This window comes from Populus nigra, chromosome 1 (assembly GCF_951802175.1).
Source record: "Populus nigra chromosome 1, ddPopNigr1.1, whole genome shotgun sequence".
NCBI classification, from domain to species: Eukaryota; Viridiplantae; Streptophyta; class Magnoliopsida; order Malpighiales; family Salicaceae; genus Populus; species Populus nigra.
Genome location: NC_084852.1, coordinates 16,931,296 through 17,069,488, shown reverse-complemented (window position 1 = coordinate 17,069,488; position 138,193 = coordinate 16,931,296). Strand labels below are relative to the sequence as shown.

Here is a 138,193-nt window from a genome sequence, read left to right as displayed (position 1 = left end):
TATATATATTTTGTTTTGAATATTTATTTTTTAATTTCATCTCTTAAAATTTAATTTTTATATTAACTTTGATCCTTATTTTTATAATTGCCATTTGCTTTTTCCTTATATTTTTTTATTGAATTTTTTATCTATCAAATTTGGTTCTCATTCTTTTGATTGTTACTTATTTTATTTGAAATAATTTATGAAATGTTAATTATTATTATTTTAATTTCTTCATCTTTCAATTTTTTTATTTTTTATTTGATCTCTATTATTTTTATTATTATTTATTTTATCTGAGATCATTTATGAAATTATATTTTTTTTTTCAATTTCATTCTCATTCAACTTTTTATTTTGTAAGATTTGTTCCTCATTTTTTTAATAAACTTGAAAAAATAAAACATTAAAAGTTATTTTCTAGCTCATTTTCCATAACATAACCAAAAACTGAAAAGTGTTTTCCAACTTATTTTTCATTACACTACCAAATATCGGAAAATACTTTTCTTTCTCGAAATTCACTTTCAAAAAAATACTCCTTCTTAGCAAACAAACAGGACCCTAGTGTTACTCTAAATTCTATTGTATTTTATTGCAATTATGAAATTGTACCGATGAATTTAATAATATACAATCTTAATTTCAACTAGAGATATCTTAATGGGTTGTTTATTGAGCTAATTTTACTCTCTCTCTTTCTTAAAATTTTAGGCCAAAACTTTTAAATTCTGAGAAAAAATCCAAAATTTTTCTATGATGATATATTTTTTTAGCTCATGAATTATATTTTAATCAAATTTGTTATATTATAATTGATCTAAAATTGAAATGGTATTAAAGAATAACAAATTTATTTGAATTTTATTTTATCAAATATATTATGAAAGCCACATCCATATTGATCAATTCAAAAATCAAAATTACTCCATTAATTTTCTTTTCTAAGATGAAGTTGCATATAATTTTGAAGATCTTTCATTGAAGTAATCCTGTCAAATTTATATCATATGCCCCTATAAGAAAAAAAAAACAAGAAGAGAATCCTGAGGGGTATAGTTTAACTGGTCAAATTCTAGGTTTGCTTCCTACAGGTCACCAGTTTGAATTTCACAAACCATAGGGCTATTGAAAGCTTACATGGTTCTTAACTTTCAGAGCTTGTAGAATTAATCGAGGTACGTACAAGTTAACCCGAACACCTACGTTAATAATAATAAAAAAAAAATCATGTGCCAAGGAAACATTTATTTAAAAAAAACTCATTTTTGCCCTAGCACCAGAATAGTGTTACAGAGACAAAATAAAAAAAAAAAAAAAAGGTGCCAAGGAAGGTTATGACCTCATCCAAACACATTCTAAAGAAAGGAAAAAAAAAAAAGACCTAAAAGGCAAGATTTAGACCTTAATTAAACAAATATTAGATTGAAATCTTTTATTAAGTTCACTTCTTCAAGCATGACAAGTTTGGCCGACTACTTACAAGATTTTTATTTTCTTTAATTATTCAGGTGATGCAATACTACGACGCGAGTAAGGTTTCCTTCCGTTTCTTTCACATGATAAATTTGACTCGAAGACTCCAAAATCGTTTTTATCTCTTTTAAGAACGTTATTCAAATCATATTTTTTAAAATTTTTAAATTTTTTATTAATTTTTTTATATTTTTAGATCATTTTAATATATTAATTTTAAAAATAATTTTTAAAAATAAAAAATATTATTTTAATATATTTTTAAATAAAAAATACTTTAAATCATAACTACTATTGCAATCCCAAGGATTATTAGTGCGGGCAGTGTCATCACAATAATATTAGCATTGATGCATCTGTGTGTGTATATATATAGAAAATATTCAAGATGCGGCATTGTGGATGAGAAATTATTTAATATGTTAAATGTTGTAATTATCTTTAAAAAAGTTGAAATTTGTGATAAAAGTTATACATGGATCTTATCATGACGTGAGAGAGAGAAATATAATTTCTGATATACTGAACAATTTTTCTATTTACATAGTCATTCTAATACAATTATTCGTAGGTATTTTTCAAGATTTGAACATGATGTTTTGTAATAAAATTTTCCAAAATTAAACCATGGGAATTTTAAACTAATCCTCCCATGGATTGGGATTGTTAAAAATATTTGGGACAATTATCCTTTTTTAATTTCTATATAATGATTATGATTATTGTCTGGAGAAAGTAGAGGTGAAGATTACGATAACATAAATATATTTAATTAAAAAAATAAAAATAAATTTATTTTTATGATAGATTTTCAAACGTTAAAGATATATTCATTTTAAAGGGAGTAACCAAATCCATCCTACCTAATTAAGGCCTGTTTAAAGGTTAGAGAATCTTTAACTAAAAAAAGGCTCATACCGGTCCAACTAAATCTTTGATTACAAACTTCATAAAGAAGCATGAGATGTTGCGTACCTTGACCAAAAATATCCAAAGAAAAAAGAAGAGGAGGAGGAATGGAGCTCTCCCAGTGCTGAGGAAGTTGCCTTCTTTGCAAAAGTATGAACATATGATCCTCTTTCAATACCTAAAAGTAATAAAGGCTTCCATTTAATTTAAGACACAGACATATACAATCTGCTCATCATTTCACTGTTTTTCTTTTCTACTTTGTGGCTTAAAGAGGGATTACTATTTTGTAAATGCAAGGTCCAGCCATGTCCAGGAGAGTCAGAGGGTGTGACAGGGACAGAAAAAGATGGAAGATACGCGGTCATTTGAATGTTGATTTTATGCGGTCAAAGAGGTTTGTTGCTTAAAGCCCAAGGGAGAGACCGAAGGATGGCGTTTTCGCAATCCATGTTGCCTGTTGATTTGATGTGTAGGCTGCGGTTCTATTCTGCTAAGACCATTCCAGCAAGAATATATTTGGCCTGCGTATTTCTGATAAGATAACGAGGAAATTTGCTCCTCTTTACTCCATCATTACTGCGACTAAACATGATGACCTTCTATCTATTATTGTTTGTCTCTGACTTTTAAGAATATTTGATCACGTCAAAGATTATTTTCTTGGTCCAGGAGCAAGCCAAGATAGCTAGTTTCTTTGTTTATGGGCTGATTTGGGAGGAAAAGTCACGCATGATGTTGACATGCATGCTGCGAAAGCTAATTATGCACAATTATACTTCATGTGCCCAGCAGCCCAATTCGGGGCAATTAGTCTCAATCTGAACAGGTTTTTTTTTCTTTTTTTACAGGTGGGGAATTATGTGTGCTTTAATTAACATGGATGTTCGACTAGTACGTGTGTATCTCAATTAATTTTACAGATTATATAAGTTTTTAATAGCTTTAGATTAATAGAACTCGAACTAGTAATTTCTATGAAAAAACCTAAAACCTATCCAGATTAAATGTTTTTCAGAAACGTTACTTGCATTTATTTGCACAACTGACTATATACAGCGGAGAGAAAACCTTTGAACATTACAAATGGAGCGCTCAGGTCAAAAGAGTCAATTAACAGTAATTCTGACTTGACCAAACCCCTTTTCTAAACAGAAGCAGAACTGCAGCTACAGAGAGGGATGGGGGAGGGGGGCTCAAAGATGATGATGTTTACCCAATATTACTTCCCAAAGCCGGGAAGATGGAGCTCTCTCCAATAAGAACGTTGCCTTTGAAACTTAAGAATTCGAAGGGAAAAAAATCGAAGGCAGTGAATGAAAGATCGCCTTTGTATCTCATGTAGATAGACAACTTATCCAACCGATTTATGGACACTTATCCTGAGGAGTTGAAGGATTGGGACAGCTGCACGAGAGAAGCAGGAAGCTTTTCATTCTTGCTGCAGGTCTACCATTTCGTAAAGCAGTCCTAGATTTTACTTTTCTTCTTCTTTCCACTGCCTGGCTCTCTGATCCCTGGCCAAAGAAGAGAAATGGTAAATATCAATTCTGCAAAGAACCCGTTTCAACAACATGCACGTACTGCTTAGGCTTGAAGGATGTGATTAAGTACTGTAAGCGAATACATGCAAAATGCCAGAAATGTTGGGTTAAGCTCTTTGTCTTGCATTAGGAAAGACAATCATTTCAAGTATTGGATTGCAGCTATGTATACAGATCAGAATGGTTTCAGCTGACTTTATTAGCGGCAGTGCTAAAGGGCAATGTTGTTAACTATCAGGTGCATAATTCTATTGAAATAGATAACTGGGGAGCCTATTAATCTCAATAAATTGTATGAAAAGGAAAACAAATCACATAATTAGGAAACCCAGAAGGTAATTAGTCCTACCTGTGTTTGGTTTGGAAAGGAAAAACTCAAGAATTAAAATGCATTAACATTTATTCTTGCATGCTTAATTTTGAGAACACATATTTGTGCATCATTTATATATAGCCATAAAGATTCAGAATTGGAGCTCCGTGTTTTCATATCAACAAGAACCCTCCACAAAGAAACTCATAAACCCAAAGTCTCTGAAAGAAAATGGTTCGCAGATAAATATATTTCTCAGAAAATTATGAATAAAAAAGTTCAAGATCATCTTGCCTTGATTTTCTAATATTTGAGCATCTAAAAATTACAGGAGATCCTTTCACCCTGAAAAATAAACGAAAGGCATGTTGATTCTGTGGAATAATCCTCATTAATTAATTATCTTTTGATTAAAATCTCACCTCCATTACTATCACCATCGACGGAGACGTTATGAACGCAGTATATCCTGAAACTAGGAGGTTCTTGAAAATATAATATGCTGTCCTCCTTTACATTTTCCTTACCATTGCTAGCAGCCCCCTCCATCACCTCATTGTCTCCAGCCCCCTTACTAGGGTTCCTTCCCCTTATGATTTTCTCCTCCGCCATGACCTTAGAATTTACCGTCTTCACATGTTTTGCTTCTTGAACAACATTAGCTGCTTCTGGTTCCCTTTCCATTTTTGGTGAATCAGAGACATCTTTTCGTCCCTTATGGACAGTCTCTCTTTCCCTGTATAAACCTCTATCTTTATCATTAGAACGAAGAACCCACTTCAAGAAACCTCTTTCAATTGCAAAGCTGGAAAAGCTTTTCCGACTACGGCTAGCTGAAGAATTGGTTTCTTCATCTTTGCAGCCACCTTTACCATCATAAATGGATCCAACATTTTCACATGTTGGCCCTGCAGCCTCCTCCTGTTGTATTTCACGGCCCGTGGGGGGAGAGGAACTAGAACATGGACGGCAACAAAACAAAGGCCACTTGAACAACATTAGGAAGTTAAGGAATTACCAATGGTCTCCTTCGCTAAGCTAGAGGCTCCATTAAGATAATGTTCTTAGTTTCTTCTTCTTCTTTCCCCTGACGGTTCCAAAAGTAATGTGGATATATAACTCTAGAAAAACGAGAGATTAATAGAGAATTCAACAAGGGTTACGGGGGGGAAAGAGTGTAATGAACTCGTTTTTTAGTTAAAAAGATCTCTCTAAATAAAGGGTTATTCTTTACCAACAAAAAGATTAATAATCCTATCATTTGAGGAAGTGTGACTTCCAAAATCTGGTAATAATGTGTGCCCTGTAAGCAATGAGTTTCAGTTTTACATCGTAATCGCATATGAAGTTGTTGGTTGAAGCTGTTATGGAATTCTCTGTTTTGTCGGTGTTCCTTGCTGTGATGTTGCCCGTTTCGCAATCCTCCATGTCGGGATCTTGTTTGAATAGATTAGGTCATGTTAACTGAATCTTGTTATTGACAAGATGTAATGATCGGTGATTAAGGAGATATGTTCTTTTCTTTTAACTTTATGAAATCAAATTTTAGAATCAAGATCTTGTATGATGTTTCCCCGTTATTTCTTTAGACTTGGATAAAATTAATGTGCCATGTCTCATGTATGTGATAAGCTTATATCTGTACACATATACAATATTGTTATTAACCCTAACATAAGGCATAATTAAATATTAGAGGTAAATTGAATGAATATAAAATAACAATATTTCAAGATTTAAAAAAAATTAAAATAACACTGTTTTATATAATTTATTTTTTTAAAAAAATCATATTAAATTTTAATCAAGTCACGGCTTGATTTATTGGTTTGTTGGACAATTAAATCAACTCCAATTTAATTTTTAAAACAATTAACTTACATAAAAAAACAAGTCAATAAAATATAAAGCACATGGCTTCACCAACTAAATCATAATTTCACAAGCTAATTATGTACTAAGAATTCTCCTAATAAAAGAAGTGTAATTTGAGAAGCAAATAAGAGAAGAAGTAGAGATAATTGCAGTCTAATGCAAAAACTGGATTTTTTTTTATATATATAATTGCTCTACTTATACAATCCATTCTCCTCTTTCCCACTCACAAGTAACTAAGCATTAACTAACTTCTAATTGTATTCTAACTGCTAACTAACTCCTTTCCACGTTTGATTCCCTTCTAACTGCTAAGTGCTGCTTAAATCCTGTTACTGGTGTTGCTGATTGTTGCCTTCTCTTGTTTGTAAACAAGGTTGCGAACTTCTTTCAATCTTTGCTCCACACAATTAATCGAAGTCTCATGAATCTAGGCAAAGATCACGAAATTGATTAATGTGCTCTTCCATACTTGTAACCTTACCTTCTTCAGCTGTAATTTTATCATGTGCAAACTCCTTCCCACGTCTAAAACATTGTTCCAATCTTCTTTTTGCTCGTGTAAATTTTCAAGGGTTTGCCTTGAACTACGAAGCATTTTCATTTTAGAATGGCTAGTAGTCTTTGAAGGAGGTTCACCTGGTTGTTAATCTATGAAAGAACAGTTCTTGGATTGAATATGTTTTCTTTATTGCCATGACGTTATTGAATTTCTCTTACCATTTAGTTTGATCAAAAGTTTTTATAAAAAATACTTTAAAAAATAATCACTATCTTACTTTTAAATATCCCTTATTGAATTCTCTCCGTGAAAAGTTGGCAACTTCACCTTAGGCAATGCTACATTGTACCGTACTCTTGCTATTTCTTGATTTCCCATGCCTTCACCTGGTTGATTCATCCTATTGTTGGAGATTAACCTCCTGGGAACTGTGTTAGTCCTTCCTTCTCTATCAACTTGTTGGCCTCCTATGATTGCCTAAGAGTAACCATTATAGTCTCCAGAATTGACTTGATCCAACTTCTTATTATGATCCTCTGTCATTTCTTGAAGTTTCTCAGGTTGCATTTGTTCATCAACCTTCCTTCCATGTTCTAAAGCTTTAATTCGATTATTCTTCACCATTGTTAATTGTTTAATAGTATCAGCTTTCTTTTGGCCAGAAAAAGTTGACTCTGGTATCAATTGTTAAGAATTCTCTTAACAAAAGAAGTGTAATTTGAGAAGAAAGCAAGAAAAGAGGATAGGAGAAGAAGCAGAGAGAATTGCAGTGTAATGCAAAAACTGGGTTTTCTTATTGCTTGACTATCACCTTTATTTTCAATTGCTATATTTATACAATCTATTTCTAACTGCCTTTTTTTTCTTCCTGTTTTTACATGTTTTTTTTTTAACTTTATCTTGGATAAAATTTTTTAAAAATAGAAATTTAATCTTTCTAAAACATAATTTTTGAAAATATTAATTATTAAAACCAATTTAAAAATATTAAGCGAAGTCAATTTCTTGACTTTTCAAAACTGACGAAGGCCAATAAAACTGGAACGAAAGGAGTAACAAAATTATTTTACCAATATGTTAGTCATCTATTTTTTTCCATTTGCTGAAAAAATATGTTCACTTTTACAAACCAAATTATTTTTATTATATATATATATATGTGTGTGTGTGTGTGTGTGTAACATTACTCAAGCCAATATTAAAAAAAAAATAGGATAATTTATTTTTTTTACCTTCCAACCAAAAAATTAGCTTACTCTTGGGGTAATTTAGTAGTGTTTCTTAAGGATTCATTAGTTATTATTCAATTTTTTTTTTGGATAATTTAATCTTTTAACCTTTTATTAAGAAAATATACATCGTTCTTGGAAGTAAAATTTATTTAAAGGTTTCACAAGGTTAATTTGTTCTTTTTATATTTTCTTTGGAATGGTGTAAAGACTTTCATATACTTCAAATCAAAAATAAATGAATAAACTAACAGGCAAGGGTATTCACATATTTTCATGTTATTTTTTTTTTATAATTAATAGGTTCTTCGAGATCCATATCCATACGATCTTTTAACAAATTTATAAACGATATAAATATAAATACATTTATACCCTTTAAATTAAAAAATTTAAACCTTGTAACCAAGGGTATTGACATCTTTTCATGTTGTTTTTTTTGTAATTAACATATTGAGTCGGGGTGATTTGGTTTTTTTAATAATTTAAATATTAATTAAAAAAATTATTGGCACGTATGTGGATGATGCCCATACCCTTTGAGCGACGCACGCGACATCATTTATTGTCCACACAACATCTTCCTGGGCAAAGTTAGAAGCTTCTCGTTATGGTTTTTCTAATAGTGTTGTGCCTGTGGTGGTTGGACCAATGGTTGGGTCCTGGTTGACTTTTTTCTTCTTTTACCTCTCTTCTCTCTTTTTTTCTTGCCAAAGAATACAAGTGTACTTTTATTTTTTTTATGCAATTTAATTCTTATATTTGTTTTATTATTTCGATTGTTTTTATTCTAAAATGATTAACTTTTCCTTTCTATTTCATTCCTTATCATTTGGTTTGATTTTATTTAAATTTAAAATTTAATCCCTATTCTTTTTTTATTTTTATCACTTTCATGATTGAATTTTGTTTTTAATTCCACCCATCAATATTTTTATATCATATTATTTTTGTATTAAATTTAGTTTACATTATTTTAATTGTCATTTCTTTTGTTCTTGACGGTTTTTTTATTACATTATTTTTTTTTAATTTCATATACTAGAATTTCATGCTCATAACTAGTGTCACGTGTTTTTAAGCTAACATAAGTTGATTTTGGTATTTTTTTTGGAGGTTTTATTTTTAATTAGATTTTTTAAAATTTCATCATTGAATATTTAACTCATTAGGAATTGATTTTTATGTTTTTTTTTCTTGCTTTCCTTTCTATGTGGTTGTATTTTTTTTATGCAATTTAATTCTTATATTTTTTTTATTATTTGGATTGTTTTTATTCTAAAATGATTAACTTTTCCTTTCTATTTCATTCCTTATCATTTGGTTTGATTTTATTTAAATTTAAAATTTAATCCCTATTCTTTTTTTTATTTTTATCACTTTCATGATTGAATTTTGTTTTTAATTCCAACCATCAATATTTTTATATCATATTATTTTTGTATTAAATTTAGTTTACATTATTTTAATTGTCATTTCTTTTGTTCTTGATGGTTTTTTTATTACATTATTTTTTTTAATTTCATATACTAGAATTTCAGGCTCATAACTAGTGTCACAGGTTTTTAAGCTAACATAAGTTGATTTTGGTATTTTTTTTGGAGGTTTTATTTTTAATTAGATTTTTTAAAATTTCATCATTGAATATTTAATTCATTAGGAATTGATTTTTATGTTTTTTTTTCTTGCTTTCCTTCCTATCTGGTTGTATTTTTTTTATGCAATTTAATTCTTATATTTGTTTTATTATTTTGATTGTTTTTATTCTAAAATGATTAACTTTTCCTTTCTATTTCATTCCTTATCATTTGGTTTGATTTTATTTAAATTTAAAATTTAATCCCTATTCTTTTTTTATTTTTATCACTTTCATGATTGAATTTTGTTTTTAATTCCACCCATCAATATTTTTATATCATATTATTTTTGTATTAAATTTAGTTTACATTATTTTAATTGTCATTTCTTTTGTTCTTGACGGTTTTTTTATTACATTATTTTTTTTTAATTTCATATACTAGAATTTCATGCTCATAACTAGTGTCACATGTTTTTAAGCTAACATAAGTTGATTTTGGTATTTTTTTTGGAGGTTTTATTTTTAATTAGATTTTTTAAAATTTCATCATTGAATATTTAACTCATTAGGAATTGATTTTTATGTTTTTTTTTCCTGCTTTCCTTTCTATGTGGTTGTATTTTTTTTATGCAATTTAATTCTTATAATTTTTTTTATTATTTGGATTGTTTTTATTCTAAAATGATTAACTTTTCCTTTCTATTTCATTCCTTATCACTTGGTTTGATTTTATTTAAATTTAAAATTTAATCCCTATTCTTTTTTTATTTTTATCACTTTCATGATTGAATTTTGTTTTTAATTCCACCCATCAATATTTTTATATCATATTATTTTTGTATTAAATTTAGTTTACATTATTTTAATTGTCATTTCTTTTGTTCTTGACGGTTTTTTTATTACATTATTTTTTTAAATTTCATATACTAGAATTTCAGGCTCATAACTAGTGTCACAGGTTTTTAAGTTAACATAAGTTGATTTTGGTATTTTTTTTGGAGGTTTTATTTTTAATTAGATTTTTTAAAATTTCATCATTGAATATTTAACTCATTAGGAATTGATTTTTATGTTTTTTTTTCCTGCTTTCCTTTCTATGTGGTTGTATTTTTTTTTATGCAATTTAATTCTTACATTTTTTTATTATTTCGATTGTTTTTATTCTAAAATGATTAACTTTTCCTTTCTATTTCATTCCTTATCATTTGGTTTGATTTTATTTAAATTTAAAATTTAATCCCTATTCTTTTTTTATTTTTATCACTTTCATGATTGAATTTTGTTTTTAATTCCACCCATCAATATTTTTATATCATATTATTTTTGTATTAAATTTAGTTTACATTATTTTAATTGTCATTTCTTTTGTTCTTGACGGTTTTTTTATTACATTTTTTTTTTAATTTCATATACTAGAATTTTAAGCTCATAACTAGTGTCACAGGTTTTTAAGCTAACATAAGTTGATTTTGGTATTTTTTTTTGGAGGTTTTATTTTTAATTAGATTTTTTAAAATTTCATCATTGAATATTTAATTCATTAGGAATTGATTTTTATGTTTTTTTTTCTTGCTTTCCTTTCTATGTGGTTGGCGGGTTAACTTAGGTTGACATAATTTTATTTTTTTCATTGCTTTTTTATTTTAATTTTTTCCGATTTCACCTTTGAATATTAAATTATTTTATAATTTATATTCATGATTTTATTTAATTTGTTTTCAATTAGATTACCCTGAAATCATGATCAGGTCATGAATTCGACATGTTAATTTGGATGAGCTTGATTTTTTTAATCTATTTTTTTGTTGTGAAATTTTTTATTAGTTTTTCATTTATTGTCGTTATATTTTTTATTCATGTTATTTAAATTAATAGAATAAATCCTATGAAGTTAATAACCCCAGTCTAAATTTTTTTTAGCTTTTTTATAACACTTGCATTGCTTTGATTTTTTTTTTATTAAAAAAAAAAATTAAATCGACCCCAGCATAGCATGGGCTATATATATAATTTACAAACAAAATACAAAGAAAAGAAAAGACAGTAGTAAAAAAGAAAACCTGTTAAAAATATAAAATTAGCCACATTTAACTGAAACGACGGCGTTTCCATCTCGCCTCCTCTAGGTGTAGCGCAGCAGGGCGGACGAGCACACAAAGCAAGCAGAGAAAGAAACTGCGTAGCTTAGCAAAACGAGAAAGAGGAAGCAGAGAGAGAGAGAGGAATGGTAGGGGCGGGGGCATTTTGGGGGACAAGAGTGATGGAGATAGTGAAGAAGCATGACTCTGGTGGTCTCGTTTGGAAACGAATTAAACTCACCACCACTCGTAAGGCCAACGCCAAGAAACGCCTCCTTAGGGTTTGGCAGGTCTTTCTTTTTCTCTCTCTAAGAAAAATCAAATCGCATGTTCACTCCTAGGGTTTTAATATGTTCTTAGAGTTTTCAATTTTTGCTTCAGTTTCCTAATTTTTATTTGTCATAAAACTCTCATTAACATATATTATTTCACTGAATTTTAACCGAACCCAGGTAGGTAGGTACTTAAAGTGACAAGTCTTGATTAATTGAATCCATTCACACTTAATACTCTTATTCATAGCTTCAGTAGAGTTAAAAATGCGTAAAAACCGCGACTCGCTTGATGTTGTTGTTGTCGTCGTCGTCGTCGATCCCCAAATCTAACTTTTGGTTTTCCCCATTTCTGGTTAATGTTTTTTCTATATTTAATGGACATCGGCGCGGAGAATGATTGCAAGGAATACCGTTTTGTGGTCCTTTTACTTGATTTATAGGATAGGATAGTTTTCCTTCATGTTTTTGGTTTAATGTGGCTAGTGCTTTTAGAGGCATTTCTAATATTCAGAGGGATTTTGCGTGTTCTTTTATTTATTTTTATTCGGGATATTGTCATTATTTTTATTTTTTTCATTTGAAGGATGACTTGTTCTCCACTTTAGCTTTGTGTGTTTGTTTCTTTCTATCCACAAATTCTTGTTTTGTCAAATAAAAGTATTCAGTTATAAATTTTATGTATTGTATGGAGACTGTTTCTTCTCCATGATTTACTGTAAAGTTCTTCCGAGTACTTTATTACATGCCTTTTCTATCTACAAAGACCATGTTGAGCTTTCTTCTCTCCTTTATACATTTTCCTATCAATTCTCTGCCAGAGCCTCGTGATGTAACTCATGAATTTAGTTTCTTCAGCCATGTCACTTAAATCAATAAAACAAATATATATATATATACATATATATATATATATGTATACATATATATATGGCTTCTGTATTCTTAAAACTAGGCCGTGTTCATACAGATACTTGTTTTCTATTTTTACACAATTACACATCATTTCATCTGTGTTATTCTTACTTGAAGTTTGTCTTTCAAATTCAACATGCTGGTGCATTTATTTTGTTTGAGATGCTTTTGGATTAGTTTAGAGCTTAACATTAGCGCTTGCTTCCACAAATGACAGAGACATATTTTTATAAGCACAAACTTGCTACTGCTATGCTCTTTCAAACTCAAATCTGAAGCATCGCATGCTTTTGTACTATTTCTTTGTTGTTTAATTTTTAATGAATTCCATTGAATCCTTTAAATCCTTTTGTTAAATATTCATATCTTATCTCTTGAATCATGCTTTTACACAGAATGAAGCTGTCCTGAAGGCATGTTCTCAATCGCAACCTTCCAAAATGTCTGCAGCTGGTGCTTCTGGAGTTGACAAAAAAGAGGGCCTCAACACTGCAAGCTGACTTTGAAATGAGTGAGATAGAACATAAGATACTCTCAAGGCTGCTTGTGATTGCAAGTTTTTTTAAGCGTTTTTTGGTCTGTGCTGTCTTGCTAGGTCTATTTATGCTTAGGTAATATTTTGAGCTCGTCCAATCACTTCCATGTAACAACTGAAATGGTTTGTTCACCTTGTAAAGATTTTCAACATAAAATGTGATTGCATCATTTACTATTGACTCTTTTTGTATTTTCTATGCATGCTGATGGCATGTTTGATCCAGTGCATGCTATTAATTACACGTGGCTCCTTTGCTTTTAGATCACGTGGCTCCTTTGCTTTTAGATCGCTCCTCAATATTGTTTGCCTTTTTAGCAAGAAGGTTGCTCAGGAGACCATGTAACTGTGTGAGTTTATAACGACTTAAATGAGCATGTCTTTTATGTTCCTTGTTTAGGTGTTGATTTAGTGATGCAATATAGCACTGTGAATGTGAAAGGAGATTATTTTCAAGGATTTGTCAGGAGATTTGTGTTGGAAAACCAGAGTCTGTTATCTGCCAATGGTGGACCATTTTATCATAGGAAACAGGAACTGGAGTTATCCACCTATAAAAGAATCTGGGAACTGCTTTAGCCTTTAGAGGAGATCTAATTGCAGTTCCTGATCCCTTCTTTTGGCATCATATTTGCTTTCCATACTGTACTTTCAGTGTGGTTGGTCCACGATCATTCAGTTTTCCTATGATATGGTTCAAGTTCCTTATCTGCTAGTCATTATGTGTTATAGAACCCTATTGTATACTTCTAAGAATTTTGTGATGGCTTAACTCTAGGCATTTCCTGAGAGAGATAAGGGACGTACGGTGCTGCACTAGCCAGGTACGATGCCCTGCACTTTCTTTCAGGTGATTCTTTTAACACCGTTCTTAGTTTGCTCTAGTTTTAACGAAGTTGTGAAAGCTGAAAACTACTGGGTGGCTATTGCTGTTGGTTATCTCTTAGGACTCTTCTTTGCCTGGTAAAAATATGTGCCATCTCTACCCTCCCAGCCAATTTCGTGAATAATAGAGATCCAAAAACTGAGGACTATTATATCGTGAATCCCGTGTCTTTTGTACCACTGTCTGAATGTGGAAGGATATTATTTTCAAGGCTTGGCATTGCAAATGTAGTAGTAAAACCAGATTGTCAAGATGAAATTAAAAAGGATACGAGGTGATCCTTGTATGTCTAGGAAATGGAAACTTCAATTACCAGTTACCACTTATCCTGGAACGCTAAGGCTGCTTTAGAGAGGGTGACCTCATTTCCTTTCTCAGATCCCTCGTAGTATCACGTACTTCCAGTATGGTTTCAGTGTTCTAGCAATACACCATGAATTACACCATGAATTAAGTACTGCTGGCCAGCTGGGTATGAAGCGTAGTCATAGGCCTGACATGTTGAGCAAGGTTTTTACTTTGAACTAGGTTGTATTTATTTATCAAAATGATTTTGTTTCAATTTTTTTAAAATCATAGTTTATGATGACTTGTTGATTCATAGATTAACCCACGACACAGCCTTGGGCCGAGGTGACCTTTGAGTGACGTCTTATAACTAGGATATGAAGTGCACCAAGTTCTTTCATGTTATCTTTTCAAAGACCTTTTCTTTTAGTTTGCTCTAGGGTTAATGAGATGGTGAAAATTGCTGGGTTGGTATTTCGTTTTAGGCCCGACAAGCAATCGTCCTCTCTTCTCTTCCAGTTTTGTTTAGGTTCGATCAGGATTGGGATCCAAAAACTGCAAGCCAAAAATCTCTTCAATCGTTTTTATTCCTTTGTCCGCTTTTAACCATAAAGGCCCCAGAGCAGGCTGCGTGGGCTCTCATATTATTACTTCTGGAATAAGGTATTGATATTATCATCAACAAACGCACGTACTTTGTCTTCATAGAAACCTACTATCATCCTGAAACTTACATTAAGATTTCTTTCTTTCTTTCTTTGAAAAAACAAATACTAGGATCTCTTGGTATGATTGACTTCCACGGGAAAAAAAGGTACAAATGATTAGTGTTACGAATTGGTTGTAGCCTACCTACACGACCAGGCCTACTTTATTGACAAAACATAGAGACATCAAAGTCAGCAATGTACATCTGCAAACCATTTTCACTTGCTCAACCTCTGTTTCTTAGTAGGTGACGTGCAGAATGTTCATTGCTTTGATGAATGAATGATTCTTAAACCTCTTCTACAAGCAACCTTGGTCGGTCGGCAATTTTCTTCCTCCGCCAACTCCCTCCACCACACGCACACACAAAAAAACAAGCACCTCCTTTCCTTTTCCCCTTGCGGGCAAATTTAATTTTGGTTACAAGGATGGATATTCTTTGACAAATGCAGGACATTTTGTTGTTGTTGTTTTCAAATGAGATCTACTTTATCAAACTTTGTAGCATAACATCGCACACTTTTCAGCTGAACCCATAATGATGTGATGAGGCCATACTATTTAGTCTAAATGTAGGTAGTCGACATCTAAGGTGAAAATTACATGACTGGACAAGGAAAGATATTTGTCTCAATCAGTTCATCAATACAAAAATGTAAGACTTGAACCCAAAATCTATTCGCTTGAATTCCCCTTGAGAAGAAAAGCTCTAAATTTGAAGAACTAATTGCCCAGTGATTGAGGCAAGGAGATATAGCGGGGTGTATTTTGCTGACTCTTTGGTTTTGGGAAAGAATTGGGTAGATAAGTGTGATGCTGATGTCCTACATCCATAGGTTGTAGATCCTTTCCAACATTAATCTCTTACTTGATACTACAATTTATGACAATGATATGATATTTACTTGTGCATCACTTCAATGAAGCTTCATGCATCACCGAAACAGTTGTCTTTAAGATAGTCAATCCTCCATCAATACAGCATAAGATTAACAATTTCGGTTAATCTCATACCTCAGTAATATGCAAGGTTTGATGCAAACTTTGCTTTGATAACCAGAGCTAAAGAGTTAATGTCTCGATGATAAGTGGTTAAGATTTAACACGTGTTTTACGAAGGTAACACGGCTACAAATTGATTAGCAAATTTTGAATTATCCAAAAATTTTACGGCTAGAGATGAATGGATTGTCACTAAACCTCAGTAAGATTATATTTGATCTTGTATTATGACTTAACTGAGTCCCACTGTTTCATGTGTAATTAATTTAAGTTTTTAAACGATTAGTCTTAATTTCAATTAAAAAATAAAACAATTTGGGCTACCCCAATAATTAATAAAACTATTATAATTGATCACAAAAATATTGTTCAAAATATTTTATTGCATTCCTGTGAATACACATTACATGTGGTGACATGTGAAGTGTCTTTGACCCAACTTAGAGGGAGTCCCTACTCCCTACACTCCTACAAACATAGTGATCCCTCTTTAAAGATCACACGCCTGTTATAATCTAATCAAAGTTGTGGCATCATATCTAACCAGTTGATCCATAATCTCTACCCTCTAGTGATCACTTTATTTTTCCCTCATACCATAAAGTGGGAGAAATGTATATTTTATATGTGCATCACCTAATGTGGAGAGGTATTGTATTCTAGAATATGGAATTGGAAATGGTAAAATAATCACAATTGTCTCTCTTCTTTTGGTTTTCACTGGGTGACACAAGGAATCTTGTTCACATCACCCCATGAGAGGTTGCGTCGTCCAAGGCTGGAAGCATTTATAAAAGAAAATTTGTTCCTTGTGCCTTGTTCCCTTTCCCAACACAACAAACAACACTCTTGACGAGAGGGAGAACAACATATTGATTTGAATGTAGTTACTATTCAAAAGCATGAAATAATGAGAGAATCTCTTCGTTAATTTAAATCTTCGGCCTGGTAATTCAAAACATTGTAAGTGAACACAAAAGTCTTGAGAACACCATTAAGAGAATCATATTTTAGGAGGGAGCTATGTCACTCTCTTATTGCATACGCACGAGAATCCAGCCCCATGTGTAGATATGCCCTTTCTTCACCATAAATCTTTTGGCATCGATGGTTCTATGTGCTTGTCCACAAGGGATCGACTTTTCTAACAGTTATTATTTAGATAGCGTAGAACCTTTCTTTTTACTTTGGATTCCTCTCTTCTATGCCTACTTTGCATCATTCTTCTCAGAAAATGGTTCACCTTTTGATAGTAAATTGCTTAAATTAGACAACCTTTTCAGAGCTTTATTGACAGAAATGATAATGATAAATGGTCCTGCATTGTTACAACTATTCCATCTCAATCATCAATGTGATATTAAATTTCATGTACTGCATGCACAGTTACAGGGAAGAAATAACACCACAAGCAATTTCATGAATTAGATAGACAGGCCTGAATATGTGTAAAGTCCATGGACAAATTGAATGCCTTTTCTTTTCATTTTTAGTCATTCTGATCACTGTTGCACGTACAATATCTGATTCATCTGATACAGAGTTCCCTGCGGAGGAAATTTCAAGTCCTCTTCCTCTTACAAGGATAAGTAAACAGGCTAATGAAGGAACTGATTTCTTCCTGATCAAACTCATTAGAAGATACCTCGGTGATTCCACTTGAACATTGTGAAGGAGCACCAGCTTCATCAGAGCTTTGTTCCATCATAAAATCCATGAAACTAGGACTAATAATCTCGACATTTTGCCTCTTGTTAATGTTTGAAGGGTTGGAAATCATGACCACATGGTTTTTAGGTTTCCTCTTCCTGTGAAATATACTGTTAGCAACCCAATCTCCCACTTTCATCTGCACATGAGAGTATCATAAACAAAATCCATTAATTGCATAGAAAAAAACAATGTTGCGACTGCGTGCCATATGCACGCAGTATCACTGGAACTGCTTCATATTTTTACCTGGGTGGTTTTGGGGTCTGTTGGCAAGCCTACAAGGCAATATTCATGCATCACCCATTGAGTTCTAGTCTTACTAGAATGATTTCTTTCTCTGAAAACCAGCGTTTTCCTTATTCCAACTGCTTGGTTGCTACCAGAAGCTACAATTTGCTTGCCTTTCCCAACGGGTTTCCAGTAACCAGAAGGTATATAACCAGCGGATCTCTTGCATTTTGTTCCAAAGTCATTCAACTTCTTTTGGCTAAAGAAGTACCTCTTTTCCTTCAAATTACCTAGAACCAGAACAAATTATGAGGTTTAAACCATCTCAGGATCTCTCAAACATGGTCAAAACTCAAAGGGCTTTCTTTTATGAGCTTAAATAGAGCATGAATCTAAAGTCTTCAAAAATCTTGAAAGCAGGATATAGTCCAACTTAGTTAAGAAAATCCAGTTCTCTCAAAACAAAACTAATACAAGACTAGTAAGCACTAAATAATACCCCGACTTACAAGTTCAAGAGAATGGGTTTTTGACTAACCTGGCAAGCTCCAAGGATCGGTTTGGAATACATCAAACTCAGGAATGACAGCAGCTGGCAATGGAAGACCAAGGACCTTTCGCTTCAGGTAATGAACAACAAGCTCTTCATCCGTTGGATGAAACCTATATCCAATAGGCAATCTGAGCCCTCCATTCTCAACAAAGTTTGGCCTTTCCATTTCCTATCTCAATCTCTCTCACACGCTCTCCAAATCAAGTTCCCTAACCAAGTTGAGCCAAGACTTGGATGATCATTCACTCAACAAGGTTAAAGCTAACTTGTTGTAATATACTGAATCATGCAAACAAGAGCTGGAGGGGGAGAGAGGGGGGGGGGGGGGAGAGAAAACCAAGATGAAAGAAAGGGCAAAGAAGACTTGTGGTGGCCTTGGTTTGTCTTAGTGGGCTAGGGCAAGGAGAGACAAAGGTCATTTATTTATATAAATGGTTTTACGGAGGTGATAAAGGAAAGAAAATTCCTTAGTTGTTTCCAATTCCCAATCTAACTAGCTAATTACGTTACTGGAACCTCCATCCTTGACTTGAGAAAAACACCCTTGCTTTTTTTTGACGTGTCATCTCTCTCACAACTCACAAACAAGCGTACGTGTACAAGAAAGAGAAGGACATGAAGAAAACCCCAAAAGGGCAATGGCCAACAAAAACACCAGTGCTTTCGGTCAAGAAGCACACGCTCGTATACTGTGCTTGAGACCCACGTTTGGCACGTTGAGAAGAGCTGGCCTGCACAACACGGGGAAATCCAAGAGATTAAAACACTGACCTTCATGTTACTCCGTCTAAATTAATGAAGACACTTGCAATCAAACGCATAAATCACTAAAAAACAAATATTCTAGTGGACACGATACGGACGTACGTGGTTCAACATCAACTACTTTGTTCTGTTTTTTTCCCCCTAGTAAACCCACGACCCGACCCAAAATCCCTAGGCTCGCCTCTGGTCGTCAGACTGTAGCTAGGAAATCAGACCAAACAAAAAGGAGATAGGGCGCAGTTCATGATATGAAGGTATACTATTACTAATACCCAATGAAAAACACGCCGTCCCTTTTATTTGATTTGATTATTTATTTATTTTTATTTTTATTTTTATTTTTGTTAAAGACCCTCCTTGTACGATAGAACTTGGATTTTGTTAATTGATAACGCATGGTACTTTTAATCTGATTTATGAGTTAAACGAAGATGAACAATGGGATTTATAATACATAAACTGAATGGTAATTTCTAAATATATATTACTGCAAGAAAATTTGTTTCCCCCGAACCTATTTTTGAGGTAATTATTTTTGGGTTTTCTTTTTTGGAATGAAAGGATTATTATTTTACAATTTAAAACTGAAATTCCATTTGTGGACACCTTTTTTTTTATTTTTTCGTAAAAAAAAAAACTCATCTACCTTCTATACTTTCTTAATAACCTCCGAAAACCAAAATATAATCTCAATTCATAAGTTTAACCAAAAAATAAATAAAATGAAAGAGGCGTGTTGATTGAATTGAGGGTGGTCAAATATTATGAATCAGTGTAATTCTAAATATTAAGAAAAAAAGCATAAAAAAAACAAAAAAAAAACACGTGAGCTATTAGATTAGCAAGACTTGTAATTGAATCTCACTTTAAAATTAATATATGGTTTAATGAGTATTTTTAAAACCTTTTCTTAGGGCGCGCGCGTGTGGATTTCTTAATGGTTGCGTTACCCTGAAAATTAATTAACCTTCCCCAGTAGTAGTACTGCCTCTCCATGTGACCAAGTAACCTAAGAGCGCCGGCAAGATCAAGAAATTCAAAATCAAATTAAAGGAAGAGTCCAACAATTTTTCAAGTGGGTCCTTCGAAGATCCTAGGCTTGCTCTTCAAGTTAAATCAATTTGAACTTGTGTGCAGACGGGATTTTAGCTGTTTTTTTTCTTTTAATATTGAAGATCAAAGGCCGTATCCTGACATCAAGTTTCCTCCCAAAAGACTTGTTTTGTTGGTTTGCTTTCACTATTTTTCTGAGTCTAAGATCCATGCCGTTTCCTATGGGTTATATCTGCCGACGTGATCATTTGAGTGTTTGAAGGGTTTGCTCGTGATGTTTAGGTGAAGAAAGAAATAGTTATTTGGGACTAGACTTTTGGTTCAAGAAGATTTTGCTTCTTTAATAATTAGTGCCCAAAGAGGCATGTGGTGTTCTAAAATTATCACCAAAACACGAGCTATTTGCATTTGATTTAGACCAAAATTTTGATTTGATTTTTAAAAATCGACTTTGCAAAAGACTGATTAATCACGCAAATGAAATCAAAGTTTAGCCCTTTTAAATTTGATATTAAAAAAAATTAATTTAGTGCATGATTTTGGCTGGAGATTTCTCGGGCATAGCCCAAATTAGCACATTGTTTATCTGCTTTATATCTCTCTCACACTTGCACCCTCTCTCGTGGGCTCAAATTCAAAAGCAAATTTCATCGCAAAACGACCGGCTAAAAGCCAAGAAAGCGGTCATCGTTCATGCATGGAGTCATGCACACACACAGCTATCATGATTTCTTAATCAAGGCACAAGTCGTGATTGTAAAATGGTATCCATGATAATGAATAACCATCATCAAGAAAGAAAAACAAAAAAAGCATTGATTTTTATTATTATTAATTCATTTTGAAGAACACAACACCTTTAGATTCGTGTTTGAACAAATCGAGTGTTCATTAATTTCTCGAGGAAAAACACGCCTTTCAAACGAAGGCATTCACAGGATAGGCCGAGGTCGTGGGTGCTTCTTGTCCTTGGAGTTGACATTGCATAGTGAGATTCGATATAATGGAAGGCCATGATCTTCCTATCTCTTTAATCTACATTATCTTCATCTTATCGTTTTGTCATGAAAACATGTAATTTGTTCTTCCATCGGTACTCTGGCTAGCTAGCTGCCTGTCTCGATGCATGCTTTAATATTAATTAGATATTTTGCCAAGCAGAATGTGTATAATCCAAAGTGTGGATTGATTCACGTATACAAATAAAATGATTTCAAAAAATCCCCTAAACCGAACCCAAAAAAATTCTTCAAAAAAAAAAAAAGCTCAAAACATACATAAGAAACATGGGCTAGTGTAAGGAGCCTAAGCCCATGCTCCCTCCGTAGGCACTATGCAGTGCAGTGGGCATCCATTTATTTATTGTGTAAATTTCTAGTTATAATTTTTCTAGGTTATTAAAATATAAAAAATTTAATCAATAGTAAAATAAATTAAATAAAATTAAAAAAACCTAAATCAAGATAAAAATTATAAAATCAATGAAATAAAAAGTGAATATAGTACTAAATTGTTAAAAAGAAAAATTTGTGTGGACAAAACAAATACGTAAAATCAAGATAACTCAATATTCAAATAATAGAAGATTAGATATTCATGTACAAATGATAAAAAGAAGTGGGGGTAAAGGTGCAATTAACAAAAAGATAACACTATAAATATCATTCAATTTTCTCTATTGCAGTGACTTGCAAGAGCAAAAGAGGAGTTATGGCTCTTTGATCTTTTCTTCTTATTCCTTGATGAAATCCACACCAAAATGTTAATCTAGAGTGGTTAAAAGAGTCAATAAATGATAAAAAAGAGATGTTTAGATAGTTTAGAAAGTTCAGAAAGAGGTTAGAAAGAAGATATATTGATGACAGAAAATCCGACAGCTATGACTTCACTTTCTACCATTGGATCAGAACGATATTTGGATATGTTGTTCTCCTCCATGTATTGTGCATTTTCACCAGAGGGATCTTTTATATCAGTCCCCATTTGAGAGATATCACGGGAGAAAAATATCTGTGAAAATACACTTCTGAATAGTTTAGTAGCCGACCGTTTTCTCCTCCGTCGACTGTTGGATCGGGCTATAGTTTGGATATGTTGTTCGTCCTGATGTTTTCTAGATTGAAAGGTGAAAATTAAAAACAAACGCCCTAGAAGTTATGCTTCTTACATAGTAGATCTACAAGTTTTAGGAGAGGCATCGACTGCGGAACCTCAAGCTAGCAGAATAGGACCACTAAGAGAAACAGATAGGTGTTTACCACCTCATCTCTTTATATTTTTAAGAGTTTTGTCATAACCCAATTTCTGAATAAATAATAAAAAATGAATGGATAAAAATATATTTGAGAATGAGGTTAAAACAATACAAATTCAAAGTTCAGGGATGAAATTATCAGATTTGAGAGTAAATTGGTCAAAAATTGAAGAATTAATAAGTTTGGAAATTTAATTAAAATTTGGATTAGTTTAATTAATGAAATCAGAAGAATTAATAAGTTTGCGGACTTAATTAAACTTTTATTGATTAATTAAATAAATTCAGGGATTTAATTGAAATTAACCCAAGGGCACAATTAGAAATCAATTATTACTGATTAGGATCCCAATTGTTAAGTTTAAACTGTTTAGGGACCATAGTGATAACCAGACGCCCAAAGCATTGTTCATTGTCTCCTTCGTTTCGCGCGGAGGAAGCCGGTTTAACAGGGAAATTCAACAGATCATGGCCAGGGGAAGATTCAGCAGATCAACGCCACTATGCCCACGATGCCATTCCTGAAGCCACGATCTCTCGCCTCCACGATGCCCGCCATTTCTGGAGGCCGGGACACAAGACCTTCTCTGGCTTTTATAAAGCCAGAGAAAGGCCTCAGCAACGGGGGGAGGAGAAGCAAACGAAACAGAAACAGGGGAAGAAAAACCAGAGAAAAAGCCAACGTACCCCAGCTTCGCCTTCATCTTCAGAGCACAAATTCACAGACGAAAAAAAAGGCAGAACCGAGGGGGAAAGAAAAGAAACATAGGCGAACAAACACAGAAGAAGAAGGCAAAAAAAGAAAAACAGAGAGCACGAACGAAAAAAAAAGAGAGAACAAGGGGTAATTGAAACAAAAAAACATAGGGACGAAACAGGAGACAAACAGACGAAGACGGGAAAAAAAACTGAGGGGAAGAACACGAAAGAAGAAAACAGAGAGCACGAACTAAAACAGAGATAGGGAAGGCGACCGAGAACAAAAAACTGGGGGAGTGAGAACACGAAAAAGCCAGGGGAACGAACGAAACGGGGACGAAGACGCAAACAGGGGGAAAAACTGGGGGTAAGCATAAAAAAAGAAAATAGAGGACGCAGGAGACAGAGAGAACCAAGAAACCAAGGGAAGAAAAGGAACAAACACAGGTGACACAAAAAAAAAACAAACAAAAACAGAGCAAACACAGTAGAGAGAGAGAGAGATCAGAGAAGAGGAAGGAAGCCATAAAAGTAAAGAAAAAGAGGGCAGAGAGAAGGAAGACTAGAGGAACACCAAGAGGAAAACAGAGGAGGAGAAAATAGCATCAGCCGGCCGGCCCTCCATCACCGTCATCCTCATCTTCAAGTGCAACGCCCGGTAAGTTGCGCTTTCCCTCCTTGCATTTTAATTACATGCTCCTGTAGCAGGCGTGCGTGAGCAGTTCACACACGCCTGCTGGTAAAAACTAAAAAGCTGGCTAGCCGGGTCAAGCCTGTGACCCGGATAGGCCTGCTGGGTCCAGCCCAGCCACATGGGCTGAGCCGGACCCAGCCCAAACAAAATTCATTATATATATATATAAATCTATATATATATATATATAGTGTGTGTGAATAAAAATAATATAAATTTATTTTATTGATTTATTCACTGATGTTAGAGTTAGGAATAAAAATAATAATTTAATTTTTATTTAATTACATAAAAAAATTAAAAATGTGTGTATGCGTAAAAATAAATTTATTTTATTTGTTTATTCACTGACGCTAGAGTCAGAAATAAAAATATTGATCTAAATTTATTTTATAGCTACGTAATATTTACCAACGCCAGAGTTGGAAGTATCCGTAGTTGAATATTTACTGTCGCTAGAGTCAAGAATATTATAAGCAAATTATCATAACATCAACTAATAAATATTTAGCAATTTAAGACAAAACCAGCAATGTAGTCTGCCTTAGGCAGGATATCTAAGGGGTGATAATATCTTCCCTTTTACGTAACTAATCTCGAACCATAGAATCTCTGTTAACCAGTTAGGGTTCCTAGTGACCATAATATTAGGTGGCGACTCCTTAAACAAAATCATTCCCCATTAAAGAATAGGATGCCAGAAATTCATTCTTTCCATGAAACTTTATTTTTAAGGTCGCCACTATGTCAGGTGTGACAAGTTTAATACATTCTAAAATTTTATTTGTTTATACGGTATGTTGATTTATGATAGGAAAAGATGAGAAACTTAAGAGTGAAAACATAATTAAACATGACGGTTGGTGTCATGAGTGTTGCTGGGAAAAAATTATATAAGGTTAATATGCCTGTTATCCTAATTTCTAAGCACAGATCAGATTGATATAAAAGTTGGTCATATGAGTGGGGGCAAGAAACGTTACCCAACCATATGAAGAGCAAACAAGAAAAAGGGAAATTGTGGTTTTTCTTATTGAATTTATTGTAATATATTGTTTTTATTATGCATTAAATAGAGGATGTTTAATTTGACATATTTAGCTTCATGACATGTGTTTAATTGTGTTGAAATGAGGAAAAATGCACATTGAAATGGCAAGGATTATGTTTAAAAGAATATTGTTCGGAAAATGTTAAGAGAGAAGATTGAAATAAATAGAATAAATTGGTTCTTAAAAGATATTTTTGACACTCTTATATGGTATGAGATATGGCTAGGGGTTGAGATAAAAGAGGGGAAGTCGAAGTCGAATTGCAGATGTTATGTGTAAATGGAAAGGTTGATGAATCTAGATAGATTCATCTCCTAACTTTTGGAGAGAATTTGAGGAGGAGAATGAGGGAATTAGAACTAGGTTCCATCATAGTAATTGTAGTTTTAGATGTTGAATAACTAAAAAAATTGATCTTACTCAATTTGAAGTTATAGAATTCCAGTTATGGGTCACCAATCGAGATTGGGTCATGACAGACCTTATAGGGCAGTAAGTCTAATTTGTTGACGAATAATTTTGAGTGTCTTAGGGGTAAAACTGAGTTCTCCTTCCTTTAGTGGACTTGTAGCCCTGTGTCCTAACTTTCCAACGAGACTAGCCTCGCTTGAAACATAGTCCTAGAACTCTAAATATAGTCAAAAATCCGAGAAGAGTTCGAAATGTGATCTTTGCTGGCAAATTCAGAAAGTCATTAAAGCAATTATTTAGACGCGTTAAGGGTAAAAATTGGGTTCTTTCCCTTCAGGGAATATGTGATATTACATTTTAGCTTCCAAAAAAAAACAAGCCATGTTCAAAATGGAAATTTGTAATAATAACAATGGTCGAATAAGGAATTATGATATTAATGTGTGAAATTGGCATGGACTAGCATACATTTATTGTATGTTAGGATCCTGAGTAATGGGATAACCATGTATCGATGCCTATGGGGCATGGACTAACATACATTTAGTGTATGTTAGGATCCCAGATAAGGGGATCACCATGCATCAACTAACATACATTTAGTGTATATTAGGATCCTAAGTAAGGGGATCGCTATGCATCGACGCCTACGAGGTGATGATGATATCGGTGAAATTGGTATCGGCAATGTGTTTGGCGGAAATAGTTGTGGTTGATCTTATAGAATCTTGAATGGAAGTCGAAAATGGAAGATGAAATGGTTTTAGTACTTGAATGAGAAAGAGTTTCAATGGAAACAAAAAAAAGAGAAGTGAATAGAATATGAATACATGTTTGCCTTTTAAAATTATTGGATATTTATGTTATTACACTAATGTGATATTCATGTTTCAATAATATGTATTTTGTTTCAGGATCATCGCATGTATGATAAGAGTAGATCCTAGCTTTTGTTTGCTTTTCGTTATCTAGTTCTAGGGAGTATATTTTTGTATTTTGAAATATTAAAACATTTATATAACTTAATTTGTATAATTTATGTTTAAACTTTAATAGATAAAGTTAACTCTAAAATTCATATAATCATGTTCCATGTATGCGTATTTATCTCATTTATTCATCTATAATGATATTTGTGTTCAATGTATGTTATAAATGTTATGGTTATGATGATGATGATGATGATGTTTATGGAATTGAGACCCAAGATGATTAGATCGTGACTTAATTATGAGATGTGAGATATTAGAAGTGTAAACAAGGTATATGTCGATAACTTGGAACCTCCTAATATATGGGAGATTTTTCCAAAATTTCGGTAGAATTTTATATGAGAATTGAATAAAAAAAATTACATGTATTTTTATGCACCAAATCAAAAGAAAGTAACTATAAACACGTATGAAAGTGTGGGGCGTTAAATAGTGCACCTTAGCGGGCGTAAGCATAGTTGGTGTTGGGTATGCACCCTAATATGTTTGGCTCAATAAAGCATGCTCAGACTCACTTTCACCTCCAATGGGCTCGAGCACCTTGCCCAAACCCAACACTCGTTAGGGAACACGCGAGTCCTTCAGTATTTATACTAATCCAATATATATTATTTTAAGTACAATACAACTCAAAATATCACAATGGTGAAATTACACTTCAACCCCTCCTCTCCACAAAAAAATAAGATTCATGAGTTATAAATATACCATGAATACCATGAATCATTCAAGATAAAGGTTCATAATCTCTTCATTCTCTATTGCATATATATTTTCAAAGCATCTCACTGTAGAATATTATTGTATTTTCTCTCTCTGTAAAGTTATTGACTTTACCATTGGAGAGTTTTCACATCCATCAAAGAAAACTTCTTGCATGTACCAACTACCGGTCATTTAACTTACTAGGCACCATTTGCTACTACTACAGTTACCGATTACCTACTGTACCAGACATCATCTACTACCAGTTATCAATCTTCTAGGCTTTTTATATCAAGTTGTCAAGTATCTTAACTATGAAAAATTGATCGGATTGCTTAAACTAAAAAATCAACCAATCATCCAACACATTAGCCTTATTCTTAAACATCTTGGATTTTAAAACTCACCATTAAGTTCATTGAAATGAGGAGGAACTCTGTTCCTCCTCCTAATAGTTTAATTTGAAAGGTATGGGTGGCGGAAGAAATGAGGGTGGTGTTAAGGTTTTTTTTTTTAATTTGATAGCAAAATTATGATATTTAATATAGGGGTTGGTTATGGTTTTTTTTTAAAAAAAATTGATGAAAAAGTTGTGATATTTAATATAAGAGCTTTTTAGTCATTAAATGAAAAATAATGACAATTATATAAATAATTAGATATTTTTTATTGATTTTTTAGAGAATACTAAGTGTTAGAGTATATATAAAATTTATTATATAAAATATAATTTTTCAAACAATAGTTGGACCAAACTATAAGATATTAAAGGTAATTTTTCCTATTAATTAATTACTCTTAGGATAATGTTTTGCTTGATTCCATCCTTGTTTGAAGAACTCCATGGAGAAATTGTAATTACAAAGCTCTTGTGAATTGATATATTTGCATTTGAGGGTGAGAGACTTTTGGTAATTTATATGACACATGTATGTTAGAAAATTCACATTATTTATAGGCCAAGAAAGTAAATTCTTTTTTTTTTTGGTTTAATATACTTTTTAGTCTTAAACTATTGGGACTGTGGTATATTGAGACATGTATTATTAATCTAGTTGATTTTCTTTTGTAATTATTATATTTTGAACTAATCCTTCCATTTGATTTAATCTTTGTATTGCGATCATTCCATATTGTCTTATATATATATATATATATATATATATATATATATATATATATATATATATATATATATATAGTTTAAGCTCGATTTTTTTTTTGAAAATAGAATGAATTTTTATTAGCATATGTAACAATTTTCGACTTCAAATACTAAAAGTTCGAATGCTTTTAATGAGTTTGGTCAATAATAACATAAAAATCAAATAAAAAACCTTTTACACAAAACATGATAATTCAAGAATAATTTTAATCATCTCCTTTCATATATTAGCACTTAAAAATTATAATTTTTAAAATTATATATTGAATGAGTTTTGCGATCAGTTGATAATTCTAGAGATAATAATTCACCATCGTAAAAAATAAATAATCATGTTTGTATGGAAAACTAAGTACTTATAACACCATTGCTAATTGATGAATCAACGTATTTTATATATTTTATTTTTGTCTAAACCCAAGTTTAAAAGGCCAAAGACAGAGTAATAATCCAATATATTTAGGCTTGGTAAAATGCCAAGCCCATGTGACATAAGTTTGGCTTGCTTTTAAGCCCAACATCCTTTAATTCAGATATGCATTGAGCTCAAGTACATGTAGATCTGGCAAGATGTCATATCTAACATCTTTGGGCTTGAGATCTTTCCAGGTCTAAATACGTATGGAAATGACGATCATTATAGGCTCTATGTTAGGTCATGAGGCTTTGTTTGTTTATTCTTTTGGCTTTTAACATAAAATGTTAAAAGTTAAGAATAATCATCTCCTTACACCTCTAAGTGTATAAAAATCATCTAAGGGATATTAATATTGTGTAAGAGATATTTATTTTTCGTTAATGTTGTGTAATAAATATTTATCTTTTATTAATGCTATCTGGAGGAAATGACACTACAATCCCTCCATTCTAGCAACATGACAAGGTTCAAAGGCTATATATAACCCCCTCCACCACCCAAGTAAAAGGTTCATATTTGTTTTTATTCTTTAAGTATCCATACTCTTATTCTCAGAGCATTTATCATACACAAACAAAAATAAACATTGTTGTTCTTAAAACTTAAAGCTCATTCTCTCATTTATCGCAACCCTTTATTAAAAATTACTATATCATCGGAGGATCCCTAAACCCCACTAAAAAAGGATTGTTTTGCATGTGTAAGTCTTCTACCACTAACCATAAACTTCATGAACTCTAGAATTTATCATGCTCTTATTCTTAGAGTATTCATACTCTTATTCTCAAAGCATTTATTATATACAAACAAGAACAAACACTTTTGTTCTTAGAATTTAAAGTTCATTCTCTCATTTAGTGCAACCCCTTATTAAAAATCACTGACTTTATCATCAAAGGATCCTTAAATCCTACAAAAAGAATATTAACATGGACGTGTGATTACCCATTGTCCAAACATTCAAAACCTCATTTCTAAGCATATTGAATTTTAAAACATCATTAGTTGGCACTATCTGTGAGAAACTATTTAAAAAGCCATCAATTGTTCTCCCTAAACTTGTTTTTAACATTTCTAATCACCATCAATGGCATAATAAAGAGACTTCTAGAATGCAACGTGTGATAACCCACCCTTAAATATTGGGGGGCAGTTTGGTCTACCCTATATTTGGCAATGACTTCCCTCACCTAGTTCCTCTTAGTCATCCAGTACCTCTTGGAATGAGCGTACATCATGAAAGTCTACAAATGACAAACAGTGGTTAGAAATAATAATGATAAACTAAAGTAAATGATGAAGTCAGACAAGAAAGTTTCTTACGTTAAAGACTATTTGTTTAGTAAAGGTTTGATGATGGTTGTAAGTTTTTTACTCATCAGATATCTTCTAGATATTTGAAGAAATGGTAAGAACCCTCTCTAGATGCTTCCACACCTCTAGGTCAGTCTGATCAAAGCCATACCTCTCGCAAATGACAACTTTTATGGCCTACCTTTACTCCTTAATCAAGGTTAAGAAAGTAAAATGAGCTTGACTGAGGACGACGCTAGCAAAACCATCCTTAAACCTCTTTTCAACTTCCTTATAAGCACCCTAGATAAATGCCCCAACAATTAAAGTCTTTGCAACTAAGATCGAGGGTTAAGGCTTTAGGATTACCAATATAAAGGAAGTCCCTACAGCTGAGGCTACATTGCTAGTATCCACAAGGGTGAAGACCTTTTTTTTCTTTTAAAGCGAGCAACAACACCTACAAGTACTTTAGGAGCGGTCAACTCTGCTTGACCCCTAACTAGGGGAGAACGACTTCCCTTAACTTTCATTTACGGGAGTGGTAGATCTTGCCATTATTTCCTCGGGAATAATGTCATTAGGAACAATGAGTTCATCTACATTGATGGGGTTGGGCTCAATTTCTTCTCCAATCTTGTCGCCACTCAAATCAAGAAATGAAGATGCCCTACTTGATGTAGATAAACTCTCTTCTACAAACCTTATCAAAGTTTCTCCTTCTCCTTTGGTTATTAACCTTGCATAAAAACAAATTCATAAATGAACTTAAATGCACAAAAAACAAAATGATAAAAAGGTGGTATACTTTGCAACATGGCTTGGTAATGCATTTTGGCCATTTTATTGATGTTGTATTTGGTTAAGACTGACATCAACGTAGCACATGGTTTCTCCTCATTTGAGTTTAGACGAGTCATATTGTTCAACTTAATGAGAGGTGCTCTCCAATAATAGATACAACTTAAGATCTGTTGTCACACATAAAATAGACATGGACGGATGGAAAGCCTAGAGACCGGAAGAAAATATCCATTTTTTAGAAAAGACATGGATGGAGATTGAGTTAATGTTTTAAAAAATACCCATACCATATACAAATTCCACTTCTATTTATAATAGATCCTATATTTTGCACCTTCAAAAGAGATCTCGAAGTGAACGGGGTGTATTGAATTACCAGAAATCGATTCATGAGTACCTCTTGTTGCTTTTGGAAAAGAAAGATAAAGGAACTAATTCAAGACTTTACATTAATAGGAAAGTATTCATTCCCTACTTTCATTTCTAGGCTTTCAGGAAAGCAGAAAGACTGTTATTGTTCTAGCTGTTATCGAAACTGTTCAAGAATCTAATATGGCATTTTTGAAAGGGGGAATCAGACTAGGTTGATCCCATCTTTAGGATTATACCTAATTATCAGTCACTTCCCTCTCCATTTCTTGACATGCACAAGCTTGCCTTGGAAAGTCCCCTTCATAAATCATGTAGGTTTGTTGGCGAATGTGAAGAACAATGCATATCATTGTCACCATTGGTGCCAGGAACTAGATGTTAATGTTCACCATAGGCTCGATTCTAACAAGCATAAGGAACTTATCAAAGACAACCAAAATTATCCATGCAATTTGATGCAGCTGGTCTGGACCTAACATGTAATGCCTAAACACTTCCCTCACAAACCATTGGAGAGGGAAGGAATACCCAAGCTCATAAATGCATATAGGGGTTGTAATTTCAAAATGTCCTTAGATAAAGCCAAAGGTTGCTTTGCTAATCTGTTCAACCCTTGTAGGCAGTTGAGGTATATACTCTTTTGGATGCCGATCATTGATAAATGCCATATGCTCTACATTTAAAATGATAGGGGCATTGTCCTTAGAGGCTTTAAGTAGCTTCTCTCCCCTGAGGTTCCCTTAAAATAGTAATGGGTTCATCGATGATGATAACTACCTTTCCTATACCAAAGGTGGATGCTAGAGTTCCACCCCCTATAGTTTTAGGGCCCAATCTAATGAGCCGTTATCCTCTACTACTTCCTCTGGTTTTTGGTTGAAACTTGAACTCAACACAAATGAAGCAATATCCTTACTTTTGGGGTCAGATCTGAATTTTTTAGGGTTTATATTTCTAGTAAGGAATAAAAAGAAATTTCCAAGTAGGAAATATCTAATATGATAGTTTCTCTTAAAAATAAAGCGAAACTTGCTCAATAAATCTTCAACAAATCTATTTTTATAAAGAAATTGCAAAAAGAAAAAAAAACATGAAAGCAAGAACGGTTAAGATTATAAAGGAAATAACTTTTCATCCTCATCATTGGATGAATAACCTTTCATGTCACCTCGAATCTATGTAAATCTACTCAAACTGTCATTTTATTTCCTAAGACACACAACTTTTAATAAAGATAAACCACCTAGTCATCTCTTTCAATAAGGACAAGCTACTTGATCATAAGAATCCAAACAGTTTTGTTTGAGATAATCAAATCTTACGAGGAAGGTAAAAAGTTTCTCATTAAAGCTGATAACCTTTCAAATCTTTATATATTCAATGCACAAAAACTTGGGGGTTACAAATGCATCAGCGTATTTTATATGGAGAAAAGAGATATTAATAGCAGTTAAATTATAGTTTTTATTAAAAATTAAAGGAATGTGACAATTCACAAATGATTAATTAATTTGTGCAAAAAACTTAGATGATCTAATCTATCTATTTATCCATCCATCCAAAATGTTATGGAAAGTGATTGTTAAAGTTTAATAATTAATATCCATAAAAGGAAAAGGTTGAATTATCAATATCGTTTTAAAGTAATAGCCAAAAGCAATTGTGCCACTTCTTTTATGTATTTAACAATCAAACTTAATAATCAATGATGATTAGTTCAAGTGGTTCGATGTTGTTCTCCTTAACTTTGTTCGTGCCAATAGAACCACTAACACTGCCATCAACAACCTCGTTATCACTAAACAATACTCTGTCGAATAGCCGCAGCTCACCTCCCTTGTTTGTCAAGCGGCCTTCCGTGCCACACTTTAATTGGAATCCAATAGTCTCAAGTGCAAGCCCCTCAAATTATGTACAAGCATAAAAAAGGAGGGACCAAAACTGCTAAACTTCTAGTGAAATTATACAAAAAGGGCATGGGATTAGTGCTGTATCAATTCTGGAATGAGCTTCAAAAGAAATGAAAGCTCCCTCTGTGAGAATTTGGGCTTTGATTTCTCCTCCATCTCATCATGCCCCTCTGCTAAACTCTCTGCTTCTTCCACCTTTGATGGCCTTATCAGATCACATACCGCCTCAGTGATCTCTTGAACCAGATCAACTATCACTCCATCGATACCCATTAAATGTTGTATGTAAACAGCTTCTGATACATTACTACAAAACAAAACACAATTAGTACCTTGACAAGGTTTGACCTTTGATTTTTCATGGATGAAATTCTTTTACCAAAATCGCATGAAAGAGTGAATTTCAAAGTCAGAAAATCCAAATACTTACTTCAATTTTCCATAAGTTATAAGTGAAAGCTTGGCATCCTTGATCTTGGATACTGCCCCAGGGTTCCTAAAAACCGCTTTGACCTCAGATACAATCCCTTGCAAACCACCCTCCAAGCACACCTTTATAGCCTCCTCTAAGGAATTTCTCCTTACATCATAGAAAATCTCAACACCCCCATCTGTCAAGAAGTAAACCTGTAATGCAATAAAAAAAACAACAATCATCAATACAAGATAAAGAGTACCATGCTTACATAAATAACAAATAATCAAATTTAACAACTTACAGGGTAGGTGCCCTGCAGTTTTCTGACAAGCAATGCTGCATCAGGTTGGAATGATGAGAAAATAATAGGCCTATCCTTACCATGCTCAAATACCACCTGCACCACAAAATGCATGCCCCAATTAAGAAAAATCTCTTGTTTAAGCTAAAAAAGGGGTCTTGATTAGCAAAAGGTCGTCCATATATACCTGCAAGATGGCTTGAAGAACACGAATGAGATAATCTTGTTGGTAGACAATGTGATTATCGAATTTTAATTCAATGTTAAAGCCAAGTGAAGGCTCTACTTGTTGAAACGCATCTTGCAGAGTGCACAATGAGTCATCTTTCTCTACATTCCACTCTACTATTTTCCCGTCTTTTGTTTTCCTAACCAAAGATTTGCCTGATTTTCCTGCTTCTTTTTGGGGTCCATAGCATAGGAATTCAGACAGGGAAAGTTCTGTCACTCTCTTCTCGAAAATGATGCCCTGAAATTGCAAATAAATTCATAACTTCAAAATTATTTATGTTTCTAAATAATAAATTGAACCCATAAGATTCTTAGGTAGCCAAAAATAGAGATTCCGAATGCATTGGAGACACTTACATTATCTACAGAGAGGATGAAGTCGTCATGGAAAATGACTGGACAATCATCTTTTGTGACCTACAAAAACGACAATTCGTTTTTTCACATTTTCTTGCCTTTGTCTCTCATCCAGCTCCATACTTTTATTTTGAATAATATCTATTTTTTCAGAAATAAAAGATGATACCATGCAAAAAATAAGCACAATCAGTTCCTTATCCTCCCATCATTAAATTTAACCAAAAAAAAAAAAAACGAAATAGGGTTATGCTTTCTATTTTTTTAATATTAAAATCCTTTTCAAATAAAATAATTATTTTTTTTAATATTCTTTAATTTCCTTTTTTTTAATTTTTTTTTAATATTCTAAATTAAAATCCTTTTCAAATAAAATAATTATAATGATGTTTTAAAAGTTATAGGATGATAACATGCTTTTCAAATAAAATTAAAGGTTTTTTTTATAATAATGTAAGCAACTATTTTATAAAAAATTATACATGATTCTAATATGTACAATTTAAAAAAATTCATGAATATTCAATAATAATAAAATATCTATTTTTTAGATTTTAATTGTGCATTTTTTTATACTGCTATTTTAAATTAATTATACCTTTATTTGCATATATTTTGTTTTTTTTATTAAAACTTGTTTTTCAAATCATAATAGATTTTTATTAAAAAAAAATCAGGTTAAAGGTCTAAAACTGTACACAGCAACCAATAACTAAGAGATCTAAGTGATTGCGTCCCGTCCCAAATAGAGGGTGATCAAAATTTATTTATTTTTATTTAAAATTAATTTTTTAATATTTTTGTATTGTTTTTACTTATTTAAAAAAACAAAAATATATATTATTTTAATATATTTCTTAACCACCTTAAGTGATACCATGCTTACAGACATCACCTCGACGTAAAAGAAAAAACACCAGATTCGAAGAACTTAAATTCCATTGTTTTCCAGAAAAAGGAAAAACACAACCACAGAAAAAAAAGGAATTCCCAGCAAGCACAGAAAAAAAGATTTTCTTTCCCTTCTTAGAACGAAATAGGAAGCAAAAAGATGGTAATAATTATACCTGAACATCGAATTCGATGAAATCAATGGGGTGTTTAGCAGCGCTATTAAAAGACATAATGGAGTTCTCCTTAATAGCTTTCATCCTACGATCTGTTGATTGCAAAATATTCATTCCATTCCCTCTATGCCCAATCACCAAAAACTTTGGTGTCTTGAACGCAGCTTCTCTATTCAATTCAACTCCTGCAAAAAAACCCAAAACCCACATCAAGAAACTCCAAGAATCAATCAAAAAAGCTCTCCTTTTGCCAATTTACCTTTGGAGAAACGAGTTGAGCAGAGAGAAAGAGAGGCATTCTCAGGGACGTGGTCAAGATTAGGAACATCAGAGACATGAACAGCTTTAAGAGCCATAATAACTGATTAGGTAAAGAAAATAAGATTTTGGAGATTGCTGTGCGAGGACAGGGGATTGGAGAGGGGTTTATATATTCGTGGGGAGGAACGGGAACTGGGTGGATGGATCTCCACGTAGAATATTCCACTCTGTGCGTTATTATATCCTCTTGGATATTCCAAAAATCCTCTGCTTATTTCCTGTGTCTTAAACCCTTTTCGGTTTATAGTCTTTGTCAAAAGTTTTTTTTTCTGATTAATTAATTAATGTGTTTTTATTATTTTGTTTCCTTCTAGAGGTGAGGATTTGATTAGGGGAGACGAGGAGCATTTTTTAAATTTAATGGGAGAGTGACACGTCGCATCTGCCATTCAGATTTATTTTCTAGACAAGACTCAATTTTGCCTTTTTTTTATATATATAGGGAAATCTTACAGTACTCTTTAAATCCATAAATAATTATAGGTATATGGCATTTTAGAATTTATAATTTATTGAATCATTTTTTAAAAAAATATTGTCTGTTTTAATAAGTGGACCAATGGGTGATCAACAAATAATAGTATAGAGCGTGCTAGATTATGCTCACCTAAGGGGCCCACCCACCGAGTCAAGAATATTCCAAGGAAGGAAAACGATTTGTGGATGCAAAAATGAAAAACGCGTTTAACTGGTTATGGAATTTTTTTTTTTTTTTGTTTCTTCTATTTTACTTCAAGAACAAAAAAGAATATCCAAAGAATATGTTTGGTAGATGCCAGAGAAGAATAAAAACGCAATTAAATTCTGTTGCGACTTGATGAAAAGGAGTCGGGTTGGGTGGAGGCATGTGGAAATCATAAAAACTTTATTTTTTTAAAAAACACAAAAAGTTTTTTAAAAAAATTTAAATATTTTATTATTTCAAATTATTATTTTTTTGATGTTTTTAAATTGATCCACTAATATCAAAATTAATTTTTAAAAAATAAAAAAATATATTTTAAAATAAAAATTACTTTTTTTAAAAAAATCATAACTCCGTTTTCAAACACATTTTAATAAATCAGTGGGGCTGATTTTCAATAATAATAATAATAATAATAGTTCCAACATAGTGTGCAGTGAGGAGGAGCCAGCAAAGCATGGATGGACAAGGGAGAAAATGGGGGGTTTAATAGTTTAATACTGGTAAGAATGCATACATGATGTGTAGCCACGGTAGGCTTAGGTGTCCTTTGACCCACAAAAATAATTTAAGCAAACATACAAGTCCATTTTTTTAAAGTCTAATTTTAATTTTTTTTTATACATTTAAAAAGTTTTTTTTTTTTTTGTGGTGGTTGTGGGGCATTTTCATTCAAATTTTTATAAGAAATAATATATGGAAGAATATGGTAGATTCATCAGTTAACCTGTTAAAGAATTAAATAGTTGTTTAACCAATGGTAACAATCTTCAATTTAATATATAGTTCTATGTCAAATTTTATTATCTCACTTTCTTCTGTCTTTTTTTTTGTTTGATAACCCGGGGTGTTCGGGTCAACTTACACTCATCCCGACTAATCCCCAGGTTCATTGAACACCCTGCAAGCCCAATGAACAGGTAAAGCACCGCGGAGATAACAGACATGCACAAAGAGGATCGAACCCGGGTGCAGAGGAAAGGAACAAGTCCCTTCCCCCGCTAGGCCACGACCTCAAGTGTGTCTTTTTGTTTTTTCTTTCTATTAATGAACATGAAATTAAAGAATGGACTATATTACTAGAAAATTTAATAATTTAGGGATTGAAAATTAGATTTTAAACAAAAAGAACCGGTTAATAATTTTATTAGAATACAAGGACCAAGTTTATAATCAAGTCAATTAACAATCATGAACTACTCAATACAATCCCAGTCATTTTTTTAATTCTTTTCTCTAGAATATATCAAAACAATTAAAACGTAAAGCAAAATTCTGTAGCCACACTCGTATTTTTCTATTCACTGTTACAATAAAATAGTCATTTTTCCCTTTTTTAATTAGAAGTGTTTTTATCTTTTCACATAACAAATTAGTCATTATAAATTTGTTTAGAAGCATTATTATATTTTATATATAACAATAAATAATATAATACCAAAAGGCCCTTAGAGCCATAAAAACTAACACTATCAAGGAGGGGTATTTTTGCCTATTTCTTTTTTTTATCCGCAATACAATTACACATATGCCTTTTTATCTAGAAAAATTAAAACATAGAGTTAAGGGTAATAGGGTCTTTTTACCTTGGATTTTTTTTTGTAAATATCAATTTGAGCAAGGGTAATTATGTCATTTAATATAAAATTTATATTATTTTATTTGAAAAAATTGTTGGCGCGTGTGACACTTTCTATTAAAGAAAAATGTGATATTGCCATCTCATTTCATTTTTCACCATGTCCTCTTCATTTGTAAGTGGCATGTGTAAACGTACAGTGTCTGGTTTATTACCGATGACTCTTTTTTTCTCCCCTTCATTTCTTTCTCCTCCATAAAAAATGAGTTCTGGTCCTTATTTTTTATTGGTCTTTCATATTCAGTACTTTTGGTTTTTATTTTTTTTTATTTTGTTCCTTTTGTTTTTGTTAAACATTTATTTATTTTCAATTTAATTCTTCAATTCTAATTTTTCATATATAATTTGATTTCTTAATTTTTTTTCTTGGTTTTTTTGTCAAAGTTATTATGGTTTTCAATTTTATCCTTCCAATCAAGTTTATAGTTTTTGTTTTTTTAACAACAACAACAATAATAATAATGCCAATGATACTACTAATAGTGATAATAATAGTAATAATAATTTTTTATTATAATAGTAATAATTGTAATGATAATAGTAATGATTGTGTTAATAATAGTAATAGTAATAAAAAAATATTGAAAATCAAATTTGAAATATAAAAAAAAATAAAAGGGGATAAAATTAAAAAAAATTAATTTTATAAATTATTTCAAATAAAAATAATAATTAAAAGAACATGAATCAAATATAAAAGAGTAACAAATTGAAAGGTTGTTTTAAAATCGCAGATGTGGATATCGAGTAAGGAAGAGAAAAGAAGGGATAAAAAAAAAAGGCTGTCAACACCAAACCAGATAATTGTTGACTACATGCATCACTTTATCATGAAGGGGATGTCAAGATGATTTCAACACCACCATGGAAGGCGGTGTTTGGTAATTGTATGACCCCACACACACCTCTTGAAAGGAATAAGGCCACTCACGCACTGACGTGTGCATCGCACGTATGAGTCATTTTAAAAAAAATAATATTTATATTTATTAAATAACAAACTTACTCCTAAACCAACATAATAATAATATGCATGAAAAAAGTGAAAAATATTTAATTGCTTCCATTTAACTTTTACCATGACAAATTGACTATTGTGAAATTACTGAATTGCTCCAATCGTAAGTTAATTGGTCTAGTTGGAATGATAAAATAAGATTTTCATTGCGTATTGTCATAACGAAAACCCCCACTCCTTTAGATTTTGTTAATTGTTACCGGGGCCTTGAATCAGTGGGCAAAAGGCCGATAAGGTTATTAAAATTATAGGTTTTTTCGAGTGGAAGGTAGTGGGTTTTCCGGTGGCTTTTGGTCGCTGGGGAGGAATTTTATTGGATTGATTGATTGATTGATTGATGAGGTTAGATACGAGGATCAGTTCATTCTTGTTAAAATTACTTCATAAAGTCTTGTGTGGTGGCTCATAGCTGTTCTACATCATACAATATAGTATAATTAAAAGAGAGTCATTTCACTGTAAATAGTAAATACACCGTTCACCACCCCCTTTCATTTCACTTCTTACTACACTATTGGACTTTGATTATTTATTTTTTTATTTTATTTTATCTTTATATGTTAGGATTTATTTTGCATATTTGATATGTCATTAAATGTTTTGATATTAAACTAAAATCTGAATTTACAAAATAAAATTCTAGGTTATTGTTAAAAAAAAAACCAAAATTTAAGAAAAATAAAAGTAGGGTCTTATTTTAGAAGGTGTAGAAAACTTGAGATTGTTTTATGATTGAAAATATATTCATTAAGATTTTTAGAATGTTTTTTTAAATGAATTTTTTTAAAAAAAAATTAGATCCAAAAACTTAATTTTTAAAATCAATCATATTTGCAACACTAATATTCTATGTATATTAAATTTTTTTATAAATATTTTTAAAATATAAAAACAAACAGGCTTGATCCAGTGTGCGGTATGTATATGTCTTAGGATTTAAGCCATTCACGGATAATTCTTCTGCACATGAACAATTTGAAGAGCGATGGAAAATATGAAATTTATGCTATCCTATGTTTAAGAATATGATAAACCATTAAATAGTAGCAGATTAATAAATAATTTTTGGAGTGCTAGCTGTCCTTGCCTTCACCTTCGTTGCCATGCCTCTTCCGACTCCTCGGAGAGCTTCAAAATTGTTAATGTATTTAAGTCCCGAATCTGGGAAGTTATCTTCTTCAAATTGGGCCAGCCCATGAAGTGGCTTGTAAAGCACCCGTGATGGTTTCAGTTAACTGAGAAACATTAAATTAAGATTTAAGATTAGGATAATAGATTACAATATTACAATGCTAATATTAACGTTTTATAAGTAAATTATGAAAAAAGTTAATAGCATTTTCATATAGATTAAGAAATTCAAAAAATCCATGCTCGAATAGAAAAATCTGCGCCGATTTTTTTAAAAACTTTTACATATTGAAATGAAAAAAGTGGTGGTGTTGGAAATTGTATTGGCGTTACAGCGGCGGTGAGTGCTGGTTGCTGTAGGATGGTGGTTATGGTAGAGTCAATAGTCCAGCTACAATGAAATGATGGGGCGATCTGATAAACATGAAGGGTCAAAGTGAAGATGAACAAGTATGATAAAATAAACTCTTTACATGGACTTGATTGAAAAACGCAATAAACATAAGGATCAGATTTTAAAATTTGAAACTTTAGAGGGCTACTACCCTGAAAACACAATGAAGCGCTGCCCTTGGGTGGAGTGGTGATGGTTGTAGGCTGTAGCAGCGGTAAAGTAGTGATTAGAATGTTGATAGCTCCAAGAAAAATATATTTTTTCTCTGACAAAGTTAAAAAAGACTTCTCCGAACTAGCAATATTTAGGAGTGAATCGGGAAATGTTTTTCTTGGGAGGAGATGTGGAGAAGATGTAAAACGATTTCTTCAGATTAGCAATAGAAGACAGATTCCCAGTAGCTTGTGATTTTGGAGATGCATCAACCTGTCCAATGATGATATAGCACTCTGTTCAAAGTTGAAGAAAAAGAGAAGAAAAACCACTTTTCAACTGCTCAGGATCAATGTTTCTTTGAAGTTAAACTTTCTTTTGCTTTCTTCTTGTAAAAAAGCTGTTTCCCTTTATGTAACTGTTGAATTTTTCAAAGAGCAGTACTTTCTGCCAAGAGTGGCAGGGGTGGCTTGATCTTTTGTTGCCTGCAGATTTTGTCCCAAAAGGGTGCATCTTGCATCAATGCTTCCTTGATTTTGGGCACTTACACTAGGCATTCTCTCAGCTAAGATGATCTTGTCCTCAGCTCGTTCGTTCATCTGCACAATTACATGGCGTGAAGGGACCCTTGTTGAATTCCAGCTAGATTTTGGAAGCAGCCTCTCACAGGGATGAGAGACTTCCTTGCTGCAAATATGCTTGGCCTCTTACAGGGGATCGGTCTTGTCTAAAATGGTGGTCTAGGAACCAGAAGACGTGCACATTGAACACATACATGCATGTTACCAGCCACAGAAGATGCATTGTAGGACCTCAAAACTAAAAAAAACATTAACAGGGCATGTGCTGCTCCTTGTCGCTTGTTCCCAAGCTACAACAAGCAGGCTCCAAATGCATTCATGAGAGCTTCTCCAGTCTAGATGCTTGGATTGGAAAGTTAAACACATGCATATATATCATTTTACGTACTTCGAGGAGTGTTAAACAAAAAGTTATTTTATTTTATTTTTTTATAAAATGATATTCTTGTATGTCCTATAAAAAAAAAAATGCTAAAATACTGTTTATTACAGGAACTTTTTTTTTTCTTTGATGAGTTGACTTGAATTATTTTTTTAGTTTTTTAATTGTCTTTTAATATATACGCATTGTCTTTAGAGTTATTTCATCAACTAAATTATATATCAAGTTATTAAAATAATATTAAAATACAATTTATTCTTCATGCAAACCATAAAAAAAGAAGATGCTCTTACAATGGACCACGGCTGCTAAAGTTTCTTGCACAAAAATACTAAATTTGCTACGTGCTAAAGTCAAACCTTCTTAAATGGGTCCACACACAGAGAAGGGAAAATCAATGGTAGGAGATGATACTCATTGCAGTTCCAATTTTACCCATGTTTCGAACATGGAATGCCCAAAATGCACCTAAATCGTAACGGATACTTGGCATTTGAAAACTCAAACCCATAAAAAAAAATATTTAAAAATCTGCTATGCACATTTCTAAACACCACTAGAAAACCAAAAAAATATTATAAACAATGTGAGAGTAAATGGCTAACAATAAAGGAGGAGGAGGAGAAGATGAGAGCATTAATGGAGAAGACAAAACTAATAAATTTTGGTCTCAGAACTGAGTGTAAATTAATTGCTTGCGTTTATCGCTGCAATTGTCTGCTTGGTCCTCCCTCAGTCTGCTGCCATCATTGCTACCCCCATCTCTCATTCTCTCTCTCTCTCTTTCTTATCTCCTGCAACCCACTCTCCCAGATCACATTTAATGCTCTTCTCTCTCCCTCTCTCTCAGTTAATGTAAGGTGGAGTAGAGTAGAATTTATAGGAGTATTATATAATCAGGCGTATCAATACAAAAATTTAACCTTTAGACCCCATGAGACAAAACCATGGTTTGTTTTTGAAAGGCTAAAGAAAAAGGACCGATTTTGTTTAACAACCAACCCCATCAAGACACAACTGGCAAGAGGTGCTTAATTATGGGGGTTTAAACAAGATTTGTCTTTTCTTCAACTTATACTGCTAATTCATAATAATTGTAGCTTGTTTTTGAATTCGGTAGAACTCGGTTGAGGATTTGACTGTGTCTTGTTGAGCATTGATACCTCAGCTACTCCTGTGAAGGTAGAAAGGGAAGGAGCACCTGTAGCTGATGATGATTGTGGGGGTCTGGTTGGTGATGGTGGTGCTGCACAAACTGGGATCACTGACCTTATTTGAACAGCTGGTGCAATCCTGTGAGGGTTAAACCCTCCGGTGAACACAGGCCTTGGAACATGGGTACTTGAGGGTGTCTTGATGGAAATGGATGCCATTGGAGATGGATTTGTAGACCCAACAAAAATTCTGCTACTAATGGGGGTTGATTCGTGCTGGCTAGTGTTATCAGGCAAGGAAGTGAATGGCTTCCCAGTATTGGAGAAAGGAAATGGCCTGTATAAGGAACTTGATCCGTAAAGATTACTTGAACTTGAATTGCAGGCACTCTCCTTCTCATTGTGTTTCTTGATGAAATCTGGTTTAGTACCTAACCATTCTTCTTCATCCTTTAAATGCTCTTCAAGTGGGACATGTACTTGTGATTTTCCCTTAACTTGTATTGGAATAGGCCTGTTCGATGAGTATAGAGATGGATTGTCTATATGTGAGGGCGGTGGCAAAATCTTTGAACTTGTTCTGGGTGGGGGTGGAGGAAGGAGAGACATAAAGGAGGACTTCTGCATTTGTGTTGAACCATCTAAGGTAGAATCCAATATAAGATCCAGGAGCCTCCGATGTGGATACAGTATAAAGTTATTTGAGGTGGAGGAAGATGATGCACCGCTACTGTCTTTGTACCCTCTAACCATTCTTCTTCTTGCTTGATTATGATCCCTCTTTCTTGCATATCTACCTTCATCTTTGGATCTGAAATTTGACAGTACCCTTGCCACAACTGCTTGATCTTGTTCTTCACGAGTGTCTACTTCTTTGCTACTCAAAGAGTCCAAGTTTGGAACTGCACAAAAATATACATTGATTACAAAGAAAATGCAAGTAATGATATAATGGATGTGAGAACAAACAGGAAATAGGGGATGAAATTTTTACATCTTTTCAAAGCGGACCAGGCTGCAATAGCAGCATTCTTCTCAGCTTGTTTCTTAGTCTTTGCTGGCTCACCCGTGAAATTCATACCAGCAAGCTCCACGGTACAAGTGAAAACTGGGACATGACCAGGACCTGATCTTACAGTGGTATATACAGGGAGGTTAAGCCCAGCTCTATGGGCAGTTTCTTGAAGTAGGTTCTTGTAAATTCCAGTCTCATCCTTTATTAAATTCCCAGAAAGAAACAATAAGACTAGACTCTAGAGTAACCAAATTGAAGACAAAATGGGTATCCATCGTTTAAACACCCTTAAGCAATCAAGAAAACTATCTAAAACAAACCAAGAAAAGAGGGATTTTGACAAAAGAAACTTACAAGAACTCTTGCTGTTAGAGACCTTGCAGGACCCCTTAAAGACAAAACATTAAGGGCAACTTCAGCAGCCGCATGCTCCGCCTGTCTCAATGTAGTGCAGTAACTTGGACTTTCAAAGATCTCACCATTAAAGTTCACAGAAGCTTTGAATCTCGGTGCATGATCAGGTCCTTCTCTAATGCAAGCATAAGAAGGGAGGTTGAAACAACTTCTTTGTGCAAGTTCTTGCAGTTGGTTCTTAAACATATCTATGCCAAAAAAGAACCACACACCACACAAATAAATCAAACCTCTACTTGCATATGTATCTCCATCATTCCAGTCAAAACAAAAGCCAGTAAGTGACAAAAAAAACAACATAGAGACAACAGAGGGAAAAATCCATCATCTAAAGAGCCAAAAAAACCCTCGAAACTAAGACAAGATTAACAAACTCACCTACTAAGGCCTGATTTCTCACTTCATCCACATTGGCATATGCTCAAGACAAAAAAAACATTTGCTGTTGCTATTTCCTATTGATGTCTTGTGTGAAGAAGAAAGAGGATGAGAAATGATATGGGGTGCTGCAGTGAAAAAAGGTCAAAGTAAAGCTTTAAGCCTAGAGTTTAATTGCGTTTCCTTTCCTCATCTTGATAGGTTTAATTACAGGCATAATAAATCTTGAACAATGCGGTTCAAGAAAGCAATAAAATAAATAAAATTTCCAACTCTCATTAAAAGAGGGGCGATTCTGACACCGAGGTGTGGTGTAGGCAAATTACAAAACACTCCGTGGGTTAGGTTCACTGGCTACTGAAATGACAGGTTTGAGGTTTATTGCCGCAATAATCACCCCAAAGGACTGGTTTTGACTATACAGTTACCTCCTAGACGAGTCCCCTGAATTTGACCTTCAGATATTATAATCTTAACTTCTTTATCCAATGGATATTGCATGAGGCTAGGCTTATATGAGCCTGAGGTCAGGTTGATATGAAAAATTGAAATTGGCCTAACATCACAACTGTGGACCATCTTCCATCTTCCAGCCATGGCCAAGCCCATTATGCAAGCTATTGCTGGTCATAAGACCCAAATGTGTTTATCACATAGATATTAAACCCGGTCCAGGATTGACCCGGCCAAGAAGCCGGGTCGTGGGTTTCATGAGTCAACCCGGTTTAACTCAGAAAAATTAAAAAAAATTAAAGTTTTAATATTTCATATAAAAAAATCCATGTAAATATAGATTATACATGTTATGAAGTTTAAAATAATATTTTAAAAAGTTTTTTATCTCACATTAAAAAGATATTATGTTAAGTTTTTACGTTAAAGTATTTAAACTAAAATTTTTTTTTATCTCACATTGAAAAAACATAACTTTTTTCCTGGAAACATAGAGTATATATACTAATAGATTTCAAATCCCACATTGAAAAAACATAACTTTTTTCATGGGAACATAGAGTATATATATGAAACGGTTTCAAATCCCACATTGAAAAGATACTATATTATCTTTTTAAATTGAAGTATTTAAACCAAAATTTTTTTATCTCACATTGAAAAAACATGATTTTTTTCATGGGAACATAGTGTGTATATATAAAAGGGTTTCAAATCTCACATTGAAAAGATACTATGTTATCCTTTTAAGTTGAAGTATTTAAACCAAAAGGTTTTTTATCCCACATTGAAAAAACATGATTTTTTTAGGAATATAGAGTATATATACTAATAGGTTTTAAATCCTAAATTTTAAAAAAAAATCAGGTCTCGTTCGGGTTTGGCCGGGTCGGCCGGGTCCCGATCGACCCGCCGAGTCACCCGAGTTTGACCAGGTTGTTTTCACAGCTGATCTTTTATTAAATCCAGATCAATCTAGTCACCGAGTTAACTCAACAGACAGAATTTAATAACAATGGCGTATCCCATGATGCAATTTAGATATTGCTCAGAGGCAAGGACTGCAATCTGACAAGTTTCCAAAATTTCTAGATCCCACCTGCCATTAAGGCGTTAGATATGAAGAAATTATTTGTTAAAGTGTATTTTATTTATAAAAGTATTAAAATAATATTTTTTTATTTAAAAAAATTATTTTTAAAATTCAAGCTGTGGATCGTTTTTCTCAGCCTGAAAAATATTTATGCGCTGACTGTTGAATTGAATTATTGCGAAGTGTCATTTACCTGAATTGACTATAGACTGCTGATGGTTCGAGCATCAGTACAATAACATGGCACAGTGGCGCTACAACTCTCTTAAAACCAGGTTCTGGTTTGGATTCTGATGCATGTGTTGACCACATTTCATCAATTCCTCCCTTTCAGCACCCTAAAACAATGAAGCTGCCAAGGTAAATTTAGGGTTATGCATGCTTGACCCCATTATTAATTGCAGGCCCAAAGGCAACAAAATGAGGAATCAAGCTACTGGCAGTCAAAACCATTGGCTCCCTGATTGAAAGGAAGAATCATAGGAAAACACTGACTGATTCCTCAAATAAAATGAGATTGAACACTACCTAATTCCAGAAATACAAGAATCAAAACTGACAATAGCTCACTCATACTAACAACACACCATTCCATTCCACACCCTAAAAGCACAATGGTCAAACCAACAAAGATTTTCAAGCACCCCCTCTAAAGTTTCCCCATATTCCACATAATATATAGTTTGGAAGTTGAATAACCAACCATTTGGTCAGCAATCACCCCCAGCACTCACCAAATCAGTTAATCTTCCATTTCCTAGGTTTGGATGGGGATCAAATCTACAACTATGATTGTCGGTTCTCAGCTGTTAAGCTGCCACTGCTGCTCCCACCACCCACACGGTTAGATTCCCCCACTCTAGCTGCCAAAGCAAGAACTTCAGGTGACATCTCCCAGCTTCCACTTTTTCTTCCCCAACTCGATCGCCTGGGATGCAATCCACCACGGTCCCCAACTTCATCTACTGTGGTCCTGATATCCGGGGATAACTCACCTAGTTCACCATCTTTTATGTTCAATCGATCATTGTTGGCAGGTTGTCCTTCACCATCAGCCATAGCACTCATGTCTCCCCATACAGTTTTCCTACCCATTTCTATGTCACCGACAGCTTTACCCATATTTGGACTCATGAAGCCCCCACCAAGTGTCCGGGTGGGTAATGCAGGTTCCCGGGGCACCTTCGCCCTGAACTTGTTCTTAGACGGGGGGATACTGGAGCAAAAGATCTCCTTGAAGTTCTCCACCAATCCTTTATAAAAAGGATTTGCCCGCCTATCATAGCGATATCGGAAATTCTCATAAGTGGTCTGAACAAGCAAGGAGAGCATTAGTGAAAGTGTACAGTTGATTACAAGGGAGAGTTCCATTCAGAGAGTGAATGAATGTACTTCTCCATAAAAGAGTTATGAAAAGAGGAACCTTGTTCTCTTACCTGATTTGTGCTGATAAGATACAAATGGAAGGCAGTAAGACCACCGACAAACCACATTGATATGAACGTGTAAACTATTAAAACAATGGAGGAAGGGGTTTTGATCATTGCTTTCCAAGTTGAGATGTTCTCTGATCCCATGATCTTCCTAATGTAGACCCAGCAGAAAGCAAAAACATATATACAAAGAAGGGTCGTTGATAAGACAAACATGAAGAAGAATCGATAATTTCTCTGCACCCAGAAGCATATCAATCAATGTAAGGAGAGATGACACTCAAAAAGACCACCAAGACACCAAACAAAATCCAGCTATTTTCCATGCCAGCAACTTGAGAAAAATTAATTCTAGAAACTTAACATCAGAATCTGCTAGTTTATATACATGAACCATTTAGATTCAATATGTTGATATTTCATTAAGTTTTCAGATTATCAGTAAGAAGTGGTGACCATATGTGTTCAAACACATCAAAGTTTGAGATAGCATCAACAAGAAAGGACTGACAGGTCCATATCAAGTTGAATTTTCCTGGTTAAAGAAAGCAGAACCTAACTTCAAGCTTGGGGTCCATCTAATTGTCACCCTTCAGCAGAAACAGCATTTCAGGAGGAGAGATGCACTGCAATATAACTACTTATCCTATCCAATTGATAGTGCTGAAGATCATTTTTACTGCTACAGTCAACTACATAAAAAAAAGGATCACTTACCAAGCCAATACATTGCCCAACCCAAGGGCAGTGATGGTCAAATCTTTCAACACAGTTATTGCATATTGAACAATGCGAGCAGCGAGGTGGTCTGTAAAGCATGCAAGTATCACAATACTTAACTTTCACAGTCATTCCATTGAATTCCACCTCCTTAACACGTGGCAGACGTAATTGTGGAGTCTGACCGGACCCAACATCTGCACTCCCATCAAAGCCTTCAGGTTCTGGTGGATGTGCATTGCGGGGAATTATGCCAGGATCCCTTCCAGATGTTAGCAGGAGAAGAACTAAATCCTGAGACATCAGAGACATTTATGAGCTTCATGTTCAGTATTACAGAAACAGTTTCCCTATCATGCCCAGGAAAGACATTGAAGAGAGATTTCAGGACAGATTTCGAGCTCTCTCTCCAGGAACAAGATAGCCCTTTACAACACCATCATCATCCTCAAAATTAGGGTAACAAGTGCTTTACATGCATGGCAAGAGCTACATAAGTGTGATAGCCCTTTACAACACCATCATCATCCTCAAAATTAGGGTAACAAGTGCTTTACATGCATGGCAAGAGCTACATAAGTGTACACAGGTCAAAACAGCGTGGTGCAAGGTCTGAAATGCATTGGTTGTAGCAGATGAATCATAAAAGGCAAAAACAGAATAAAATGGGGGATAATAACTGCACATCCCCAAACAATAAGGACATGGTATGATCCAATCATGGCATTCACGTTATATTTTGCTAGACAAGGCCACATAAACTTACATTTCATATCACAAGCTACCCTAGCTTACATGGTAACCCTAACACCAGCCTATCCATATGATATACAAAAGAAAAGGTGTAAAAAGGCTTTGGTAGAGACAAAATGAGCATTAACATCTGATGAATTATGTATAATCAGAACACCTTGAAATTGAATTATTATGATCAGTTGGCAATTATGGTATAATACTGCAAATACCCTTTTCTAATTCACTTATAAATCTAATTGGATTTGGTTGGTTATTAATGATGACATAGATGGTCATTCATTGTTAATTCCCTAAAAAAAATCTCTTCCTAACAGTAATCCAATAGTTCCTCGATTGCTTTAAGCATATAATCATGAAATTAAACCTGGACCGTCAAACTCTAAAAAGATATTTCAGTCAAATTGTAACTAAAAATTTATTTTTACTCGCACATTAGTGTAGTTATCTTCCGATCTATTGCAATATTTTAAATTTCTTCTTGTGCTTTGAAAGAAAGTCTTTTGGGTGAAACTTCATAAGATTTGAACCATCTTACAAGAAAATACATTTGCTGTTACAGGAACCTCATCTTATGCAGAACAATACCATTCTTATTCAGTTCCAAAATTTCCTTTCCAGGTTCTCTAATGCTAAACATTTTGCCGATGTGATTACCATTGTAAAAAAAAATAATGTCATAGTTCACATATGCATGGTCAAATCACAAACTCAACCCAAGGTATTATTGATTTCTAATTTGTTATATTATTATTGTCTAAAGTTGGTTGTTATTGTTAATGTTGTTCTGTATATGACTATTGATAAACAATAATGATATTGAAAAGATCAAAATCAATATATGTTTAATAATTAAATTTCTTGCTTTTCTTTTATTTTATTTTATTAAGATTCACATGTTAAGAACATATTGTATCACGAGCATCACATGTGATGCAACGAGCTAGCATACAGAAACACTTACAATGATCTATTTCAAATTTTTTCCAATAATATTTAGGTACATAGTATGCATGTGCGCGTGTGTGACAGAATACATGATATATGTGAATGCATATATCATTGAAGTGCAACCTCCTGCTTGTTTGGAGATTGGTTAATTGACAATACCTAGAATGCTATGCAATTGCTTGCAACAAGTATGATCATTATTCATAATAAGAAGAGTCTATGCAGTAAAAGCAAAGCGAACATGGTAAGAAGAGACAACAAACTAGGGTAGAGACAAGCTGGGGTTATGTATTGGATATTCAATGAGATTGCACGAAAAACTTCAGAATGGTAAGACACGGCACATCGACTCACTATCCTCTGCCAAAACTGGTGAAATGGTGATACGTAACAGCATAATGCTATATAATAAACCACCAAACATTTATCCCTCTTGAAAACTCATCATTCTAAACAACTAACAAAATCAAGAAAGTACCTCAACAATGCACAACCTTGAAGCAATATCTTTTACAGAAGACATTCATCCACTAAACCTGCTCTACAAATTACGATAATCAGTTCCCACAACTCTCACCTCTTATCCCCAATCTATATGATTAAGCAATATTTCCTATCCTGTCCAGCTTACAAACAAACTACTGTATATTTAACTTATGCTCTAAATTTCAGCTTGGACAAATCTTAATGCCTACCCTTGAACCCCCACCATAACAACCCCCTTTTTTCTCCTGCCATCCTCTTTAGATGGATGAACAAGACTGGTTAAAATTGTGCTTAAATCTTTACTGGTGGCTCTCCAATAATCCCTGGCAGTGTACCAAAATAAAAACTACCCCATCTGGGTTCTCTGATATCTGAACCACATGCCAGAATTGGCTACCACTGTTGCCAAGGGGCTTTAAGGCACTCGCCTAGGTGCTCCGGTGAGGCCATGACGCCTTTATTAGCCTCAGGTGATGAATTTCAATGAAGCGCTGCCAAGGTGAGCGCCCTGTGAGTGGGCACCAGGCATTAAAGCGAGCACCTGCTTGAAATACTTCTTTTTCTGTTGGATTTTTTTTTTAACTGATTTATGTTTTGACCTATTTGTCTATTTTTTAATTTACCATGAGAAACAACTTAGGGGTATTTTTGTAAAAAAACAATTTTAGGATAAAAAAGAATAAAAAATCATTAAAGTGGGAGACATACAATCAAGAAAGGACACTTGAAGAGAAACACCAACCACACTTTGCGTTGAACAGAGTCAGAGAACAACAGCACAAGTACAGAACAAGAAAGCATGGATGAAGATGTTTTTGAAGATTAATGAATAATGATTATGATAATTAAGTTTTCTTTTTAATCTATTTAGCTACTTACTACTTTAAATTATCTTTTTTTTTTTTTAAGGGTAAGAAATATAACTTTATACAACTATGTTATGGTCATTTATATTTTCTTTTGATTTTCTAATGATCAAATCTTAATTGGGAAGATATATATTTTAGATTTATATAATATAATATAATACAATACATATATTTTCTTTTAATCTATAGCATATCGCCTTGGTTCATTCAGGTGTGCACCTAGTGCCTCGTGCGTCTTTTAGCGCCTTTCACCTTTGACAACACTGTTGGCTGCTATAATCTTCACCAATATAATGAAGGGGGGAAAATACAGGGTCAACAAAAACATTGTTGAAACTGCTATTTTCAATTACAAGGTAAATTAAGCATGTAAAAGGAACCTAAATGTGTTTGCAGAGAGAGTGGGAGTGGGATGTGTGTGTGTGTGTGTGTTGAGCCAGAGAGAGAGAGCTCACATAAATAGTGAACACAACAGCAACTGCCATTATTGATATTCCCCAATCATCTGAAAAATCATCCATCAGCTTTCTGGCGACAAAGATACAGAATAGTGCTACTGGAGCAACAATCAGGAATACAGTCAACGCAAGCGATCTTACATCTGGTCCAAAAATAAACCTTCCTCGAAGAAAAAATATCTGCAGAAGAACATAATTCCAGTAAGTTCTTTGGAAAAAAATTGAAAAACTCTGCATTCTTAGAATAAAAATGCAATTGTAGTCAATGCTGACTCTAAGTCCTGGGATCAACTCAATTCTCATCATAAGCACGTTGGAAGCTGAATACTACACTTACAGTTCACCAATCTCAATTTCACATAGTTTGCCACATGGTCAATCAACCACAATTCAATCAATATCAGTTTCACTAACATCATATCACTATTTACAATGAGAAACAGGGTTAAGAAGCTCTCATATATTGTAAGAACTCAACCAGTTCTTGTTCAGCATCTAAAACCTCTGAATCAAACAATCAATTACGCATGTGATTTTCCTATTTCATCTTTATTTATTTCTTATTCTATTTTTATTGTCAAATTTCTACTAATCCCGAAGGAGGTAGCATAGATTTATAGCGTGCAGAAGAATAAGTTCATGGATTCCCAACAATCATTTCAATTTCCGATATAACAGAGAGCAAAATGAGAATCACAAATATTAAACAAACACAAAAAATAATTGGACTTCCACTGGGTGGTTATAAGACCACCCCTGATTTAAGAAAAAGCCAAATCACCCCATTACCATTCAAACAATCCTGAAACTAAAGCTACCAATTTTGAAGTCAAAACCACATCACATATCATTTTTTCCCATCAATCCCTTCAAACTTCTTGTTAGTTTTACTCGCAAAAGTGCAATTTGTTTCCCGGGTGCTGAATCTTATCATCACGATATTGACTTAAACAATCCCTTTCCATTTAATTAAAGGCCAAATAACTACAAAACCGAGTTCAACCTTGCCAAATATAGCTGATAATTGGTACACTCAATATTTTACTGAAAGGGGTTCATCAAAATTAGATTTTTTTGTTGTTGTTGTAAACATTAACTCATCTGAAACTAGCATTTGTTACATTTTTTGTGATTTGACATGTACAGTTAAAAGTAGCTCTAAAGTCTGCATCTTTTCTTTCTTTTTTTGCTGATTCAGATTCTCATTGAAAAGAAACAGAAAAGGTGTAACAAAATATGAGAATATTGGCATCTATCAGTCAATAAAAGGTTTAAAAACACAATAGTGAAAGAAAAATGATAAATGAGTGACTTACGTTACTGCCTTTCCAAGTTTGATAAACCCGCAAATCACCCGACCCGACTCCATTGGATCCAGTGTCCGATGATCCCTTTGGTGGTGGCACCACATACATTTCTCAATCGAATCTCTCTCTTCCTCTATCTCTATCTCTAAAACTCTCAATTCAAATCCCTCATAAACCCTATAAAACCATTAAAAATTACAGCTTTGACAAAGACTCTCTCTCTTTATTAGGCTTTCATGAACGTGGTGGGGCGGCTGCCGGCGGTGGCGGGGGTTCTCCCGGTGTGTTCGGGAGTGACAGAAGGAAGGGGAGGGGAGAGTTTGATGTGGTGTGATGTTTATGTGTGTGCATGTGTATGTGGTAGCTTAACAGGAATGGAGAGAGGGTGATGTGGCGAGAAGTGATTGCATGTGGTTGAGTGAGATGGACCGGGGTAGTGGTGGACCGGGGTTGGTTGGTTTTCTAGCTGACAGGGAAACAGAGAGGTGTGGTTTTCACTCTGATTTCTTTTTATCTTTTTTTAACATTTAATTACTATTATTTAATTCATTTATTTGAAATATAAAAACTAATTTAAATCGGGTTTAAAAAAACGAATGACTTTATAAACCATCTCACGACTTTGTTGATCAGGCCACAATCCATATTAACTTTTTATTTTTTTAAATAATATTATTTTAATTAATTCTTGTTAATTTACATTATCCTGAATAAAAAAAATCGGGTTTAATTACTTTATGTAAGGGGGAAAATGCAGTATATTAATAATTATTATTCTGTTTTCTTTCTTTGGCCTGTGGAACAAGTTAGGTCTACTTCTGCCTCACACTTGAATACTTGCTGGATTATTCACTACTTTTGGTTTAGTAATTCAACTAATCTCTCTCCAATTTTCAACCTGGCTAAGCCATTGTCATTTGTCAAGTTTCAGTTTTTTTTTTCTTTTTGTATTTTTTTTTTATTTTCATGCTTAATTTAGAGCTCGTTTGATATTGTATTAACGATTATTTTTTAAAATGTTTTAACTTGAAAATATATCAAAATAATATTCTTTTTATTTTTTAAATTTTACTTTTGATATCGATACATCAAAACAATTTGAAAACATTAAAAAAAATAATTTAAAGTAAAGAAAAAAAATTATTTTTTCTCAAAAATACTTTTAAAACACCAAAATAAATCATCAACACTAAACTAAAAAACTCATCAAGTTTCTTTTTTTATTTATTTTGATTAAGAATATTTGCTTCCTTCTTTAGATTTCTAGTTTCAAACTTTGAAGTAAATATTTAAAAAATTTATTAGAATACACTAGTTGGATGTGAAAATAAATCTTTAAAATCAATATTTTGAACATAAAAACAAAGTTGAATTGAATCACGCCTTACCCTCTCATGAAATTTTTGATTCATAACTCTATCTTGTAATTAAATAATTAAAGAAGAAGAAAAAGAAGACAAAGAAATGAACAGAAAATCCAACCACAACAATATCTTCAATTTTACCATTCTAGCAGCTTCGTAGAATCATGAATATGTTTCATATACTTATTTTGAGTGATTTAACATTTAATTTTTTTAAATAAGATCTCGAATTTAAATTTTATAAATAAAAATACCATTATTAAAAAAATTTTACTTTTTAGCATGTCGTTTCGGTTCGACAAGATTAGTTGGGATTCAGTTGTTTTCTAAATACCAAGATTTAGATAAAAAAAAAAAAAAAAGAAGAAGAAGAAGCAGATATCTTGTCTTTTCATGGGTGATTCTCTAACTTCATTTCTTGAAAAAAGAAACTTGACACTCAAATCTTTTTGTTCGTGGAGCTAAATCTCACAGTGGTGATCCATGCTAAAGTTCTTTCTAGCTCAAGAACAATTATTTCTCGTGTTCGAGCTACACGGATCGATCTTCCATATAATTATGTGTCTTCCCAATTAATACTGTGTGCTAGAGCCTCAAAAGAGAGGTAACCTACTTTAATTATCAGCTGTGCAACCTACGGTTCTATGCAATAAGTAGTTGTTACTTGAAGAAAAATTTAGCTCAACTTACCTTGACTGTGAAGCTTGTCATTCCAGACTAGCAGGCTAGGTAGTGCCCCTTCAGTTGGTATTTACTAAAGATTGAACATTATCTTTCGAGTTGGAGCTGCACGCTCTTTCTCTTTATCCAGAAAAGTAAGTACGAAAGATAATTACAAAATCTTGAGATAAATGGACAACGCACCATTAATCAAGTAAAAGAACAAAATTTGTTTCTTTTGAACAAAATTATTAGACCCTGCTGGTACATGATCCAATTCAACTCTTGCTTTGCAAGTTTAAGCAGGTTGAGTTGGGTTAAACTAAAATGAAATCGTTTTATTTATATAAAAAAATTCAAATCAAGATTTGAAAGGTTTTTAACCTAGTTAAGCCTTGATTTATTGGATCAATTAGGTTAACTCCCACCTAATTTAATCTAAAACTAGTCTTGTACTAAAGACTGGAGCAGCTAGTCACTGAAATGACCCATCAAGTTAGGTTTAATAACACTGTTTTCATTGAAATAACCCTTCAAACTAGGTTTAATACACTGTTTTTGAAGGTTTTAGTTTAGATAATAATTTATTAATCACTAGGCGTGGGTTAACACTACGCCACAGAGCTACATTGTTTTTTTAATAAAAAAATAATGTTTAAGTGTTGTAAGCGTGCTTTATATATATCTTGGGTTATAAACCCGATTAGGTTAACTAAGATGATTTTATTTTAATTAGATGAAAAGTGTTGGTAATGATAGCAAACAAACCAAAATAATAAAAAAAATGATCAAAATAATTAGAATACACTAGTGTTAACTCCCACCTAATTTGGATTGAAAGATGGAATTAAAAACAAATAAAACTTTTATAAAAAGACCAATAGCAAAAATAAAAAATCAAAAGAATAAGGATTGAAGTTGAGTATCAACAACGAAAAGGACCAACTTGTAACTTTTAAGGTAGGAAATAGAAAAGAAGGAAAAAACTCTACCAGTGATAAACCTCCCCACCATTGTCGGGAAGCATCATACCAATAAAAAGAGGACACATTGACACTTCTAACAACATGATGGAAGGGCATTTTTTTGCCACTAAACGTTGCACGCGCCATCACAAGTATGTGGGCGCCTCTCATTCACGGGCGTGTGCGCCGCACTTGCCAACAACGTTTTCAGTTGGTATTTACTAAAGATTGAACAATATCTTTCGAGTTGGAGCTGCACGCTCTTTCTTTTATCCAGAAAAGTAAGTACGAAAGATAATTACAAAATCTTGAGATAAATGGACAACGCACCATTAATCAAGTAAAAGAATAAAATTTGTTTCTTTTGAACAAAATTATTAGACCCTGCTGGTACATGATCCAATTCAACTCTTGCTTTGCAAGTTTAAGCAGGTTGAGTTGGATTAAACTAAAATGATATCGTTTTATTTATATAAAAAAATTCAAACCAAGATTTGAAAGGTTTTTAACCTAGTTAAGGCTTGATTTATTGGATCAATTAGGTCAACTCCCATCTAATTTAATCTAAAACTAGTCTTGTATTAAAAACTGGAGCAACTAGTCACTGAAATGACCCATCAAACTAGGTTTAATAACACTTTTTTCATTGAAATAAGTGTTAAACCACGAAGTCGATATTGAGGCAGTCCGATAGAAAATAAATCAAAGAAAACAATAGAGCCCATTTAAAAAAAAAAGACAAAGTCGATTGATGAAATCAGAAGAAAGAATAAGTAAAAAACCACGAAGTTCATTCCCCAGCCAATCAAATATTGAAGGATAAAATTAAAAAAAAATTAATTATAGAAAAGGACACAAAACAAAAATAGAAATTAAAAGAATGGGGGATAAAAATTAAAATAAAAAAAATAGAGAAAAAAGTCGAAAAGAAAAATCACTTTAATAAAAGGACTAAAAAAATAAGGACCAAATTAGAAAAAAATATATATCATAAATTTGGATTGAAAATTAAATTGAAAACCAATAAAACTTTTACAAAAAGTCAAAGAAAAAAATAAAATTCAAAAGAATAAGGTCTTGGAAAAAAATAATATACCACAAATTTGGATTGAAAGATGGAATTAAAAACAGATAAAACTTTTATAAAAAGACCAATAGCAAAAATAAAAAATCAAAAGAATAAGGATTGAAGTTGAGTATCAACAACGAAAAGGACCAACTTGTAATTTTTAAGGTAGGAAATAGAAAAGAAGGAAAAAACTCCACCAGTGATAAACCTCCCCACCACTGTCGGGAAGCATCATACCAATAAAAAAAGGACACATTGACACTTCTAGCAACATGATGGAAGAGCATTTTTTGCCACTGAAAAGCGTTGCACGCGCCATCACAAGTATGTGGGTGCCTCTCATTCACGGGCGTGTGCGCCGCACTTGCCAACAACTTTTTCAATTTAAATAATAATTAATCCTTATTAAAAAAATCAAATTACCCTTGATGAACATGATAATAAAAAAAAAACATAGTGAAAGACCAAAAGGCCCCTAGATGTATGATTTAATTTTTTTGATATAAAAGATAAACGTATTTAATACATTTTAAAAAAATTTAAAAATAAAAATACCCTTGTGCTCAATTTTTCAGAAATTTGTCTTGGAGGGTAATTATACTATGACAATTAATAGTAAAATATGTCTATGAATAAAATGAATTTACCTTTTGTTATACCTTTTTTATAAATTTTTTTTAACAAAAAGAGAGATCTTAATGCAAAACATAAATTATATTTCATTCATTTTGTACATTATAGTTAAGGGTATCTATATTATAGATATGTGGTTTTGATTATTCATGAAGAAGTGAAGTTTGAATTGAAGGATAATATTTTGCTACATATTTGTAATTTGATGAACTCTAATGGACCATTCTGCCACATGGATTTAGTATATTTAAATTACTTTTCACTGAACACTCTGTAAGTCCAGTAGACAGGTAAGACACTGTAGAAGTGACAGACGTGCACGCTGAGACTTGAATCCAAGATACATATGTATTTAAACATTTCATTTCAGTCTTTAATGTCAAAATATTGGATTTTCTTTATAGTTTATTCAAACTTATGAATGCTTCAATATTTTCATTTATAAACTACGGTTGGCTATAATTTTATATATAACTTTAAAATCACAAATTAGTAGGTAATTATTATATATGTATACTTATATTTAATTATTTATCATGTATACATTACTAGAGTTGTTGATATGGATGGTTAAAATGAACCGTAAAAAAAAAAAAAAAACCCTATCCTACTATAGTTATTAAACAATGCTTAGTCCACGTGGTTGATTTGATTACTTAATTACTCAAAGTATAATCATTCTAATCTAAGTTAATTCGTGATTTAATTTAATTTATAAAATCAAAACTAATAAATAAATAAATAATATGATTTTAATAAAAAATAAATAAATTGATTGGGTTAACTTAATAATCTAATTACTTGAATTTTAAATTGATTTCAATCCCAAATCAAATTATCTTGAAATTAAATCCTAAATCCAAGATACAACGACTATTAAAAAAAAAAAGTTGGTTTGTTTTGGATTTCAAAATATTTTATAAATTTTTTTTATTATTATTATTTTAAATTAATTTTTTTAGGTGTTTTTAGATTTTTTTAATAGGATAGTATCAAAAATAATTTTTAAAAAATAAAAAAAATATTATTTTAATATATTTTTACATAAAAAATATTTTAAAAAATAATATTTATATATTAACAAACTAATTACATGGATTAACTAGCATCTCCCTTGTAACATAAATAGACAAAACAGCACGAAAGTGAAAAATAAAAAATCCAAGCAAGCACAATGATGACACCCTGCTCGTGGCATTCCCAGCCATGATGCACTCACCTGAAAGTGTGCACTGAGCATGGGAATTTGCAAAGTCAGGTGGGGCTGTAGCTTTTGTGCAAGCAAAATCGGCTCACTTCCAGCCAAATCCAATAATAATAATAATAATAATTCCCTCTTCTATTTAATTTATTTTTGCAGCGACTCCTTCATGTAAAAGCTGTCGGTTCATCATGGCTATGAGCTTGACTTATGGCTCTTTCAGATGAACGAGCATGACATTAACTCAGGTGTTACAGTGATGATTATGCTTTCTCTTTCTTCCTTTTTATAAATGGATTTTATTTTATTTTTTCTTTTTTTTTTCATTAAGAGAATGTTCGAACTAAAAGTGATGCACAAGCTGAGTAGCATTGGAAAGGACCCCTTAGAAAGGATTTAATCGGAAAGGGCTGGGTCCAATTTACATCAATACATGGCCCTAAAAGTCATACACAAGCCTAATTGGGCCATAATGGGCATCCGACATCAATTACTACTTCCATACTAAAATAAATTAATATTGATATATTAAGTCCCCCCCCCTTTATAAAAAATTATTCTTCCTTAAATTTTTTAATCTTATATGAAAATAATTCTCATGCAATTTAATTTTAAAATCGAATTAAATAAAGAATCGAGTCAAGAAGCTTTTTTCTCTGTCAATTTTTTTTTTTTCTCAACTTTGTCCCTGTATTTTATTTTACTGGTTGGCCAGGTTGTTATGGGGTTGATCAAGTTGTCTGAATCATATCAGATCAACTTTCACATAATTTAATTTTAAACCCAAGTTAGACAATAAGTTGGGTCAGATTTTTTTTTTATAATTTCAATTTCATCATTTTTTTTCTTTATCTCATCCTCAAAATGTTTTTATTGGGGCAATCAAGATGGATTTAGACCAATCAAATTGACTGAGTTATGTTGGAGTAACTTTCACATAATTTAATTTTAAACTCAGACTAAACAAGGATTAGGATAAGAAGGTTTCAAGGTTATCCTACTAGTTTGAATTTATTAAAAATGTAAAATAACTCTCTATGTAACCTGGATATTTTTTATTATGTTCATTTTTTTTTTACATTCTAACGAATTTACAGAATTAAAATTCTTATAAAGAAAAGAAACATTCAACTATACAACTCTTTTTGTTTTTTTGGCACATAACCCCTCCATGGCCGGGCCAGCCTAAGTTTGGCACTAATTGAATTAGGCTTAAACATGTAATTACGAGTCTACGAACTAGGAAAAACTGAAGGCATAAATTGCATTTCCAATTTCTTTCTACAAAATAAAACTAGCAAAGTATGCCAAACCTCAAGTTTTGCAAAACATTTTCGAGTTGCCAACACTTATTGCAGCTACATCTCCTAGTAAAGACATTGAATATGTTGCTTTTGCAACATTTGTTTGAATGATAACGAAATTTTTCTTTACCATGCATGCAGCTTCTGCCATAATTTGATCCGCCAGCTTCTTTACCATGTATTATGATTGATAATTTTTTTTCTTAGTTTGTTTAGGATTTTCATTACTTTTCTTTTATTTTTAGATTCTTCATTTTGTTTAAGTTGGTTTTTAGACTTATTTTAGGTGTTGTAAATATCTGAAAGAGCCTATTTAAGGTGTTTTAAATATCTTAAAAAGACATATCCTAATAGAGTTTTCTCTTACGTAGTAGAACTATGAATTAAGATTCTTTTGTTCTATTCTATTTCAATTATTAATCTATTTTCTCTTGTTATTGTTCCATTACTTATGCTTTTGCCTATATTATAATATGTTTTCTCCAAATGAAAAAAAAGGATAATGAATTTTTTTCAAATAATAATAATAATGATGTGGGTAAATTATAATAAAGTATTGTGAAATTATAGAGATCATTTAAAAGTTAAGATTTGACAAAACCCCTCATGTTTTAAAACAAAATCACATAAACCTTATTTTATTCCCAAATTATTTACGTGTTAAGATTTGATACACGCTTTCCTAGAAGAAGAAAAAAAAACGTAAGAGAAAACAAAAAACATCAACACGTAAAGTACTACTACTGTACACGGTTGTATTTTCAACAAAACCTAGTTGTTGTCTTAGATGACGTCAAAAGAATTAAAGTTTATATTTTTCTATAAAATTAAGATATTGGAAGTGGTCTATGAACTTTTGAGTGAGTGAATGATTTTCATTACTTTCAAAACATAAAACATTTCTGCCATAATTTAGATTCCTTGATACCTGGTTTTAACTGTTAATTTGTCATCGTATGCTAATGTTCTTGGAGGATTTATTTTCATTTTGGTTTGTAATAACATGTTGTCCATGAAATATCACCATTAACTTGGAAATAGCTTGGTTTGTTGAGTTTTGAGTTTTTGTACACTGGTTTTGAATTGTAAGAAATTAACAAATGGGCAATGCAGAAAAATTCTTTATTTGTAGAAGAAAATGGAATAATGTAGTATGAATTAAAAAAATGCCATAATTTGATAACGTATGTTAATGTTTTCACTTGATAATTAAGTAAGAAAGTTTCTTAAACAAATGGACACAAAGAACATTATTTATTTGTAGAAGAAAATGACATAATATATTTGTTGGAATAAAAAATGGCATAATGTAGTTCTTAATTATGTGTAATTATTTAATTGCTTTGGTTTCACAACTTAGCATTCAATGTAGAATCTTTTAAGTTATTGATTTGTTTTTGCTTTTTTTTTTGTTTTTAATTTGGATTATGGAAATATGATATATGAGGATTTTTAAGATAAAAATTATTTTTCTTAGTTAATATAATTTTTATTTAGTTTAGAAAAATATTTTTTATAATAATTTTATATTTTTTTCCTATTTATTTTAGAAAATCAAGTATTGAGATTGATGATTTTGTTTTTTCTAATTTGACTTTTATTACTTTCTTTTATTTTTGGTTTTTTTTTAAAATTTGTTTAGGTTGGTTTTTGGATTTATTTAAAGTGTTGTAAACCTATTAAAGAGGCATATTATTATAGAGTTTTCTCTTAAGCAATAAAAGTACAAATTAAGGTTCTTGTGTTCAATCCTATTATCACTATTAATCTATTTTCTCTTGCTTGTTCTTCTGTATGCACCAATTGGTTTCAAAGTCTAATAATTATAGATTATTGCAATCCTATGACTATTTGTTTGTTTGTTGTGTGCTCCTTACAACCATAGTAGGAAGAAGTTGTAGAGTAGGGTATGGTCAATGAGTGGATGAAAGGGTTCTCCCTTGGAATATAAATGTTTAGGAGCTCGTGATAGAGTACATGCAGAGGCAAATCACATAGTTGACTTTTTGTTTGGAACAAAGAAACCTATCAGGATAGGGCTAGGATAATAGTGGTCATGGATCCCTAGGTAGTACCGTAAACCCATTCCAGAGTTAAGAGTAAATGTGGAAGTCTCTTGATCGGGAGGAAAACAAAACTGGAGATTTTGGATTCCATATCAAAATTCATGAATTTGCAGGAGCTTTACAAGTTGAAAAGTTCATAGATTTGTTGAACAAATATCTTAGTATAATGAGGTTCCATAATAGATGAGGGTGAAACTGATTGCGATTAGATTGAAGGGTCAAACTTCTTCCCGGTAGGAATAGTTAAAAAGGTCATGGGAGAGAAAAATAGAAGTCAAGAATCAATGATTGAGACAAGATGAAGAAACACTTGAGACAAGAAGATAAATCTTTCAATGATTATACTAATGAGTTCTATCAATTAATGGCTAGAAATGACTTGGTAGATATGGAAGAGTAGTTGGTGGTGAGATATTTGAGTGGTTTACAGTGGTCCATACATGATGTATTGTGTTTGTGGTCTTTGCGGTCTTTACAGGCATTTTTCAGAGGCATATCAAAGGGCTTTGACATTTGAGAAACAAAAGGATATATAGGGTAGTTAGTAAGAGTTCTTGAAGTGATCAATACAACAATGAAGGACCCAACAATAATCAAAGGCTAACCACCCCTAAAACCAAATCTATTCAACAAACTCAACAGACAACATGATAGAGTATATGTTAGGGTTCTGGTTTAACATTTCAAATTCATTGTCATAATTGTGGTGAATTGAGACATTGGGCTAATGAGTGTAGCAAAATAGAAAGTTATTTGAGTAATAACATGTTGATAAAAGAGCCTGCATATGATGTGGTCGATCTTATATATGATGACTCGAATAACAGTCAAAAGATTCTGTATGGAGATGGTGGTGCTAACCTTGTCATCTGAAAGAGTTTGTCGTTTCCCAATAATGATTCAAATGAAGATCAGTTTCACATCAACATCTTCCACTCGACGTGCACCATAAAAAATAAGATCTGCAACATAATAGTAAATAGTGAAAGTTGCGATAATATGATATTTGTAGAGGTAGTAAAGAAGCTCAAATTGAAAACCATGAGTCACCTTATGCCCTACAAGATGACTAGGGTGAATAAAGACACCAAGGTAATTGTGGATAAATGATGTCTCGTTTTATTTTCTTTAGATAAGAGATATTTTAATAGTGTTTGGTGTGATGTGGTGTCTATGGATACATGTCATTTACTATTGGGCATGCCATGATAATAAAATAGGAATATGGTTTGTGACAAACGACATAATATATATATCCTCAATATAAAAAGAAAATATATAGTATTGGCACCCACAAGAGAAGATGGTTGTTGAAAGCAAGAGTAAAAATATATTGTTTTATCTAGAATTACAGGAAAGGAAGAAAATGAGGTGGTTCTGTATGAGCAAGAGTACAATGTGGAATACATCATTCACGATTAGTAATGATTCTATTAAGATTGAAGATGTTTTGGGGATTAATTATTATTATTTGTGATTTAGTTTTTAAAAATATTTTTTTATGGTGATTTTTTTTTGTATTTAGTTTAGGAAACCAAGCATTGCGATTGATAATTTTAATTTTCTTAGTTTGTTTAGGATTTTTATTATTTTCTTTTATTTTTAGGTTTTTAAGTTTGTTTAAGTTTGTTTTTGGGCTTATTTAAGGTATTGTAAATATCTTAAAGAGACAAACCATAATAGAGTTTTCTCTTAAGTAATAAAACTACAAGTTAAGGTTTTTTTGTTCTATCCTATTTCAATCATTAACCCATGTTTTTCTTATTATTGTTCTATGCTTCAACCTTTGTTATAATATGTTTTCTCTAAATGAAAAATAGGGATAATGATGGTTTTTTTTTAAAAAAAAATTAATGATGTGGGTAAATTATAATAAAGTATTGTGAAATTATAGAGATTATTCGACAAAACCCCTCGTTATAAACTTTATTTTATTCCCAAATTATTATTTAAAAATATAGTTATATTAAAATCTTTAAAGAATTAGATAAAAATATAAAAAAGGGACATTTTTTAGTATAGAAACAATATCAATTTACTATTTATCTCCCATCATTTTTTTTAATATTGTTTTTCTAATTTGTGTTTTAATTATTTTTTAAATTGTAATTAAGGATATTTTAGATATAATAGAGAATTTAAGCCGAATCTTCAAAGTTCCATGGCTTTTTGGAGACACTAGTAATTCGAATCATCAAAATTGTCGGGATGATGATACAGGAAAATTAACTGTAGAAAGCATGGAGAGCATTCTCCAAATAAATAATTATTCTACAATTACAAACGATTTTAAAACATAAAGGACATATATATAATCACTCTGTCGAGGTAGATTGATGTGCTAAATAATCAAGGGTTTATGTCGATGAAAACATGAACTTAGCAATGTCTCATGGTGCTTGAATTATGAGAAATTGAGCATCAGAGATTTGTCTTTTGAGTGCCTGAAGAGTGATGATGAGTTATGTAACTAGGCAAATTTGATCCTCCGAAAAACATGTCAAAGTACAATGGGTGTTGCAAATAGGAGGGAGAAAATATAATTAACGTATCATATAAAACTTGTATAATTAGTCAAGGCATAATTATATTAAATAATAATTAATCATGCTTGTTATTTATTATCTTAAATGTACCTTAATTTCATAAATAATAATGAATAATGTTTTTTATTCAATGTCCAAGTACAAAACAACTCTTATGAAGATCAACATAATGGATTTTTTTTTAGTGAATTTAATCTGGAGATCAATGAAAAAAAATAATTTTTTTTTTGTTTCTAATCATGTTTTTATTCACGTGGGGTGTTCGGGCTAGCTTGCGTGCACCTCAACTAATCCCCACAAGCCCTGAAGTTAATGACCAATTAAGTTTCTAGTGACCATCAATATTAGCAATTATAGGATTCGAACATGAGATCACAAGAAAAACATATTTATTAGTCTCAAGCTCTTACTACTGGCCACCTATAAATAATTGTCCCTTACCATTTTAGTCCTTTATGTGGAGGATGAACACGTTTCTCTACAAGCAATTGTTCCCCCACAAGTATGATACATGAACACAATGAACACGTTTCTCTACAAGCAATTGTTCCCCACAAGTATGATACATGAACACATGTGGAGGATGAACACGTTTCTCTACAAGCAATTGTTCCCCACAAGTATGATACATGAACACATGTGGAGGATGAACACGTTTCTCTACAAGCAATTGTTCCCCAGTATGATATTATCTCAGTATTTGAATGTTATAAATTATTTGGTTACTATTATATTACCTCACGTTGTCTAAGGCTCATGTTTCAACAGAGAACTTGTTTTTATTCTAAAAACAACCGAAGCCATAGAAAAACCCGCATTCAGGCTAATTATATTCTAGCCCAAGACACATTCGTGAAAAACCCAATTCAGTCTAAGAATTTTATGACTTCATCATTTATTATTATGTTGATGAAACCAATTTAGTGAATTACTGAAATATCATTTATTATTATGTTGATGGAACCAATTTAGTGAATTACTGAAATTTTTTTTACATTCTAACGAATTTACAGAATTAAAATTCTTATAAAGAAAAGAAACATTCAACTATACAACTCTTTTTGTTTTTTTGGCACATAACCCCTCCATGGCCGGGCCAGCCTAAGTTTGGCACTAATTGAATTAGGCTTAAACATGTAATTACGAGTCTACGAACTAGGAAAAACTGAAGGCATAAATTGCATTTCCAATTTCTTTCTACAAAATAAAACTAGCAAAGTATGCCAAACCTCAAGTTTTGCAAAACATTTTCGAGTTGCCAACACTTATTGCAGCTACATCTCCTAGTAAAGACATTGAATATGTTGCTTTTGCAACATTTGTTTGAATGATAACGAAATTTTTCTTTACCATGCATGCAGCTTCTGCCATAATTTGATCCGCCAGCTTCTTTACCATGTATTATGATTGATAATTTTTTTTCTTAGTTTGTTTAGGATTTTCATTACTTTTCTTTTATTTTTAGATTCTTCATTTTGTTTAAGTTGGTTTTTAGACTTATTTTAGGTGTTGTAAATATCTGAAAGAGCCTATTTAAGGTGTTTTAAATATCTTAAAAAGACATATCCTAATAGAGTTTTCTCTTACGTAGTAGAACTATGAATTAAGATTCTTTTGTTCTATTCTATTTCAATTATTAATCTATTTTCTCTTGTTATTGTTCCATTACTTATGCTTTTGCCTATATTATAATATGTTTTCTCCAAATGAAAAAAAAGGATAATGAATTTTTTTCAAATAATAATAATAATGATGTGGGTAAATTATAATAAAGTATTGTGAAATTATAGAGATCATTTAAAAGTTAAGATTTGACAAAACCCCTCATGTTTTAAAACAAAATCACATAAACCTTATTTTATTCCCAAATTATTTACGTGTTAAGATTTGATACACGCTTTCCTAGAAGAAGAAAAAAAAACGTAAGAGAAAACAAAAAACATCAACACGTAAAGTACTACTACTGTACACGGTTGTATTTTCAACAAAACCTAGTTGTTGTCTTAGATGACGTCAAAAGAATTAAAGTTTATATTTTTCTATAAAATTAAGATATTGGAAGTGGTCTATGAACTTTTGAGTGAGTGAATGATTTTCATTACTTTCAAAACATAAAACATTTCTGCCATAATTTAGATTCCTTGATACCTGGTTTTAACTGTTAATTTGTCATCGTATGCTAATGTTCTTGGAGGATTTATTTTCATTTTGGTTTGTAATAACATGTTGTCCATGAAATATCACCATTAACTTGGAAATAGCTTGGTTTGTTGAGTTTTGAGTTTTTGTACACTGGTTTTGAATTGTAAGAAATTAACAAATGGGCAATGCAGAAAAATTCTTTATTTGTAGAAGAAAATGGAATAATGTAGTATGAATTAAAAAAATGCCATAATTTGATAACGTATGTTAATGTTTTCACTTGATAATTAAGTAAGAAAGTTTCTTAAACAAATGGACACAAAGAACATTATTTATTTGTAGAAGAAAATGACATAATATATTTGTTGGAATAAAAAATGGCATAATGTAGTTCTTAATTATGTGTAATTATTTAATTGCTTTGGTTTCACAACTTAGCATTCAATGTAGAATCTTTTAAGTTATTGATTTGTTTTTGCTTTTTTTTTTGTTTTTAATTTGGATTATGGAAATATGATATATGAGGATTTTTAAGATAAAAATTATTTTTCTTAGTTAATATAATTTTTATTTAGTTTAGAAAAATATTTTTTATAATAATTTTATATTTTTTTCCTATTTATTTTAGAAAATCAAGTATTGAGATTGATGATTTTGTTTTTTCTAATTTGACTTTTATTACTTTCTTTTATTTTTGGTTTTTTTTTAAAATTTGTTTAGGTTGGTTTTTGGATTTATTTAAAGTGTTGTAAACCTATTAAAGAGGCATATTATTATAGAGTTTTCTCTTAAGCAATAAAAGTACAAATTAAGGTTCTTGTGTTCAATCCTATTATCACTATTAATCTATTTTCTCTTGCTTGTTCTTCTGTATGCACCAATTGGTTTCAAAGTCTAATAATTATAGATTATTGCAATCCTATGACTATTTGTTTGTTTGTTGTGTGCTCCTTACAACCATAGTAGGAAGAAGTTGTAGAGTAGGGTATGGTCAATGAGTGGATGAAAGGGTTCTCCCTTGGAATATAAATGTTTAGGAGCTCGTGATAGAGTACATGCAGAGGCAAATCACATAGTTGACTTTTTGTTTGGAACAAAGAAACCTATCAGGATAGGGCTAGGATAATAGTGGTCATGGATCCCTAGGTAGTACCGTAAACCCATTCCAGAGTTAAGAGTAAATGTGGAAGTCTCTTGATCGGGAGGAAAACAAAACTGGAGATTTTGGATTCCATATCAAAATTCATGAATTTGCAGGAGCTTTACAAGTTGAAAAGTTCATAGATTTGTTGAACAAATATCTTAGTATAATGAGGTTCCATAATAGATGAGGGTGAAACTGATTGCGATTAGATTGAAGGGTCAAACTTCTTCCCGGTAGGAATAGTTAAAAAGGTCATGGGAGAGAAAAATAGAAGTCAAGAATCAATGATTGAGACAAGATGAAGAAACACTTGAGACAAGAAGATAAATCTTTCAATGATTATACTAATGAGTTCTATCAATTAATGGCTAGAAATGACTTGGTAGATATGGAAGAGTAGTTGGTGGTGAGATATTTGAGTGGTTTACAGTGGTCCATACATGATGTATTGTGTTTGTGGTCTTTGCGGTCTTTACAGGCATTTTTCAGAGGCATATCAAAGGGCTTTGACATTTGAGAAACAAAAGGATATATAGGGTAGTTAGTAAGAGTTCTTGAAGTGATCAATACAACAATGAAGGACCCAACAATAATCAAAGGCTAACCACCCCTAAAACCAAATCTATTCAACAAACTCAACAGACAACATGATAGAGTATATGTTAGGGTTCTGGTTTAACATTTCAAATTCATTGTCATAATTGTGGTGAATTGAGACATTGGGCTAATGAGTGTAGCAAAATAGAAAGTTATTTGAGTAATAACATGTTGATAAAAGAGCCTGCATATGATGTGGTCGATCTTATATATGATGACTCGAATAACAGTCAAAAGATTCTGTATGGAGATGGTGGTGCTAACCTTGTCATCTGAAAGAGTTTGTCGTTTCCCAATAATGATTCAAATGAAGATCAGTTTCACATCAACATCTTCCACTCGACGTGCACCATAAAAAATAAGATCTGCAACATAATAGTAAATAGTGAAAGTTGCGATAATATGATATTTGTAGAGGTAGTAAAGAAGCTCAAATTGAAAACCATGAGTCACCTTATGCCCTACAAGATGACTAGGGTGAATAAAGACACCAAGGTAATTGTGGATAAATGATGTCTCGTTTTATTTTCTTTAGATAAGAGATATTTTAATAGTGTTTGGTGTGATGTGGTGTCTATGGATACATGTCATTTACTATTGGGCATGCCATGATAATAAAATAGGAATATGGTTTGTGACAAACGACATAATATATATATCCTCAATATAAAAAGAAAATATATAGTATTGGCACCCACAAGAGAAGATGGTTGTTGAAAGCAAGAGTAAAAATATATTGTTTTATCTAGAATTACAGGAAAGGAAGAAAATGAGGTGGTTCTGTATGAGCAAGAGTACAATGTGGAATACATCATTCACGATTAGTAATGATTCTATTAAGATTGAAGATGTTTTGGGGATTAATTATTATTATTTGTGATTTAGTTTTTAAAAATATTTTTTTATGGTGATTTTTTTTTGTATTTAGTTTAGGAAACCAAGCATTGCGATTGATAATTTTAATTTTCTTAGTTTGTTTAGGATTTTTATTATTTTCTTTTATTTTTAGGTTTTTAAGTTTGTTTAAGTTTGTTTTTGGGCTTATTTAAGGTATTGTAAATATCTTAAAGAGACAAACCATAATAGAGTTTTCTCTTAAGTAATAAAACTACAAGTTAAGGTTTTTTTGTTCTATCCTATTTCAATCATTAACCCATGTTTTTCTTATTATTGTTCTATGCTTCAACCTTTGTTATAATATGTTTTCTCTAAATGAAAAATAGGGATAATGATGGTTTTTTTTTAAAAAAAAATTAATGATGTGGGTAAATTATAATAAAGTATTGTGAAATTATAGAGATTATTCGACAAAACCCCTCGTTATAAACTTTATTTTATTCCCAAATTATTATTTAAAAATATAGTTATATTAAAATCTTTAAAGAATTAGATAAAAATATAAAAAAGGGACATTTTTTAGTATAGAAACAATATCAATTTACTATTTATCTCCCATCATTTTTTTTAATATTGTTTTTCTAATTTGTGTTTTAATTATTTTTTAAATTGTAATTAAGGATATTTTAGATATAATAGAGAATTTAAGCCGAATCTTCAAAGTTCCATGGCTTTTTGGAGACACTAGTAATTCGAATCATCAAAATTGTCGGGATGATGATACAGGAAAATTAACTGTAGAAAGCATGGAGAGCATTCTCCAAATAAATAATTATTCTACAATTACAAACGATTTTAAAACATAAAGGACATATATATAATCACTCTGTCGAGGTAGATTGATGTGCTAAATAATCAAGGGTTTATGTCGATGAAAACATGAACTTAGCAATGTCTCATGGTGCTTGAATTATGAGAAATTGAGCATCAGAGATTTGTCTTTTGAGTGCCTGAAGAGTGATGATGAGTTATGTAACTAGGCAAATTTGATCCTCCGAAAAACATGTCAAAGTACAATGGGTGTTGCAAATAGGAGGGAGAAAATATAATTAACGTATCATATAAAACTTGTATAATTAGTCAAGGCATAATTATATTAAATAATAATTAATCATGCTTGTTATTTATTATCTTAAATGTACCTTAATTTCATAAATAATAATGAATAATGTTTTTTATTCAATGTCCAAGTACAAAACAACTCTTATGAAGATCAACATAATGGATTTTTTTTTAGTGAATTTAATCTGGAGATCAATGAAAAAAAATAATTTTTTTTTTGTTTCTAATCATGTTTTTATTCACGTGGGGTGTTCGGGCTAGCTTGCGTGCACCTCAACTAATCCCCACAAGCCTTGAAGTTAATGACCAATTAAGTTTCTAGTGACCATCAATATTAGCAATTATAGGATTCGAACATGAGATCACAAGAAAAACATATTTATTAGTCTCAAGCTCTTACTACTGGCCACCTATAAATAATTGTCCCTTACCATTTTAGTCCTTTATGTGGAGGATGAACACGTTTCTCTACAAGCAATTGTTCCCCCACAAGTATGATACATGAACACAATGAACACGTTTCTCTACAAGCAATTGTTCCCCACAAGTATGATACATGAACACATGTGGAGGATGAACACGTTTCTCTACAAGCAATTGTTCCCCAGTATGATATTATCTCAGTATTTGAATGTTATAAATTATTTGGTTACTATTATATTACCTCACGTTGTCTAAGGCTCATGTTTCAACAGAGAACTTGTTTTTATTCTAAAAACAACCGAAGCCATAGAAAAACCCGCATTCAGGCTAATTATATTCTAGCCCAAGACACATTCGTGAAAAACCCAATTCAGTCTAAGAATTTTATGACTTCATCATTTATTATTATGTTGATGAAACCAATTTAGTGAATTACTGAAATATCATTTATTATTATGTTGATGGAACCAATTTAGTGAATTACTGAAATTTCTGACGGATCCCTTTTTCTCTTTAATAAAGAGAATTTTTCTTAGATTTGTTTCAAAGCAAACTATCAATTGATTCCGTGGGGAAAAAAAGCTCAGATTCTTCTCTAGTGCCTAAGAAGCTCCATCATTTTAATACATTTCAGTGTTTTCTCCTTGATGCTCTCTAGTACATTGACAAGCTCCATCAAATCTTGCTTTCTGGATCTCTTCACTGAGTTCCTCAACTATAAGAATGGAATCCAACAAAACCGTTACAAAATTAATGCAGTGTTCACCGTATTTTTCTTTGAACTGCAAAATGACTGAAGATATTTTTCATCAATTGTGCCAAAACCAGATAGTTTGATACCGAAAGCTTCTAGCCTACGGATATCACGTGGAATAGGAGATTGCCAAAGACCATCCCACCAAGCTGGAGGGAGAAGTGGCGTGTGAGCACATTGGTTGGACTGGTTTTGGCAACTCAATGGACCAGCAAACCTGTTCCAAACATGTCCCCAGCCAACCTGTAACCTTAAACCATCTGCTAGCAAATTACTTTGGAAGCTGCTTAAGAACGAAAAACTGGAACCATTAGAGTTTTCTCCTGCAAAGAGAAATAACCATTAAGTTACAGAAGAGTTTATTTAGAAGGATGGCCCAAATAAATATATTAGATTGAGGAATCATGAGTAAAAGAATACCAAGGTGGTTGGCTGCGGCCAGTGCTGCAACTAACTGGGCATATGTAGTCCCAACACGCCTGTGAGCCCCAGAAACAACAGCATGTTTCGCACGTGAAGCAAGGAAGAAGTCCACAAATGCAACCCATCTGGGTGCAGGGCCCCAATCCTTTACCCTAAATTCTAAACTACGGGATGTATTAACAGCGTGGGAGATATTTCCTTGGAAATGCTTATAATCAAAATGGAGAACCTGAAAAGGAACATCTGAATGAGATCACATGAAATGGAAGGTTTTAAACGTTTGAAAGATGCTATCTCAAGATTTTGAATCAACTCAATCAGTAGTGGTGCAATTAACCACGCATGTATAGTCCCAAACACCTCTGGAGCAATAGAGGTTTGAAACCTTTATTGTTCAATTATCAGCATCAGAGGAGGTGGGTAGAATAACAAAAGGTTAACACTTTAATAAGGTTAAGCTGATTATTGAACAATAAAGGTTTCGAAAGAACATGAATAGATGGCATGTATTCTAATATCACGAGTGAAGAATTGCCATTGACAACATGATCTGACATAGTGAGTTAATTACCTCTGCAAATTCACTTATGTTTGGAAGAATGCTTTTTACAAAAGAGGGGGTATCTGTTACTAAAACCACTCTAGGTCTTGAAATCTGGCGTAGCTTGCGCAGAGCTCTCCTGATGCAGTTCAATGCTGCCTGTGGAGCTCTCACAGACCTGCAATATAGGATCCAACTCACATAATGACACTAATCAGTTCAAAATTCAAATTATATCCTAAGCACATCAAGATAATTCTTGGCATCAGAAGAATATCTTTTTGTCTGCATGCATACAAATATTTGTGTCTGTCTTCTTGATTTGTGCATATTAACATACATGGCATACTTCTGTCTTTTGAAGAAGAATTTCCAATTTCATGGTCCACAGTGTGTTACGAAAATCATTTGTTTTTTTTTGAATCTATGTTACTTAAACAAAATCCACACTAATTGTATGCACATATATCTTTGTTTTTGCTCAGGCAAAAATTGTAGATGATGCATCTCTGTTTTCAAGTTGCAGTTTATCACGTGATTGCTTATCTGAGGGACTTCCAGATACACCAAAATAAGCCATCGAGGGGGGGAAAAAACCCACTTACCAATGATCATTAAACACTACATTTAGCTCAAATAATGTAGTACTCAGTTAAAGCTTTAGCGGTGATTCAAGGGCAAATCTTTTCCGAGCAACAAATATCTTATCAATCATAATGGGTTAAGCCTGCATGTCTTCCGATTCAGGAGTTCACAAACAGTTCTTTAGCAATACCTGTTCATAAGCATCCGCATGTGCAAAGAAATATCAGGATCCACCCCATCATGAAGAACCCAATTGACCACTTCCTCAACATTTTCTGAAGGCGATATCAGAATTCTCATCAGCTCCCCAAAAACATTTGGGCGCGCCTGGAGTTGTTCAGGCTGTCCAAACAATTTAGAAGCAACATTCCTCATCTCAGGGTGTACATTCTTCAAGAAAAATTGACTGGCCACAGCATCAGTTGTGTTCTGAAACCTGCAGTCCAGTAGTTAGTAATCAACTAATACCACCAAGAATGAGTAAATAAATATCAAAAGAAATTCTCATTTTACCATATGATAGGCTGGTCCCATTTCCTCCAATTGCTACAAAGCACATTGGTTTTCGTTGGCTTCCCAAAATCATCAATCCTCATAACCAAATGCCTTTGATAATTCTTTACGCAACCATTTCTTCTCCACAGATGCTTAACTTCTTGCATCGTAAAGGAATGATTTGAATACGAAATATAATCCCCAAAAGGATACTTACCCCTGAAGGATACAAGTAAAGTAAAACATCAATCACCACACCAACAATACAAGCCACTGGTGATAATTTTGACAGCAAAAAGAAAGGGTAAGTGAGGCTTGAGAGAGAAAGAACCAATAATATGCCTGGTTTGTCCAATGATCAGCGAACGATTCAGCATTACGCTCAATGCTGCAGCAGTCAAGATCTTGTACATTTCATTCCCTAAACCTGCCTCCGATGCTTTCGCCAACACAAAACCGTGTCTGCAAAACTGCTCTGCTGGAAGATCTCGCACTCTTGAAACCCCTGAAACAAACAAACAAAGCCACCCAAATTCGTTGCAGCAATTTTTCAACAAAATATAAAAAAATAAATCTCAAGAAACAGAAACTATACCGTTTGAGTCGAAGTGGTCGGCGATAATGTTTCTGACTCTTAGACTCTCTTTCCAGACACGGTCTCCTTTGAGGTTCTCGCCCATTTCTTCAACAGTAGCGCACGATTTCGCTCCTCCTCCTCCAATATTTCTCGCAATCACCGGTCCCACGGAGGAGCTCGAGCTCGATTCTTCTTTGATATTTGGGAGAAAGCGAGTAGGTTCGGGTGGATCAACGGATTTCAAAGTGAGAATTAGCAAGCCTAATCCAGTGAAAATGGCGATTACGATGAGAAGAGAGTGTACGGTCACTCTTCTCCTCCTTGATCCATGATAGTAATAATGCTTCATTTTTTTCCCCTTATTATTATATTTTTTTATTTAATTTTTTGGATTCATCGTGATAATACTTAAAGAGTTTTGGAGATCTTGAGGAAGAGGAGGAGCACGCTGTTGTCGGTGGGGACTGGGTGGCTGTGGATTTGCTCTGTTATTGTATTGTTATTTTTCCTGTATACGCGCTTAACTGCTAACTGATAAGATGAGCTCAGAGTGAAATTAATTACAATGTTTTTCAACTTTTTATTACAAAATCTTTCTTAAAAAGAAAAGAAAAGAACTCTTTTCTTATTATAATCTATCAATAATAATGATTAATGGAAATAAGTGACTTCAGCGTAATCATTTTACATCAACCTATCACAAATCACTAATGGAGTCCAAATGTTCTAGGTTCAAAATTTGAAAAAAAAAAATTATAATTGTTGGCTCATTGTTGAGCATTAAAAAAAAGTTATAGATCAAAATTTAAAATAAAAATAAAAATAATTATTCTCATATATAGATTTAATTTTAATTTTATATGCTATAATCTATAACCTTTTGATTTCTTATAGTCCCTTTCTTCTTTTATATAAAAGATTGTTATATATCTTTATTTTAAAGTTATAGTTTATATTTTAAAATTGTTTTTCATATTTCAACAATTATCTTGCTGGTTATTGTTCTCATATATGTTATTGTTCACATATATAGAAACTTAGTATGTTGGATACATATAGTTTAGAAAGTTTTATTTAAGAAAATTGAGTTTTAAACGGGATTGTTTGTGACCCCTTCAATCTCTCCTAGAAATTTATTTAGTCAAAATATTATTCACACAATATAATTTTTATATACGATACAGTTCACATATGAAATAGTGATAATTGAACAAATTATAATAAACAAAATAAAGCTTAACTTAGTAACCCAAGAAAAGAAATGATTGTTGATTTTATCTTGTATATTTTAAATATTGTTATTTATTCAGTTGCTTTATTACAAGTTTTTTTTTATTTGCTTATTATGGAGTTGAAATATTTATTTATAAATATTATTGGCAATTTTTTATAGATTATATCATGTCTTCCACTCAAGATTTGGTTGTGTCAATTAGTGTTGCTTCGATAAATACTACTTTGGCAATGAGGATTCCACCATCACCTTTTAAACATAGTGAGAAACCTGAAAAGTTCAATGGATTGAACTTTAAAATGTGATGGTAAAAGATTTTGTTCTATCTGACCACCTTGAACTTGGAAAAGTTCTTGACTAAAAAAACACTAAAATCATCATAAAATGAATCTGACCTTACTACTATGGTGGTTGTAGATGCATGGAATTATACTAATTTTATGTGCAAGAACTACATCTTGAATGAGTTGGATAATATGATTTATGATGTGTATAGTTCAATCAAGAGTGTAAAAATATTATAGGAAGCTTTAGACAAAAATTAAAAGCTAAAGGTGCTAGCATGAAGAAACTTATAGTGGATAGATTTCAGATTTCAAGATGATTGATTCAATAACCATAATGAGCCAAATTCAAGAGTTTCAGCTCATCTTGTATGATATAAATATTTGAGGTATATCTTTAAGTGAGTCATTATAAGAGGCTACAATAATTTAAAAATTATCACCATCTTGAAAAGACTTCAAGAATTATCTTAAGTATAAGCACAAGGAGATGAGAATTGAAGACCTCATTTTAAGGTTTATGATATAATAGGAAAATAAGTTATCCAAATGAAAAGCCAACTCTTTGGTGCCCTAAAATCAAATGTCATGGAACAAGTGGTAAAATCCCATAACAAAAAAAAAAGCTTGATATGAAAAGGGAAGGAATTGCTAAGAAGTTCAATGACAAATGCTTTATTTGCAACAAGATTGAGCATCTAGCTAAAGATTGCAGAAATATAAGTCAGCTTGGAAACCCTAAAAAAAGACTACTTAAACCACTATCACCGGGGTTGATCACTTCATTAATGAAATTTTAGAAATAAACATGTCTTATGTTGTTTCTGAAGTCAACTTGATTAGTAATCCTAAGCAATAATGGGTTGATACTAATGTTATAAGACATGTATGCGTCGATAAAAGGATGTTTTCCATTTACAAAAAAATGGATGAAAAAATCTATACATAGAGAACTCATAAACCCCTATGGTACGAAGTGTTGAAAATGTCATACTAAAAATGACCTTCTTACCCTTAATATGGATTGCATGTTACTGTCATTAAAAAAAACTTAGTATCTAGCTCATTGTTGAGCAAAAATATTTTTAAAATTGTTTTTTAGAATGATAAATGTATATTCACTAAGAGAGATATATTTGCAGAAAAGAGGTATCTCTGTGATGACCTACTTAAAATGAATGTAATAACTGTTGTAACCATTGATGAAAATATTAATAATAATAAGATTGTTTATTCTTTTTATTTGTTTGAATTTTATGATGTGTGGCATGACAAGTTATGTCATGTGAATTGTAATTCTATGTAAATGTTAATGAACCATGAATTATTACAAAGAATGATTTTTGAGAAAAATCATAAGTATAAAATTTATGTAGAATCAAAATTCAAAAAACCTTTTTTTCAAACAATTGAAAAAAGTAGTGGACCTCTCGACTTAATTCACTTATTTATTGGTAATTTAAAGTTTGTGCAAATGAGAGGTGAAAAAAAGTATCATATTACTTTTATAAATAATTGCACAAGCTATTGTTATACTTATTTGTTTAAGAGCAAAGATGAAACTCTTAAAATGCTTAAACATTATAAGAATGAAATTGAAAATAAACTTAACAAGAAGATAAAAGTAATATAAAGTGATAAAGGTGGAGAATACGAAGCATCATTTGGTGAATTATATTTCTTAAAATCATATTATCCACCAAACTACTACTTTTTATCCACCATAATAAAGTGACGTTACCTAACATAAAAACCAAACATTAAAATAAATGATGAATATCATGTTGATAAGTTTTGGTGAACCTCAAAACTAGGAGGGATTTTTAATTGTCAATTATATACATAACAAAGTACTAAAAAAAAGAAATTAAAATAGACACCATATGAATTGTGAAAAGGTAAAAGACCTTCCTACAAATATCTCAAAACATAAGGATCCCAAAATTATGAATTGTATTTTTATTGGACATACATATAATAGTAGTGCATATCGATTTCTTCTAAACAAGTTAAGCATTGAGGATATTTATCCTAATACTATTATGAAATCAAAGAATACTATATTATTTAAAGATGTGTTTCCATTGAAAGAAATAAGAGAAAATCATTTACTTAAAAGAACAATTGAGGGCTCAAGTGATCATTATCAATCAGAAGATGATGAAGTTGAGCTTATAATGAGTAAAAGGAAAAAAATAACCAAGATATTTGGTCATATTTTTCAACATACTTGTTAGTAAATGAACCTTTAACCTACTTTAAGATAATGTCTTGTTCAGAAGCTTTCAATTGAAAGAAACAATCAATAATAAAATTAAACCCATTATGAATAACCATACATGGGAACTAGTGAATCTTCTTTTTAAAAGTAGATCATTAGGCCATAAATGGATACTCAAAAGAAAGATAAAAGTTGATGACACTATTGGTAAATATAAAGATAGACTTGTTGTTAAGGGTTTAAATAACAAGAATGTGTGAAATATTTTGACACATATCCACCTGTGTCAAGAATAACTTTTATGTAAATGGTTTTTTGAATGGTGACCTTGATAATCAGGTTTACATGGAATAACCCGAGGAGTTTATTGTCAATGAACAAGAAAAGAATGTTTGTTAGCCTATCAAATCATTATATGGTTTGAAACAAACATCTAAATAATGACATAAAAAATTGATTGTGAAATAAGTTCAAAATCAATGAAATTGATAAATACGTTTATGTAAAAACCATATATAAATGTTACGTCATTGTATGTCTCTATATAGATGATATGCTAATTTTAAACAACAATGATTATATGATCAAATTTACTAAAAAAAATTAACTAACAAGTTTGACAAAAAAAACTTGGGCATTGTAGATGTCATATTAGAAATACAAATTTCCTGGACATCTAATAGATTGGTATTGTCCTAATCTTATTATGCTTAGAAAATTCTCGACAAATTTTCTAAAGGTGACTATAACACTATTAAAACACAATTTGATATAAATATATGTTTGTTTGCGAATAGAGGTAAGGAAATAAACTAATTAGAATATTCTTGAATAATTAGAAGTCTAATATATGTTATGAACTATATAATGCTTGATATTGCTTACTCGGTTAGTAAAATGAGTAGATTTAAAAATAATTTAAGCATGATTCATTGAGAGGTAATAAAAAGGGTACTCAAATATTTAAAGCACATCATTGATTATGGGCAATACTATGTTGGTTATCTGGTGGTACTAGAAATATATAGTGATGCTAATTGAATATCCGTTACTATGAATTCAAATCCACAAGTGGATATGTCTTCACACTTGGTAAAGAAGTTGTATCATAAAAATCTTCCAAATAAACATGTATTACTAGATCCACGATGTAATCAAAGTTTATTACTCTTGATAAAGCTAGAGAGGAAGTTGAATGGATGTGTAATTTCTTAAAGAATATTCCATGTTGGTCAAAATCAGTTTCATCTATTTATATCTATTGTGATAGTCAATTCATATTTGAAAGGGCACAAAATAATATATATAATGGTAAGTCTAAACATATACATCATAGATAGACATAATATCATTAAACACTTGCTCTTGAATAAAATTATTTTCATTGAATATGTAATGTCAAAGGAAAATATTGTGGATTCGCTAACCAAATGTTTATTGAAAGAGCTTGTGTATAATTCATTGAGGGGAATAAGCTTAAAACCTTTAAAAGATGAAAGAGTATATTGATGGTAATCATAATAGTTGATTGAAGATCCCAAGATTTAGGTTTTTAAAAAAACTAAGTCATATAATATTTTCGGTAACCCTAAAAAAGTATTATTTCTTGCTTATTCTTAAGAAGAAATAAGTGTTAGTTGTAGTGTGATAAAGAATGAGCTGAAATTTTAATGATTTTTATATCTTGGTACACTAAGTGTAGTATAATAGAATGCTTTTAATGAAAAATAATTTATATAAGTGAGAAATGTAACTGTCTCTTTAAGAATTTCAATAAAGGTTGAATTCTCTAAAGCTTTCTTGAATCCAAAAATCATTTAGGGCTAAAATAAACACAACAGCGAGAACTAAAGAAAATATCTAGATAAAGAGCTACATGAATAATATTGTATTGGTTTACATAAAAGGCCGAATAGTTCAATCGCATCCACTACTTAGTCGAGTACATTTAATAGTATTTTGTTAAGGGATGTTCAAAACCAAAAGCTACCTATCATGATGTGGTAATTTATGAAATTAGTATGTCTCAACAAATTTTCAAGTTGTTTTCAAACTGGTGAGATAATTTATATTCATGCAGGGATTATTGAAAATTTATTTAATTAACATTATTTAAACAAATTATGAGTGAATACAAAATAATCTAAAAAAACCCTTGGTTTTCCTACTTATAGAACCATTGGTTTTTCTATATTTAATTCTTAATTTATGGTGGCTAATCAAATATTGATAATGATGAGAATTAATTTTTAGTGTTTTCATTCTCTTTTATGTTTTGTTTTTCTCTCTCAAATCTAGAGCTTAGGTTTATACTTTGCTGAGAGATATTTAAGTTCTTTTATTTTGATTCAAATACCTCGTTTATATGTGCATCTAAATTAAGTTGGCGTTGTTGAAGTCTCAAAAGGCATATTACAAATATTCTAATTACATAAGTGATGAGCAATGAAGTTTTTAGAACAAATTATCCATCATTGACAATAACAAAAGTTTTATTTTTTTAAAGTGCTTCAATAAGTATGTATCCTTCTTTATTTTAATTCAAGTATTGTTATTTTTATTATTAGTATGCATGTTAGGACTTTGATCTTATATATATTGCAAGACTGAATATATTCTTAGTATGCATGTCAGTATTCTTTTTATTATATTTAGTTCGAAAGTATGTTTATCTTGAATTTTATTGTGCATGTACATAGATTTAAAATGGTATACACTCTAGATTTATCTTGAATAATATTTTATGTTTTGTATGCTCTTGTTATGATAAACTAAACATCATAGCTCATAGTCTAATATAATACAACATATTTTAACAACATATGGTTCCTAACATTTTATCTTTTCAATATCATTCAAATCCTATTATCAGTCTCATAGTAACTAACAAGAAACAATAACAAATTAATGTTTGAAGTGAAGCTTATTATGGTTATGGTTATGGTTATGGTTATGGAGTACATGAAGCTTCAGTAATAGATGGATTCAAGATAACTTGTTTGGGGAGTTTGATAAAAAATATAAAATGATTAATCATCTCTCCTTAAAAGAACATAAAGAGAAGTATCCTAGGCTTTTTGACGAGGATAAGCTGTCGTTCTGGTATCCTAAACGGTGACACCACCTTATGAATGATGTCGCTCAACCTCATGAAGATGTCGACATATGTAATTGATTAGTACAATAACAAAGAGTGGTCTTTCTATTACCGTGTTATATATGTTATCATTGTATTTTGAATATCTAGGTAAACTAGAAGCCCAAAAATATTTATTGATGTCCAATTTAGATGAATGTATTTTTATATATAGTTTTGGTAAAAATTATTTCCTATGTTTGTAATTATAAATGACAAGCTTAAAGATATATAGGTGAGCTGCTCTAAATGAGATTTTTTTTTCCTTCTTGATTCATATGTAACATTTCTGCTACATTGTGCAGAAGACATCTCTTGAGTTTGTGAGGGTGGAAAAGAGGAATTTCTAGTATATATGTTTATTCATTGAAGAAGAAATTTAGACGAATCAAACAAATTTATCGATGAAAATTGAATATGCTAAAATCTTATGAATGTATTTACAAGCTTGATTTGGCTTGCTGGTACACACCATGGTTTTTTAATACCTAAATTAGGTTTAGAAGTTGTTGTTTTGATTTTTTATTTATTTTCTTTGTTATTTTCATTTTATTTTCTTATTATTTTTTAATCCATTTCCTTTTTAGCTGAGGTTGGTTTAATTTATTTTTTAAACAATTTTATATGTTATTAATATTAAAATTATTGACATTTATAATTTACTTTTCTCTATAATTTAACTATAAATTTAAAGTTTATAAAATCTTGATTTCTTCTTTTCATTATAAGTTACATCTAACCAAAACACAATTCTTTAAAGAAGTGTTGTAGCCACTTAGAGCCCGTTTGTTTCCGTAGTTGCTTCTGCTTTTAAAGCAAACAATGGGAAACAAACGTTTGGTAACTAATAAAACTCAGCTCACTGCTTATAGGTCTTATCAATATCTGCGTTGAAAACACAGGATCATTGAAAGCAGCACAATGCTACTTTCAGCCGTGGAGAGTGAATCACTCTCTACTGTTCACGTGAATAGTGATGTATGTCTCTACTGTTCCTGTCGGCCCGAGTCCGATTCAAAGCTAAATGCATTGAATAGGGTCCGACCCAATAAAAAAAATTAAAATTTATTTTTAATTTTTAATTGTGTTTTATTCGAAAAACTAGTGTTTAACATTATTCAATGACACTACATAAATTAGATGAATATCGCTTGATGACGTAACATTTGCAGAATTTGATCGCAATCCCAATTTTGTTCCTGATTATATTTTACCTGATGTTGTTGCGCGCTTAAGAAACTAATGAAACTGTAGTCCTTGTCGGATGTATTTTATACGTGATGGAATTGTAAATAGTTTAATTGAACAATAAAAAATATTTTATATAAAGTATTATTTATTTCAAGATGTAATAGCAATAGTTAAATCTACAATATTTAAATTAAAACCATCAATATTAATATATATTTTTTAAAATTATTTTATAACCTCAATTTCAAAAGCATTCTTAACCAAATACATTAAATTACTTTTTGTTCAATTTTAATTTCAACCACAGTTTTAACCAAATATATATAAATATCAAACCAGCCCCAACTAAAAATATTTTTTATAAATAATTTTTTTAAATTATAACCATAAAAATTATCACAATACCAAATATATTTTTAAATATGCCCAAGCACCTAGAAATGTTCAAACTGCTTGGGTCAAAAGCTACCAAAGTAGCCTAAATAGTAGGCATCCTGAAGATGGATTATCCAATTGAATTGAAAACTTCATAAATGTAAAAATAATTCATCTCTATTCAATCAATCTTTCATTTGGAATTCATTCTGCATTTTTCAAGAGTAAATAAGAATAGTAAATATTTTATTTATTTATTTATATCAAATCCATTTATTTATATTTTAGAACTGAAAGTAACTCTCTGTTTTTCTTTATAATGTTTTTTTGCTTTTTTTAATTCTAAAGTGTTAGGTTTTTTAGTCAATTATTTCTTAATAAATCTCAAATTCCAATCTCTTTTTTTTTATATATTAAAAAAATAAAATATTTCGGTTGCTATCTAAATTGGCACAGCATAACACACCCTAAAAATTAGCAGAAAAAATAGAGAAGAAAAGATTAACAAGGTCGTGGGAAGCACACACAAACATAAAGGAGGATCTTCTTTCATTGTTTTTTATTTATTATTATTTTCTTTTAATTGTTTAATCCAGTCAACGGTCAACCATTCCAAATAGATGGATAAAATACACCCAAGATTTTCTCTCATGTTCCCTACAGAACATTTGTGTCCCTTCATTTCCTTCCAGCTCTCCCCAGCCTCTCACAGCAAAGACCATTTCAATAATTCAATCCCCACCAAAAAAGAAAGAACCAAAAAATACGTTGAAATTACAAACTCACTAAAATTAATGAACGTCCCTCTCTTTCACCTTCTTTCTTCTTGAAACCCCCTCCCCACCTTGACCTTTCATTTGCTTGTTTTTTTGTACCAGAACAATGGAAAGAGACTTGTCTGAAAAACATCCGCCTGAGAAACAGCTTTCTAATAATGCGGACAGTTCTGACAAAGAAGAAAATGCCACCAACATTACTACCAATCTCAATGCCAATCATCATGATCACCCCGAGACTGAAACCTGTGATCAGTTAGTGTCCCAGTCACCTAAAGCAGGGGTGAAAGTGGAAGAATCAGACAATACAAGTCATGAGATCGAGGAAGTTCATCACGAGGAGAAAGAAAATGATGAAAAGATTGGAGGCACCCCTCCTCCTGAAATTCATTATACCCTTGAAACTGTCTCTCAAGATATTGATCAGTTTATTACAACATTGTCAGCCACTCCGAAAGATGCAAAAGAAACAATTGTAGAAGAAGAAAAAGATGAGAAGGTGCCTATGGAGATTCCTGTGTTTGTTGAGAAATTTTTGGATCTTGTTGAAGAAAAGGTGGCAAAACATGAGCTGACTGAAGGGAAAGGGAAGTGGGGTCAAAATCCTGAGGAGGATTCGTCGTTTCTTGAAGCTGTGAATCGCATTTCCAAGCTAACATCTTCCCTTGATGGATTGAGATCCGATCCAAATCATGCAGCATTGATCAGCCGCATTGGAGGGATTCAACAGCGAGCAATGGCATGCTTGGAGGATGAATTCAGGTTCACTCTTGAAGATATTAAACACAATGATCAAGATCCTAATACTGATGCAAAAGGGAAGCAACATGAAGCTGACCGCTGCGTACTGCCAGAATCTGAATCAGCAGAAACTGACAACTTCTTAGGATATTCTGATGACGCTGTTTCAAAATTGAATAGAATTGCCAAGGAGATGATTGGAGGTGGATTTGAATCTGAATGTTGCCATGTGTACATGATGATTAGGGGGCAAGCATTTGATGAGTGCTTCGCCGAGATCGGATTTGAGAAGATCAGCATTGATGAGGTGCAGAAGATGCAATGGGAAGCTTTGGAGAGAGAGATCCCTTTATGGATCAAGGCCGTCAGGGAATATGCAAGCATTTACTTTGTGAAAGAGCTAAAGCTCGCCGAGGCTATTTTCTCCAATTATTCCTCAATCTCCTCTAGCCTTTTCAGCAATCTTACGCGCAGTGTGTTGATACAGCTCCTAAATTTTGCTGAAGCTGTTGCAATGACAAAGCGCTCGGCAGAGAAGCTATTTAAGTTTCTTGACATGTATGAAACTCTGCGCGACAGTCTTCCAGCAATGGGGGCGTTGTTTTCAGAGGAATATGAAAATGAGCTTAAAACAGAGTCAACAACAGCTCGGTGTCGGATTGGAGAGGCTGCAATCTGTATGTTTTGTGATTTGGAGAATTCAATCAAGTCTGATACAGGAAAAACTCCAGTGCCTGGCGGTGCGGTTCACCCGTTGACTCGCTACACGATGAATTATCTGAAGTATGCAGGTGAATACATAGCAACTCTTGAGCAAGTCTTTCGAGAACATTCAAAGATCGAACGTGCTGATTCAACAAGCAGGTCACGCTATGAAAGTGAGTCACAAAACTTTAACAATGACAATGATGAAGAAAATCAGTCTCCATTTTCAAATCAATTGGTGAGAGTAATGGACTTATTAGACTCCAATTTGGAGGCCAAGTCGAAGCTTTATAAGGATATTGCATTGAGCTGCATTTTCATGATGAATAATGGACGCTACATTGTGCAAAAGATCAAAGGCTCCACAGAGATCCGTCAAATGATGGGAGATCCATGGTGCCGCAGGAAATCCTCGGAACTCAGGAACTACCATAAGAATTATCAAAGAGAGACGTGGAGCAAACTCCTGGGTTGTTTAGGCCATGAGGGACTGCAAGTGAATGGAAAAGTAATTAAGCCAGTGTTGAAAGAGAGGTTCAAGAGCTTCAACGTGTTATTTGATGAGATCCACAAGGCGCAGAGCTCATGGGTGGTGAGTGATGAACAACTTCAATCAGAGCTTAGAGTTTCAATAACGGCGGTGGTGATACCAGCATACCGGTCCTTCATGGGGAGGTTTTCGCAGTATTTAACCCCTGGAAGGCAAACAGAAAAGTACATAAAATATCAGGCTGAAGACTTGGAGACTTATATTGATGAACTTTTTGATGGGAATTCTGCCTCCGGGGCCCGAAAGAGACCATAATTCATGATCTAGCTCCTTTCATGAACAAATTGAGCATTCAAACGGTAAGTTAAGGATGCAATTTGGAGGAGTTGATGCCTACATTTTGTTATTTTTCGAAGGATTTGCAGTCAGTTTTAGCCACCTTGATAATTTTAGGGTGCAAAATGTTGTAAGGAGGCCCCTTGATTTTCTGCTGGAAATGCATGGATAAAGCTAGCAATTATTCATGGAACTCCATCAGTTAAAGTACTGATAACTTTTGCAGGGTTGGCCTTTAATTTCAATTGGTTCACCCATGTAATTTGTTTTTTTCTTGAATTTTTGTATTATGAACAACATGATTCTGAATCTTTTTTAACGTTGTGATTCTGCTCGGCTAATTAATTTTTACATTCCTATGCTTTTTTTTTTCAATTTATTTTCTTTTGGTCGTATATCCAATCTTCCTTTATTTTCCTTTGAGTTTATTTGGGACTTGGGAGGCTGGAAATGCAAATGTTGAATTTTTATTCTTTATTATTTTTCATGAATATTAAAATTATAAGTGTCTACCTAATTAAACAATAGGCACAACAAACTATGACATTGTTTTTTTTTAAAAAAAAAATAATCCATGCAGAATATTTGTTAATTCCTTAGTGTTTAGTTACTGTTTCAAGATAAAAAAAAATATAAAACTATAAAAATCTGAATAAATAATACTTATATTAAAAAATATTATAAATAAGCTTATAAAGGACAAACACAGGAGGAGTAGAGTAATTTTATAGTGTTTAGAGAGTAATTAATGGTATTTTATTAATCATTTTTTTGTATTTACTTTTAAAAAATAAAAACATTGATGAATCATGTATTTTATATTCTTTCTTTTATGTATCTGTTTTTTAATAATTCTAAATAATAACTAAAGATGTTATTATGTATTTTATATTTCTTTTATATATATCTGTTTTTTTAAATAATTTTAAAAAATAACTAATAAAATGTTATATAAACACCGTTAAATTTCATAGAGGAGTATGCCTGAAATAAACGACGTGGCGGCGAAGATTTGCTTCTACCATGAGTTGGAATCTTCAAGCGTGCGTGCGTGTGGTCCTCGTGGATGAATAAAACCGTATAATGGCACTTTCGTAAATTAAAGCCAATTCAGTTCAATCACACGAATTAAGCAATCATCAGAGGGAAAAAAGAAAAAAAACACCGCACCGCACCGCAATTTAGCGTGATTACTGCAGAAAGCTAAAAGCTCACTACTAACTGCCTCTCACTTTCGAAACACAAGAGAGGAGTGGTGAGGGGGGTCTTAAAATCCAATTCGCGCAGTTACATTAATAACTATCTCTGAGCTGAAGAAATTTTGAAGCGCTGATTCGTTCTAACCGCATTATTATTACCCTATATTACCAGGTTTCTCTTTCTTTCTCTCTTGTGTTTCTTTCCATTTTCTTTTTCTATTTTTTCATTATTTGCTTGAGCTTTTAGGTTTTGAATAGATAGTGGTGAGGGTTTTTTTTTTCGCAAATTGAATTTAGTGGAAAATTTGAAGTTTTGTCTTCGGCAATTGAAGAGAAGGCTGTAGGGTTTTGAGTGGAGAATTAGTTATTATTAACTGAAAGTAATATTTCGTTAATGTAATCAACATTATTATTAAGAAATTGAATATGATATTTTAGGAAAAAATAGAAATTCAGATAGAAGCTTATGACTATATATACTGAATACTAAGATGGAGGAACTTGGTGTTTGTTACTTTCTTAAGTTTCCGTTGATTTTCTCTTTTGCAAATAGCTTGTTTATTTGTTACCCAACATTAATTATTATTTTTTTGAGAGTTTTGGTTATAATCTGTTATAGGTTGCGTTGCCAAGGACAAGTAATTAATTTCTCTAAAATCGAATTTTCTTCTGTTATCTTATTAGTATTTGTGGGCTTTGAGTTTTTTGTTTTACTGGATCCGTTTAAAGTTTGAGTAATTTATATGTAGAAAAGCTTCGTGTCTCAAGATGTATGAGCAATATGGAGTTCCTGTGGAAGGAGTTTTTATAGTTTTAGTTGTAGTTATAACTGATTTGCTTCGGTGTTTAATTATATGGTGCGTAGTGATATCTACGGGTTGTATTTTATTTTTTTGCTGCAAAATATTGAATTGGGATTAACAGTATTTCTCTGTATTTCTTCTCTTATTATGGTTTCTAAGCTTTTAAGGTCAAGGTCTGCTCTGCCTTTTGCTTCATTTGTTGGGACAATAAATGGGAAGTTCGTTTAATCCTCAGATTTTTGTGGAGAAGCTTGCCAAGCTCAACAGTACACAGGCAAGCATAGAGAGTATCCTCTTGATAGTTTTAGCAAATTAAACATGTCACCGATCATGTTTATTCATTTCTGTTAGAAAGTTTTGCCGAAACCTTTTAAATTTATAGATTTTTAGCTTCTGTTATTGAAGTCCAGTTGGTAATAACGTATGGGTTGTCACTCTTTTCTAGAACTATGCCTTGTTTTTGAGGTGTATCAAGCAACAACTGAATTCTCTAGGTGAGGTTATCTAAGGTAAAAGTTAATTTAAGCTTAAATGGCTTCTGGAGATGTTTGTCCTGCTATGACCTATATTAGATTGCTGGTGGTTGCATATTTTCTTCTTGGTTCAAGTGAAAAATTCAAATGTTACTTGTTTTAATATTCTTTTACCATATATTTTATCGGTATGCATTTAGCTGTCTGTCTTTCGTCACCTTATGTAACCTGCAATCTCCAACATGTGGTGTGACTTCTTCATTGTTATCCTTGATTTGCTAAGCTCTATCACATTGGTGTATCTTTCATATGAATAAAGCAAAACAGGTTGTTGAAACATGGGCCAGACAATTTCATTCTTCTCCACGTGACCGGAGATTGGCCTTTCTATATCTGGCAAATGATATATTGCAGAATAGTCGTCGAAAAGGTTCAGAGTTTGTGGGGGAATTCTGGAAGGTTCTTCCAGATGCTCTTCGTGACATGATTGAAAATGGGGATGAGTTTGGAAGAAATAATGCTCAACGATTGGTACTGGATGCTCGCATGTCTTATATTTTCTGTCTTCAATTACCTTAATTATTTGTAGTGTTTTTTCTTTTTCCTTTTGTCGTGTTCACATGAACCAATCTTAGATTAAGCTCATACCACTTATTATTTGCTGGAAATAGCACTGCATATATTCTATTTTACATGGACTTGTGTTAGGATTTAAACCAATTCTACTGGTAATTATTATTATTATTATTATTATTATTATTATTATTATGTGTGTGTGTGTATGTCAGACAGTGGAAACATATAGCAAGAGCATTATGGTGCATTTTTTAAACAAACTAGCTTGGATTAAGTTTTAGAAGCAGAACATTTTTCCAACTAAGAAATAGTGGCAGATTGAATGTAGTGCTGGAATTGGATGGATGTCAGTTCTTGTATATTTTCGCTTGTCCATGTATTACCTGGAATGATATATTTGGAGATGGCTTATCCTAATTCTGCTGATATCCTGCCACCTGATATTCTGTGGGAATATACTGGTCGTAGAATATTTGAGGAATGGATTCACTTAATTGGTTGAATCATATTTTGGCTTTCAAATTCCTATATTATTAACATCTCAAGTATAGTCAGTCTTTTGACATGGAATTTATCCACATGGGGAGTTGTATGTAGTACGAAGATGAAAAATCATAAAATTGCTTTAAACCAAAATAACAGGGGTTTCATCTTGTCAAAAAGAACTCCAAAACCTTCAAGAACCAACATTGACAAACCAAAATAACATGAATCTCATGCAATTTCAGTTCTCAACATGATTGGATTGTAGATACATCAATATCTACATTGAGCTAAGCTAGTTCGAATCGGGTTTTGATGGTTTGAATATTTCATTTTGGTTCAACCATGCTTGCCATGTTTGATGAGATTTGCTTTTGATTGCATGGTCTTATGTATTTGTTCTTTTGTTCTTGAGTGCTGAGGTGCTTTTTAATTTTTAGACTTAGGATGCTTATTTTGCCTCTAAAATTGCTGGGAGAATAACATTCCCTGAATTATATGTTAAGTTTTTGTCAGAATAACATTGCATGCAGAAATTTACATATGTGCTTGAATTTTTTAGCATCAACATCTGCCTATATTGCCAAATTTAAATACTTCTTATTACTGCATTTCTGTTGTCTTTACACGCAGATTGGCATATGGGAAGAAAGAAAAGTTTTTGGTTCCCGAGGGCAAATTCTGAAGGAAGAGCTTGTGGGAAAGCAAGTGGAGAACAATAATAGAAATGGGAAGCTTATAGGAACCAAAATGGTAAGTTGAATTTTGTATGCTGATTGCATTCATGATTGGTGATTATGCTATATTGCTATTGTGTTCCTTCCAATAACTTCAATTGTTTTTCTTCTTTAAACAGAAGCAGCCTACTGGAAGTACAATAGACAAGATAGTTGCTAGTTATCATGTCGTTTATGGTGGCCAGATGGATGAAGATGCTGTATTTAGCAATTGCAGGAATGCTATCAGTTCCCTTGAGAAAGATGATAAGGAGATCGGTGGTGATTTTAATTCAGGTATTAGTTGCATTTGGCATCATCTTTAAGCCACAGAATTTAGTCTTTAAATGTTTCTACTTACAATAAATGTTAATCAGACAATCAACCTGTGTATTTTTCTATTACTTTGCAAACATATTTATTGCCTTTCTTCATCCCTCTGTGACCAGTCATGGTGTATCCACTCTTTCTGTTGAACATTTTTGTTGCCATGCATTATTTATTTGGCATGATATTTATCTCGAAAGTTTAAGCTTATTGCACATGCATTTTGATGTAATAAGAATAACCACAGGCAAGGAATAATTAAGTTGTGCATCTGTAGTATTTATCATGTTCTGCCTGAAAATTTGAAAACGTTCCTTTAATGTTTACTTTGCTCCATCCCTTTAGCAAGATGTAGATGAGGTGTCCCATCTCTTAAATAGAGACTTGATTTCACTTCATCACAAATTGACTGCTTGGGCATATTGCATTTCCAAGGTGTAGATTTTGTCTTCTTCTTGGTGATATAGACTTGTTTGATAAAGATTCTTAAAATGTCTTCTGAAAAGTTTATCTAGTTGTCCATGAAGTCTTGCTATCATCCTTAACCATTCTTTCTGTTGAACAGGGCAATTCCATGGAGCTGCATTTGTGGAAGACCTTCAGGGGCAGCATGCTATTTTGAGGGACAGCATTGAACAACTGACAGCCATTGAATCATCAAGGGCAAGTCTAGTGTCTTATTTGAGAGAAGCTCTACAGGAGCAGGTTGGTTGATTAAATTGTTCTTTAGCAGCAAATAATATTTTCCATTATAATAAAAAAGAATCTGACAGCATATTAAACTGAGCATAATTTTGTCGCAGGAATCCAAGCTGGAACAAGTCCGTCATCAGCTTCAGGTGTGGTACTTATATGCCCTGCTTTGGTCTGTTATTTTTATTTCTTATTTTGAACAACTCCTGACATGATGATAAATTATAACTGGAAAATAGGAAGTTCTATTTTCATGATGACTACAACCACAGTTTTTTTACTTTATGATATCCTAATAATAGGTAGAGATATATGCTTGATTAAAGATCATACGTTCATTGCATTTGTAAAATGATTGTTGATTTGTTTTTCTACTTTTCTATAGGCTTACATTATCAAATATTCTAGACAGTCCAAACATACATGTTTACCAAATTCCTAACTCCACTTCAACTAGATTAATCTCTCAGCCTTTTAATCTAATCTTTTGAAGGCTGCAGGCATTAAACTTTAGATTTTGCCTCAGTTTCATGCATGCGAAAACTTTGATGGATTGGCAGTTCATAGCATATTATATTCTCTCTCCCCAACTTTGTAATCAGATCTTTTTAAGACTGTCAGCCTTAAACTATAGATTTTGCATCAGTTTCATGCATTAAAATTTTATTGAAATGGCTGCTGATATCCTATTCTAGTCAATAAATAAAACTAAGCATTTTAAGTTTTTAATTTGTTAAATGATTTAACTTTTTCAATCAAGATTTGGTGAACCACTTTGTACAAAAAACTCAAATACCTCAACTCCGAAAACTGGATGATTTCTCTTACTTTCAAAGATTCATCTGTCAAAAGTTTTCTTTTGTTGCAACGATTTCTTTGTTATTTTACCCTCACTATGTATGGCTGTAGGTGCAAATTTCAACATTTACTTTGGACAATGTACTGAAGTTGATTCCTTCATAGGATGATATACGATGCTTTGTCTATGTTTCTTTAAGTTCTGTTGCATTGCCTTTGATAAAAGTTTTGAATTTCAGCTTTTGATTCTGTTTGAAATGTGAAATTCTATGTGACTTTTGTACTGGTCAGAATTGATATCTAGCATGCAAGGTGCTTTTTTTTTTCCTTAATTGCTATGAAGTGTTTTTTTTCTCTCTTAACCTCGTGTGTGTGTGTTATGTGTTCATTTGGTATGGGCATGTGTGCAAATACAAACCTTTTCTTTTGATTGAAGTTTCTAGGTTGACGCTTCACTTCATGAGAGGATAAAAGATGGCTTTTCATCCCTTTTTAAGTGGCGATGATTTAAGTTCAGAGAATTTAAAACTTCAGTTTTGGAATTTAAAAAAATTGTGGAAAATAGGATATGCTAAGTGTATGCTGCTTCAAATAGCTTTCTGTTAGAGGATGTTTGCACTCATACCCACTCCAAGCATGTTTATAATCTCCTTCCCATATGTATTGTTCTACAGGCTGCACATTCCCATTCAGAACATGCTAGTCGCATCACCCAACAGTTGTTGCATTCTAACAATGTTCCATTAGTGGCTGAGCAAAGTCCAAAGGAAGCTAACACCTCCATGGTACCTCCAAGCTTTGTAGCTGGAGACAGGGAACAATCAGCTCCATCTATGTACACCCAGCAGGTATCTTTTCCTGAAAACACCAGCCATGTTGAGGAAGATCCCCGGAAGTCTGCTGCTGCTGCTGTGGCAGAAAAATTAACTGCTTCAACATCATCAGCCCAAATGCTTTCTTATGTCTTGTCTTCTCTTGCATCTGAAGGTGTCATTGGCAATTCAAAAAAAGAATCTTCTAGTGATTACCCTGCTGAAAAACGGGCTAAGCTCGACAAAGATCAGCCTTATATACCAACTCAGAACCCTTCACATCTTCAAATTCCCTCTTTCCAGCATCCCGAGTCTTTCCAGCAGAATGTTGCAAGCAGTACCCAGCAGTCAACTCCAAACAACCCACCACCTCCCCCATCATCTCCTCCACCAGTACCCCCACCATTGCCACCAATGCAACCATACTCCATGCCCCAGTTCATGCAGACTGCTGGGTCAATAAATGGTGTACAGTACAGCTATGCCATGTCACAGCTACAACCACCTTCTTTGGCTGGGTATCCATCAGCTGGAGCTCCAATGACCGGCATGGCCCCCTTTACAATGCCTCCAGCTAATACGTATCCAAGTTATCAGGGTTCAGATGGTAATTTGTACACCCAACCATCATCCATGCCAATGGCACCAATTTCCCGGCAATAGAATGCTTTGTCGTGGCTGCTGGCAATGTAGGTGTTTTATCCAGAAAACATTAGAGATTTTCAAAACTAATGTAGCTTTTTGTCATCCCGATCCTTTCTGGGTTTTGTTCCTTTGGTTATACACCTAATTAGATCTGCACATAGTAAGTGTTTGTAACTTGCATGTTAATAGCTGCTGTTGGAAAAAAATTTATTGGGTTGTTCCACTGAGAAATAGATTTGATTACTTTATCAGAGCCGTTGTCTAGTGGTGGTTGCTGCGGTAAGAATGAGTCAATCCTTTGTCTGGCTGGAGTGTTTCTTTAATGTGTGGTTAAGATGGTAGATTTGTGGCTTCATTTCCTGCTGCTTGGATTGGATGGTTGTGCCACTTTGTCCAAAATTCTTTCGGGAATTTATAAATCATACAGGATTCCAGTTTTGGGGTTAGTTCCTACCGATGCGAGCCATTGGCGTCTAATTTTCATCTCTGAATTAGCAATTTCTGCAACATGGCTTAGTGTTTCAGTGTAACAAGGGTTTTCTCAGGATTAGTTGTTTGTCTCTTGGAACAATCGTTGAAGCACTTGATTTTGGTTCTTTTTCAAAAATAATTTCACGAGGATATTAGTAAGTGTACAAATCCTTGATATGCCTAACAAAATAAAATCAATATAACAACCAATCGAAATGAAGACATAAATTTAAAATCTTGATGCTGTTGGAAGGCAAAGGACGGTGGTGATGAAAGAATCACGTGTACATGATGGACTTTTAACCGGCCTCTGTAGACGAAGGAGGTAAAAAGAAACGCAGTTAGCATTTGGTTATAACAGTAAAGATGCAGAATTGCAGATACTGCATCTAAAAATATATTTGATGAATTGATAGAGAAAAAGACATAAAAATAAATTTATTTTTGAGATAATTTTAGAGTAAATTTTTGTATTTTATTTATAAAATATCCTTGTAAAAAATTCATGATTTTAAAATTGTCCAAATAAGACATAGAATGATAAAAATAATTATTATTATAATTTTAAAACTTAACTTGAGAGTTGATCTGAGGTAAAACCTGGGTCACGAGTCGGGTTAACTCGGGTTAGTTTAAGAATAAAAGTTATTATTATAATAATTTTAAAACCTGATTCGGGGGTCGATTCGGGTAAGGCTCAGGTCTTGAGTGGTATTGAGCGTTGATCCAGGTCAATGTAATGACAAAAATATTATTATCGTAGTTTTAAAACCTGACTCAGGGGTCAATCCGAGCTAAGACCAGGATCACATGTCAAGAATGTCAACCCATATTTACCTAGGTCAACATAAAATAAAAGTAGTTATTATCATATTTTTAAAACTTGATTAGATGATCAACCTGGAGTAAGGTCTAGTTTAGGAAGGTCAACCCGAGTTGACTTGGGTCAATGTAAGGATAAAAATTGTTATTATTATAGTTTTGAAACCCGACTTGGGATCGACCGGGGCAAAACCCAGGTAGGTCACAGGTTAGGAGGGTCAACACGGGTTGACCCAAGTCAACATATGGATAAAAATTCTTGTTATCATAGTTTTAAAACTCGATTAGGGAGTTCGACTAGAGGCAAGATTTAGGTAATGGGTCCGGAGGGTCAACCCGGCTAACCTAATTTATTTTTTTAATAATCAAAGTAACCTTCTTTTCACCATTTTTTTAATAAAAAGTCAACAAGTTTTTGATGGAGTCAGGTCGAGTTAATCATTTCTCTATTTTTTTCTTAAACTCGAACCAGTTTGGGCCTCGAATCAACTCGTCAAGTCAATCCTAGTTTTACAACTAAGATTATTATAATATTATTAATTTCAACACTCAATATAAACAAAAGTAAAAAAAAAATATCTAATTTTTTTTTGATACGTAAGTTTGATAACAATACATATTAAAAATAAAATAGATTTTTTTATTATAACAAAAGTTAAATCATATAGGAAAAGTATTGTGACTTTTCTCATAAAACATCGTGGATGGCTACAATGTTTCCCCACATGTTTTTGTTTTTACACATGGATTTCTTTTCTTTTCTTTTATTTTCTATTTGTTTGTTATGATTTTTTTTCAAAATTATTTTTGTCGATTTTATTTTTTAATATTGAGCTAGTTGAGAATTTAGCTTTGTAATTTTTTTTCTTTTTATTTTCTCTTTCTATGAGGTTAGTGTGATTTGCAGGTTTGTTAAAGTAACTCAGGTTACCTAATTTATGGATTTGGTGGGTTTTTTTAATTGAACTTGAATTTTTTATAGTCTATTTTTTCTCATATTGTTGAAAACATAGTTTTAGAGAAAAACCATGTTATTAAATTTTATGAAGTAACAAAAATTAAAAGATGTGGAGGAAACCACTATTCACCTAACACCTATTGCAGTGTGAATTGCAATGGTAATCCATAATGTATTTTTTTAAAATTTTTGTTATGATTTTTTTTCAAATCTATTTTTTATCAATTTCATCTTTTAAAATTGAGATTGTTAAGAATTTAGCTTTGTAAGTTGCTTCTTTTTATTTTTCCTTTATATGAGGTTTGCGTGGTTTACGGGTTTGCCAAGGTAACCTAGGTTGCCCTGGTTTACGAGTTTGGTGGGTTATCTTTTTTTATTTTTTTAATTAAACTTAACTTTTTTTACAATCTATTTTGTTTTCTCATATAGTTAAAAAAAATAGTTTTAGAGAAAAGTCATGTTATTAAACTTTATAAAGTAACAAAAATTAAAGGGTGTAAGGAAACCATTGTTCACCAACACACATTGCACTGTGAATGACATTAATAACCCACAATGTTTTGCTTTCTTTTCTTTTTCTTTATGTTTTTTAATTTTGTCATGATTTTTTTTAAATTGTTTATTTTGATTTCATCTTTTAATATTGGGATGGTTAAGAATTTGAATTCATAATTTATTTTCTTTTATTTTACTTTTTTTAAGGTTAACATGGCTTGCCAAGGCAACCTGGGTTGTCCTAATTTATGAGTTTGGTAAGGAGTCTTTTAGTAATTAAAGTTGACTTTTTTTATCGTTTTTTTTTCATATAGTTAAAAAAATAGTTTCAGGAAAAAGTTATGTTATTAAATTTTATAAAGTTAATAGATTTATTAACAAGTTTGGCTAGTTGACTTGGTTCGAGGGTCTACCAAGTTTAAGTTTTTAAAATTAGTTTTTTTTTTTCATCTTTAGATACTAGGTTAATTGGGAATTCAATTTCATAATTGGTTTTATTTTGCCTTTTATGAGGTTATCATAATCTAAAAAAAACATATTGATATTGGGTTCGTGTTTACTTTCACTATCATTTATTTTTATTATCATTTAGTTAAATGAAAAATAGATTACAAAAATAAATTATAATCCCAGTGTAGTCTATAACCCAGTTCACAAGTTTAGTGTACTAGCTCGGCTTACCCGATTCACAGGCTTAACAAGTTTACCTACTGATATGATTTTTTTTATCTTTTAATTGTTTTTAATTTATTCCTTTTTTATTTCATCATTTAATATTAGATTGGTTGGAAAATGGACTACATTATTGATTTTTGTTTGCTTTCTAGGGATAGTTGTCTTAAATAAGTGTTTATTTTTAGATTGGTACTTAATTTTGTGAGCATTTGTTTTTATCATAGAATTAAATAAAAAAATATAAAAAAAGTTATTAGACTCAATAAAGTCCATGACCTGGGTTGTAGGGGGGCGATGTCAATATGTTATTATCTCAATATTTTTTAAAAAAATATTATCATTTTGAAGTTTTTTTTAAAAGATAAATCATGTTTTTATCGATTATCAAGGTTGCATTCGGACCTGTGAAATTGATCAATTTCAATCGAGCTAGCTATCACACGATTTAATTAAAAGCTTGAGTTAAGCAAAGAGTTGAGTTGGAAAGTTTTAAAATTAATCAATTTGATTATGTTTAATAATATTATTAAAAAAACTCCCCGTACTCTTAATTATTTTTTTTATATTTTTTAAAAAATTGATATTGACCAGCGGCGAAGCGCGGACCAATATATTTGTATTTTATTATGTCTTGTCCATCATAACCTAACAGGAAACAAAAACAATTATTTTATCTTGCATATTACTACCAAATACAATTTTATTTCTATCTCGATTTCTATCCTGTCTCTTGTATCTCTATATCTTTTGTCCTGAAACAATAACCAAAAGCTATCTTAGAAAATCTTCAAGGAAAAATGTTATTTTGAAGTGCTAAATTGATAAAATAGTTTTTTAAATAATTTAAATGTTTTTTTCCTTATGTGCACTAGGAAAAAAGATTTAGAAAATCTAATTATATTTTAATATATTTGATATTAACAAAATTATTGATTAATTATAACTAACTAATACAATTTCAATCAAAACTCTTCTTTCGCATAAAAATATATTAAATAAATTTTTACCACTTTTGATCAATACGTAAGAATGACTCTTTAACATAGAAATATTATTTTGACTATTCAATACATCTCTTCTCTTGGAATTGTAAAAATAAGAGATGAAAACCAAAAAAATTTTGTCCTTTTCTTTTGACTTTCTATTGAGATGCTCTTATAGTAAAAACCAGATTATTTCTCATGCTATACAATGGATCGGATTAAATGTTTTTAGATATAAAAATAATATACAAGTGTTGTTATGTGTTTTTTAACAAACAAAATAATAAATTACATGAAAATTAACTTGATATGATCTAATATACTTAATTGGTTCAATGACAACCCAAAACCAAGCAAAATGTGATTTTGACTAAAGAGAAAATCAAGATGATATTTTTAAAAAAATATTGAAACAACAACATATTAAATCGATTCATCAAATCAACTTGAGTTAAATCTGTCAAATCCATTACTCAGGTTATCAGACCCTAATAACTCTATAGAAAAAAAAAATATATTAAATCTAATTCTCAATCAACCTAATGTTGAAGGATGAAATTAAAAACAAAATTCAACTGAAAAACAAATCGAGTCAACCCAAGTTAACTTGTCAAACCCAGGTCATGAGACTGGAATAAATCATGAATTTTAATTATCAATCCACCCAATGTTGAAAGATAAAATTAAAAAAAATCAATAAAAAAGGCACAAAAATCACCCGAGTCAAATGATGAAACTCGTGACCCTGATCATGAGACCATGATAACCTCATGGAATACAAACTGAAAAAAATTATAAAGCCTAATTTTCAATTAACTTAATATTGAAGGATGAAATCGGAAAAAAAATTAACTTCAAAATGACAAAAAAACTTGAGTCAACCAGCTTAACTTGTGATCTAGGTCATAAGACCGTGATAACCCCATAGAAATGAATAAAAAAAATTATGAAACTCAATTTCCAATGAACCTAATGTTGAAAGGTTAGATTGAAAAAAAATCAAATAAAAAAAGATAAAAATAATAACTTGAGTCAACCTGAGTTAACCTGCCAAACTCGGGTCAAGTAATTAGGATAACTCTATAAATTTCAATTCTCAATCAAATCAGTGTTGAAGGACAACAATGAAAAAATATTCAATAAAAAAAATGATAAAGAAACTCAAGTCAACCTAGCTAACCCGTAAAACTCGCAATTTGGGTCTTGAAACCATGATAACCTCATAAAGATAAAATCAAAAATAATTATAAAGATCAATTTCTAATCAATCCAATATTGAAGGATGAAGTTGAGAACATTAATTAAAAAAACAAAAAAAAATTGCTTGAGTAAACATGGCTAACTCGTAAAACTCACAACTTATATAGGTCAGAAGACCAAGACAGCTCTATAGAAAATAAATCAAAATAAATTATAAAGTCCAACACTGAATAAACTCATTATTAAAGGATGAAATTGAAAAAAAAATTGAGATTGAAAGAATTAAAAAAAATCCTTAAAAGTTTTAAGGGTCAAAGTGAAAAGGTTTTGGCATTTTACTGTTTTAAATGATGAAATTAAAAAAATAAAAAAATTTAAAAAAACAAATTAGAATCAAAATGAAAATAGCTTTGATATTTCACTATCTATTGTTACAATGAAATACAAAAAAAAAAATAGTATATGTTAATTAATAATTCATGCATGCTCTCAGAGCATTGCCTGATTCTTTATCAAGGCCAGCATATTTCATCGACCATGGAGGTTCCCACCCCACTCTCTTAGCTAGCTTGCAGTGAGAGAAAAAAGAAAAAGTGTGAGTTCCCATGGTTTTGGGATTGTAACAAAGATGGGGAAGAAGGCCTAAACTGTGAACTAGTTGGAGACAAAACAGTAATTTAGGGAAACAAGTTAAAATTCATGTCAAGAGACATCTTTGTCTAGCAAGAGACATGTTTGTCTACCTTTCTTATTCTCTATGCATTTGTTTTAATTAACATAAAAATACCTGGAAGGAAAAACAATTCGTTAATTAAAATAGAAGAAACAAATTATGATTAATTCTGGGTAAATCATAATTGGTTACAATATAGGTTTGATCGCCATTGATCTCTCAAATCACGATGTTCACAAATTCAAAAGCATAGGTTCTACTAACTAGAACTCCCTAACAAGGAGTTGAAGAAAATTTATTCTTTACAAAGCAGTACGTAAATGACCATTTTATTTTGTTTTTTTTAACACAATATTTGGGCAAAATAAATCATTACAATTACAAAATACCTCTTATAACCGATAAAATTGTATTATAGTCTCTTAGATAAAAACATTTTGTTGCTTAAATCTCATTGTATATTTAGTAGTGTGATAATTTTTACGGTATAACAGTAAATTAAAAACAACCATGAAATTTAATTATTTTTTTAATTGGTATTTTAAGAGAAAGTTTAGAGTAAAATTATAATGTATATTGATTAATTAACCAAATTTTTAAAATATTTATGATTGGAGTAAAATGCGAAACACCACACCACAAAACGCAAAAATAAATGGAGTCTGATTGTCAAGCATTCTTTTTTGGTCAATGAGAAATCCATTAATTTAACTATTGAACTATTGCATAGAAAGAAAGATGATCCTATAAACAAAAAGAAAAAACCAAAGACGTCACAACGAAACAGGCCATGCCAATAAACATTTCAATGTTCTCTTGTCATTTCAAAACTACAGAGCGAGGGTAATGGCACCTATCATACAGGCATGCAACCCACTTTTACCTTGAAACCACTCCAAAATCCATGTCACATAAAGGTAGGAAGGCACAATAACTAGAGGAAAATGGCGTGGTTCTATATATATGAACTCTCATGAGTTTTTATTATTCTTAAGATAAATTATTTGATTTTAATCATATTATACGTACAGATTAATTTGGTCTCCAAATTAACATGAAAATCGACTAAGAAGTATCTCAATGGACAACACTTTTGAATGTTTTCTAGTGTCATTTCAATGGCTTTCAAATACTTAACAAAACTAATGAAGAGTAGTTAACACATACCATAAGAGCGAGCAGGAGCAGTTTCTACTCTAGTATAACATTGGATCAATGCACATAAATTAGGGTTGATTCTGATGAAGTCTTTCAAGCATGGCAGAAGAAATATATTAAACAAGAGGAACAGACATTTCCCTCATGACAATGTCGAAACACAAGGTGAGACAAAAGCACCGTCAGATCCCAATACCGATACAATACAGACTTTGAACTCACATATATATATTACCTTACCTTACCTCTTTTTCTACAGCAACAATTTTTTTTTTCAAGTAAAAATAAATGAGACCATGCATGCAAGTTCAAATTCCTAAAAAATACAACAAGAACATGGCATGCATTGATAACCACGTAGACCACTCAAAGATTACAAGCTGGATTGGAACTTACTCTACTTGATACTTAACAAGTTTATTCTGTTCAAAGTGAAAACGACAAAGAGGCAGAGGAGGAGGCTAATGGGAGGGTGGTAAAAAGGTCAAAAAAGAAGAAGGGGAAATGAAGGAAAGCAGTCAACGTTGGGCTAACGTAAGCTAGCTGTGTTTGAAGCAAATGTGAGAGACAAAAGGCTGTGAAAAGCCGTCATGTCGTTTGCTTTATTTGCTCATCAAAAAGAAGGTTGTGATATAAAGAAGGTTTCGGTCTTCCCTTTAAAAAGATGTGTTTGCGTCAGGCTTTGCTCGGAGAAAATCATAGTTTGTGCATAAAAACATTGTGAGTGGCCAGGAGCATGCCGGTGCCAGCTACCGTGGAAAACTGGTCAAAAAGGGCTATCCAAACCCACATCACTTGCTAGATCACCTTCCAAAGAGACCAACTTAATTATTAGATTACTGAAATAAATTAATAATTAGCATGTCTGCAGAGGTAAACTTAATTATATTCTGTGGATAATGTGGAATTAATCGCCAGCAATTATTCTCTGGCATTCATAACGCTCCATCTCTTGGCTACAAGATTAAGACGGACTCAAAGCATGTTTTATATTTCAATACCATAATGGATCACTTGATTTTTCATGTTCAAGGTTTGATTACGGTTCAAGATTTGCATGACAAATTAATACATGACACGTTTTATGAATTTTATGATAATTAAGGAAATATTTCCTAATAAATCTACTAATTAACTCATAAGAAAAAATTAGCTAGCTAGCTTAAAAATATCATTAAGAAAACTATATATCATGTTGACATGCAAACTTAATCGTAGCATGCAATACATAGGTTTAGATGTGTTTTGTTGCATCGATTACAAGCTAGCTAGCTAGGCACCAAATTAAAGCAAATGCAGACAATAATAATAATTACAAGAACCTGGCTGCATGGAGACATGGTCTCTCCTCATTAACAATATATTGACCTAACCATTAGGAAGAATAAATATAAATATAACACAATTAGTGTGTCGATCGACAAGGTAAACTTTGGTCTGAATATATAAAGATTTTTAAACCTAAGAATCCAGCATTGTAATAATAAAATAAAACAAGTGATGGATTAACTATGAGATTAAATAAGAAATTAATAAAGAGATTAAAGAAGTTGGCCGACATGCAATGCATTAGCCTATCATTTTAACGGTTATCGTGAGCACACCAGGAACAGTGCCTCCGGCTTTTTGCGGCGACATGTTCCTATTCTGCCTTTTACTTCCCCTACACTATAATCACACCTTGTATGTTCTTGCAGCATATGCCATCTTCCCCCATTTACTTTATTTTCTTTTTTATTCTTAATCATGTGCCATTAACCAATTCTCTCTGAGAAAATATATAAAAAATGGAGTTCGAGTATTGCCTCGATCGGTGCTTCAGCTCATGTCAAAAATTGTTTTTGTTACAAGAGTTTCTTTTCCTTTTCTTTTAGAATATCCCATACCATTAATCAAATTAGAGATGTTCATAGTTTGGGTTCAATGCAAAATTTATTTATTGAAGAACGTTAATATTCCTTTAAAAAATTACCAAGAAAATGCTATTCACACATGTATATATGTATGAATTATATAATATTGGTGAGAATATGTTCTTCTTTTCATTGATTTCTTTTAATTTGTGTATACCAAAACCAATTAAGATCATAGTCCATCAGTAGAAATACAAGCCACAGGAACCATGCATGGTAACTGCCATGCATCAGGATTCAGAAGCGGTCCTCTCCTTTCTGTGATGTACCGACCAGGCATACCTCATTAGACCAACTCAATTTGACTCCCATCTGCTATTTTCCTCTCAGTTTGTTTCGCCCTAAAAGGAAAAGGCAAAGACAGATATTAAAAAGATGAAAGCGTTACACTCGTAAAAAAGCTGTTAGGTTTGATCACGCTCGGCGTGTATATATATATATATATATATATCTTACCAGGATGCTACCTCTGCATGCTATTCTTGCCTCGCCTGCCCTTCATGCCAAATTCTAGTACAACCCTCTTGCTCATCTTCTATCCTTGACCAAAGAAAAGTACTCGACATATATATGTGTGTACCCTGGCCGTTTGATTCGGATTCTGATCATAATCCAACGGCTGTTACCTTTGACTAGATCATGAACATAAAAGGCTAAGCCTAGAGATGACACAGTTTTGAGAGTACCGAAGCCACATTTATGGATTCTTATGACATTTTAAGCCGTTTGAGGCACAAAAGCAGCTCTACCAGTAGCACCACTGTATGCTATGCCATGTCCAGTGTATTCCAGTCCAGGCAATGTCCACCTGCGAGCCCTTGTATTGATTGAAGGAATTAGAAAAATACCCTCTTAATTTTTGATGAAAAAACCAATTCCTGCTCATACATTTGCGAAAATTAGAGCTAATTATGTTTGCCAATGGGCAACAGAGCAGAAAAGGAGCCACTCCTACAGGCATAATCGAATAATATCGTTAACTTTTTCTTCACCCATCTTTCACACTCAAAACATGCCCCTTCCTTCACCTTGCCTGTGCCCCCCCCTCTCCTTTTCTTCTCTTCCCATCTGCTAAAGGCTAGCTACGTGGCCCCCAATACTAAAAGGAGTTGCTTTCATTTTTCTGTTAAAAGGAGCATCCGTACGGACTTATCCCTCCTTTTTAAGCTCAAAATTTATAGTCTGTTTCACTTTTGCTTTAGTTGCATTAATGTTCAAACAGATCAGTAAGTAAAAAGGCACATACTACTGTTCTACATTGGACATGCTGCTGCCTAGTACTTGTCTAGTGTATAAGAGTTGGCATGCGTCTTGATGTGCTCCATGTGAGCCAAGCATTTCTTGTTAGAAATTCCCTTTGAAAAATTTTAGAAGGAAAATTCAAAGGCATAATAATTAAAATGCTGGTTTTAAATTATACATTTACCAAATATGCTTGTATTTCATGCAATTCTATTTAAAAAAACTATTCCCACGCACGCACACACGCAATATATTGTATGTATATATGTATGATTTTATTGAATTAATATCTGTATATAATACCACCCAATTCAACTTTCTTTCTTTCTTTTTTTTTAACTTCAGGGTTACATTCATTGTTAGTATATTATGTAAGTTAAAAAAGTTATAAATTATTTAATATAAATAAAATATATTTGTTTAAATAGCTTTAATACAGTATATTTAATTATATCTTAAAAATACATTAAAATAACTTAACTGAATACAACTCGGCTATTTTAAACGTTCATAGGCACAAAACAATAACTAGTTACCAAATAAAATACTGATTTTATCCTATATCATAACATCGAACAACACATCATATCACATTATAACAAAACGCCACGTAGAAATACAAAAGCTCATTAGCCCGCGCGCCGCGCTGAAGATAGTTATAGAAAACATTTTAAGCAAAAAAAATGTATATTTAGATATTGGTAACATATCTTCTAAAAAATTTGATTTTAACCATAAATTTAATGATATTTTGATCCAATACTTAGAAGGAAAAACATATAATACATCTGATCCACTTGGGATGACATGCGAAACTCGCAGGGATAATTTAAAAAAAAATAAAAAGTTTAATCATGAATTAACTCAATGTTAAAAGATGGAATCGAAAAAAAAAATATTTGATTAAAAAAATAAATTGAACTCGAGCCAAGTAAGCAAACTTGCGATGAAAGTTGTACATGCCATTGGGTCCTGTAAACTTTTTATCTCAAATATTATTTTTTTATTTAATTATACGACGATAAAGAATATGAGATTTTTTTGTATAAAACCATATTTTTTTACAAGTAAAAAAAATCATGATAGACATGTGGAGTCGAGACAGCAAAGGTAGATGATTAACAAAAAATGGTGAAATTGCTTTCTTTTATGATCGAGTTACATAAGAAAAAATAGGTTATCAATAACAAATGATGAAATTGTGTATTTTTTTATAAAAAAAATGAGGGACATAAAAAGCATGAAACAAAAAAAAAACAAATAATACCTTGGATGTCGTGGATTGCCCCATTAAACCTGCTACCCGGATAATGAACACAAATTGGGTTCAATGATTTGTTTTATCAATTTTTTAAAACCAGACATAAAATAAAAAAAAAAAGAGAGAAAGAGCCCAACCGTGTAGGTTTGGGCATTAAAAAAATAGCTCAGCCCGCATGCCTAGGCCCATCTGATTTGTAAAAAAAGTTTCTTGTTGTCTGCCCCATTTCTTTTCTTTTTTTAAAAGACAACAGACGAAGTACCGTCTGCAACAGCAAACAACATGTCGTAAGCTTTCTGTAGATTTCATCGACATCATGGGTTCAGTTTTTTTCTATTTATCAACCTATTTTTTTATCCATAAAACACTTTAAACACTTTGATAAACTTGTCTATGACTACAAAAAATCGATAACAACTCCAAAAATCAAAATCAAACCGAAGCTAAAATGATTCATGTGGTCAGATCTACCTCCTTGTGCAAGGAGAAGGAAAAACAAATACCTAGATCAAACTCCTCTCATGAAGCAAAACCCATTAACACTAAAATCAACTATTTTGGTTGTCGGAATCATTGTTAACAATGAATCTATTTCTCTACGCTGGAACCCAACAAGCCCCTCTCTCTTCTCCATAAAAAAAGAACAGAAAAAAGAGGAAAATAGAATTTAGTTCAAAATTTAGTTTTAAAAAATTAGAGGAGATGATTACCTAATAGCTAAAAAGATGAGGACTAAAACTAACATTTCAAACAAATCTCAAGTTTATCACATGTTTTACCTGTTATTTTCACTTCAATTATCTTTTTTTCTATACAACCCTTTCTCCCAAAAGAACATGTAACTAGGTGTTATTTGAGCTCTATTGTTCTAAAAATAGGACCAAATTGATTTTTCTTAAAATTAGACTATTCTAAATCATAGTAAATCGTGAAAGGATGAAGGGTGAGATTTGCTACAATCAAACTCCCACTCGGATCAGAATTTTTGTTAATTTGCTTGAAAATCAGCTTAAACTAAACCCATTGAAACTAGTCTTGAACTGAATTTTTTGACGTTCGATATAGCCCATAGTTCTGAGCTAGAATAAGTTAGCTCATGGAAAAATAGAAAGACTCAAAGTCAATCTGTAGATACACACGAATTCTAGGAAAACAAAAGAAATGAAAATGATGATAAATGGCCATATATATCCTGATTGATACCTAGCTCACTTCAAATGGACGAAGACAAGTCAAATTCTCCCAGAGTGAAAGCTATCTTATTTCTCGATACTAATGGGATAACACTGATTAAAGTATCTGCCCATGATTTTGAAGAAATATTCCTTCTTCTTTTGCTTTTAAAGATCTTTCCTATCGAAGGCAAAAGAAACCGTCCAAATCCAAAACAAAACTATCCACATATAGAATCGAAGGCCATAGGAATATTCATCCATCCATCCATTATTATTTGCTCGAAACCCACAAGTAAAAAGAATATGTGACCGACCCCCATCAAAATTCGAGCTCATCCATGTCACGTACGCCACTTGATAATCTTCACTTATAAACAAGTGTAAAAATGGAATAAAAAACAAAGCTTTATTCATAAGAAAAATTATAAAATAAAATCCAGTGAAAAAAACAATATTGTTATTAACATGGTTCATATTCGGTGTAAAAAAGAATCAATTTAGAATAACCATTCAATCTAGAATAACCATCTAATAAGTGACCAATAATAAGAGCTTAGAATTAAGAGATTTGTTTTTTATGTGGTCTCAAGTCCTTATATTTGCTAATATGATGGTCACTAAAGATTTACATGTTTGTTAACTTCAGAACATATGAGATTAATCGAGGTACACGTAAGCTAACCCGAACACCCGTGTTAATTAAAAAAAATCAATCTAAAATCATCCGGTCCACTCAACATGTAAACCTGTGATATAATTATCCGATTAAAACACTATTTATTTTTTTTTAAAAAAAAAGTAGTGTTAAACTTTTGCGCTTCCAGGGGTTGAATAACAATGGAGAAATAACCTGTAGTAGATAGGGTCCAAAGAGAAGGGCATAAAAGACGGATGAAGGTCACGTCAAGAAAAGGAACAAAGGTTTGTGATAGCCACGTTCCGGCCTTGCTCTCTTGCTCTTTGTCTTTGCTATTTGATTATTTTTTTTGATCATGTAAGAGATGCAGAAGAAGCAAGGCCAAAAGCCGACAACAAGGACGGAGACAGCCGTCTATTAACCCACAACTCCCCTCTGATAAAGCCTGTTCCTTGTGTCTCTCCCCTTTACATGACTTTCTTTTTTCTTTTTCTTTTTTTAATCCAATGCAAAGATTATGCTTCGAAAATTAAATGCTTAGAATATGATCGCCCATACACACCATTATCTAATGAAGATCTGTTTCATTGCATGCATGTTATGTTTCCCATGCCCATTCGGTTCTTTACTCCCCACACATTGACCTTCTATTTTCTCAACTATAAAATAAGCCTTGCTTATCCTCGTTCTTACTGTTGAGATGTCTTTGCTGGCTATAGTATAAAAGAAAATGATTCATTCTTTGGAATTGTTGTGATTAGTTCTATATGATTCTTTTAATGTTATTTGAGATAAAATAAATAAATTATATATGTGAAAGATTTACTTTTCATGGTCTCCTCTGGAATTTTAATTTTAATGGTAAAAAAAAGATAGTATATCCTACCAAGTTCTTTAATTTTAAGTATAAGTAATATATTAATCATCTAGTAGGTGGTATAGTGGTAAGAGTTTGGGTTAAGGGATTTGCTCTCCCTATGGTCTCAAGTTTGGACCATATGGTTGCTAATATAATAACCACTGGAAGCTTACATGATCGTTAACTTCAGGGCTCGTGGGATTAGTTAAGATAAGCACAAGCTGACCCGGACACCCACGTTAATAAAAAAAATATAAGTGGTATATTAATGGTCATTTGAAATGGTTTTTACAATTAGGTTAATTTAGCAATAGATATTTTCCCCCTCTCTTGGTTTAATTTCAAGATAATTAGACTAGATTTTTCTTTTTGTGAGTCCTTTAATTTTGTACAAAAACAAACTTAATCTTAGTCTACACAAATGCCTTTGAGATGTAGCATATGATTGAAAAAAATTAACTAATTTGACTAGATACAATTCCACTTATTTCTATTCTATTCAAATTAATTTAATTTAATTTAATTTTTTTTCCTAATTCTTAAGGGTGGAAAATGTTTTGAGTGGTTATTGAAGTGTAAGGTGACACAGATTATTGATAATAGTAAATATTTTTTTTAAAGTGTTTTTTATAAAAAAAATTAATATATTAACTTTTTAAAAAATCATGCTAAAGCGACCTTAACACCGAAGACCCCCTGAAGCTACATTGCTCTAGACAATCTCTCTCTTTAGCATGCGTCGAGTCGCTGACGACTACATGACAGACCAACTTTATCATTACAAAAAAAAAAAAAACTCTTCCCTTCAAAAAATAAAGCATTAATTCTGCTTAGTCCTTACACACACTAATTCCGTTGCAGTACTCGTTAGCTTCTACCCTCCAGGGCCTCCACTGTCTCCTCTATAAATAGCACCGAAACCCTTCCTTCATATCTCACCAAAGCTCTCAGTGCTTAACACATCCAATACTCCAAAGCAACAGTTCTCAATATTGTTTCTTGATACACTTTCTTGCTTTCAAAATGTATCAAACCGAGTCATGGGGGTCTTACATGCCAGCAAGAACCAACCTTGGTGACCCATTGGAACGCATAGGAAGGCTAGCCTCAGAGAATGCAGTGGTGATCTTTAGCATAAGCTCATGTTGCATGTGCCATGCTATAAAGAGGCTCTTTTGTGGCATGGGAGTGAACCCAACAGTGTACGAGCTGGATGAGGACCCAAGAGGTAAAGAAATGGAGAAGGCTCTCATGAGGCTTCTCGGTAGCTCCTCTGCTGTTCCTGTTGTTTTCATCGGTGGCAAGCTTGTGGGTGCCATGGATAGAGTCATGGCTTCTCATATTAACGGTACTCTTGTCCCTCTTCTCAAGGAAGCCGGTGCTCTTTGGCTTTAATTGATGCTTACTCTCTTCGTATTTTAAAGGAAATGACTTCACGTATAGTAGCAAATTAAAGAAAGCAGGGGAAGAGGAGTGGCGTACGTTTTGAGGGTCTCCTCCATTTTGGATACACTAATGACCACTACTAATTATCATCAAATGTCTTAATTTCTGCTTTTAATGTTTTTTCCTTTTTCTTAACCCACATTTTATTTTTTTAATCTGTGGGTCTTTTGGTTTGCTTTGTATGTTTCCCGCTCATCTTGGTCTCAAGAAAGAAATGTAATTGCTCCCTCCTCTGTATAGAAAAATGCAAAAAAAAAAAAAAAAAACTACTTGTGTTCCTTACTTTAAAGTCAATTAATCCTTCGCTTCTTCTTTCTTTGCAATTTGATCGGACATACAACTGCTGCGTCTTTTTTCTTCTCTCCAGTTAACAACAGTTAATTTGACCACAGCTTCTTTTCACCATGCTTGGTGGGGGTCTCCCCCAAAAAGTAAGAACCTGGTTTATAATTGTTCCTACTGCGCCGTAAAAAGACCCGTTCCCGGATTTGAGCCGGGAAACTCGCCTGATTAAAACCCCACGTTGAAAGGTTCTTTTCTTTCGGTGGTGGGGATGGTGGTGATCATCTATTCTCTGATCACCGTACTGGCTGCTACAGCTCTTTCATTGACCGTTGATAGTGTCAGGGGCCCGCCCTTTTGTTTTTCAGAGGACATGAATTTTTTATGGTCGATCATCAGGGTACATGATTTAACTTGATCCAAAGGTGCCTTTTACCCCGGTGGGGCACACAATAGAAGTGGAAGTTGGGAGTGACAAAAGGGTATAAAAATGGAGCCCGAAGAACTATCTTCACCAACTGATTTTTATTTCCGTACACTTAATTAGGGTCCACTGAAGATAAATTTGGTTTGACACTGTGTGAGATTGGCAATGACGTGGCTAATCCTAGACGCCGTGTACGGTTGCTGGCAGGGCGGTAAACACGGTGGCGTAATGAAGGAACCATTGGGGTGGTCGGTCGAATCTTGGATAATGTAAGAATTTCATTTGTGTTTCTGAATCTTTCAAGGGGGAGAGAGATATGCTCATCCGTACTCCTGACATCTCGACCTGGGAGAGCCCTTGAATGGTTAGGTTAGCCCAGCCAAGTACGGCCACTGCTATCCATTGTAAAAACTAAAAATCCAAAATTTATAAAAGAAAAACCTATTAATTTATTTTTCCATTATAACAAGGTGGTCTTTAAAAATGGAGATGAATTAACCTGTTAATTAATCTGAAAACATCCTCTATATATAGATGCAAAATATACTGGTCGGGTAATCCTTACCAGATTGAGTGCAATATGATATTTAAGGATGTTAATAAGTGATTATAGCCCCCGCCGCCCCGCCGCACCACCACCTCCTTCTATTCTCTCTAGCCAGTAGCCCTTAGGACATCGAAGAGGCAAAGGAAGAAGCGGCAGAAAGAGTGAATATATGTGCTGATCCTGTGAAGAACCAGCATCTTTATCGTATCTATTTAACGAATCGATTAGGGGAGGTCATGGCCTTTCGGTCCCTAAGGTATCGCCATGGCTGATTTTGCTAGCAGTAAGATACTGATTTTTCACTAATTCCCTTGTCACTTCTTCACTCAAAAGATCAAATGCACAGTCATCAAAGCTTTGTAATTTCATTTAAGAAGAGAGAAATGGAACGACGGGAAAGGAAAAGGATTTTTCTTTAGCCCGTTAAAATGGGCTTTCAAAAACTTCCATAGAAGAGTACCGTCCTCTTCAGAATCCAACAAGGACACCAGACCTAGCCTAGTTACAGTACATCCTTCTTCGTCTTCTTCTTCTTTATCATTCATTATGTGAATTTGTTCACATTTAAATTTAGCTTCGTCAATTGGCTATTAATATTATAATAATTAAAAATATTTTACAAATAAAAATTTCTTAGAATTTCATATAATAATACATAAATGATAAAATATAATTCTCTTAAATGATATACGATAGATTTGTTGTATTAAAAAAATAACTACTGTATATATATTATTGATTAATAAAACCATGAGAACTTATATTTTGTGTTTATTTCACCTTCCGAAATCTAATGATAAATTTGTAGGCAATCAACTTTCTTTTTTAATGCAGGTATATATTTATTTACTGAATATTGATGAATAACCTGACAATCAATATTTATTTGAATCACTTTTACTTAACAAATAATTCAAATATTTACAAATGATTTTTTTCTAAATTAGTTAATATTAATATTTGTCCAGAGAAAACTAATTTCATTAATTATTAAATAGTAATGGATGTTGTATAGATTTGACAATTTATAGACCCGTGCTATTAAATCTAGAACTCGGATCATAGACTTGACTAGATCAAATAGGTTGATTTTATTTTAACTAAATGATAGAAAAAAATAGACAATGATAACAGATAAACTAATATTTTTAAAAATAATTACAATAACATGAGAATATTTTTTTTTCCTAAAGGAGAGCAAACAATGTAGCTCAATTTTTAGCCCATTACACATTGAAGGATGAAATTGGGTAAAATAAGGACAAAAAAAGGTTTGACTCAACTCAAATTAACATAACAAACTTATAACTCGGGTAATAAAAGTCAAGTCAATTCATGTTAACCTGTCAACCCGCAATCAAGATCATGAAATCAAAATAACTTGATAAAAAAATAAAAAAAATCAATAGCGTTAACTTTCCAAACTCATAGCTCATATTATTAGACCATAAACATCTTATCTGGAAAAATTATAAAGCTCAATCCAAAAAAAATAAAAGAATGATATTTTAATCACATTTTAATTTATTTTTTTAAATGAGGCTGATGATTAAGTTCTTGTTTTTATATACTACTATAGCAGAAAGTCACAACAATGATGATCAAGGTTGAGCTTGAATGTGAGAAATGCCACAAACAAATCAAGAAAGTATTGTATAGAATCCTTCATCTATGCCTCTTTCTCCATGTATTATAACTTAGTTTTAGTTGTTTTTAAAGAAAAGTGGCTAAGTTGTTTTTGTTGATTGTGAATAAGAGAAATTCATAACCAAATTTAAAAAAAAAACTACATCTCATTAGTGAATTATGTGTAATTTCACTATAGAGTGTACTATTTGAGTTTATTATCTACTGTATGTTGGGAAAGATAATTAGTGTGCTAGGATCTCACATGTAATTGGTGTGTGAAAGGCTCTAAACAATAAAAAATAATAATTAGTGTGTCAAGCTCTTTCAAAAAAATTAATTAATGTGTTAGGCTTTTTCATTGATGAAACATTGTATATTGTGCATTGTATAAAAAACTGCACTATGTATTCTCAAGTGCATGACTGTTAATTGTAGTATTTTTTATTCTGAAATGCATGTTGGGAAAGATAATGGGCGTGCTAGGATCTCATGTGTGATTGGTCTGTTGAGCTCTAAAAAATAATTGGTGTGCTGGGCTCTTTCAATGATGAACATTGTATACTCTCAAATGCATATTATAAAAAATAGTTGGGTTGGTGGCTTGAGGCTCTAAAGAATAATTTATATGTTGGGCTCTCACGTGGATGTTATAAGAAATAACTGGCTTGTTGGCTTCAGAGGCTCTAAAAAATAATTGGTGTGTTGAACTCGATAGCTGGATTGCCCTGAACATTATAAAAAAAAAAACTAGCTTGAGGCTCTTATATGCATATTAAAAAAAATAAAACTTTTACTTTTTACACGCTTCAATGTAACGTTGTTTTCAGTTAAAAATTAGGCTTCATCTTCTTTTCATTTCTTGCTTCACTATGGCGTGTGTATGGGTATATTATGGATTCAATTTTCTCTTGGTTTAGGTGCTCAATTTGTTGTCTTCTCACTCGCTTCCTTATCATTTTGGTTGATGATCTTTTTTCCATGCATGTGTTGTTATCTTCTAGGCATGTCGTCTTCTTATACATGTGGCTTTGGTGCATCAGAGATGGGGAGGAGAATTTGTTGATGTTTGTTGTTCGTGGCTTGACTCTTCTTTCATTTGAGACTTATATATTGTCTTTAGACTTTCTTTTTCAAGGGTATGGCTCTTTTGTTATATGGGTTAGTGGACATGTCATCATAGTGCATTAAATACACACTCACTGTTACAGGCTGGGTGTTTATATGATAGGTTAACATTCAGTTGGTGAATGATATTCTGGTTAGCTTTCAAGTTTGTTTTTTTTTATTCTTCCTGTTGTTGTTCTGTTAGGAGTTGACTACAATTGGGTTTTACTTGTTCTGTGGTTTCATTGTCATTGGTATGTGGGTTTTGTGGTATTTCCATGCATTTTTATTTGGATGTCTGCTGACATGGCTTTGTCCTTTGAGTTTATATCGAAACCCTTGCAGGAAATTATATAAACTTTTTTGTGCTTCTTTTCTAAATTTTAGTATTAAATGGGCCTTAAGAGAAAAGCTTTAGCTTGGGTATATATTTTTTTTAAAATTATTTTTATTTAAAAATATATTAAATTATTTTTTTTAAAAAAATATTTTTAAAATCAGTATATTAAAATAATTTAAAATTACTAAAAAAATTAATTTAAAATTTAAAAAAATTTAAAATTTTTAAAAGAGTGTTGGGTTCTAACATTGATCACTAATGTATTTTTCCAAGAGTTATTGCAATTAAGGGGTTATTATTTTGCGAGGGGTTTACATATTTTTTTTATCCTTTTCCTTTGTTGTAGAAAAGATGGGAACCCTCTTTGCCATGTTTTTTGCAATTTTGGGATTACTTTGAAATTGATTTTTCTATCTGCATTTTGAACCTTTAATCTTGTTGGTTTTTTCTTATGTTTTTTTTTTATTTTCAGGCACAACAATATCTTCTATTTTGTTTGCTAGTTTTAGCCTTTACTTATTCATATGTTATAATGCTAATTTGCTTTTTTTGTTGTTGCAATAATTTGTCAGCATTTATTGGTTATCTATTGAGGGTTGTAGTGCAAAGCTTCTCCTTTCCTCTTCCAGTTAGCTAAGACTAATCTTTTTTCATACACTTCTTTTCTTGTTTTTGTCTCCTTGCATTTCAACTCTCTAGCTAGGTGTTCTTGTTGTTCGTTAACTTTTAACAGGTTTTTTTAGTTTATGCTCTACTTAACAATTATTGTTAGTCCTTGCTCATTCGTCTAATATCATGCTTTTTTACCTTTTAAAAAAAAAAAATAAGTTCAGCAGCAAACCAACATCATTGGTTTGTTGCTTGCTGAGGCTTGGAAAGAAGAGCTTCTCTTTCAATCTACAGGTTAGCCAAGTCTTCATTTTTTTTATGAGCTCCTTATTTTTTTTTTGCTCATTTTTCTGATATGATATTTTATTATCTTAAAAAAAACATATTTGCAAGAAACTATTAGTATTTGTTTGTTGACCGTTGAAGCTTGGAAGTAGAGCTTCTCCTTTAATCTACAGGTTAGCCAAGTTTTTATTTTTTTTATAAGCTTTTTGCCCTTTTGGCTCCTCATGATTGCCCAATTAGTTTTAGGTTAGCTGGCATTCGGCTAGCCTTGTATTTATATTTGTTTTGTATAAAATATGACTTGCATTTATATTTGTTCTTCTCATGATTATTTCTTTCATTTATATAGCCTAATATGTTGAGATTGTTTGCCATTTAGATTTTATACAAAGTAAAATAAAGAAATTATCTATGATAAGAACACCATTTCCTAGACTCGACAGAGGAAACATATAAAACCCAACCTCTCATATCCTAGCTATAAGCAACTGTCAACATTGCAAAGATTGAAAAAAAAGTGTTTAAAGCCATCCCATCTATGATAAGAATATTAGAGCTAACCTATCATGTAAAGACCAATGGAACAACAAAATTATTCAATTTGTTTGAAAAAAAAATGAACCAATTGTCGCACCCAACATCGTGGCGGCCCTAAAATTAATTCTTTTATGTTAAAGAACAAATTTCTGGAATCTTGTTCTTTTAGGGGAAAAATATCTTGTTTAAGGAGTCGTCACCTAGTATTACGGTCACTAGGAACCCTAACTGGTCATCAGAGATTCTATGGCTCGGGATTGGTTACGTAAAAGGGAAGATATTATCACCCATTAAACGTTCTACCTGAGGCAGACTGCATTGCTAGTTTTGTCTCAAATTGCTAAATATTTATTAGTTTATGCTATGATAACTTGCTTATAATATTCCTGACTCTGGCGCTAGTGAATATTCACATAAAAGAAAAAATTATTTTTTACGCATGCACATATATTTTTTTTATTTTCTAGCTAAATAAAATAAAATACAATGAATAAAAATAATATAAATTTAAACCGGTATTTGTATTCCTGACTCTGACGTCAGTGAATTTATCAATAAATTTATATTATTTTTATTTATGCATACACATTTTTTTTATTTTTTCTACCATTTTTACTTTTCTGTTTTTTTTTATTTTTTTATTTTTTATTTTTTTGGCCGGGTCTAACTCAGCCCACATGGGCTGGGCTAGACCCAGCCCGGCCACTGGCCCAAACCAGTGGCCCGGCTGGACAAAACAACAGCACGCATGACGCGTGCGGTGCAGTAAAAGGGTTAATTATAATTCAAAGCTACCATGTCTAATGAATTAAATTGCAGAATGGGAAAGGATGAACTTACCTGGTCTGGTGCTTGATGACGAAGACGAAGCTGTGGGTGATTGGTGCACTGGTTAGGCAACGCCCCGTTCTTCCCTTCTGTCCTCCTTTGCTTTCTCTCCTGGTCTTGGTTTCTTGTCTCTCTGGTAACTTTGAAAACGAAAACGTAAGGAAGACTGGCCTGCTGAACGCTTTTCTCCTTCTTTCTTCTTCGTTCTTGTTATTCTGTGAATGGTTTGTTCCCGTGCTTCTGGTATTTTATTGATCTTCTGTGCTCCCTCCGGTATGTTTCTGTTCGTTTGTTATTTGCGGCTGCAGAAGTTATGAAGGAACTCTGCCTTCCCTTTCCTCTGCTTCAACCTGCCCCTGTCTTCCCCTGAGTTTTTTTATTGTTCGTCTTCCCCCAGTATTTCCCCCCGTTCTCAGTCGCTCTCCTGATCTCTTTTTTTTTTCTCCTGTTCTAAGTCTCCTCTTCTCTCAGTTTCCCCTGTTTTTTTTTGTCTCTCCCCCCTTCTAGTCCCCTCGGTTCTGCCCTTTTCCTCCCTGTTCGTTCGTCTCCTCTGTTTCTTTGAGAAGAAACCAGGGGAACCAAAGTCTGCTCTTTCTTTTTTCTTTTTAGTCCCACTCGGTTCTGTGGTTCCTTCCCCCCTGTGATTCCTCTTTTTTTTTCCTCTCCCCCCTGGTGCTCTCTCATCTTCTCTGGCTTTATAACCAGAGAATGCCAAGCATCTCTACAATTGAAACGGCTTCAAAGCCATTACTGCAGAAACCGTTCCTGTGGAAGGAGACGAAGAAGGCGACGGCTGATTTCTAGAAACGACGTCGTTTGTGTGATGGGAATGGCCATTTGCAATCTAGTCACTGAAGTTCTGAAATCGTGTAATCAAGCCCCTGGATAAATTGTAATTGGACCCCTGTTTTTCGGTGCTTTTTACAAACTAATCCTCGGACTTTAATCTGTTTTGCAATCGTGCCCCCAATTAACCCCAAACTTTGCTTTTTCTTCAATTAAGTCCCTAATTTTATTAATTTAATTAAATCCAAAGTTTAATTAAGTCTAAAACTTATCGATTCTCCAATTAAGCCCCTGATTGGATTAATTAAATTAATTCGAAGCTTAATTAAGTCTCAAAACTTATCAATTCTCCAATTAAACCCTTAATTGGATTAATTAAATTAATTCCAAGCTCAATTAAGTCTCAAAACTTATCAATTCTCCAATTAAACCCTTGATTGGATTAATTAGATTAATTCCAAAGTTTAATTAAACCCCAAAACTTCCAATCATGTTGCCTTTAACCTAAATTTTAACTCATTCTTCATTTATTTCCTTTTACTTGCTTTTCATCATTATTATTTTTTTTCATCATCATTTTTTATATCCTTTTCAGTAAATAAAATAATAATAATAAAAATAGAATGGTAAAAAATTAGGTTATGACACTAATCATACCTCAAAAGACATTAAACCAAGAAGAATTTAAACATCCAAAGAAAAAAATCCAAAAAAAAAATATTATGCTGCATAAAAATAAAGAAGACACATCCAAACCAACTCCAAGAGAAAGCCGAAAAGATTAAGCAGAACCAAAACACAAAAAACATGCAAACAAAATATTTTAAAAGTCATTTAGCAAGATAAACTTATCACATGAAACTACACATGCACTAAACAATGAAAGAATAGAGAACATAACGAAATATAAAAGCTACTGGATTTAATTGTTTTTGGGACAAACTTCAATAACATTGAAATAGAGCAATAATGAAATCACCAGCAACAAACAACTTTAACAAGCAAACAACTTGCATAGCAAAATTATTCTTAAAAAATGTTGTCAATTATCCTTAACACAACAATTAAGCCAAAAATAAACAAATATGTCAAGAATCCAACACTAACAACTAATTAATACTTCAACAACAATCTAAAGCCCAACTAAATATACAACAAAGAATGATGGCCAAGCAAGAGAAAAGAAAGGAATTGAAGAACAAATTGATGTTTAGACACTTAGGCAAGCAAGGTAGAACGAGAAATTGATCTATGATAATAATGGTTTTGCATGGTTTGCTTGTTAATCCATCAATGACAATGTTTATGTTTATTAAAATGTTAATAAAATGAGTTAGGCTTTCAGTTCTATTTGCTATTCTTTTAAGTAAGCTTACATGACATATTTTTTTTAGACAAATATAGTAAGAGATAAAACTGTTGGTATGTATATAATCTACATGCAGCCTAAAATTGCCTGCAACAAAGTGCAGATAGTCAATCTAGTATATGACAAAAGGGCAGGCACAATGACCACCATTGTGGTATGTTACAGTCTTGAAAATATCAAAGAAAAAGTTAATATGTAAAGGAGGGGAAGTTATGATCAAGGGCATTGAGATTAAGGTTCCGAAACCTAAAGCACTAGAGAAGCCTAAAGAACCAGGTTATAAACAAACATTTATTTTTGATTGAAGAGTAAATTTGAAAAGAAAAATCAATTAATAGAAGGATTCAAACAAAAAAATAAACAATCAAAAGAATAAGATTAAAATTGAAAAAAAAAATAAAAACAAATATCTTATTAAAGGGTGAGACATAAAAGAAAAAAGGTTAATTTAACATAAAGAATAAAAAAATAAGGACTAAATTTGAAAAAATATCATATCACAAATTGTGATTGAATGATGAAATTGAAAACAAATTAAAGTTTTACAAAAGAGTGAAGAACAAAAATAAAAAATAAAAAGAATAAAGACCGAATTTGATATCTCAATAAATCCAAGGACAATTTAAAAATTTTGCATGGCCAATTCAATTTTTAAGAGGAAAGAAAAAAGTGCGAGAAGAAGAAAAAACAGGTCATCAGCATCGCACTGTCACCCTAACACCATCACACATCATCCCAAAAAGAAGAAGACACCACAACGTTTTTAATGACTCAGCGGAAGCTGGTGTTTGGCCTTTGAAAGATGTCCTATGCGCCGCATTAAAGATGCGCACGCCTCTAACATTCTGGCACTAGTATGACATGTGCCAGCTACTTTTTGTATTTTAATAATAATTATATTTATTAAAATATCAATTATCCTTTAGCTAACCTAATGATGAAAAAAACAATGTGAAAAAAAATACTAAAAAGCTCGTGTATGCTAGTTTATATTGTTCTAAAGAGTATTCTGGTTATTTTATTATGCTTAAAAATACAAAATATCTTATTTGTTCTTGATTAATTTAACAATAGCTAATAAGTCTTATGAAAAGATATCAATAATCTTAATAATCAATTCAATAATTCATGGTGAAAAGAGCAAAATTATCATTATACTTTTACAATGTAGAATACCTATAAATATAAATAAACAATGTTTTTGAATCACTATTTATTTTGGTTAATTTTCAATATATATCTATTTATTCCAACGTTATCATTTATATTCGTTATTATAATATAAAAAAATTATTTTGCAAATAACTTACTTAAAAATTGTTTTAAAAAAGAAAAATAATAATAGGGTAACATGTTATTCCTCAGGTACTATTATAACACACACCCAAGCCTACTCTCACTCTTTCACACTACCAATAAACAATCTCCACGTAAAATAAGCACCCTGAACGTTGAGAAAAAAGAAACTTGATACAGGAGATCGGAACTCAGCTTTTCTTACAAGCCCCCCCCCCCCCCCCCCAAAAAAAAAAAAACAATAAATAAATAAATAAAATTTCACTGACATTAAATTTCGAACTCAACTCAGAATCTCCCTCTGCAGTCTCGATCGGCCTTACGAAAGAAGAAAAAAGAAAATTAAAAAAAAGAGAGAGCAGCTACTCCTTAATTAATCAATTTTGACTACTCAGATTTGTGGCCTAATAATCTCTATATATCAATCAATTTCTCCCGCAGCTTGCGCTCATAAACCCTAGTAAGAATTTGCTTGTTTGTCCTCCTCCAGGTGAGTATTTTAATTTGTTAATTTTAAATAATTGTTGATTTTGGTTAATATCTAGTTGATGGATTATTATAGTGTAGGAAGGTAGGGAGAGAGGAGAGAAGGAGAGGATTGGTGATTGAAAATTGGGAAGGGTGAGTTCTGGTAAGTGGTGGAAATGCCAGAAGAAGAGGAGTTAGTTGAGCTCAAGTTTAGATTGTATGATGGATCCGATATCGGTCCTTTTAGGTATTCACCTGCATCCACTGTTGCTATGCTCAAAGAAAGAATCGTCGCCGACTGGCCTAAAGGTCTGTTTACTCTGCTCAATTTCTTTCTTTCTTTATATATATATATATATTTATATGCCTGGTTGGTTATTATGGCTTGAACAGTTGGTGTGAAGAATTTAGGCTACAGTGATTTCCGTTGCTAATGATGAAATAATTAATTCATTTTGCAGTAATATGCTTAGTCCTCGGTTACTAAGGGTTGAAACAATTCCTTGCTATGCTATATGGTTGTTTAATTTCGCAAATTGGATAGCTTATCTAGCAAGCGAACCAAACTGGTTCCACTTTGATGAGGGCATTGTATTTTTGGAATGGTGATTTATTTATTTTGTGGTTGGATGGGTAGTTAGCTATGTTTTTCTGAAATTATCACTGGCAACTAAGATATCGATGAGATATCTGGCAACTAAGATATCGATGAGATATGCCTGGTCTCATTGGTATTTTCTTGTTAGTTTAAAATGTAGCTTCTGTTGATCGAGGATGTTTTTGATGAGTGCGTTGTATTCTGGTATGGTGATTTATTTATTTTGTGGCTGGATGGGTAGTTAGCTATGTTTTTTCTGAAATTATCACTGGCAACTAAGATATTGATGAGATATGCCTGTTCCCATTGGTATATTCTTGTTAGTTTGAAATGTAGCATCTGTTGATCGAGGATGCTTTGGATGTAGAGACCCAAATGAGTAGCATTTTCTTTTGTGAAATTAATTTTGAACTTGCACCTTTTTATTTTGTTAATTTTTCCCTGATAATATCCTTTTAGACAACACATGTTGTCTTAATTTTCTACTGTTTATTGTTATTGTGCTATATGATTTTTTGTTCTTTTGCATGGGAAACCAAGACAATATTGTTCGCCAGTCATTCTCTAGGCAATATATAGGTGCTGTGTTTACTTGATTTTATCTTGGTTGATTGGGGCAGGGGAACAGTTACATATAGGCTGTCTTGATATGTAACATGTGGTCATTGTTAAAAGCTATGGAGCAAAATCTTATGTGGTTATTTAGTGGATGGACATCAGATACATACCATGTATACAAACAAGGTTGTATGTCCTTAGGTCCCACTCTTGATTGGCATCCTTTGCTATTTCTACCTTCACTTTGATGCAAGTTATGAAATAGATTTTCTCGCTTCTTCTCACCAAGCAAAGGACTCTTTTTCTCAAGCATTGAGTGAGAATTCAATAATCATGCTCTTAGAAATATCATGTCAATGATATTGGATCATCTCTTTCGTCAAAGTTTTACTATGCTGTTACCAATCCTCTTCTTGCACCGTGCTTTTCTGACTAGACCATTATAATTGGATCCCATGTAAGTATAGAGGCATTGGTTCTTTCTTTTCTGCTCTTCTTTGCATGCGTAACTTCCCCTACTCTTTATATCGATTTATGTCGACTGTTAATATTGAAGGTACCGCTTAGTGAGGACAGGGTTTAAGCCTCTTTGATATTTTCTTGAAGTAAGCTTGTTACCCAATTGCAAATATTTTTCTAATCTCTTCAAATCAAATCATATTAGAAAAAGGAAACTGTGGCACTTCTGACTTGATTATTGATGAGGACAATTCATTATCATCCTCCAATGCAAATATCATGCATGGAATAAATTACTCTTAGAGCTGGTTTGCCAAATTTTGATATGCCCAGGGAAATTCTATACACACCAAAATTGGGTGCATGTGTCATACTTGTGGATAAATATAATTTGACTTTCAGCTACAGTCAACTGCCTTTAAGTTCTATAGAGTGCCTCATGTGCATCTTCTGATTTACAAATGTAATATGATGACCTTGAGTTGGCACCAAGTTCATGTTCTCCCTTGATGTGTCTTGTGCCCTCCAGTGTGGCAGTGTCCTTATTAGAGTCTGTTCTACAAAAAAAATATAATTTCAAAAGTAACTCATTTTTATTTTTATTTTTAATTTCTGCCAAAATTACCCTCCTTAGAGGAAGAATAACGTTCTCATAAGGATACGATGGTATGATGAGTGATTTGAAAAGTTATGCTTTGATATCTTATTATTATTTTATATTAACATACGTTTTTAGGGAGGATAGAATATATTATTGGAATCTTGTGTGCTCTGAAGCATTTCATTCTTTGCTATAGTTAGCACAATTCTAGGTCTGACTTGGTTCTGTCTTTGCTTTGCATTGAGTGTAATACTTGCCTTTAGTTAGGTGCTTTTGGACAGAAAACCCATACACTAAGCATCTTTCATGTTGCCATTTGATTGGTGAGTAGACTTTTCAATTGTAAGCGTGGATGATAAACATGCTTAAAGATCAAGTTCATGGTGGTTACAATTATAAACCCCCCACCCCCCTCATTTTTTAGGCTCTGTAGAAATTGGATATCCCCTTTAAATAAAATGTTAACCTCTTCCTTTTACTAGGATGATATGGTTTCTTTGAACCAAGTAGTATTCATTTTTTCTTTGGCATTTAACTTATTCTACTTTGTCAAGTAAGAGATACATTGTTCTTAATCTCTGTTTTCTAACTACAGATCTAAAACTTTTGACTTGTCTTAGATAAAAAAATTGCACCGAAGGCAGCAAATGATGTCAAACTGATAAATGCCGGGAAAATCTTGGAAAACAACAAGACCGTTGGCCAGTGTAGGGTTCCTTTTGGGGACCTCCCAAAAGGGGTCATTACCATGCATGTTGTTGTCCAGCCATCTTTAGCCAAAGCAAAAGCAGGTAGTTTTAGTATTTAATACATGAATATATGTTGCCTTTATGCACGGTAAAAATTTTGTTCCGAATTGCTACTCTTGTGTGCTTCCATATTGTTATGTTGAAGACACATATTCATGTCTTCTGAGGAACAACACCTCTGAGAACATCTTCTGAGACAGTATTCAGCTAAAATTGTCATGAAAAGATGTTATCAAATCTTGATTTTCATTCAGATGAAAACTCCGATCTGTAATAGGATACAGCTGTAGGTAGAGTTTTTTTTTCCTTCTCTCTCCTCCAATGTGCTTTATACAAGTTCAAACTTATTTTGTTTGCTTGTCTGAACAGAGAAGAAGGTAGACGATGCCCCAAGAAAAAATTTCTGTTCATGTTCCATATTATAAGGGAGTCGGGCTCCTTGAAGGTTTAAGCTTGTGAGGTCGCCTTGAAGTTCCTAGGATCTCATGGCGATGGAAATCAGTTACTGGGAAGACAATAACTTGTAAAATGATGCCATCCCTCATCTCACTCTACATGTTGGTTTGAGGGCATCCCCGTGTAACAGTGTGCTGGTGATGTATTTACACTATAAATGGGTGTTTATGTATTTTTATAGCTGCAAGCCTGCACTCTCATTTTATATTTATTTTATACAAGGCTTACGGGTTTGATCTTCTCTGAAATCTTATATTAAGTAGAACGACTTGAATTGGCCACTGGTTGAATTCCGATGTGCTGTTATTTGTGAGACCATTCAATTCTGCTCTCGCAGCTTGTGAACACATGTAAGGAATCAGACGCGCATTTTCTGACCAGGCAATATCAAGCTTGGGCAGAGCTCGTGTTTTCTTATTAGTTGAAGATATGTTTGTTTTTGTTTTTTAAAATTGTATTGGAAAAAATTGGAATATATATATATTTTTTATTTTAAATTATTTTTTAATGTTTTTTTATGTTAAAAAAATAATAAAAATATTATTTTAATAAAAAAAATACTTCAAACAAATAACCAAATCACATTTACAAGGGAATGGAAATCAACCTTGTAGGAAGAGCTCATGTGGGGGTAGAGAGAAGGGTTTGGCTGATTGTCATTATGTACGGGAGAAATGATTGTGTGCCCCATAACTTTTGTTATAATCATGGCATTAATGACATTAAAATACAAAGTTGATGGCATCACAATCTTAATTAAGCAGCGGTGCCTGATGGATGCATGTCAGCGTTCGCTTCCACATAAAATCTGTTAAAGAAAGGAGTGGATTCGTCCTCATCTCCCCATCAATCTCGAGAAGGTGTGCATAGTCCAATGGGCACACCATCTAGGGCGGGAATGATATTCTGGAGTCCAGATGCTGTATCCAATAAAAACAATTATCTTCTCATTATTCAAACAGGAAATAGTAGATAAATGAATTAAATGGTGTTTGACCTAATCCTAGCGAATAAAAAAAAAAGAAAAAAGAAAAAAGAAAAAAGAAAAAAAGAAGATCTTTTTCCCTATAAAACAAACAGAGTACACACATCATTGATCATTCCTCTTATCCCTTTTTTTGGCCTTAGTTGATTCTTTGGCATCTACCTTGTTTTTCATGTATGGATTTACTTTAGACAAACAATACATATAAAAAGTCTCTGGATAACAGGAGCTTGCACATACACGTACGTGAAAAGGAAAGAAGATTGATTAAGATCAGCATCTCCATGCAGAAGCAGCAAGTATGGCTCTATCTTGCCACCCCAAGAGCAAGCAGCCTTTGTCCTCTGTCAACCTGTACCCATCACAGGAATACAAGCCCAATAAGATCTTGGACTGAGTCACTGCATTTGCACTCAATGGCACCCCCTTAAACCCTTTCCCTTCCATTAGCTTCCTCCATTTCTCAAGCCTCTCATGTCTCTCAAACCTCTCTGCTCCCTCACATGCCACTATGTTCCTTATCTCTGGAGCAAATATGTACTGCTCCACTTTTGCCCTTTGTGAAGAATCTGGCGGAAAAGTTGCATCCAAAGAGTCAAAAATAGCTGAATAATAGTGCAGTGCCTCCAGGAACCTACCTAAGAAGTATGGTCCGTTATGGCTTGCTTCTTGCTCAACTACTGTTACTATGTTTGGCGCTTGGTCACGGATCATTGCTAATAGGTTCCCCAGGCAATTCCCGGGGACACGGTGGAGCCGGTTAACAGAGTTAACAGCAAGAGCCTCACCAACCCTTCTATTGAACATGTGTGGTTTAAGGTCTACAAGTTCTTCAGCAACTGGGTGGTACTCAAATGGAACATGAAGAGAATGAGCTAGTTCTGTCAAGCACCGACCGGTCTCTCTAACATTCTCCATAGAGGATCCAACTCCAGTTATTCGGAGGAATGGAGCGCCACCAGGTCTAGCAGCTAGGGCTTGCATGAAAGCTGGCCATTGATAGCCTTGAAGAATGTCTAGGTCAATAACATGAACACGTTCTTCAGTTTCAAAGGCCTCAAAAATTGCTTGATTAGCAGTGAAATGAGCAAACTTTACGTAAGGGCAAGCTTGGTAAAGTATTTGGTAAATTTTGAGAATCTCCATGGAGTTTGGAGGGAAAGGAGAGAAGGCTTTTGAAGAGGAGGTACTAGGTTTAGTTGTAAGGGTTGCAGCCAGCCTAGCACTTAGGGCCTCAGTGAAACAGGACGCAACTCTTTGCATGGAGTCACCAAGGGGGCTGACGACTCTATTCAGGTGGTGGAGATATCTTCTAGCTAGCATGTAGTCTTCATTGGATACCGCCTCAGCACAAGCAAGGAGGAGGTTCAGTAGTTGGAGGCCACTATCTTGTTCCTGCAAAAAATAAATATATGACCTTAAGATTTGTATTGTGTAATGAAGGAAAATGTGCTTATATAATTCCTAGTCATTGAATATTAATAGATAGTACAATAATTCCCTAACCAATTACAATAGTTCTTCAAGTAGTTCAAGACAAAACGTCTTTAGTTTTGTCGTTCATATTCACCCTCCAGTTTTTACCTTTGTCTCCTTTCACTTAAAAGTGAAATAGATTCTTGAAGATCCAATTTGTTGTCTTGTCATGTTAAGCAATGATATCCTTTTCTACTATTATTTTTGGATGATTGGGGGGGGGGGGGGGGTGAGATTACCTGCTCAGAGCCAATAGGAAGAGATACCATCAAGGTATGGTTAAGACTCTGTGGTTGCTGTTGCAGGGATTGGGTTGTTGGTGGAGGCTGTGGTTGTGTTGTTTTTTGTGGCAGCGGCTGCGGCTGCTGCTGGTTTTCCTGTAATAGTTGCTGTGATGATGGTGCAATTCCAACAGAACCCATCTGAAAAATATCGCTCTCCTGTGTCATTGGTGAACCTGATGATGTTTCACTCACCGATCCAGTACAAAACCTTGAGGGGTTCTGTATAGTCAAGCAATCCAACATTGCAGGAACTATGGTTGACATATCAAACAACTGTGTTGAACTTCCACTGCTGCCTGACATCTTAGGTGGTTGTTGGTATCCTTCTCCGTACCCATCTCTTTGAAAATCATCCAAGAAGTCCTCAATACCTGGTAAAGAAAGGCTCTCAACTTGCATGAATTGATTATTTGGAGAGTTACACATTCTATGGAGTGGACTCTGTCCCTTCCCTTTGTGGATACTACTAAAAGCAGCTCCAAGCTGAGATAAATATCTAGGAGGAGAGCAGCCTGAAAGACTCTGCCCTTGCATTGCATGAGCATAATTGTGATTGTAGCTTGACGTTTGTGGCGATGGCAAGTTCCTCACTGGAGATGAGATCATGAAGTCAGAGTCAAAATTATCAGTGAAAAAGCTCTCCCACATGGAACTATCAGGTGACTGGACTTCAACATCTCCATCCAACTCAAATTTGACTGCAGGTAAGTTTAGGCTTGTTGGGGTTAGGCTATTTTGTTCAAATTCAAAAGACTGGGTAGTGTTTTTAGATTCAGTGACTGACGATGACTCATTAGGAGAAGTTGGTTGCAACTTGTTGCATGAGTTCTCGCTCTTGAGAGACCCCATGCTTCCACAGAGAGCATTAATCATCTTTTCTCTCTACACTTCACTCAATTCCTCGCTCAAACAAAAAACGAAAGTGAGGTTTTTGGTGTTTCTCCAATGCTGCTCTCTCACACGAAGCTAGAGCTAGCCCTTTGAGTTGCTATAGGGGAAAAGCTAGGTGGGCTGTTTTTTCTCTTTTTATTTGGACAGAATTTGGCGTTTGTCTCTTTGTCCAGTATGTATCGGAAAGGGAAAGAGAGGCAGAGACAAAACGCTAATCCAACGCCGTGTGGTTGGAGGTTAGTGATTCAAGACACCAATTTTATCACCCCTAACAAAGCTCTCTCTGTAATCAACCAAAGCCTAGCAGTTTTCTCTAGGGACTTGATTTGTCATCTCCCTGCGGAATGCTTGTGCTTGCACTAAATGACATTTTCACGGCGGGGCCCCACTTTCTTGGGCCGGCCCAGCTCAACAAGAGAGTTTGGAATAATTGGACCCTTTCTCATTCTGTAACAGCTTAAATTGGAAAGCACAATGAGGAGTCAATACTTGATTGGAGATATGTGATAATATATAATGAAGAGAGGCACGATTTTCCCTTCTTTTTTTTTTTTTAATTTTTGTTTTTTGGAAAAGAAAAGGAGGGATATGGGCCCACTGAAAATGGCAATTCGGACAAGGACCTCAACAATGCAATATTCTGAAAAGGACTTTACCATATGCATTGTGACAAAAAGAATTACATTTGTCTCTTTATACTATAGACTAGCGAGGAGGGCTTAGACATTACACACACACATCATCAACACATTTACAAGAAATAATAATTAAAACAAAATGTTATTTTATGATTTTGCAAGACAAAACTTTATCCTTTTTACTATATGAGTACTGTGACATTAAGGCTTCTATTGAGTATTATAGTCGGTCTTACTAGACGACATATTCTAACATGGCAAGTTTAATTAACTCTCTTAATACAATCTTAATGGGTTAGAGCATAAATCATTCGATTATAAAAAAAAATCCCATTTCACTGAAATTAATTATAAATAACGAAATCAAGGAGTGACTCTTCTTCTTATAAGAAAAATCAATACTAAGCTAGAGCGGATCGTGGCTAGGATTGGTGGGGTAGTTTTGCTAATTTACAAAATCAAAGTCCCATTGATTTTACAAAGAGCGAAGTATGTGATTAAGTATATACAATGGCGGGCAAAAACCAAAGGAATTAAAAAAAAAAAAGAAAATGGGGTGGATGGAGAGGAGGAAGGAGGGGGGAAAAGAGGACAAAAAAGGAGACACGGGCAAGGTTGTCGTCGGTGGCGCCGCCTAGGCCTTGGATTTGCCAAAGGAATGAAGTGCTTGTCCCTAGGCCTAACCCCTTTTGCTCTTAGGCGGCATCTTCTTTTATATATATAACAATACAACTATTTTTGGTTCACTATTTTACTATAATAAATTATTATTTTTATAAATGATTTTAAAAACTTACATTTACATTGATCTGATGTATTTTAAAAAAATATATATATTTTTTAAATACTGAATTTAAAAAAAAAATTAACCTTTTTAACCACAAAACCAACCCAAGCACTTAAAATTTGAATATTCACAATTAAAGTAAGACAACCTTTTCATTTAAGGGGTGTGGGAAAATACGATAGAAATTATAATTTAAAATGTTCTTCGTTCAGAAATATATAAAAATTATATTTTTTATTTTTAAAAAATTATTTTTCATATTAACACATTAAAATAATTATTTAAAAATATTAAAAATATATTTTTAAACAATTATTTTTTTTTTAATTCTTAAAAAATATGATTTCAACCTCGATACTTGAACATCACCGCTTAACCATCACAGATTACATAAAGCCAATTTTGAATCACGCTCCACCCACTCATTCCTATCTAGCCAATCAAAAACTTGCCTCATGGCATGGAAACATTTCCATTAACAATGTAAATGAACAAGAGTGTTTGTCCAATCTGGCTGACAAAGCTTTCTCTTGTATCTGTCAACAACTAAATTATTTAATAAATCCAGGATGAAATATCTATGCGTATATCCCCTTTTACTTGAACCTTTAAATCATGGTATATACAAGGCTGTTATGTACAATAATTTCTTCTTTTTTTTAGTTTTTCTGTGCATAGAGAGAGTCAAACCAGAAACGTTCAGGCTTTAGTTCATGTCAGTGGCCCTGAAAGAACTTTAAGATCAGCTACACATCCATGCAAAAGTTTCTAGCTAGATTGCAGTTAGGCTAATACAATAACTAGCCAGGATCAATGGCCCTTTGTGCCCCCGTGAGCAGTGAGGAAGCTAGATTTTATTTTTTGGGGCCCAAATTGGGGAAAAACTTGTACAGGGTTATAATTTAAAATTTTCTATTTTTTTTTTAAATAATTTAATTCCGTATATTTAGTGAAATAAATCATCCAACCCTTCAAAAAATTATAGCTTCTGTCTTTGCAATCTGGCCGTGTACAGCTTTGTTTACTTTCAAGTCTTGAATGCATTAGCAGAGTTTAGCTCATTGACAGTGGCTAGGCATGCAGGCCTACTTGAGCCTAATCCTGATCACTGAAGCTTAGTCCTGAACTCACAGCCAAACTTAGGAGCGAGGAATTTGTGCAGACAAAGAAGCCCTGGAATATATCAGTATATCCCACCACTAAAAAATTCAAGAAAGTGCAGAAAAGGAATTGCTTCTTCTCAAAATAAAAACAAAACCCAGAAGCTTGTTCTTTAGACCAGGTCATGCACTGTTTTTAGTGCAAGCAAAAACTTGGAATTTCAACGTTAAGGCGCAAGAGAAACTTGTAGCTCTTTATTTCTTTCTTGAGAAAAACAAATGAGCAGGTAGTTAATGACTGTCTGTAATTGGTTGATAGGATCCCGGAGGAACAAAACAAATTTAATTTGTTTCACGAATTGTTTCCATGCGTAAGAATTAACAAATTATACAGCTATGTATTAGCCGTCGTCTTGCTAGTTTCTTCGCATACATGATGATGTCCGCATGAAGAGCAGCTGAGTTCAAGAGCCAAGCCTTGAATAAACAGCTTTCTAGCATTCATTGTATATGATCTTCTTTTGGACTATTACTGGCAGAAAACTATGGCTAAGTCAAGGCACGCATCTCTCACAGTTTTATTGTTATATTACTGGAAATCTCCATTAATAGTTCTAGCTAAGTTGAAAAACTTAAGTTTGCCACGAGGTCTGTTTAGTCTTGATGTGTTTACAAGTAAAATACCGTTTTAGCATCGTTTTGTTTTTGTGGTTGGGGTTACTTTTTGCCCCAATTATTGGCTTAAAGGAATTTGGTTTGCATCATTTCTACTAAAAAAATTATTTTGGATTTTGATTATAGAAAAGCTATATTTATATAAAAAAAAATTAATTTGTTTTTTTAAATCACAACGGTAAAAATTATCATAATATCAAATATACACTAATGTATGTTGGACATTGCAATAACTTTTTTTTAAAGTACTTTTCAAATTAGTTTTTACCGGAAAATATTAAATTAATGTAAATTTCAATAGTTATTTACGATGATTTTAACATTTTAAAGTAAAATATTAAAAAAAATCTGAAAAAACTATTTTAATATATTTTTTAATTAAAAAATACCCTACACCATATTAACCAAGAAACACTAATTATAATAACATTCATGCATGAACAAGATGAAAAGAAGAAAGTTTTGAACAAATAGGGAGAATGGAATCAAAACATATCATTGTTACCAAGCTCGTAGTCCTAATTTGGTCATAAACAAGAAACAAGGCTGTCTCAAGCGGTAGACCAATTAAACATGGTTGTCTTCATATCTGGAATAATGGATCATGGGCCTATACTGTGGTGGAGGTCTTGATTGAAAAAAACCAGGTGGCTGAAGTACTGGTGGTGGTGGATACGTTGGCTGAATATAATGTGGATATGGTAGCATAGCTGGACTTCCGTACACAGTTGGTCCATGAATTTGACTTCCATACTGTGGCCTCTCCCAACATGGTGGGAACTGTGGTCTTGAACCTCCGTAAGGCATAGTAGACATTCCTAGAGAAAACACATTGCCAGGAGCCTGCGTGTTGTTGGGCCTGAAAACTGGAGGAGCACCATGAGGCAATTTGGGTTTAGCAGCATCCTGCAATTTACTAAACAAACCCAAAAGCCAGCAAAGTTTCTTTCTCTTTTTGGTGCTAGAAACAATTGGAGGTTTGGCCCCACTAGTACCAATATTCTGGCTTTTAGATACCTTTTCATCGTAATTTCGATCACAGTCGCATTCAGAATCGGAGTCATCGTCACAGCAAGAACAGTCTGATGAGTCTCCTTTGACAGGGTCCTTTTCAGGGGAGCAAAGCACTGCTTTTTTGCCCCACCTTGCAAATTTCTGTATAACTATTTGAGGGTCTACTGTGCCTGTAACAGCTACCAAACCTTCTTCTGTATCAATGGTGATTGCAAGCACTCCTGGCAAATGGAAAACAAAATAAAAAGAAGAAACAACAATGAGTTTTACTAGGAACTAGTAAAAAAATGGAAACCCAGTTGCTTATTTACTTGCAAAAAAATACATTTGGCTAAGCTGATGAGACTATCTGAGACCATGATGGCCCATAAAAACATCAAGCATGCTATTGATACTAGAGATATTACATTCATATTTATTGAAATAAAGCATGTTTCTTTACTAAAAGAAATATATGGAATGAAATGGGTGCAAAAGAGAACCAGAGAATTTCTCCAGCTTTTCCTTCGCCCTCCTAGGACAGGCTGAACAACACTGAATATTCACTTTCAAATAAAACCTCTGCAAGCAAAAAATAAACCTTATCAGAGAAAACAAAAGGAAGAGATCACAAAAAAAAACCTTTACAGCACAACACATATAGTTACCGGAGCATGGCCATGGTGAATTTTAGGGGCAAACGCATTTTTCTTTTCCATTGAAATAACTCGGTGTGATCATATACTGTGTTTGTCCAAGAAAAAATCAATCAAATACTGTCTCCATAGGAAAATGAAGAAAGCAAAATCTATATGAAATGGAGGGCTAGGGTTGTTTCATAGAGATGCTTAATTAATGTAGTATATTTGACACAATTGATAGATTGATTAGAAAATATTCAACTACCTTAAATAAAGTTCGTCAGCAACATATTTTTGGTGACCCATCGCAAAATAAATATATATAGTATTACATCTTATTGATTTTTTTTTTATCTTTATGGTACATTGGCCTATGTTTTTTTTTTTTACCTTAATTAAGAAAACATATCTTAAGTCTATCAAAAAAAAAAAAAAGACAACATATTTTAAGGAGCATTTTTTTTTTATCTTAGAGAAAATCACATTGATTATCTTGTAGTTTAGTTCTTTTTTTTACCTCTATTTTTTTTTTAAAAAAATTATAGTTTACATCCTAAAATTTATAAGTTAATAACACTTTATATCCTTAGATACATCAAAAAATATCAATAAAAAATATTAAATTATTGACAAAATTATCATTATATTCTAATTAATGATTAAAAAGCTTTTATAATATTATAATTATTACTTTGCCATCTAACATATAATTTTGTCATTGGCTCAGCTCAACGACTAAGCTGCATTGTAAACAGCAAAACGTGAATTATAACTCATTTTCTGCATGTTTACGTGCAGAAAAATAAGAAAAACAAAGGGGGAAGGAGAAGGAAAAGCTCACCTGGCGCAGGGGTTGCGGTTGCCATCACTGGTCTAGCGTGAGGACTGTGGAAGTGTTGGTGGCTTACGACAGAGACTGGAGATGTTGGTGGCTGGGTTGTTGTGGTACAGGAAGAAGAGGAAGTTTATGGTGGAAAGAGGGAAGCTTGCAGTGGTTGTCTCTATCACTAGTGAGGAGATGGGTTTGCAAAGATGTTGGGTCGTCATCAATCACGACGTAGGGAAGATTGTGGTGGTTGAAGAAGCCAAAGTTATGGCAGTGGAAGAGGCAAGAGAAAAGCTAGCAACTAGAAAAAAAAATTGGGGGAGGATGATTTTTTGTTAACTTTAGACCCTGATTTCTACTTTCTCATGGCATGGAATCCACCTCTATTTATAAAGGTGAAAGATGAAGATTTTGTCTTTACTAGTGCCAAATATTAGCCCGTGATTCGAACTGAAAGGATCTCAACCGTTGATTTAAAGTTGTCATCATGAAATGTCAAATTCTGGCAACTGAATGATGTTTAAGTTGGCCTCTCTGGGGTAGCGCTAAGGACATTATAGTGTCAATCGGCTAGAAAGTACCATATCAGTGTATGGTCAAGTGTCAAGCCATTATGTTAGTGTATGGTTTGTCTGATTTGGTTGAGAGATGAAGCATTAAATGATCTGAAAATGTGGCCACCCGATCAGTTTCCAAGTGAAAAACTAATGAAGAAGTTGAATAGTATTAGACAACACGTTGTCTAGTCTGTCTTTCTTTTTAATGTTTGGGTAAAAACTAGCATCGTTTTGGTGAAAATGTGTTGTTTCATTTAAATGAAACTTTGTCATTTTGGCTTTTAAGGTTTTAATTTAGGGATTTGAACAAAGTTCAATTTGGTCCTTTTGGCTTTTAATTTCTTTTAATAGCACCCCTGATTGACCCCGAACTTTTTATTTTATGTAATTTTGTCCCTACCGAACTTCAATATTAGCCCAAATTCTAGTGTCTTCAGATTTATGCAGATCGACCCTTAATTGACTATTAAACTTTTAAATTTCTTCAATTTCACTCTTGATTTCAATCAAATAGATCCTTAGAGTTTGGCATCTTTTTCAAAATGATCATTAGCCGTGAATTTCTTCAATTTAGCATTTAGTTGACTCAAAAACTTTGATTTTCTTGTGATTTTACCCATGATTTGAACCAACTGACTTTGTAAAAAATAAATTTGGTAATTTAAAATTCTAATTTTCTCAATTAAGCCCAAATTGAGCTCCAAAACTTAATGTTTCACCAATTAAGTCCCTAATAAAATTAATTTGACCAATTTAAAGTATAATTAAGTCCTTGCACCTAATTAAATCCTTTAATTGGACTCAAATTAATTCTTAAATATAATTAAGCCATAAATTCAGCTAATGATTAAATCAAATTGACCTATTAAAATTCTAATTATTAAATATAATTAAGCCATAAATTCAGCTAATGATTAAATCAAATTGACCTATTAAAATTCTAATTATGTCCCTCGACTTAATTTTTATGCAGATTCGTCTAATAATCATTTAATTTGACCTTAAATGTATATTGTCTCTCAAGTTTTGGGCATAACAAGGTACGATTAGGCTTCCGACTTCATTCAAAATTGTAGCTTGATTTTATGTATATATAAAATTCTTCCTCACTAGTTTTTTCCACATCACTAGTCTCCTTGCTATTATTATTTATTATTTATTTTATTTATTTTAAAAGGAAAAAAAGGTAAATTTTAGGAAATAACCGAAAAATAAGTTATGACAAGGAGCATATTTTTTCTTTAATCTTGAGAGAATCACACTAATAATCTTGTAGTTTAATCATTTTTTTCACTCTGTCACTATTCTTTTAAAAATTATAGTTTACATTCCATAATTTATAAGTTGATAACACTTTATATTTTTATTCGTGTGCGCCAAAAAATATCAACAAAAAGGATTGAATTATTTACAGGATTTCAATTACATTCTAATTAATGACTAAAAATCCCTTGCAATATTAATATTATAACTTAGTCATCAAACATATAATTACTACTTTTCCATCAAACTTGTATTACAACTTTGTAAAAAAATAAAAAAGAGTTAAAACTTTCATAATGGTATTTCATCAAATATTTCATATACAATACAAAATTAACCTCAATTTCATGACACTCATTTGGATTTTGGATACCAAAAAATCAGCCAAAGTCAACTCCTTATTATCCCTATTATGGTAACAAGCAATACCATATTATCCTTATCAACTTCAACAATCTCTTTAAGAAGTTTAGTTTTTGTATATTACTTAAATTTTATATTTTAAGAATCGTGAATTCTAGTTTATTAGCAAGATACATCGGGTTTGGGTAATGGGTCACCTTTCTCATGGTTTGTTTTGTTTTGGAATCCAAGAGCAAGATACATTAGGGTGGAGTTACGCAATAATTTTTTCATTCTAAGCAACTCACTTTTTTTCCATGCTTTCCTTATATTTAAGTCACACATCTTAGTGGTTTAAATCAAGTCATTTTCATCAGATTTTTTTAATAAAATCTCTCGTATAAATCAAGTCATCCCTTCACTCATGTTTTGATGGGAAAAAAAAACATTTGCTCAATGGTGGCTAATTGGAAAAGAATGATCATCTTTTTCACCCAAATCTCATATATAAATCAAGCCATACACCTTTAGTTTTTCAACAAAATATTTTAATTAATTACTAAGTTTCATTTCTTAGAAGGTTCAATACTATAAATAAGGGCTCGAGATTAGAAAAAAGGAGAAAAAACCCTCCACGTACAAATAGACATAGAAACAAGTCTAAGTGTGTGTTTGGTTTTGTGGTAGCTTTTGCAGTTGTGGTTTGAAAAAATAGATTTAAAAAAAGCTACAAATTTTAATTTTGTTTAACAAAAGTTTCAAGAAAGAGTTTTCAATAAGACCTGTGCAAGATTATGGTGTGTATTGATTAATCAAATACTTTAAAATTTACAGTTAGGAAACAACACAAACTGCACCACAGAAACAAACAGAGCCTAACTAAAAGAGAGAGAGAAATAAATGAAAAGCTACCAAAAAACCTAGCCACCCTTCATCCTCTTTTCCCGAGTTAAAAGCCATCAACCATCATTCTTTTTCTTTCACGACAATACTCATTTTCAATCGTTAACCACCTGTCCAACTACTAACATTAACATAGCTCTTTAGTATCTTCCCTCTCTTACCAGCACCTACCATTTTCTCTCCACCACGCTGTCATCTCTTCTTCCCTTGCCATCTACTAAACCAACAATCTTGATCCACCACTTACCATCCCATATAAACCACCACAATATCTCATAGCAACACCATAAGCTAGTCTCAAATTCACCTTAAGATTCATCCCAATCACAACCCAAATCAGTCTTAAAATTAGCCTTAATCACAACTTGAATCAACCTATAAATATCAACAACCAGATCAGCCTAAATCTTGACCATTTATGGGTTTTTTATGGAGCCATATTCAACATGTGGAGACACGCGCTATCACTAAAAATTTTCCCAGCACTGCTTGTGCTAGTTTACACAACTTCCAATCAATATTAACAGCTTTAAAAGGTCATTTTTGAACCCTAACATATTGATTTGTCTACTTTTTAAAATAATTTATAACATTGTTGATTTTTGTTTATTTTTTAGTATCTTGTAATATTATTTATTTTTATGTATGATTGTTGAATACTTCAGGTGTTATGGGTTGTGCCATTGCGTGGAAACTTTGGATTTATGAAATAGGCTAGGATTGATATTTTATATGTAGAGCAAGGATAAAAATCAATGCCCTGTAATGATGTTGGAAGGATTGAGTTTGAATATGGTTTATCAAAGGTGTAATGGTTGGTCTTCATGTTGATATCTTTAGTGTGAACATATGCTTATTCATCGTGATGCTTGAGTTGTAATAAAAATTCTCAATCCATTTTATGTGTTATATTTTTTGTTTATTTCATGTTTTATTATGTATCTACTATCTTTTATTTGAGAACAAGATGAGATGACCCGCTAAACAACTCTTATCCTTGGATCTTAAATATCAGATAATAGAATTAGTATATACACGTTCATGTCACTTATTATATTATTTATGTGTTTTTATTTGTGGTGTTATGTATTTGTTTTCATTTATTTCGAGAACTCAACTAGGATTAGATGATTCATTCTCGATTCCTATCCTTAGATGTTAATTATTGAGTATTTGAATTAGCAATTACATGTTTATATTAGGTTCAATGTTTGTCCTTTAGTCAAATTGGGAATTAGGTCATCTTCGGATCCAAATCCAAAACAACTCTTTAATATAAATTTAAAATAAAAAAACATTGGGTTTAGGCAACCCCCAAGCATAACAAACACATTAATTTTAAAACAAACAATTATGCAGTCTGTTTTAGATAGAATGAATAGGGTGATCATATATTTTCTATTACATAATCAACTTCTTACCTAAAACCTCTTAAAGATCATTTAGGGTTTTTTAGTTATCATAAAACTAATCGGCAACTACTTTTTTCAATTTTATCTCTTTTGACTTGTAGCTCACCGATATTTTCCTTGTAACAATTACATTAAGAAATTTTATCAAATGGATATGAGGCTTATCTACCACCTCTATCTGACGAAAAACTTAGAATGGTGTCTAGACATAAAGGAATAGGCACAACATATTACATAGAAAGAAAAGTTTAATGGACTAGCCTAAATACACAAACCCAAACCCTCAATCTCTAATTGTATTTGCGGTCAAACTTCAAATTATGAAAGAAGATCAACATGGCGACAATTTGATTTAGAGTTTTAGCTTTAAGTTTTAATTTTTAAAAATCCTAAGTGTAAAGGAAAAAAGATTGGTTTGATTTAGTTTTTATTTTTCTCCTATTAAGAGATTGTTTTTATTTAGTTATTCTAATTTAGAATTTTGATTGAAACAAAGTAAAGATGAAGGGAGAGAAAGGAAAGGAGGAAGGGGAAGACATTGGAAAAAGAAACTAATATATCATTTGTGTAAAAAAAATTATCTTATTTTAAGTTTTGAGTTGACCAAAGAGGTAAACTATAATTTCTAAAATAATGGAGGCAGAGTGAAAAAAAATGACTAAACTACTGGAGGGTAAGAGTAATTTTTTCTTAATCTTAATTCTAAAGACATCGTCTCGAAAT

The 138,193-nt window shown here is 32.5% G+C and overlaps 12 protein-coding genes across 16 annotated transcripts; 5 read left to right on the top strand and 7 right to left on the bottom strand.

Annotated features, from left to right (window-relative positions):
- The first annotated feature begins 11,548 nt into the window (after positions 1 to 11,548).
- Positions 11,549 to 13,393, top strand: LOC133699145 (uncharacterized). Its single transcript, XM_062122301.1, has 2 exons — positions 11,549 to 11,780; positions 13,073 to 13,393. Exons 1-2 carry the CDS (start codon positions 11,637 to 11,639, stop codon positions 13,175 to 13,177), a joined length of 249 nt encoding a protein of 82 aa, XP_061978285.1. The 5' UTR covers positions 11,549 to 11,636; the 3' UTR covers positions 13,178 to 13,393.
- A 4,103-nt stretch (positions 13,394 to 17,496) lies between these two features.
- On the bottom strand, positions 17,497 to 18,979 carry LOC133692181 (NAC domain-containing protein 83-like). Its single transcript, XM_062112930.1, has 3 exons — positions 18,576 to 18,979; positions 18,056 to 18,327; positions 17,497 to 17,945 (listed from the first exon to the last, which is right to left on the bottom strand). The coding sequence occupies exons 1-3, from the start codon at positions 18,754 to 18,756 to the stop codon at positions 17,658 to 17,660; spliced, it is 741 nt and encodes a 246-aa protein (XP_061968914.1). The 5' UTR covers positions 18,757 to 18,979; the 3' UTR covers positions 17,497 to 17,657.
- Positions 18,980 to 32,911: 13,932 nt separating this feature from the next.
- On the bottom strand, positions 32,912 to 36,029 carry LOC133694230 (glycerophosphodiester phosphodiesterase GDPD1, chloroplastic-like). The gene is made up of 7 exons (XM_062115715.1): positions 35,811 to 36,029; positions 35,552 to 35,736; positions 34,485 to 34,544; positions 34,084 to 34,365; positions 33,897 to 33,992; positions 33,608 to 33,804; positions 32,912 to 33,484 (listed from the first exon to the last, which is right to left on the bottom strand). Exons 1-7 carry the CDS (start codon positions 35,905 to 35,907, stop codon positions 33,250 to 33,252), a joined length of 1,152 nt encoding a protein of 383 aa, XP_061971699.1. The 5' UTR covers positions 35,908 to 36,029; the 3' UTR covers positions 32,912 to 33,249.
- A 6,692-nt stretch (positions 36,030 to 42,721) lies between these two features.
- Positions 42,722 to 45,229, bottom strand: LOC133697282 (double-stranded RNA-binding protein 3-like). Its single transcript, XM_062119759.1, has 4 exons — positions 44,817 to 45,229; positions 44,379 to 44,626; positions 44,004 to 44,223; positions 42,722 to 43,911 (listed from the first exon to the last, which is right to left on the bottom strand). The coding sequence occupies exons 2-4, from the start codon at positions 44,622 to 44,624 to the stop codon at positions 42,941 to 42,943; spliced, it is 1,437 nt and encodes a 478-aa protein (XP_061975743.1). The 5' UTR covers positions 44,625 to 44,626; positions 44,817 to 45,229; the 3' UTR covers positions 42,722 to 42,940.
- Positions 45,230 to 46,860: 1,631 nt separating this feature from the next.
- On the bottom strand, positions 46,861 to 53,722 carry LOC133671357 (probable protein S-acyltransferase 7). 2 transcript variants are annotated; one of them, XM_062092105.1, is made up of 5 exons: positions 53,349 to 53,722; positions 52,030 to 52,212; positions 48,513 to 48,809; positions 47,799 to 47,942; positions 46,861 to 47,673 (listed from the first exon to the last, which is right to left on the bottom strand). In XM_062092105.1, the coding sequence occupies exons 1-5, from the start codon at positions 53,445 to 53,447 to the stop codon at positions 47,149 to 47,151; spliced, it is 1,248 nt and encodes a 415-aa protein (XP_061948089.1). In that variant the 5' UTR covers positions 53,448 to 53,722; the 3' UTR covers positions 46,861 to 47,148. The 2 variants fall into 2 exon arrangements, with proteins under 2 accessions (XP_061948089.1, XP_061948083.1); XM_062092099.1 differs by having other exon boundaries at positions 47,799 to 48,032; positions 53,349 to 53,721.
- An 18,259-nt stretch (positions 53,723 to 71,981) lies between these two features.
- LOC133701227 (uncharacterized) lies at positions 71,982 to 75,334 on the bottom strand. The gene is made up of 7 exons (XM_062125430.1): positions 74,806 to 75,334; positions 74,553 to 74,715; positions 74,229 to 74,429; positions 73,906 to 74,151; positions 73,161 to 73,308; positions 72,587 to 72,818; positions 71,982 to 72,489 (listed from the first exon to the last, which is right to left on the bottom strand). Exons 1-7 carry the CDS (start codon positions 75,134 to 75,136, stop codon positions 72,155 to 72,157), a joined length of 1,656 nt encoding a protein of 551 aa, XP_061981414.1. The 5' UTR covers positions 75,137 to 75,334; the 3' UTR covers positions 71,982 to 72,154.
- Positions 75,335 to 83,910: 8,576 nt separating this feature from the next.
- Positions 83,911 to 86,635, top strand: LOC133681076 (exocyst complex component EXO70C2-like). The gene has a single exon (XM_062104165.1). The coding sequence runs from the start codon at positions 84,111 to 84,113 to the stop codon at positions 86,253 to 86,255; it is 2,145 nt and encodes a 714-aa protein (XP_061960149.1). The 5' UTR covers positions 83,911 to 84,110; the 3' UTR covers positions 86,256 to 86,635.
- Positions 86,636 to 87,429: 794 nt separating this feature from the next.
- On the top strand, positions 87,430 to 94,052 carry LOC133677463 (UPF0400 protein C337.03). The gene is made up of 8 exons (XM_062099546.1): positions 87,430 to 87,647; positions 88,438 to 88,565; positions 89,035 to 89,282; positions 90,444 to 90,563; positions 90,667 to 90,823; positions 91,419 to 91,558; positions 91,657 to 91,692; positions 93,019 to 94,052. Exons 2-8 carry the CDS (start codon positions 88,490 to 88,492, stop codon positions 93,817 to 93,819), a joined length of 1,578 nt encoding a protein of 525 aa, XP_061955530.1. The 5' UTR covers positions 87,430 to 87,647; positions 88,438 to 88,489; the 3' UTR covers positions 93,820 to 94,052.
- A 15,138-nt stretch (positions 94,053 to 109,190) lies between these two features.
- Positions 109,191 to 109,884, top strand: LOC133702427 (glutaredoxin-C1-like). Its single transcript, XM_062126786.1, has one exon. It carries the CDS (start codon positions 109,347 to 109,349, stop codon positions 109,716 to 109,718), a length of 372 nt encoding a protein of 123 aa, XP_061982770.1. The 5' UTR covers positions 109,191 to 109,346; the 3' UTR covers positions 109,719 to 109,884.
- A 10,146-nt stretch (positions 109,885 to 120,030) lies between these two features.
- Positions 120,031 to 123,938, top strand: LOC133685429 (membrane-anchored ubiquitin-fold protein 4). Of its 4 annotated transcripts, none has more exons than XM_062106904.1 (4): positions 120,031 to 120,298; positions 120,380 to 120,585; positions 123,113 to 123,283; positions 123,616 to 123,938. In XM_062106904.1, exons 2-4 carry the CDS (start codon positions 120,453 to 120,455, stop codon positions 123,690 to 123,692), a joined length of 381 nt encoding a protein of 126 aa, XP_061962888.1. In that variant the 5' UTR covers positions 120,031 to 120,298; positions 120,380 to 120,452; the 3' UTR covers positions 123,693 to 123,938. The 4 variants fall into 4 exon arrangements, with proteins under 4 accessions (XP_061962888.1, XP_061962887.1, XP_061962886.1 ...); XM_062106903.1 differs by having other exon boundaries at positions 120,376 to 120,585; XM_062106902.1 differs by having other exon boundaries at positions 120,032 to 120,298; positions 120,371 to 120,585.
- Positions 123,939 to 124,955: 1,017 nt separating this feature from the next.
- Positions 124,956 to 127,315, bottom strand: LOC133695029 (GRAS family protein RAM1-like). The gene is made up of 2 exons (XM_062116774.1): positions 126,398 to 127,315; positions 124,956 to 126,077 (listed from the first exon to the last, which is right to left on the bottom strand). Exons 1-2 carry the CDS (start codon positions 127,313 to 127,315, stop codon positions 124,956 to 124,958), a joined length of 2,040 nt encoding a protein of 679 aa, XP_061972758.1.
- Positions 127,316 to 131,100: 3,785 nt separating this feature from the next.
- Positions 131,101 to 132,245, bottom strand: LOC133671103 (heavy metal-associated isoprenylated plant protein 36-like). Its single transcript, XM_062091782.1, has 3 exons — positions 132,195 to 132,245; positions 132,030 to 132,108; positions 131,101 to 131,768 (listed from the first exon to the last, which is right to left on the bottom strand). The coding sequence occupies exons 1-3, from the start codon at positions 132,243 to 132,245 to the stop codon at positions 131,101 to 131,103; spliced, it is 798 nt and encodes a 265-aa protein (XP_061947766.1).
- Positions 132,246 to 138,193: the final 5,948 nt, after the last annotated feature.

What these genes read in the sequence shown, in the direction of transcription:
- LOC133699145 (XM_062122301.1), top strand. Translation starts at nt 11,637, where the DNA reads ATGGTAGGGGCGGGGGCATTTTGGGGGACAAGAGTGATGGAGATAGTG. An exon ending in GCCTCCTTAGGGTTTGGCAG is followed by an intron (nt 11,781 to 13,072) that starts GTCTTTCTTTTT and finishes GCTTTTACACAG; the next exon opens with AATGAAGCTGTCCTGAAGGC.
- LOC133692181 (XM_062112930.1), bottom strand. Translation starts at nt 18,756, where the DNA reads ATGGAAAGGCCAAACTTTGTTGAGAATGGAGGGCTCAGATTGCCTATT. An exon ending in CGATCCTTGGAGCTTGCCAG is followed by an intron (nt 18,328 to 18,575) that starts GTTAGTCAAAAA and finishes TTCTGGTTCTAG; the next exon opens with GTAATTTGAAGGAAAAGAGG. An exon ending in CAGACCCCAAAACCACCCAG is followed by an intron (nt 17,946 to 18,055) that starts GTAAAAATATGA and finishes TCTCATGTGCAG; the next exon opens with ATGAAAGTGGGAGATTGGGT.
- LOC133694230 (XM_062115715.1), bottom strand. Translation starts at nt 35,907, where the DNA reads ATGGCTCTTAAAGCTGTTCATGTCTCTGATGTTCCTAATCTTGACCAC. An exon ending in CTCAACTCGTTTCTCCAAAG is followed by an intron (nt 35,737 to 35,810) that starts GTAAATTGGCAA and finishes GTTTTTTTGCAG; the next exon opens with GAGTTGAATTGAATAGAGAA. An exon ending in TTCTTCAAGCCATCTTGCAG is followed by an intron (nt 33,993 to 34,083) that starts GTATATATGGAC and finishes TTTGTGGTGCAG; the next exon opens with GTGGTATTTGAGCATGGTAA.
- LOC133697282 (XM_062119759.1), bottom strand. Translation starts at nt 44,624, where the DNA reads ATGTTTAAGAACCAACTGCAAGAACTTGCACAAAGAAGTTGTTTCAAC. An exon ending in CTCTAACAGCAAGAGTTCTT is followed by an intron (nt 44,224 to 44,378) that starts GTAAGTTTCTTT and finishes AATTTAATAAAG; the next exon opens with GATGAGACTGGAATTTACAA. An exon ending in CTGGTCCGCTTTGAAAAGAT is followed by an intron (nt 43,912 to 44,003) that starts GTAAAAATTTCA and finishes ATTTTTGTGCAG; the next exon opens with TTCCAAACTTGGACTCTTTG.
- LOC133671357 (XM_062092099.1), bottom strand. Translation starts at nt 53,447, where the DNA reads ATGTATGTGGTGCCACCACCAAAGGGATCATCGGACACTGGATCCAAT. An exon ending in AAACTTGGAAAGGCAGTAAC is followed by an intron (nt 52,213 to 53,348) that starts GTAAGTCACTCA and finishes GTTCTTCTGCAG; the next exon opens with ATATTTTTTCTTCGAGGAAG. An exon ending in TTGGGCAATGTATTGGCTTG is followed by an intron (nt 48,033 to 48,512) that starts GTAAGTGATCCT and finishes TTCTGGGTGCAG; the next exon opens with AGAAATTATCGATTCTTCTT.
- LOC133701227 (XM_062125430.1), bottom strand. Translation starts at nt 75,136, where the DNA reads ATGAAGCATTATTACTATCATGGATCAAGGAGGAGAAGAGTGACCGTA. An exon ending in CTGATCATTGGACAAACCAG is followed by an intron (nt 74,430 to 74,552) that starts GCATATTATTGG and finishes TGTATCCTTCAG; the next exon opens with GGGTAAGTATCCTTTTGGGG. An exon ending in TGGGACCAGCCTATCATATG is followed by an intron (nt 74,152 to 74,228) that starts GTAAAATGAGAA and finishes ACTGGACTGCAG; the next exon opens with GTTTCAGAACACAACTGATG.
- LOC133681076 (XM_062104165.1), top strand. Translation starts at nt 84,111, where the DNA reads ATGGAAAGAGACTTGTCTGAAAAACATCCGCCTGAGAAACAGCTTTCT.
- LOC133677463 (XM_062099546.1), top strand. Translation starts at nt 88,490, where the DNA reads ATGGGAAGTTCGTTTAATCCTCAGATTTTTGTGGAGAAGCTTGCCAAG. An exon ending in TACACAGGCAAGCATAGAGA is followed by an intron (nt 88,566 to 89,034) that starts GTATCCTCTTGA and finishes TGATTTGCTAAG; the next exon opens with CTCTATCACATTGGTGTATC. An exon ending in CGGTGGTGATTTTAATTCAG is followed by an intron (nt 90,824 to 91,418) that starts GTATTAGTTGCA and finishes TCTGTTGAACAG; the next exon opens with GGCAATTCCATGGAGCTGCA.
- LOC133702427 (XM_062126786.1), top strand. Translation starts at nt 109,347, where the DNA reads ATGTATCAAACCGAGTCATGGGGGTCTTACATGCCAGCAAGAACCAAC.
- LOC133685429 (XM_062106904.1), top strand. Translation starts at nt 120,453, where the DNA reads ATGCCAGAAGAAGAGGAGTTAGTTGAGCTCAAGTTTAGATTGTATGAT. An exon ending in CGTCGCCGACTGGCCTAAAG is followed by an intron (nt 120,586 to 123,112) that starts GTCTGTTTACTC and finishes GACTTGTCTTAG; the next exon opens with ATAAAAAAATTGCACCGAAG. An exon ending in TTTAGCCAAAGCAAAAGCAG is followed by an intron (nt 123,284 to 123,615) that starts GTAGTTTTAGTA and finishes TGAACAGAGAAG; the next exon opens with AAGGTAGACGATGCCCCAAG.
- LOC133695029 (XM_062116774.1), bottom strand. Translation starts at nt 127,315, where the DNA reads ATGATTAATGCTCTCTGTGGAAGCATGGGGTCTCTCAAGAGCGAGAAC. An exon ending in TTCCTATTGGCTCTGAGCAG is followed by an intron (nt 126,078 to 126,397) that starts GTAATCTCACCC and finishes TATTTTTTGCAG; the next exon opens with GAACAAGATAGTGGCCTCCA.
- LOC133671103 (XM_062091782.1), bottom strand. Translation starts at nt 132,245, where the DNA reads ATGGAAAAGAAAAATGCGTTTGCCCCTAAAATTCACCATGGCCATGCT. An exon ending in TTCACCATGGCCATGCTCCG is followed by an intron (nt 132,109 to 132,194) that starts GTAACTATATGT and finishes TTTTGCTTGCAG; the next exon opens with AGGTTTTATTTGAAAGTGAA. An exon ending in AAAGCTGGAGAAATTCTCTG is followed by an intron (nt 131,769 to 132,029) that starts GTTCTCTTTTGC and finishes TCCATTTGCCAG; the next exon opens with GAGTGCTTGCAATCACCATT.